Source organism: Heterocephalus glaber, unplaced genomic scaffold (assembly GCF_053883595.1).
Source record: "Heterocephalus glaber isolate CG9 unplaced genomic scaffold, H.glaber_assembly_v1.0 deba00000818, whole genome shotgun sequence".
NCBI classification, from domain to species: domain Eukaryota; kingdom Metazoa; phylum Chordata; class Mammalia; order Rodentia; family Bathyergidae; genus Heterocephalus; species Heterocephalus glaber.
Genome location: NW_028258164.1, coordinates 17,059,759 through 17,202,236, shown reverse-complemented (window position 1 = coordinate 17,202,236; position 142,478 = coordinate 17,059,759). Strand labels below are relative to the sequence as shown.

Here is a 142,478-nt window from a genome sequence, read left to right as displayed (position 1 = left end):
GGGATACCTGTGATTCTATTAATACCTTATGGATGCTCTGAAAAAAATGTCAAGAGAAAGCTGGTTATTTTTACGCATCTTAATCATGGGAATTTAGGTTCCTAGGGCAGAGTCTTTTCTGTTTTGTTTACTGCCCAGAACAGAGGAGCCCCCAGTGTTTGTTGAATGAAGGAATGATGACTATACTAGCAAGACTGTTTTAAAACTGACATAGTGCCATTGTGCATTCCCTTATGTGTCATTTGATCCACAGTAGGGAGAAGAGACCCTACTGTCTTGCTTCTCAAGGGTCCCCAGCCCTTGGCACAGTGCTTGGCACATGGTGGGTACTCACAAAGTATGAAGTGTGACGGAATATACAGAGAAAGCTTAAATTGTTAAAAAATTTATTGAATTAGAAGGCACATTGTCATGAATCTCCGGAAAAAGGCTCCTCCTCACTTTGAACACACTCATCCTCATCAAGTGAAGGTCTGTAATAAGGCGTGGTCAAAGATACAGTGAATACTGCTGCAGAGTGCCATGCAGCAGAAAGACAGGCTCATAAAAATATGACTGTGTCCTCATCCACCTTGTTCACCCGATCTGGCACTGCTTACTTCACCTGACTTCTGGCTCTGCCCCCAAGTCAAAATGGCCACAAAAGGTCAACGTTTTGAATCAATTCAGGACATTGAGGCAGCCAGGATAGCGCAGCTAAAGAAACAGAAAAAGACTTGCAGAGCTGCTTCAGAAAGTGGCAAGGACGATGGGATGAGTGCGTTCAAAGCAAGGGGAGGATTGTGAGGAGAATTAATGGCAATGTGTTTTTTATTGTAATAAAGTTCTTTTTTTTTCGGTACCGGGAATTGAACTCAGCAGGCCCTTGCACTTTTGAGGAAGGCAGTGGCACTACTGCGCTAAATTCCCGGCCCTGTAATAAAGTTCTTTAATTTAAACATTCATCATATTTTTAATCACACTGTGTGTCTAAGGAAAGAACAAACACAGTGAACAAAAGTGACAGTCCTGCATTTTGGTGACTCCGAGGGTCCCCAGCATCCTGAAGGATGAGGCCCAGCCTGGTGCCTGTCCCCCAAGTGCCACTGCTTGCTTCCCCCTGCCCGCTGTGCTTTGTGCCTCTGGCCCCCTGGCTCCACAGGTGTTGGCCTGTTCCCGGTGCCCTCCTTCTCTCTTGCAGTCCTCAAGCTGACTGTGCAGAGGCACCACCTGGTGCCGTCTCAGTGTGCTGGGCAACAGGTTCCTTCCTGCCTCGGTACATCCTGGGTGTCATCCTGGGCTACAAGTGGAGAAAACAGCTGCAGGGGTGAAGCTTTGGCCCTGGACCACCTTGGGCCACCCTGTGCTGCAGCCTCTGCTGAGACTCTGGTGCTGCAGTCCCAGTGCTTCCTGTGCTGGCCCTGCCTCCTCCTGTAGGAATGGATCCCGAGTGCCCTCTGTTTCCTCCTGCCTAGTGACCCCCATCTTAGAACCCAGATGTCTGCTTTCACTTTCTTGGTTGGGCAGATGGTCAAGCTTCAGGGCTCTCTCTCCTCTGGGGCCTTCCTGCCATCCGTGCTGTGGGTACAGTGAACTGCCATGTTCCCCGCGGCAGGGCAGGCCACCCCATCTCAACCTTCCCTCCCAGAATACCAGAGGCATTCCTCTAGGGCCGGGACAGTGCCTGAGCTGCCTTGGGTCCCAAATCCCAACGCCCCTGGTGTGTGGGATGGAGCAGTAACTCTGTAAGCCATCCATCCATGAAGAGTAGACTCTGTCTACTGTCACACAGACAAGGTGTGGCAGTGAAACTAGGACTGAGTTTGGCACAGGGCAACCTGGCTCTTCCCCTTGAAGCTGGGCAACCAGAGACAGGTACTCCACACTGCTGTGACTTGGTTTCCTCAGGAGGTCACATGATGAAGTGGGACCACCCCAGCTCTTCCAATATCCAAGGAGAGGCTGCCCACATCCCTAATCCCTCATCTCCTCCAGACAGCACTGCAGTCCATGCCACTGGCACAGGGGCTGCCTGGCCCTCCCTGCCCCCTGGGTGGGGATGATCATGTGCTGAGCAGCCACATGCTTGTTGGAGGAAGCGGTCTCAGTCCTGCTCCCTCCTTCTACCCCACCCCATGGCATGGTGCCCAGGGTGCATATGTGCATTTTGTGATAATACCGAGGGTAGGGACAATCACCACGGCCGGCTTCCTGACATTCACCTTATTACATTTAGTCTCCAAGGAGCTTTGTCAGGGAGATTCTTAGCATCACTTCTATTTCACAGATCAGAAAACTAAGGCCATGAGAGATGGTGGCTCCCTTGTGTCACCTTTTCCTTGGTGGCTCTCTTGGGCAATGGTCGGAGTGATTGTTGGGTTTGGAGGCTCATGCCCAAGGCTGTTGAATAACATAGGAATAGAGCACCTCAATATTCATCCAGGGTGTGGTTTGCTGTGGCAGGTGCTGAGGCATCTGTGTGGTGCCCTGGCAGGGATGTCACACTGGGGCTGGGCTCTGCCCCTGGTTACCCAAGAGGGGCAGTGGATGGTAGGGCAGGTCCCCTCTTGGCCTGGAGGAAGCCCTTGTTCTGGGGAGAAGCAGGGCTGGGCGGTGGGGACCTGGGGGATTTGGGTGGAGCTCAGGTGAGGGGACGCTCATGGTGGACTCTGACTTCTTGTGACTGTTGAAGAAGCCATAAGCCTAGGTGCTTCTCACCAGAGACACCGAGGAGGCCTGGTTCCCTCAATTAGGTAAGGTCAGCAGAAGCAGGCCCAGGATGCCACCTGAGCCCCAGGACTCTACACTTGGTATTGCAAAGGACAAAGGGACTTTGTGGATGTGAACAAGCACTTTGAGGCAGGAGAGTCTGAGTCATCCTGATGGCCCCGAGTCAGTCAGCTTTCCGTCCCTGCAATAAACACCTGAGGTGTTGCCTTACCGAGAGAGGAGATTTGTCTCCATACATGGTTTCAGGGGTTCAGTTCATGATTATTGGCCCTGCTGCTTGGGGCCTGTGGGGGTAGGGGGCAGCTCATCAAAGCCAGTGTGCAAGAGGAGTAAAGTCAAGAGGGGGCGTCCCACAGTCCCCTTGACACCACACCCCCAGGGACCTGAAGGCCTCCCTTCTTAAAGGGGAGAAGACCCGCCTCTTAAAGGTTCCTCCCTTCCAATAGCACTGCCGCCTAGGAAGCAAGTCCTTAACACCCAGGCCATCTGAGGCCCAAACTGGAGCAGTCTCTGGTCACAGGGTACTTGAACCCTCTGGCTATGGTCAGAGGGATCTGCTACCAGGAAGAAGGTCCCAGGGACACAGCTTTGGCTCTGAAGGTGGAAGAAGGGGTCATGAGCCAGGAAACACAGGCAGCCTTGGAAGCTGCAGAGGCTAGAGATGGAGCCCTCCTTGGGCTCCAGGAGGAGCCTGCCCTGCACCCGACTCTAGCTGTGAGCCCCAGACACCCAGGCTCCACACAGGGTTGTGTTGTTGGCTCCTTGGTCCAGCAGCCACAGGAAGCTGATATAATGCATGACTTGTTTGGGCTTCATGCCAGGCACGGCTTTCCGGCATGCCATCACACAGGCCGGCAGGCAGAGCCCCTTGTTGCTACTCGTGTTCGTGGTAACAGCCCCCTTCCTCCGGACGGGGCGGGGGCTGTGATGCTCTGAGGCTCCCCGTGGAGAGATGTTATCAGAGCAATTTCCTCTGCCTGGCATGGCACAGGTGACATGGTGATGGGGGGCAGGAAGGACAGAGTCAGTCTCTGTGGCTTTAGGCAAGTCTCCCTGAGTTGCGCTTTGGATCTAAAGTGTCCTGCAAAGACTCGGGGCCTGGGAGCTTGGTCCCCAGTGCAGCTTTGGGAGGTGACTTGGTCACAACTCTGACTCCATAGGTGATTCAGCCCTTGATGAGACCATAACTCGATGGCTCACTGGGGGGTAATGGGTACTTAAGAGCGGGTCCTGGTTGAAGGGGTGGTCATAGGGGTGTGACCTTGACAACTATATCTTGCCTCATTCCCTTCCTCTGTGCTTCTCCTGCTTCCTGTCTGCCATGAGGCAAGCAGCTGTTCTCCGCTATGCTCTTCCACCATGATGTTTCTAGCTCACCTCAGGCCCACAGCAATGAAACCAGCTGAGCATGGACTGAACACCATGTAACTGCGAGCCAAACCTCTCTTCCTTTGGTTCCTGCTCTTGGGTGTTCTGTCACAGTGGAGGAAGGCTGGCTGACACATGCCGTGCGCTCCCTCTGGGCCCTGGCACTAGTTGAGAGCGGGGACACGTGTCTGTTGGTCACTGGGAATCTGGGTTCCTGCTCAGCACCCGCCCCCCTGGCAGCCTCCGAACAGACTGCTCAGGTCTGGAGGGCAGGCTCCTCGGAGGGGGAAGGGGGTGAGGCAGAAGCAGTGGTCCCACCACAGCAGCACACAGACACCGGCGGGGTCTCTCAGTGTGAACAGGGTTGGAAGCCAAGACCACCCCGGCATGGCCGCGTCAGGATGGAAGTGGCCTTTTCACAGAGCCACTTTCCTGAAAACTGCAGGATGCACATGGTGAGGCTTGCACAGTAGTGATCTTGGGCACATGTGCCCCAATCCAGCCTGACCAAGCACAGGGACGCCAGGCTCCCTTACCCCCCTGAAGCCTGCAGGCCAGCCTCAGTGCAGCTAGAGCACCAGGCCTGTGCCACAGACAGCTTCGGACTCGACTGTTCTCACTCCCCAGTCAACAGCACTCAAAGGCTGAGCAGAGGCCAGCGGGAAAACCCTTTCTCCACTGCAAGCACTTCCCTACGCAGGTGCCATCGGGCCTGGAATTTCACTCTTAGAGACTCATTCCTTCGGGGAGGTATGGTGGATCGAAGGCTTCTACACCAAGATGTCCACAGCTGTTGGCTCCAAGGGAGAGAGGTGGAAGGGGTGGCAGAGGCAGGGGCCCCCAAGAGAACATGAGATTCCACCTCCTCTGTGTCCTGCGGATGCATACCCCACACCCTGCTCAGTCCCTCAGAAAGTGCCTGACTGCAGACATCAAGCTGTCCAGACTCAGAAGAGGCCGAGGGTACACATGCAGCTACCTGGGGACCCCGTTCCCCTTGCTGCAGGCCCTTAGGCTATAACGGGCCAGAATGGATCCCCAGGGTCTTTCAGTCATAGAAAATCCACCCTAGACCATGGGCAGCTCCACAGGGCCTGCACCAGGGCGGGGAGGTGGCCAACGTGGGATCTGTCCAAGAATGTGGTAGTGGGGATGCAGGGCCCTTGAAGGGGGAGCATCTCATGTGGAGCCCAGGGGATTCTCTGCCTGCCTCAGATGTGATCCCTTGGAGTTTTTAGCTGGGTGATGGAGAGTGAAAGCCTTAAGTTCTCTGTATCAGTTTCCCCATCTTCCCAAAGGAGACAATCATAGGTCCTGCTTGGAGAGCTTTTCTTGTTTTGTTTTGTTTTTTTGTGGTGCTGGGGATGGAACCCAGGGCCCTAGTGCATGCTCAGCAAGCACTTGCCACTGAGCAGAGTCTCCAGCCTGGAGGGGTGGTTTTGAGGACTAAACCAATGGGCTCGTGTTTCTGGCTCACTTAGCAGGGTGGGGGGCAGGGTGAGCCCTCTGAGTAGGTTGCTGAGTGAGGTGGACAAGTGCCATCAAGTCCTCAGGGGCTCTGCTCTCCTTCCGGGGCTGTACCTGGGAATTCTGTGCGCACGCGATTCCTTGGACTCCACTGGCTGGGGCAGTCCTTCCTTCTCAGGTCATCTCAGAAAGAGAGCGTGGGTGCACCTAAGGCTGCTGGGTCTCCCAGATCAGAGACTGAGGACGGGGCTAGGCCCTGGCTCTCAAGAGAGGACTGATCCTGCTGCAGGATGGAGGACCACATGTGGGCTCCTGCGCAGGCCTGCAGGGTTGTGGTGGGGGCAGTGTTGGGTGGTGATGGTGGCAGGACTGAAGGAGTCTCATGAAGCCCCACACATGTGCTGCCAGCCAGCCACTGTGGACATCAGGCTGCAGAAACTTCCTGCAGCACGCCAGGCATGGTGCACATCGGGATGTCCCACCCACTTTGCCTTTGAGCCACTGGGCCTTGAAGGCCTCTTGCAGTGGGGGACCCCCAGACACAGGAACCCATGTGTGCCTGGCTGAACTGGACAGCCACAGACAGCAAGCCTTGGAATGTCCCCAAGGAGCTGAGCACAGCAGTCAGAGCGAGGACAGAACCTGGAGTCCTGGGACAGGGACTGAGCCCTTGACAAACAGGATTGGGCTTTGAGGGCCCTCACCTCCCCTTGGTACAGCCATCATCCTTCCTGCTGGCTATGCCCCCTCTCTGAGCCCCACCCTGTTCCTGGGTATCTGGCCAACACCACACTGAGGCTCTCCCACGGTGGGGGAGGGGGCTTTCAGACCAGGAAGGGAGGTAGTTCTGAGATGTCAGAACAATGGAAAAGCTAAGACCTCAGCCCGGGCTCACTTAAGCCCACTCCCACTGTGGTGGGGTTCAGTGAACTCAGGAAAGCCCACCTACTTTCTCTTTTTAATTAATGATTCCTAGCATTTTCCTTTGAAAATAATTAGAGCAGCCATTTTCGGATTAGAGGCAAGACAGAAATGACTCACTAGTTCTCCTGAGGCAGTGCACAGCATGCTTGTCCAGGAGCTCCCTACAAAGGATAGGAGCAGGTTGGGGGTACAGGGTCCTGCTGGAGTCAGTGCTGGCGACCAGGAGGTGGTGGCTGAATGAACTCAGACATGATGGCAGCGGGAATTGTGCCCTCAATTTCTGATGACTTGAGCTCCAAGGGACCCACAGGGTCTTCCAGAGCAGCTAGTGTGGCCCCTAAACTTCTGCCAGGTCCCTGGCTCCCAGCAGAGTGGCCCAGCACAGGGCCAAAGAACAGAGAGATGTACTGCTCCTTCGACCTGAACCTGCAGTCCTGGGGCTCTGGGGCCCTCCAATCTCCACTCAAGGCCTGGCTGGGCCAGCACAGTGCCCCCACCTGCAGGCCTCATGACTGGCCACCCCACTGCCTCCTCAGCAGCCCCACGCGAAGCTATATGCCTGGAGCTGACAGCAGCCTCTGGCTCAACTTTGATCTCCTGTGTGCTGACATCTTCAAAACAGAGTGCTTCCCAGCCGCAGTGCCTGGCTGGTGGTGGCAGGTTCCGGGGGGGGGGGCAGGGTGGTAAATGTGGAAGTGGCCCATGATAGATGGCCTGTGCTATCACCTCTGTTGGCAGAGTTTGCTCAGTGGACCTCAGCAGGGCAGGGGACCAGCCAAACTGCAGCGCCTTCACAGCAGGACCTTCATCCCTCTGTTCTGGTCTCTGGCCTTGCACGCCCCTTTGGAGGCTCAGGGTCACCTGCTAGGCTGTGCAGGTACCAACTGCTTTGAGGATCCTGGTAAAACCCTCAGCCAATCCAGGGGTGTAAAGAGGGCCACACCAGTGACTGGTCTATGTGGCTATCGTGGGTCACTGGATATTCTCCCATGTCTGGTTCACTCAGGGGCAGGAGCCTAAGTCTCCAAGGACACTCCGAGGGTGTGCGTGGTGAACAGGAAGGGGAGACAGAGGCAGCAGGGGAGAGAGCACAGGTGGCAGGAAGAAAGGGAGGAAGCTGGACAAGCTAGGTCAGTGTGAGCTTCTCCCAGGCTCCCCCCAAACTCCATCTAGAATCTATAGCATATAGCATCTAGAATCTATTGGGCACCCAGAAGATTCAGGGACTGCAGGGGGCATGGACAAGAATTCTGGATCCCAGGGTACCCACTGTGCTGCAGCTTCTTCCAACCAAGGTCCCTGGCAGTTGTGAGCCTGGTGCGCCTCAGGGTCACATAGGGTGCCTGCCGGACACAGTTGTGCAGCGATGCCCCTGCACCCAGGGCAGGAGGGGAGGTTGGCAAATAAAATTCAACGAAATGCAGAAAAGGCATCTAACTCCTGAGGTCACAGGCTGGGGAAGGAGGGAGGGGCTGGACGCCACTGTGACCAGACACTGCTGACAGGCAGAAGCAGCCTGGAGCCCTGGCCTCCTCTGTGGACCTCACCCTCTCACCTCTTTTGAATTCTTTCCCCAGTGAGAGGGTTTCTTGCCCACGGATGCCCTGACTGGGCATCAGGTTCTTACATCACTCCTCTGTGGCCCAAGGCATGCACAAAGTGGCCAGAGGGACAGGGACAGGAGCTACGCAGGGTCACAAACCCTGTCTACCTTGTGGCCCTGCCAGAGCAGTACACTCACTCCACAGTGCCCTGAAATGGGCATTAATCAGGGTTCTCCTGGGACAGAGGACCAACCGAGTCCATCCACCTTGGGCAGGTGTCCCAAGGGTTTGACTCAGTCCTGGAGCTGCATCTGCCCCTGTGGAGGCCTGAGGCCCAAGAACTGGAGAGGTGACTCTGCAGATGCCAGGCCCACTGTGGGAACCTGCTGTCAGAGCACTGAGCAGGAGAGGATTCCACGTCCCTGGCCCATACCAGGCCCAAAGGGAACTGAGCCTTCTCTACCATTTTGCTCTGTATAGCCCCAACAGACTTGGGGATGCCCACCACTGGCCTTCTGGTGTGAGGTGTGTTGCTCAGCTTTCCCATCACTGGACACAATACCTGGCACCTGCAACTGACAGGAGAAGAGGTTAAATGTGGCTCACACTCAGGGGATTCAGTCCACACGGGGATGTTCCAAGAGAGGAAATTATGGCTGACAGGCATGGTGGAGCAGGGCTGCTTGGTTTATGGCAGCCAGGAAGCAGAGCAGGAGGTCAGCCAGAGGGGATGGGGCCAGGAACCAAATGTAGTACCCAAGGCCGCCCCTCTATCACCACCCAACACCCAGAGGTGTGCTCCACTGATCTTCTAGGTGTTCCTTAATCCAATGTAGTTGACACACCCGGACTAGTGGTCCTACTATGGCTCCTTCCTAAGATAACCCTAAGGGTGGACATGTGCCAAGAGGGTCATTGCCTAAGCACCCTGATGGGGCACAGGCGAGACCCAGTGGGTGTGAAATGTATTGCTCACATGGCCAGAGAGGCTGGGCTGCCCAAACGAGCTGACAGGAAGTCTGGAGGTGGCGCCCAGCTCAGCTGGTAGGTCTGCACAGAGGTGCACCCCAGAGACTCTGGCTGTACTGAGGACCACGTGTTATCCCTGATGCTCACTCTTGGGCACCATGGATAAAGAAGGAGGGTGGCGCAGGGGATGTACGAACACTGCCCTGGCCCTGGCTTTTCTCCAGGTCTCCAGCTGTGGGTGGGCTGGGCTTCGGGTCCATGGCAGGAGGATTAAGGGTCTTTTGTTACACCTTGTTTATCCCACTGTGAAGGACTGAACTCTGCATTTCACTTGTTACTTTTGTTTCCCCACGTACTGAATAAAAGGTGCTGCAAGCTAGGGGGGCTTTGTCTTTGCCACCCTGAGCAGCACTGATAAGGAGACTAGGACTTACCGCAGAGGGTCTGGTAACGTCCCCTTCCCCTGTTCCCTACAGATAAGCCTGCAGAGAAACCTGCTCATGGTTCTGATCATCCTCTTACTTCAGCCCCAGCCACCCTGCAAAGCATAAGTTCAGTACTGTGCTTGCACTGCCATCTTCAGAGCCCTGTACCCTGGCCTGTCATTTCAGCCATGAGAAGCTGGGGTCCCTGGCTTGGTGGCAGTAGGGGTGGGAGTTCGACCCAACCTCTGTTCTTTCTGGGGTGTTCTAATCCAGCTCTCAGAATGCGGCCAGTTCCCTCATGGCCTCCACTCTGCTTCTCTCCCTCCAGAGAAAGAGAGGCCCAATGTAGACTTCTGCAGCCAGGCAAAGAATTTCTGAAGGCAGGAGGCCACTCTAGGCTGGATTAAAACCCACTTTCATGGCAGCTGGGTTCCTGACAGAAGTGCCATAAGCCGGCACCTTGCTGTGTTTCTGGGCTGGCAAAGTGGAAAACTGATTTCTTTGCCGCTCACACAGTGGCGCCTTCGGCAAGCAGCAGTCTCACTCGTGTGACTAGAATTGCTTCGAGGGCCTGCCCAGGAAGTCGGCTTGGATCCACTCTGACAGGAAAGGGGCGCCCAGGGTTTTTTTTAAAGTTCTCTGATGTTTGAACCAGGCGCTGTCAGCTCCCCGACAGTCACAGCTCAAGCCCGACTGGCTTGCATACCCAGCAAAGGTGCAGGTCCTTCCACTGCCCACCTATCCCTGTCATTAGAGGCCACATATCCATGATGGACACCAGCAGCCCCACGTGAAGGCTTTTTGAAAATAGGACTTCAAGAAATGATAACAGCAAAATATTATTTGCCATCATTTTTAGGCTTAACAACTGAAATATTTATCTTAGCTGGATATGATGGCGCACCCCTGTAATCCCAGCACTTGGGAGGCTGAGGCAGGAGGATAGCTGGAAGCCAGGCTGGGTTACATAGTGAGACCCTGTCTCAAAAAAGCATCTCTCTAGGAGAAGAGGAACTTTCAGGAAAGTTAAGGCATGCTGGCCTGCTGACAGGAGGTGGGTGTCAGAAAGCAGGCAACTCTCGCACAGCAGGTGTGTAACCCCAGGTCAGCAAGGCACCAATGCTTCGTGGGAGTCAGGCTTGCACACATCTAGTGTGTGTGACACCTGCATGGTGTCAGGAGCCTGAGGACCCCACAAGGGGCAAGAGTCTAAATTGCCCCAGAGGACTCCGGGTGCCATGGGAGGAGTGGGGTCTGGGCTAAACCGTGGTTTTGTGATGCTTGGGTTGTGTGAATGTGACCCATTCTCAGGGCTTCTGGGTGTTGAGCAGCCATGTGCAGGCCAAGCTCTGGATGGTGAGTCCCAAGTCTGAGCTCCACCTGGCCCTGATGCCCAACAACCCCAGCTCCCCGAGCCTCAGTTTCTGTATGTCACACAGAAGGGTTACCTGCAGCACACACAGGGAGGACCTGCCCTAATGTCCTCTCTGTCCTGACTTCATCCCTGGTGGTGGTTGCTGCTGTCACTGCCACCTGCAGCCCAGGACCTGGGGCTTCAAAATGTGCCTGTGTAGATGCAGAAGCTTGGCTCAGGGACCCCTGGGGCTTTGGGTCACCTCCTCCTTCTCTCCACCAGCTGAGATCCACTTAAGGTTTACTGCATCTCAGGCCTGAGTGAGAGACATTTCAAAGGGTAACAACATCTAAACAAAGAAGCCTCCTTCTTCTGCAAGTGCACCCACCAGTGCACGCCTGGCAGCCACCCGGGCAAGAGATGCTGGTGGCCAGAGTGAGGACAGCAGGGCCAGGAGTACAGACTGGGTAGGATGGCAGAGGTGTCAGGTGGAGCCAGAAGAAATGGGGTTCAGGCTCTGTGACTCTCCTGTCCACTCCCCAAGCCCTTTCTGAAAACACACTCCCGGCCCCTGAACTCCTCCTTAAAAACAGGTGTCCTCACCCTGCTTTCCTTGGTTTCAGTTACCCACAGCCAACCATTGTCTGAAATATTAAGCAGAAAATTCCAGAAATGAGCAATTCATCATTAAGGTTTTTTTGTTGTTGCTGTTGTTATTGTTGTTGTTTTGAGACAGGGTCTCACTATGAAGTTAAGTTGGCCTTGAACTCACTATGTAGCCCAGGCTGACTTTGCACTCACAGTGATTCTTCTGCCTTAGCCTCCTGAGTGCTGGGATTAGAGGTATGTGCCACCACACCAGACCTCTTCCTCATTACGTTTTAAATTGTATAGCATTCCGAATATCGTGTGACATCTCAAGCCAGCCAGCTCCATCCTCCCTACGATGTGACTTGTTCCTTTGTCCTGTGTCTCCTTGCTGTGCCACTGCCTCCAGGCTTCTGTAGCACCTCCTTTACCAGATCACAGTCCTGGTACCACAGCACTTGTGTTTGATTAAAAATGACCTTGAACTTCACCTTAGGGATGTGAACACAAGAAAGCACAGCTCAGGGGGGTCTCTAGGTTATCTGGCACACCCAGGGTTTGGCCATGCCCTATGGGTTAGGGGAGCCACAGTGTCTTCCAAAGCAGAGTTTTATTTTGCCAATAGTTTATCCAATGCAGAAATGAGTGCTCCCGGTTTTCATGGTCAATGTCACCTGGAGGTCTGGGCAGCCTGAGACAGCTGTGTCACTACAGAAAGTTGATGTCATTTGAGTCAAATGTTGCTGGCCTGCCATCTGTGGACCGAGGAGTGTGTGTACTGGACCGCCGGGCCTAGGGTGCTGAGCAAGAAAGATCCACGTGTGAACAAGGCCAGTGACTCTCAGCTAAGAAGCTTCTGATGGGGATCAGCCTGGCACCCTCAGGAAGCAGAGGGAGGCTGTCCCTAAGACAGTGGGTGGGCACATGTTTCCATGCACCACTGTCTTGATATCTTCCAGGGACTGGGGAATGAATGTGGATTGTCTAGACAGGCTTGGCCTTCAGTGGAAGGCCTGGCTCTGGTTCAGCTCTTGCTAGCCCATTAATTGTGGTCCAATTACTAAATGCGTGCGAGCCTCAGTCACACCTTCAGTAAAACAGGACTAATACCAACTGAGGGCTAGCCAATCCCATGGGCACTGCAAAATTCTTTGAAAGGTATGAAGCCTAAAAAAGGTGTTGGCACTGGATGGGATGGTCCTGTAATTCCAGCTATTCAGGAGGATGTGGCAGGAGGATTGCAAGTTTAAAACCAGTCCGGGAATCTTTAGTGAAATCCTGTCTCAAAACTAAAAGGGCTGAGAGTGTAGCTCAGCAAAATCAGATAGCACCATGTTGCTTGGTCAATGGCATCACCTGGTCTCCTGGGCTCTGGCACTGGCTTGTTACAATCATCCATTGTCCTTCCTCTCCTGCCACTTCACCCCACCCCTTGGAGCTATGCCTGAAGCCCACTTGTATTCAGCCCCGCTGGACTGGATACTTAGAAACTGCTTTTGGAGGAACAGAGTTGCCCCCAGTGCAGAGGAGGTGAGCAGTGCAGACACCAGCACACACACACACACACACACACACACACACACACACACAAACACACACACCCCATTGAAATGAGAAGACATGTAAACAAGTCTCAGAATCAGACTTTCAGATCACCTAAAGCAACCCCAAAGGGAAAAGAGATGGAACAATCTGATACTCAACCACCTGGACTCCCTGAACTGGCAACAAAAGAGGATCTGGAAAAAATGAAATCAGAAATAATTTCTCAGGTAACAGAAGAGATTGTGCCCATAGTGCAAGACATGATTAATAAATCTAGAGAGGACACAGATAAAAAAAAATAGAGGAGCTGAGGAACATGATGGAATCCCAACATAGGAAACAAATGGAATCCATAAAACAGATGCAAACAGATTTCCAAGAGATTAAAAACTCCATTGAAAGTTTATGGAGCAGAATGAGCCAATGTGAGGACAGAATTTCAGATATAAAAAATAAGATTGCAATTAGTGACCAGGAAAAGAAAAATTTCTTTAAAATTGTAAGGGACCATGAGAAATCAATCCAGTAGCTGCTAGATGATACAAAAAAGAATAACATAAGACTGATTGGAGTCAATAAAGAAACAGAGAGTGCAGATGACATAAAAAAAACCTGTTTACAGAAGTGAAGGCAGAAAACTTCCCAAGCAGGGGAAGAAAACTTGACATACAGATAAGTGAGGCATATAGAACTCCAACTAGCTTTGATCAAAAAAAAAAATCTACACATAGGCATATAATAGTTAAGATTCCAGAAACCCAACAGAAGAACAAAATTTTACAAACAGTTAGAGAAAAGAAACAAATCACATACAAAGGAAAGCCCATCAGAATCACAGCAGACTTCTCAATGCAAACCCTCAAGGCAAAAAGAGCTTGGAGAGATGTATTTCAAGCCCTGAAGGAAAACAGCCTCCAATCCAGATTGATGTACCCTGCAAAACTATCTTTCAAAACTGAGGGAGAAATAATATACTTTCATGACAAAGAGCACCTTAGGAACTTCATGAATACCAAAACAGCACTCCAAAAGATTTTAGACAATATCCTAGGAAAAGACAATGAGGATCACAACCCCAGGGAGCCTAGCAGAATGAATCCATCAGGCACAACAAGAAATTAAATGCAAAGGGGGAGAAGCCAACAAAGAGAAAAAGTCATGACAACGATAAGTCAGTACGTATCAGTTATAACTATCAACGTTAATGGTCTCAATTCACCAATCAAAAGAAATAGACTGGCAGAATGGGTCAAGAAGCAAGATCCAACAGTATGCTGCATACAAGAAACACACTTAATTCAAAAAGAAATTCATAGACTGAAAGTTAAAGGGTGGAAAACAATACTCCATGTGACAGGAACCTGAAAAAAAGCAGGAGTAGTTATCCTCCTTGCAGATCAAGTGGCTTTCAAACCAACACTGATTAAGAGAGACAAAGAAGGACACTACATCCTTGTAAAGGGAACAATCCAAGAGGAAGAGATAACAATCATAAACATATATGCACCAAACACTAGTGCACCCAACTATATAAAACAAATACTAATGGACATGAAAAACCAAATAAGCACTAATACAATAGTAGTGGAGGAAGTCAATACCCACTGTCACAAATAGATCAACTAGACAAAAAATAAGCAATGAAATACTAGTACTCAATCAAACTCTTGAACAAATGAACTTAACTGATGTTTACAGAGTCTTCCACCTCACAAAATCAGAATACACATTTGTTTCAGCTGCACATGGGTCATTCTCCAAAGTAGACCACATACTTGCTCATAGAACATGTTTAAGTACGTGCAAAGGAATTGAAGTTATCCCCTATATATTATCAGACCACAGTGCAATGAAATTGGAGATCAATAGCAAAAGAAACTAAAAAAATTTCATAAGCACGTGGAAATTGAGCAACACACTTCTGAATAACCAGTGGGTCACAGAGGAAATTAAAGAAGAAATCACACAGTTCCTTCAATTAAATGGCAATGACAATACAACATATTGGAATCTATGGGACACAATGAAAGCAGTCTTATGAGGGATATTCATAGCAGTGAATACTCATATTAGGAAAACAGAGTGAGCCCAATTAAACAACCTGATGCTGAACCTCAAGCTTCTAGAAAAAGAAGAGCAGGATAACCCCAGAGCTCATACAAGGGAGGAAATTGTAAAGATCAGAGGAGAAATCAATGCAATGGAGACTAAGAGAATGATACAAAAAAATCAATGAAGCCAAGAGTTGGTTCTTCAAAAGAGTAAACAAAATTGACAAACCTTTAGCCAACCTTGTCAGAAAAAGGAAAGAAAAGGCCCAAATCCATGCAATTAGGAATGAAAAGGATGAAATTACAATGGACCCAGCAGAAATCCAGAGGATCACCAATACCTACTTCGAGAACCTATATGCCAATAAGATGGAAAACACAGAAGAGATGGACAAATTCCTAGATAAGTATGAATTACCAAAGTTGAATGAAGAAGACCTAAAAATTCTAAACGACCCAGTATCAATCAATGAAATTGAAAATGTAATTAAAAACTTACCAACTAAGAAAAGCCCAGGTCCTGATGGCTTCACTGCTGAATTCTACAACACATTTAGAAAGGAACTACTACCACTACTGTTTAAACCCTTCAATGAAATTGAAAGGAAATCAATACTCCCAAATTCATTCCTGGAAGCAAGTATCAGCTTGATTCACAAAGCAAAGAAAGACTCAACCAAAAAAGAGAACTATAGACCAATCTCACTAAAGAGCATAGATACAAAAATCGTTAATAAGATACCGGCAAATAGAATGCAGAAGATCATCAAGAAGATCATACACCCTTACCAAGTTGGATTCATCCCAGGGATTTAGGGATGGTTCAATATACACAAATCAATAAATGTAATACACTATATCAGTAGAGCCAAGGGCTGGGGATTTAGCTCAGTGGTTCTGCTGCCTGTCTCACAATCAGAAGGACCCGAGTTCAATCCCCAGTACAAAAAAACCCCACTCAATAGAGCCAAGGACAAAAACCATACGATCATCTCAATAGATGTGGAAAAAGCATTTGACAAAATCCAACATGCATTTATGATAAAAAACCTACAAAATATTGAAATAGACGGTTTCTATCTCAATCTGATAAAAGCCATCTATGAAAAACCAACAGCCAATATCATATTAAGTGGTCAAAAAAATGAAATCCTTCACACTAAAATCAGGAACAAGACAAGGATGTCCACTATCACCACTCCTGTTCAATATAGTTTTGGAAACATTAGCCATGGCAATTAGACAAGAGAAAGTAATAAAAGGAATAAAGATAGGAAATGAAGAAGGCAAATTGTCATTATTTGCAGATGACATGATACTTTATATAGAAGATCCCAAGAACTCCACCAAAAGTCTTCTAGACTTAATAACCAAACTCAGTATAGTAGGTGGATACAAGGTCAACACACAAAAATCAATAGCTTTCTTCTACACGAATAACAGACTCACTGAGAAAGAAATAGGGCAAACAATTCCTTTCAAATAGCATCCAAAAAACTGAAATACCTAGGAATCAACCTAACGAAAGAAATCAAAGACCTCTTCTCTGAAAACTATGGCACTCTGAAAAGAGAGATTGAAGATGATATCAGAAAATGGAAAGACATCCCTTGCTCCTGGGCAGGAAGAATCAACATAGTGAAAATGGTCATACTTCTAAAACTGCTATTTAGATTCAATGCAATCCCAATTGAAATCCCAGTAGCATACTTCACAGACCTTGAGAAAACAATCCAAAAATTCATTTGGAACAAGAAGAGACCTACAATAGCAAAAGCAATTCTAGGCAACAGAGATATGGCAGGAGGTATCACAACCTCCAACTTCAAACTATACTATAAAGCTACTGTGATAAAAACAGCACAGTACTGGCAAAGAAACAGACCTGAGGACCAGTGGAACAGATTAGAAGATGCAGAAACAACTCCAGACACACTCAGCTACCTCATCTTTGACAAAGGAGCCAACCACCCTCACTGGAGGAAAGAAAGCCTCTTCAGTAAATGGTGCTGGAAAAATTGGGTTTCAACTTTCCAAAGATTAAAACTAGACCTATGTCTCTCACCATGCACTAAACTAAAATCAAAATGGATTAAAGATCTAAATATTAAAACAGAAACTCTGAGCCGGCTGGAACAGGTTAGGTAGAACTCTTAAAGACATTGGTGTAGGAAAAGATTTTATGAACAAAACCTTAGTTGCCCATGAACTAGCACAAACAATCAACAAGTGAGATCTCTTCTTATTAAAAAGCTTCTGCTCAGCAAGAGAAACCACCAACAGTGTGAAAAGGCAACTCACAATATGGGAAAAAATTTTCACCTGCTGTTCCTCAGTCAAAGGTCTACTATCTAGAATCTATAAAGAACTTAAAAAAAATCAGACCTCCCAAATTTAAAGACCCAATCCAAAAATGGGCATCTGAAATGAACAGACATTTCTCAGACAAAGAATTAGAAATACCAAATAAACATATGAAAAAATGTTCAACATCACTGGTCATGCAAGAGATGCAAATGAAAACAACACTGAGATTCCACTACACTCCAGAAAGAATGGCTGCTGTCATGAAATCAACCAATAACAAATGCTGGTGGGGCTGTGGGGAAAGAGGAACCCTGCTCCACTGCTGGTGGGAGTGTAGACTGGTGCAAGCACTGTGGAAATCAGTATGGAGATACCTCCAAGAACTAGGACTGGAAGTCCCATTTGACCCCACTATTCCCCTGCTGGGTCTCTTCCCCAAAGAATTAAAAGAATCATACCACAGTGATATATGTGCACCCATGTTCATAGCAGTGCAGTTTGTAATAGCTAAAACTTGGAAGCAGCCCCATTGCCCATCAAATGGAGACTGGATCAAGAAAATGTGTTTTTTAAAATAAAATGGAGTACTACTAGCCATAAAAAATGAGAAATTAGAGACATTTATAGCTAAGTGGATGCTCATTGAGGCGGTACTCTTAGGTGAAATAAATAGGACACACATGTGTAAATACCGAATAGTTTCTCTGGTGTGAGAAACTGAAAGTGTAAATAAGGACTAAAAGGTATAATAGATAATGTGAAATAGGAAGAAAAGGGGCAAAAGGGAAAGGGAAGTGGGAGGGGTAGGGGAAAGGAAAGAAGGGAATGGAATTAATATGAGAAAATGAAAAAATGGAAACAATGTCTGTAAATAGGGAGGGATGGAGGGGTTGAAGGGAGGGCAGGGGAAGGGGGAAAAATAAGAACCAAGAGAGACTATGCAAAGGTGCAAGTATCCAATGATGAATGTCATTATATTGTATACCTAAAAGGTACCAATAGAATTAATTAAAAAAAAAAAAAGAAACTTCTTCCACTCTGGGAGAAGGCTCCCTGCTGCTGGGGAAGCTGGACACAGCCAGTGTCTGGGCCAGTACCTGACCTCTTTTCTTCTATGGCAGGGGAAAGGGTTGGATTCAGGGAAGCAGCAGGAGGGTTAGTATTTGGTTCAGCATCTGATGAGGCCTTGCGCTGCCTCCTGGCTGACCCTTTGTAGAGGAACAGCACACAGCGATACATGAAGCCAAATGATGCACCCTCAGGCCCAATGGTTTCCTGTGTGCTGGGACATGGAGGTGGTTTGCACCCAGGTACAAGTCTTGTTGTCCCAGGGCTGAGAGGGATCATCCCCTGGCTGCTCGAGCCAGCTCCATGGCATGCCGTGGATCCAAAATCCCTAAGCAGAATCATCTTCTGCATCAGGCTGGAATGAAATCTTATAAATTCAAGGCATAGCCGGGGGAACAACAGGGCTCAGAGAAGTGGCTGTTCAGGCTTTGGGAAGAGAGAAACAGCCTGGATAAGTCACCACAGCGCTGTCCTCAGGCAGAGTGGATGAGATGACGTCCTCCTTGGTTGGCCCTAGCACATGAATGCCCGCCCCCCCCCCCCCCCGGTTTTGGGGTTGAAAGTGGCAAGTATGCCTGATTCCCTGGAGCCAAATACACGCCATAGGAACATCTGTGGAGGGAGATGGCTGTCCCCAGAACCTGCCCGTGCTGCCTCTGGCAAACACCACCCCAAACAGGAAGCCATGCCCTGTCATCTCCCAAAGAAACCACAGGAAGACAACCCAGCCCTTGAGCGCCACCAGGCAGGACTGGTGCCCTACAGTCCCATGATCCCAGTGGCCCATGTGCCATGGGCCCGTCCCATCAGACAGGGTGCTCCTTCTCCTGCTCCTCAGCTTCTCTGTCCTGTCCCTGCCTTTCCTCACCCCTGGCCACCTGGGAAGGAAGCAGCTCCCAGAGTCCAGACACATTCTCCATGCTGCTGGGGGCTTTGGCTGGAAAGCATGCCAACATCATCCATCACTAGGAGGGCTGTACTGTGTCTGGATAGAAGCAGGAAACAGGTGCCCCACATGTGGCCACGGGATTTGTGTCCTCCGGAAAGTGTCTAGGAAGGGCGTCCTCAGCGATGCCTTCCAGGGGGATCTGCAGGTGGCCTGGAGCTTGTCTAGACCTAAGACTGGGGCTTTGCCAAAGCGACCCGAAAAGGCATTTCAAACCCAGTGTTCAAGAAACAGCACTTCCACTGTCACAGGGACCTGCAGAAGGTGCTCCAACAGAGTGGCAGTGCTGCTGGGCTGGTGACAAGGTGGGGCAGTCCCTCTCCCTCCATGGTGGCCGCTAAGAGCTCAAAGAAGCTATTTATTTGATATCAAAGGAAAAGTTGATCTTGTGCTGCTGGAACAATAGGTGCAGAAAGAGTCCCCTGAAACCATTGGAAACTTACGATTGCATTTTAAATATCTCAAAGTCCAGCCCAATTCCTTTAGCTTTAGCTACTCATAACTAGGTTTTTTATTTCATACTTTCCATGAAAAACAAATGCATGTACCATGGGTGCTACAGCAATGGGAGCTACAACCATCCAAAATGACATGGAGGCGGAGCCACCCAAGCCCTGTGGAGGTCACAGCTTGCCACAGACGGCCTTGCGTGCTGGAAGAGGAAATGTGGGGTTTAATGTTTACCCTGTTGGATTTTGGACTTCCTTTGTATCCCTGTGTTTGTAACTCTGGGATGGAAATGTCTCTCTTGTGCCATTGAAGGATGGAAGTGTTTGACTTTCTTTGCATTGGTACAGGGGCTGACAGCTACGAGTTTGCCTTAAATCTCAGAAGAGACTTTGGAGTTGGACTTTTCAGCAGTGCTGAAACTGGTAGGATTTTGGCATCTCTTAGAGATGGACTGAATGCTTTTTACATAAAGAAATCCACATGCATCTTCGGGGTACCTGGAGCGGAGTGTTATAGTTGGGTCTGGATCTCCCCCCATAGGCCCACTCTTGGTCAGAGGTGGCTGTGTCTGGAATGTGGGAAGCTGGGATGAAGGGCATGTGATGACTAAACCAGTACACGTGAGTGAGTGGTTTGGCACCGCCCTAATCCCCGTAGTCTGGATGGGATCAAAGAGGCAGGAAGACAAGGTGAAGCTCCCTCGTTGCCTTTGCTACCTTGTGTGCACCTTGTTGTTTCTCCTCTGGGATGACTGTCTGCCACCCTCCCTGTCTTGGAGCCAGCTGATTATGGACTGAAACCTCTACAAACTTTAAGCCAAATAAACCCCTTCCCTTTCTAAAAAAAAAAAAAAAAAGCATGTATTTTACACTGTTTCTTCTGAGCAGCGATAAACAGTATCCTACCTTAACTTATTTATGTATTTCTTTCTGAACTTTAGGATGGAAATTTCCAAAAACCTTATAGAATTACATGGTGCCCTAATTTCCTATTTTGAGACCCTTTTTGAAAGAGGGCAAACTTCCAAAACCTGCAGTCCACAGTGCTGTCTGTGGGTTTAAACTGTTGTGGAACCCAGAGCACCGCAAGGAGGGAGCCCCATGGGACGCTGAAGAGTCAGCTGGGTGTGATCATCAGGAGGCCAGGTGGGGAAGAAGCTGGGGCTCTGGGCGGTTGGCCCCACCCCCAGGCGGTCCTAGTGTCTTCCCACCCTGTGCCCCTGACACCTCTGATCTTGCTGCTCTGAGCCTGACTTCTCTAGCCTGGCGGCCAGATGTCGGTGCCTCAGCCCCAGGCAGAGGGAGCAGATTGCAGCAGATGAGGAGGTATTGGAAATGGCTCCGGGCTTCCTTGTGTCTACATATTAATAACTGTGTGGGTTCCACTAAAAATTTAGGCTTCCTTAACTCCTTCACTTTACCGGCAGCCCCAACACCAATAAAAAGAGGCAGGAAGCTCTGGGTTTCTAAATGACTTGTACATTTCTCCAGCCACACCTCTCTGAGCTCAGGCTCCATAAATGTTTGACTCCAGGCTGTTCCTGGCCTGGCTGTTGCCTGCTGTCTGTGTCACCTCTGCAATCTTGTCCACAGCTTGAGAACCTGTGGCTTTGAAGGATGCATTATTAATTCTGAGTCCCAGGCTGCGCATATTGAAACAAGCTCGCCCACATTTTCCAGACTCACTTGGGCAGGCTGGAGCTCTTCAAAGAGGGGAAGATTTGGAGCTCGGATGAGGATGGTGAACTTGTAGCCCTGCCTGCAGGAGGTCAGCACACCATGCTCCTGCACAGGAGTGTCACAGTCATATTTTAATGAAATTGTGAGATATATGCTCTATGCTTTTCATTTTGCTATATTTCCCAAGAGACACCAGACTGGGAGTTTTTCCTGGTTAATCATTTTCCCACTCAAACATACACAATTTATGAAGATACACTGTTCTCAGGGAAGAATGTGGAATCTGTTTGAATTTAAATGTCTTTAGTAGTAATCAGAAAACTCCCTTGGTCTGTACCGCAAGGAGTGTCCTTCTGATGTCACTGAGGAAGCATGTGGGGGTCCCTCTGTCCATCCTGTGGCTCTGTCTGTTGAAGCAGTGCCTGTAGTGCCTTCCTTATTTGCAATATAAACACCACTCATGGGATTTTGCAAAGGTGAATTAGAGTCTGGCTGTCTCTCCCTCGGTTCCAAGACCATGTCATTTTGGCTTCACCCATACTGATCATAGGACATACCTGCCTGTCCCTCTGCCTCCTGCTCAGCACAGAGGGAGCTGAGTGTCTCCCCCTGCATTCTTTACTTCAGGTAGAAAGTGCTGTGCAATCCCAGTGACTCAGTACTGCATCCGATTGGAGCATCCTGCCTCAGCACCAGAGACCATGGAAACAATGAAGGATCCCTCCAGGCAGGGCAGAAGGAGCTGTAGAGGACAAAGGCCCCAGTCGGGCTTTGCCCCTGGATATCTCTCCTCTCTCATTGAGCAGAACAGCTGTGCTCATGGCAAGCAGGTGACCTGGGCCCCAACCTCCATCCTCCATGTGGTCTTCCTCAGTTCAGAGGGAAGGCAGGACTCCGTCCCTGAGGTCACCAGTGGAAGTTTCCATGGTCCTCCCAGGCTAAGGCATGGCCCCAGAATACTAGTTGATGTGGGCACTGCTCCAGACTTCCCTGGGTCACCCAGACAATCCTGAGATGATGGAGCAGATGCCAGCAGGCCTGCTGGTCTGAGTCCCCCAGCTTCAATATCATAACGCTCATCTTGTGCCTGGACACAAGCTGTAAACGAGGCATAGTTCTGGGCTGGTGTAGGGCTGAGAGGGGCTGGCATGTTCTGTGAGGGAGGCCATATATGGCCTGATGTGTTCTATGAAGGAGGCCATGTGTGGGCTTTGGTGTGTTCTATGTAGGAGGTTTGTTGTAGTTAAGATTTTGGCAAGGGAATACATTAAATTCATAATTTATAGGATTATTTTATGATAATTACTCAAAAAGTCAAATGCAAAGAAGTGCAAGAGATTAACCACACACTAGGGTCCCAAGGAATCCACCTGAGGGCCTGGATCCCATCAATGTTCCACACAAGTCCAGCTAAAGATTTAGAGCCCAAGGCAATGTCACACACGAGTCCAGCCAGTGGCCTAGAGCCCACAGCAATGTCTCATGCTTGTCCGTATTGAGGATCTGCACCTGGAAGGCCCAAAGGCCAGTGGTGGAAGCCAGAAAACCTATGCTGGTGAGATGAAGGATTTGTGCCACCAAGCTGAGATATCCACATTGGAGCCAGGAAGTGATGCTCATGGTAAAGATCAGAGCTCCTCTGACAAAAACAGCAGCCATTCCCAGTGACAGCAAGGCCTGAGCTCCTCCTTCCAGGAGAACAGCCTAGTTTGCATCAGGAAAACTACCTGCAGCAAGCTTCTCCTAGAAAATCAACAGGCCAAGATCTTCCCCTCCAATTCTCTTTTTATGGCTATTGGCAAAAATCCTCAGGTGGATCTTCCATGCCCAGACCATGCTTATTCAGGTCAACATTATAAGTACCATTAGTTAATCCACTACAAGGCTGTACGTGGGTCTGGCGTGTACCATGAAGGAGGCTGTATGTGAGGTCTGGCATGTATCTATGATGGATGCTGTATCTGAGGCCTGGTATCTTCTGTGGAAAAGGCTGTATGTGGATCTGGCTTGTTCTGTGATGGAGTCTATTTGGGCATGGTGTGTCCTATGAAGGAGGCTGTTCTATGAAGGTGGCTATATATGCATCAGGCATGTTCTATGAATGATATATGTGGGTCTGGCATGTGTATGTGAAGGAGACTGTGTGTGAGGCCTGGCATCTTCTGTGATGTAGGGCCTCCTATGTGTTTATGAGGGAAGCTATACATGAGGCCTGATGTGTTCTATGAGGGAGGCTATGTGTGGGCCCTGCATATTCTTTGAAGGAGGTTGAATTTGGCATGGTAATGGAGGCCCCAGGCCTGGCATCTGTCTTTGTAAATACCTGACAGTCATGACTGGAAGGAAACATTTATTTGGCTCATGGTTCTGTAGGTTCAGTCATGGCTAGCTGGCTCCAAGGCAGAATCAGAATGGTGGGAGAACCCTGAGGAGGAAGCCGCATCTAATTCTGGCCTGGGCCTTTCTGACAGGTGACCTGGAAAAGTGACTTCCCTCCTGGGCCTCAGGTTCCCACTAACAATGAGGACAGAGTTGCATCCTGTGTGTTAGGTGTCTTCCATCTGAGCCAAGGCCCCAGGCTCGTCCCCTGCTCCTCACCCCACAGCCCATCTGGTCAGCCATGTCCTCCAGGGTGCTACTGTTCCCCTCAGGATACAGGGCACACAGCGGTCTTACTCATAGGCACAGCTGGAGGGCAATGGGTGAGACACAGCAAGGCTAGCTGTGAATAGGAGCTGGAGACCCTGTTGCAGATCATGCTTGGCTTCTGCCATCCATGGAGCGGGGCAGCAGCTCATCCCCCTGTTGGAGGAAATGCTGTTGCTGCTGCTGCTGCTGCTGTCAGAGACCTGCAGGACCTTGGGATGGGTGACCCTGGTCCTCCCCCAATGTCTCCAGCAGTTGGTTTTCCTTTCTAACTGGACTCTAACATTTTCCAGCAGGACTCATGGCATAGCTTGTGGATGGGTGAGATCAGTCCAAGGGGCAAGAATGGCACACATCCCTAACTCCCTGGGCCACCAAGGACCTTGGTCTCTTCCGATGGAGACTGTGCTGGATGATGACCAGTGTCTGATTTTACCTTTGGGGCCACAAACTGGACCCTCTCAGGAGTCCAAGTTTCCCTTGGATTCAAGCTCCCCCTGATCGAGGCTGGCCCATCCTTTGTTTTTGTAAAGTCTTAATGTACTTTACTGTTCAGATAAACTAATACTTTCTCATCCTATAGCCACTTGCCACAGGAACCTCAGACCAAAAGGCTTTTCCACAATCACAGTGCATCTGCTGTAAGAACACACTGCTGTGTAGACATGAGGGGATGCCATGAAGATGAGCAGATGAATCGGAATTAACTCGACCCCTCTGGCCACAACAGAAGGTGCAGCCTCAGCTTCAGACACAGCAGGCCAACTGCTCTGAGTGGGGCAGCCTCGGAATGAGCTGGTGTCAGACCCCATCTGACAGCCTGGCTCGAGCCCCGGGCAGGGTCTGCCCTCCTCCCCAATGAAAGACCTGCTCGAGAGGACACACAGGCAGTAGAATGCCCACCCTGGCCCTGCCTGGCTGGCTCAGCACAGCCAGCACCTGAGCTCTGCAGGGCACCTGCTGAGGACAGCATGGATGCTCCCCCAATATGCACACTGCCTGGGAACCTGCCACGCACAATCCCACAGGGCTGGGACAGGGCAGAGGTGGCCACACTCCTTCTCCCAAGCACCAAAACTCTGGCCTTGGCTCTGTGACAGCCTCTTGTCCTCAGCAGCAGCAGAGCTGATCCAGACATGAACCTGGGGCTCCAGGTACCCTTTTCCTGCTGGGGATAATGAGACTCCACCTTTCCCGAGGACCAGGTAAGTGGCAGATGGAAAGGGTGCACTGTAGTGGGCAGTCTTGAGTGCTTGAGCTTGTGGCTTTGCATGGTCACAGTGCCATGCCCTTTGTTCAGGTGCATGTCTGGCCTGCAGTGAGGCCTGTACAAAATCAGCTGTGGTACCCTAACCCCCCCACCCCCACCTTGGCACTGGAAGGATCGAAGGCCTCTGGACAGCATCCCAGGACACATCACAGCATCAGGGTCTGGCAAGGCAAGAAAGAGCATCCGTGTCCTTGAATGTGGGGAAGGCCTAACCAAGCTGTTGAGAGGGGAGGTTCCATGCTCTGAGGTAGGTACCCTGGCCTGAAGTGTAAGCCCCTAGTGCAGGGCTGGCTATCTGGTGAACTCTGTGCCAGTGAGCACGAGTTCACTGTCCAGCCAGAGGAAGGAGCTCTGAGACCCAGCCAGGTGCCCACCTGCTCCCCCTATACCACCACTATGCAGGATGTGGCCCCCAGCACATGCGGGCTAGGAATCCGGAGTCAAGGCACATCTCCTTCCACAGTGCAGCAAGGTTTCTGTTCCTGTTTTTATTTGTTTGAGACAGGGTATCACTGTGTAGTCCACCCTGGCCTAAAACTCACTATGGAGCCCAGGCTGGGCTCCGGTACACAATCCTCCTCCCCTAGCCTCCTGAGACTGAAAAGGGTGTTTTGAATCAATGCTCCTGTTCTTGGGGCACAACTCCCAAGTGAGGGCTTAAATCAGTCATGAGCCCTTTTTGTGCCGGGGTGGGAGATATGGCCAGGAACACATTACTCCCTTCCTTAAGCACATACTGTGTGCTTCCCTGAGAGAGGCCTTGTTTGCCAGAGGCCTCAGAAGCAAGAAGCAGAGCCTCAGGCCTGGCTCAGGAAGGATAGGCTGGAGGGCGCCACACCACAGCAAAGCTTCATGGTGTTAAGGACCTGGCAGTCTGGGGTGGGCACCATCCCACCCTGGGGTTGTAGGGAGGCTGGAGAGGGGTGGAGAGGCAGCTCAAGGAGGAGTCAGGCTCCCAAACTCAGTGCAGAAAGCTTTTATGGCTTTGGCTACTTAAAAAACAAACCCACAGAGACTGTGGAAGCCATGGGGGAGCAATTTGCAGCTGGCTGCCTCCCCCATCCCTAGATGTCTGGGACCACCTGGGCTTTGAGGGGAACTGGTTCCCTCAAGTCAGGGCAGTTTCTGGGGTGGTGGCCTCCAGCTACGCCAGTGGGGCCCACCCCTGATGCCGATAGAATCACCCTGCTGACTCCAGATAGCAGTGGCAGACAGGTGCTCAGCTTTGTCCACAGACCAGGTTCCGTGTCCTTGTGCTGGTGTGGTCCTCAGCCCTGGTGGGAGCTCAGGATGGTGATTGGCTTTCCTGCAGTGTAGAAAGAGCAGATTCATGAAGACCAAACCGGCTCCTGAATCTTGCACACATGAGAGACCTGGGCATGGGGTCTGACCCTGGCCAGTCGGGTGCCTGTTCCTCCATTGCCCAATCAGAGGACAGGACTCTTGATTGTCACTGAGCAGCAAGCAGTCAGGGATTTGGTGGAGCTGTTGCTTGAGTGTGTGATCCTGGGGTTCCTGAGATCCTTCACTTTAAAGAGGCCACGGGGAGGAATTGGTGCCCTCAGGAGGTTGGAGCTGAAAGTCTCTGAGCTGTGGTTCGGTGTATTGGTTTGGCTCAATGCAGAGAAGCACTGGCACTGGGAGGAGCCAAGGCCTCCCAGCAGCATCCCAAGGCTCTGGAACCATGCCGGGAAAGAGGCACAAGGAGCCCCAGCCGATCTCCAAGGAGCCAGTGGAAGATGCCCGGGATGCCACTATGCACAGACATGCAGGGAAGGAAAATGTGCCAGACACTAAGGGCCTGTGATGCTGCAGGTCCCAGCTGAGGAGCTTGGGAAGAGGGAGTCAGCCATGCCCACACTTGTGCCCCCAGTGCCTTGAGGCAGCTGAGAGGTGCTTCTGCAGCTCTGTGCCACCCAGTCCTGAAGCCCCAGGATGCACACAGACAGGAAACACCAGTGCCTGGTCATCCCTGGGGACCACAGCATCGGAGGAGGCCAGCCCAGCAGCCAGGCTGCATCTACTCTGCAGAGAGTAGAAGGAGACCAGGGAGGACAGGGGCCTGAGCTTGCATGGGCATTCCTTCCTAGGAGGCAGGGGACCTGAGTCCTTGTCATGGTGGCCTCCCCTGTCCCTCCTGTGTGTGGACTAGAGAAAGGTTAGAACAATCCAGTGCTGTGTCTGTCCTAGCTTGGCCAGCCCTGCAGTGTCCCCTTCCATCCCTAGCCTGGGCAAGCTGGCCCAGCCTCGCGGCTAACACCCAGCAGAGCCTGAACAAAATATGGCATGATCAAAATATACGATGAATGTATGAATTTTTTTTTAATGTTTACTATAGTAAAAGACACATTGCCATGAATCTCCCTCAAAACACCCCTCTTCGCTTCCAACATACTCATCCCATCATTCTTGTCACTTTCTGCAGTGGCTCTGGAGTCTTCTTTCCTGAGTGTTTTTACAAGGTGTGATCAAAAATGCAGAGAATGCTACTCCCAAGTGCCATCCAACAGAGAAGCAGGCTCACAAAAACATAACGCTATGTCCTTATCTACCTCATTCAACCTGATCTGGCACCATGAGACTTCTGGCTCTTCCCCAAAGTCAAAATGACCATGAAAGGGACATGTTCTGAATTGTTTCAGGACATCAAGGCAGGCAAGACAGTGCAACTGAAGACCCTCATGAAAGAGGACTCTCAGAGCTGCTGCAGAAAGGGGTAAGAATAATGCGATTAGTGTATATGAAGGGAGGTGGAGTATTTTGAGGGGAATTCAAGGCAATGTATCTTTTACTGTAATAAATTTTTTAAAAATATAAACATTTGCCTTATTTTTAATCATTTCTTGTATACTTATATTTTCATCAAGATGTAAAACTCTTCATGTGACTGGACCTGGCCAGGAGCAGGCCACAGCCATCCAGAGAGGCCCCAACAGCCTCCCAGACTCCTCGCTGCTGCAGTCTAAGTGTCCTTGATTTTGCTTCACTTTAAAAATTATTTTTGTTTTAATTTAATGTCCTTGGATTATTTAAAAAACATAAGTTGACTCCTATGTCATTTTGTTTGTTGTCCTCTCCCCATGCAAGGCTGTACTATCCCTGGGAGTAAGGGGATGCCACACTTCACCCACCCAGGTTAGCAAAATGAGCTTGGTCAGGAGAAAGTAGATTGAACTTTGCAGGTAGAAGGAAAGAAAGGAAGGAAGGAAGGAAGGAAGAAAGAAAGAAAGAAAGAAAGAGTGAGCAAGGAAGGAAGGAAGGAGAGGGGCTGGGGATTTAGCTCAGTGGCTCCACTGCCTGCCTCCCAAATGCAAGGTCCAGAGTTCAATCCATGGTACCCAAAAAAAAGAAAGAAACAAGAGAGAAAGAAAGGGAGGGGAGGGAAGAAGAGAGAGAAGGGAGAAAGGAAGAGAGGAGGAGAGAGAAGGAGGAAGAGAGAAGGAAGGAAGGGAAGGAGGAAGGAAAGAAGAAGAGAGTGAGAGAAAGAAAAAAAGAAAGATAAAAGAGGCAAAAAATGAGAGCTAGGCACCACGCCGCAGCCTAGCCTAACCCCTCCTCTCTGGTGAGGCCACAGAGGCCACAAAGGCGAGGTTGCTATGGCCAGGGCTCTGCTGCCCCACCCATCTCCCCAGCAGGGGTGTGGGGCAGAATCCCAGGGTCCCCTCCTCTCTGCTCCCCCAGCTTCAAGGGGAAGGGTCCTGGGGAGGGTCCCCACCTGGAGTGCTCCTAGGCACCAGGCCCACCCCCTGCACATTCCAGCTGGTCCCCAAGGCTCCCCACCACCCACCACTCCCAGCCAGACCCAGGCCCTGCCCCTGTCCCACCCCACCCCACACTCTGTGCCAGGGAACCCTGCTTTGGGTTTGTTTGTTTGTTTATTTTTTGAGAGAGGATCTCACTATGCAGTTCAGGCTGGCCTTGAACTCACTATGTAGCCCAGGTTGGCCTCAAACTCACAGTGATCTTCCTGCCTCAGGCTCCCAAGGGCTAGGATTACAGGCATGCACCATCACGCCTGGCCTGGTGGGAATCCTGCTTTGGAAGGGGGTCTCAGCCCCAGGTTACCCTTGCCCCCTCACTCCCAATCCAGCATGCAATTCTAGGCGAGGGAGAATGAACACCCTTTGGCTCCCTTGTCCCAGGCAGTGGCTCCTGGAGCCCACACCCGCTGCCCAGGGGCCCCATGCACACCCACTCACCAGACATAGCAGCATACCTACACACTGTGCCCACCCATGGTGACCCAGGCTGGGGGTGCAGAACAAGTTAGCCAGCAAGAGAGAGCTCCTGTCTCTGCAATCCCGAGTGGAATGGGGTGCCTTGGGATGGGGTCCCACCCATGACCACCCTGGACTGGTGAGTAGCAGGCGTGGACACTTGCTGTGCAGCCAGCACCCAGAGCTGGGTCCCCTCTGTTCTCTAAGGGCTGCAGCCAGGCCCACAAAAGTGCTTGCACACCTATACCCTTGCACGCCCAGTCAGAGAGCTGGGAGAAGGTGGGTAGCAAGGGGGCATCAAGCCTGAGGGATCCCCACGGCTTGTGAGCTGGCCAGAGACCAGCAGGGACCAAAGCTGAGCTGTGCCCGGAGTTTGCAGGGCTGTGTGAGTCCTGGGCCAGTGCACACTCAGAGACAGGAACCCCAAGCGGAATGGTGATGACCCAGGCTACCCGGCCTCCCCGCCCCAGCGTCCCCTCCCCATTGGGCACCGCACTACTGTACTCCGGGCTTTGCCCAGATCCCCTCGGAGCGGAAGATGGAAGTTGGCTTTTGTCTGACCCGGTCAGACAGAGCCGTTTTATGGGATAAAGGCTTAACGCTCCGTGAACACGCAGAAAAAGCTCTGCGCTGGCCCTCTGACAATTCCATTGTCTCCGGCCTGAGCCTGGCGATTTGGTCTGAAAGCGCCAAGTTCATGACATTTCAAAGAGAAATGATACTGGGAGGGGTGTGGGAAGGGGATCAAGGGATGCGCAGGAGAAATAAAATCCCAAAACACAAAGATAGCAATATTTGACTCCTTTCCACCGTGCCCCACAATCCTCCCAACAAATCCTTCCTTCCAGCCCCATCTGGAAGGGAAGCCAGGTTGGAAAGCCAGGGACCCTCACCAGGGGCTGTGGTTTGGAAGGTGAAGGTGACAAAGGTGCCCAAATAACCCTTGGACGCTGCCCTGACTGTGAGCCAGGAACCCGCCATCGGCACCAGCTCCCTTGCTGGCGCTGCCCCGCAAGATAAGAATTTGCCAGAGGACTCAGGGTGCCAAAATGAGTTTATTTTAAAGACCCAGGGTGTTATTGTTTTCTTTCAGTTTTACTATTATTACCATATCCTTTTAAAAAGCAAAACTATCTTTCGGGCCAGGGAGCAGAGGAAGTTCCATTTTTAGCGTTTCATTTGTTTAATGTACTTCCGCAAAAGCAAATAATTCGGCAGAGAAAGCGGAGTCGCCAGGAAATTGAATGTGTTTTGTCTCCAGCAAAGTTTCCCTTGAGTGATTTCGTTTGCTTTCTGTCTCGCCGCCGAGCAGTCTCTGCACTCGGACCTCCGGACCTGCGGCGAGCCTGGGCCCACAGACCCTCTCCCCACCTCAGGTGGACAGGGAGCTTCCCCACCCTGCCACCCCCGGCCAGGTAACCCGTCCTCCCGAAGAACAAAACTCGGCCTTGCAGAATCATCCTAATGCAAGGAGAAAATAGGATTAGGCCAAAGTATCAGCAAGGTAAGTCGGATTAACAGCAAGGTTCAGTACATTTTGGCTTTCTTCTGCAATTTTTAATTGTACAGAGGTCCACGATTCCCTTCCCTGGTTTAATTTAAAGAGGCCGTTTGTTTGTGCCCAAGAGGTAGATGAAGAACGATAAGGGTCTGGGTGGAATTGGAAATGTACAACCTTGCAAAATGACATTTCGCCCTGTAAAAGGTGACACGCACGGGTAGATAAAGGGAGAGTTGGAGCCTCTGGCCTTTGTTAATGCTTCTTGCCCCCTGGCGTCGCTTTGATGGAAGGACACCTCACTTGCCTGCTGAGGTGTCTGCCAGCTCTCGGCTCCTTCCCACAGACAACCGCCTACATGACTACAAATTGATTTGCTTTTTAAACATCCAGGCAAAGTTGAGTGTTTAAAAACTTATGAACAGGGATCATAGATCACCAAACCACAGGAGAAAAACATTGGCAAAAATCTGCTCTTTGTATTATTCTAAAAATACGCATTTTGTTTTACACATGCAAATAGAGTCTATTTGTTAATCAGGCTGTTCTTGTGTGTGTGCCATAAATTAACACCATTTCTTTGGGGGGAGGCAAGAGAGAATTTATAATTGTTTAAGTTTGCAGATCATTTAGCAATTAACTTTGGGGGCAGAGAGCTGTGGCTCCCCGGGTAGCCAAGGATGGTTCAGGAGCCATTTGGAAGTTATTGAGTCTGTCTGTAGCATTGCTCAAGACGCCTTCCAGGCTGAGGTGCAGACAGAAAGCCGGAGGGGATGGGATGCAATCCAAAATGGTTTTGCTGTTCTGGCTGAGAGGGAAACGTGCTTGCAGAATCGAGGGCCAGAGGAAGAGAAAGCTGCATTTGACCAAAGTTTCCCCTGGTGGGGATTGCTGAGAAAGAGGGCAGCTGTGGGATGTTGGCTTCCCTTTCAGAGTGTGCATAGTGAGGTAGCAGGGCACTGACTGGGAGCCTCATTTTCTCTAAATGGAGACAGGTGTACCCCAAAGGACTTTCCAGGTCCGACTTCTGGGGAAGTTGGCCCAGCTGTAGGACTGGGAGGGCTTCTATCAGCTGCACTATTTCTTACAGATGTAGAAGCAGAAGGAGAAGTTTGTTGAATCTGAGGGTGGTCTTTGCTTACCCTGTTTCACTTTGATCCATGGCTTCTTGGAAAGAAGCTGCAGAATTCCTGGGTGCAGTATTTCCGTAGTTTTCTCTGGGTGATGCCTTTAGGTAAACTCCAGAAATCCATAATTCCATTTTGATTAATCTGATAAAATGAAAGCCAGGGTTTTGTTTATCTTTCAAATTTCTTCTTCTTTTCTATATTTAATGTGGATATGCATGCATATCAGAAGTAATGGACTTTTGCAAAAGCAAATCTTGCTGATTCCATGTTTTAATGGCTTGGTTTGTGAATTCATGCATGGGTGCTCTTTAAAACTAATCAATAATCTAGTTCATTGCTAAGGCTGCAGAGCTTAAGGGGCTGTTATTCTCTCAGAGGTGGGAGAAGGCCTATGACTTCCCTGGCCTAAACTCTTTTCTGGTGACTTCGTACACATGCCTTTAAAAGTTACCTGTTTTCATTAGACCCTGAGAGTCCTAAAGGCCTGGAAACCTGCCCTGTGTGCCTGGCCCTCCCACCACCTTTAAGCTATTGGAACCACCCAGAGTTTTCCTGTCTGTCCTGGAGGGTCTCCGTTCCCCAGCTGTCCACATCTGTGCCTAAGCAGCAGAGGCAGGGGCAGGGAGAGGGCAGGGCTGAGCACATCTGGGTCCTCTCATCTCAACCACACCTGCTCCTCCGGCTTGTTTTGCTGGACCCCGAACACCCTGGTGAGGAGCAACCCCCACAGTGGAGAATGTGAAACAGTATCTCGGTGAAAGAAAAGAATGGATGTACCAGCAGTGCGAGTGGACCGAGAGTGTAGACATCATCAGCACACCATACTTGGGTCTGGCCTGCCCAGGCTCCTTGGCAACCAGCAGGTGCAGTATTAGAGGGATCCTGTTGTTCTGTGTTCTTATTCCTAGCAGAGCTCTTTTAGACAGATGTAGCATTGCTCCTAACAGACAGAGACCCTAGGCAAAGGTGAATCAGCCTGCAAGACCAAACAAGTGACCCTGAAATGCAGAGGAATGAAGTTGGCAGTTGACTGGGACACCTGCATTGGGGAGAGGGAAGGAGAGGAAGAAAGGGGTGGTGTTTTATTTAGCAAATCCAGGATGAGGCTAGAGAAACCTCAAAACCTGCCTTTTCTTCCCTTCCCTTCTGGCCTCTGCCTTCCAACTCCAACCAACAGGACGATGCAGATAAACAGCCACAAAGGCAGACGCCAGGATGCCCAGGCTGCTCATTTGTGTCTTTGTGGGTCTGGGCACTGGCAACCTCCTGCTTGAGGCCTGAGCTCAAATGATGGGCTAGGACTGGGGCCTGGACTGTGAGTGGCGGGCAGGTCGGGCTGCTGAGGAGCACAGGGTGTGCGCTGGTCCGAATGGGGCTGGAGCCCCAGGGGCCCAGCCAGCCCAGCCCACAAAGGCTGGTGTGACAGGGGCTATCTGGCTCCTGTGGCCTTGGAGTATGCCTGAGTCCGAATGCCTGGCCCTGGAGAATGTTTTGTAGATTGGTTTTTGTTGGGGAGAGGAGTTTTGGTGATGTGAATTACACTGGCAAAGTGCAGGGGAAATATTTGGAAATATCTTGGCAAGGATTCAGCCCCAGGGCCATGAAGCCTCACTGAACTGGATTTTGGAGAAACTCAACCTCCTGTGTCCTGAGACAAGAAGGGACAAAGTGCTAGGTCTTGGAGTCAGCACACTGGCTCCACGTTAGAAACCTTTCTTTACAGCGCTGTTGGATGGGAGGATGCACACAAGTGCCTTGGCAGCCCAGTGAGCCATGAGATTCCAACTCTCACTTCCCACTGCCAGCCTATTTGGGGGAAATGAGATAAAACCCCACATGGCCACATGGGCCTTTACCAGGTGGGGGCCCCAAGAAAAAAGGGAGCAATGGGAAGCTTCACAAAACCACCACGTTTGGGATGAGAAATGGAGCAGGCGAATCCATTGTCAATAATCTGCTCTAAGAGTAGGTTTGGAAAAGAACAAAGTGATGACTGTACCTACGTTTGTAGGTATACATATTTATGTAATATTTGTCTCCTCTAAATATAGCTTTATTAGATGTCTCAAAACTCCAGCATTGAGCAGAGTCCAAGCTGTCTCTGGGTCAAGTTCATTGGAGTCAGCTCCCTCCCAGGCATTCCCATGCATTTTATTTACCTTCCAGTTTATTCAAACTTATTTTTGAACCACAGGAAGGCAGTTCTATTTGGCTAGTAAAGATTGTGTTTAATTCATTGAGTATGCATTGTAAAAGTTTAGCAGTGACTGCCCATCCAAATTCCAAATTGGGAAGTCAAATATTTGTTTTTAATTTTCTGGCTCAAAAATGTTAACTAACAGAAATGATTCTTTCTGCTTGAATGTACTTGCAGAAATGGGGTTGTTATAAGAATCTGCCCCTAAAACATTTCCTTTCTGACCTGAAACATTGTGTTTGAGAACTTCACTCGCAGGAGAAATTTTAATTTGTATAAATAAAAAGCAGTGGCCAGCGTTCGAATGCTTTGGTGTGAGGCCGAGAGGAAGCAGGAAAACAACAGAGCGTACAAATTCCAACAGTTTGACTGTAGGCTAATTTAGGTAAAAGAATGTGTTTGTGTGAAAAATTGTAAAAGGACTTGCTTTACACAAAGTACTGACACCAAAGGCCCCATCATGGTAAGATTTTTGAAATTTTGTTTTACTTCTGTGGAATTTTGTGTTTACCAAAGTACACTTACCTCTGAAAATAAGCCCGCTGCTCTTTTCTTCTCTGATTGCAACTAAACGATGAGAATACAAATGCAAATGACCTCGCTCACAACCTGAATTTGGTTAGAAACGGAGCCAGAGAACATTGCCCTTTCTGGGTAAAGGGGTAAATCTTTAAACACCCAGCTCCAACTGAGGCTAAACGGGAGCTTCCTCGCCAGGAAGTGGGAGGCGACGCCAACAACCTTCAGATCTGGCTTTTACAGAAATCGAGCTCTTGTGGAATAGATACGTCCAGAATTTGAGGCGATGAGAAGCCCATAAAAACCCCAACCACCAAGTAAACATTTATGCCTTAACCCGTAAGTCCTTATTTCCTCTATACTTTGTTTTCTCGTGTTCCAAAGAAGTCAAGATGCGACTCCGGAGGGAGTGCGGGTGCAGGGAATCCAGCCACAGCCGGCACGGACGTCCAGAGTTTTGCTGGTCACTTGTGTCCCACAGGATGTGTAGCAAGGACTCTTGGCCTCCAACTTAGTGTTAACTCTGGATGTGAACACCTTTAAGAAGTCCAGTGCCCCTCCTAGAGGGACGCGGGCGGCTCACAGTGAGGCTGTGGAAGTCTGCTCTTTGGGGGCCCCTGCACACGCGGGTATGGTGAGACAGTGGCCCTATGGAACCAGAGAACACAGGCTTCGTGGGTCAAATCCAACCACTCAGGTGCTCCTGACAGCCTTGTAACCCACCTCTCCTCCTCCCACGGGACTGCGGGAGAAAGGGAAAGGAAGGCACAGCTTTCTAGGTTTTGGGGTGGGAAGAACCCAGAGGTTTCCAGAACAGGTCATTTCTTTGGAGCTCAGGGGTTTATAAAGGTCACCAGTTAATTCATCCAACCGTGTAATCTGCAGCCAGTATCATTTTAAACCAAAAAGAAAAAACTTCCTGGGATGTTTCTCCTTCCTCCCCCTGTCTGAGCCGAGCCACGAGACCACGTTGGGGGCAGCAGGCTGCCTTGCAGGGAGGGCTGACTGCCCTCTTTCTGGGAACTTCGTTTCGGGGATCCGTTTCCATCTCTCCCTCGGAGGGCCACTGCTCCAGACCTAGCGAGTCCTGAGTGTACCAAGCCTTGCCCCGCTGAGTCCTGGAGCTGCTTGGCCTGGTGGGAAGGATGGGGCATTATCTTTTCAAATGATTCCTGATTCTTCTTGTTAAAACAGGTAAGAACCCGGTTATCAGCCCCTTAGCAACAAGGACTGTGTCTTTTTAAAGATATCCTCCTACCCCCCAACCGTCCCATGCTGTTTGAAAAGAGGACGTGGGCTTCGGCCAGGCCCCGTGAGCTGTCCGCACGTGGACAGGGGGCGCGGCGCGCGTGCTCTGGACGCAGCATGTTTGCCCTGGGACGGAGCCATGGCCCCGTGAAGCCGCCTCGCCCAAGCAGCCTGCGTTTGGAGGCCCGGTTGAGGGTGGAGAGTCGTACGGGAAGAACAGGACAATTAGAGTTCGTTGGGGTGCTTGAACTTTTCCACCGTCCCCAAATGACCTTTTGGGGCCCGTGGCGGCGGGAGGGCGAACCGTATAGATCGGGTCTCCTGCAGCCCAGCAGCTCCGCGCTCGGCGGTGCCAAGTGAACATCAGTGGACACTATTGATCGAGCGCGCTCGCGGCCTCTCCCCATTCACACGTCCCTGCGTAATGAATTCGTCCATTTAAAAACATTACAAGGAATATTGGAGATTGACTGCCAGAGGAAGTGACACTTGACCCCGCATCCTTCGCCCCGGAGGGGCAGCCGCTGACTTTCAAAATAGCAGTCCCCGAGCCGCGCCGTGCCGCGCGGTGGCTCCCCGGGCCTCTCCGATCTCCGGCCTCTCCAGGGTCCCTTCCTCGCCCCTCCCTGGCTTGCACACGGAGTTCCCTGCTCCACACCTTCCTGCAGCCGCGTTTTCATCAGACTCGCGGTGATGGCACTGAGCAGGCTCCGGGGACAGGGAACCCCGTGCCGGCGACAACGGCGAGCCACGGAGCCGCGCGCCCCGGCGCCGCTACCCGCACGCGCGCTGCGAGGGAACCGGCACCCGGCAACCCGCTCCCATCGCCCAGAGCCCCCAGCCGCAGTCTCCAGGGCAGCCCTGGGAGGCTGAGACACTCGCGCCCTCGCTCCCATTTAGGTGGCTCAGAAACCGGGCCCCCAGCCTGGACCCGCCCTGGGGAGTGGGAGACTGCGGGCGGGGGAGTGGGTCGAAGGGACGTCGCGCTCCCTAGTTGGCTTCTCTGGGGGAAGGCGGGAGCAGAGAGGGAGGAAAGATCGAAGAGCGCAGGGAGGGAGAAGGGACCGGCCTGCGTCCGGCCCTCGCTTCCGAGGCCCGCAGGCCCTGGGAATGTCGCAGCCCGAGGAACGCGGATGGGGGGGGGGGGCTGCAGCGTTCGTAAACACGACCGGGTTGCCGAACTTGGCCTTTAAATTCGAAGCCGGGGTGGGCTGGAAAGCCAGGGGCGTGCAGGGTCTGGGGACCCGGGTCTTTTTGCTGGGGTTCCTGGCCACAAGGCCAGGAAGCCCGGCCCCTCCTTTTGTCCTGGCCGGCAGCCGTAATTTAACATAAAATGCTTATTAGAATCACTGCTACTGGAACACGAGTTTCTCCTTGTTTTGCCACCAACTAACAGGATTAGCCAACAAGAGCGAGATTTCAAATTAACCATAAAAATTACAAATTGCAATTCATTTAGCTGCCCATTTACTACATTAAAAAAACATAAATAAATGAATCTATATTCGGAGGGGAAGCTGAGCGGTGGACCAAGGGCCTGGGAATCCAGGCGAGGGCGCACCCGGGAGAGGGCGGCCTCCGAGGGCGGACAGAAAGAGGCGGTGCGGGCGCTCGGAGCCACTCGAGGGTCTCGGAGCAGGAGCGGTGGAAGGGGCGCGTGGGGAGGCGTGGGCCGGAGAGGCTGGGTCCGGGGGATGGAGCGCGAGCTCCTAATCCAGCTCTGTAGGAAGGAAAGCAGCAGCGAGATGCGCAGAATTCCAGGGAGGGTGTCCGGAGAGCTCGAGAGAGGAATGCTGGAGGTTTCCATAATGAATGTGGGAGTGGCCCTAATTCCAGTCCATTTGCACGGGACCCCTTGCCTTTTAGGGGAGCAGGCCTTTCCCTTCGCTGTGCACAGCGGACGCGTGGAGTGCAGAGGCCTTGGCAAGCTCTTTGTGCTTTCACTGTGGTTGCCATTTTTCACGTATGGATACCCAGAAACTTAAAGCCTCCTCTAAGATATAGACTTAGGTAGGGGGCTGATGCTTGAGGGAGGTGAGGGGGTGACCTGGGTTCGGCGAAGAGCGAATCCCTCCTGCTAGGGGGCGCCGTGGGCCGGGGTTCCTGACCCTCCCCTCCCCAGGCAGAATGACTCTGAGGGAAAGGCTGGGCTGGCCACCTAAGCTGGTCACGCTCCGCAATTGCAGGTTTGGTTTGGTTTTGTTGGTTTTAGCTCGGGGGATTTCATCCTGGGTTACTCACCCAAGACTGTGGAGGAGTTGCCCCGGCACGCGATTGGCAGGGGTTGCGCTGGAATGCCTGCCCTCTTACCCCAAGGTCCCAGGGCTGGAGGAGTCTCCAGCTTCTCTCCTTAGGAAAGGATCCCGTAACTGGGCCTCCGCCTGCAGAGCAGACAGCTCAGCACAGTCTCAGCACAGGTGATGGAGAGGGACTCCCGGAGCCTCGGCAGGCCTGGAGCTGGTGACCCACATACTGTGCACCCCATCTCCGGTCCTGGTTCGGCCCAGGATCGGGAGAAACAGCGCTGGGTGCCCCCAGGTTCACCCAAGAGCCAGAGGGCTTCCTCCCTATGTACAACCATCTCCAAAATCTCCACCAAGCCCAGAGCCTGACAGGCCTTCCCCCACCCAAAGTAATGGGCTGAGAGGGCAGGTGAACGCTTAGGGACTGCTAGAGACTTGTGTGACACCAATGCTACCTGATCTGACTGTTCTAGTTCTCCAGAAGCTACACAAAGTTGATCGCACCCTCCAGGAGGCCTCTTGGGCCCCATGGGCCTGGATGGAGTGAAGCAGCTTCAGGAGCTCCTGGAGCCCCGAGGCCAGCTGGCATCACTTTGAGGGTGAGACCGTGGTACTTTTGATGGCTCCCAGGGAAAAAATCTCTCAGCACCTTGTTGTGCTGCCAGCTATCCTTCCCTCCTAGGTTTCTGTACCCTAGAGAGAGGGCTGCTTTTCCCCACCTGTGCAGCAGGGTACATTTGTTGGAAAAAGGAACCAGGCAGGGGGCAGGTTACTGCACTGTTTTTCTGTTCCCAGGCTTGCTTTGTAGTCTTTGCATGCTCAGCCTAAAAATACAAAGGGGTGTGTGTGTGTGTGTGTGTTTAACTTGGTGGCAAAGGCCCAATCAGATTGTTTCTCCCACCCACTGCGCCTGCCTCACTTTCCAGTGATACAGATCCTGGATATAAGAGCTGCCCAGAGGCTTTGTTCCCACAAAGTAGGGACCAGCCAGAACTTGGGCATGGGAGAGGGGTGTTGCCTGCATCCTCTGCAGATCTCTGGGCTGCTGAGCTGAGGTCCTCAAAGCGGGGTAGGGCACCTACCTCCTAGGGCTGTGACTGTGTCACTGTGGCCCCAGCCTGTGCCCTAGAGCCTACAGGAATTCTTGCAAAATTCTAGCAAAAACAGCCACCCATGCAAAATGGGTGTGGGATTAGGAGGAGCCTGCCTCCCAGCCACCATGCAGGGGGTGAAAGGCAGGACTGAGGAATGTGACTCAGCAGCAGCATGGAGAGTGAGGACCCAATGAAGAGTGACTTCCACACACTGGATCCCTTTGGGGCACTTTACATGGTGATGTTATTTAATCCTTCCAAAGACTCAGTGAAAGAGGTACACTTAGTATTTACAATTCACATCTGAGGAAACTACAAAAACCTTTCCAAGCACACACCCAACTACTAAGGGTTCAGAATTGAACCAAGAAGTTCCTCTAAAAACTCTGTGAACCTGGTCGCCTCAGCGCCTGCATACAGCCTTTGCCCGCCTGGAGGCTGCTGTGTGCCCACCCTGGCTGGAGAGGCCCTGGAGTCTGCTGTGTGCCTTTGCCTTTAGATTACACAATCGGAAAATGAAAATAATCAGCCAATCCCTCCTACCTCTAGAGAGACCCCTGATTAAAAAGGGGTGAGAGTACCCCAGAAGCACAAATATCTAAACTACAAGGCATTGCTCAGGATGTGGTGAAGTAGAAACTTGCTCTCTGGCTGTCATGAGACAGCATCACTTTGGCTCCATCAGATCCCTATTCGACTCCTCCCACCACAGGATGCTGTGGCCCTGACCCTCAGAGCCACAGGGCAGCCTGAAGTAATTGGAGACACTCCACAGGAATCCATGGACCGTGGGACCAAAAGGATCTGAGCCATGGTGGGGAACAGTGTTCGAATCGCACAGCCTCCTGGGTATCAGGAGTCAGCAAGTATTTATTACCCAGTTGCTGTGGGTACTGGAGATTGCCTTGGGTGCACTGGGGGTGTGCAGTGGGTCTTGCCCTGGCAAGGCAGCCCTGTCTCCCCAGAGAGGCTATCCTCATGCAAGACTTCAAGCTGAGTCCCTGCCCAGCAGCCATGGGGCTCTGGGTTCTAACCAACCAGTAACTAGAACCATGGTGGTGCACTCTGACCTACTCCTGTCTCACTACTTCTAGCAACTGTGAGCAAAAGGCAGAAGACTTGGAGCACAGAGCCAGGTTGGGGAGAGGTGCTCAGCATCCATCCATGAGACTGGGCTGAGCTTCAGGGAGGACACGTTTCCACACAAGTCAGGGGACTCCCAGTGAGGGGCAGAGATGTGGAGAGGTTCTGTGTAGACAGCGCCGATTTATGTACTCACTTGGTGACCTGCAGTGTATGATCCACACTCTGCCCCTCAGAGGGGTCCCAGGGCAATGCTGCTGTGAGTGTCTGGCCCTACCCATCCCTGGATCCATGGATCCAACCAGCCACAGAAGGAAAACAAAGCAACAATCGTGTCTGCCTGGAGAGTGTAAAGCCTTTGTTTCTTGTTATTCCTAAGCATCACAGTACAGCACCTACTTACGTGGCATTTATGATAGATCAGTTACTCTGAGTACTGTAGAGACGTTAAAGTCTATGGATGTGCCCCAGTTATGTGATAGCACTAGGCCCTCTCATATCACAGACTTGCGCAAGTATGGATTTGAGTGTCCAATACGGTCTTCGAGCCAGTCCCTGCAGACCCTGAGGGGTGACGCCAAGGCCATTCCTGTTCCCAGGGTGCACTGGTCACCCTTGGGCCCCCAGTCCCTGGCCCCTGGTGACCACCACCCCTGTCATTCAGTGCCACAGCTGGGAAGTGACAATGCCCCTGCCCCAGTCCAAGGCTGCAAGAGCTTGGTCTACGGATGAGAGAAGTTGAGTACCAGGGTACAGAATGACCTCACTTGTGCTCATGCCATGAGGAGCAAGACAGAAGCAGAGAAGGTGGCAATTTCTCAGGCCTGGCTCCATGCTGGGAGGGACCCCGGGTGTGGCCCTCACACCCTGACCCAGTCTCCTCTTTTCCTTCTCTCTTATTCCCGGCTCCTCATCCCTGGTGATGCGGATGTTTCTGCCTGCTCCCTGGGCAGTCCCTGAGCTCCTCTGGGATTCTCTGGCCTAAACACCTGTCCCACCAAGGACCTCTGTTCCCAAAACCTCCTGCCTTCCTAGCTGGGGTGAGGCCACCACTGCCCAGCATTCCCAGATCATCGGGAAAGGAGTGTGTACTTCACACAGTGCCACAGATGTCAGGAGACGTGTGGGAGTCCTGAAGCTGACTTGTTCCCTCCCAGGAGGCAAGATAACATGGGAGGGGCAGGCAGGACTTGGATGGGTTTTAGAAGTTTTGATCCCCAAATCACAGCCCCCAAGTGTCTGGGGCTGACTCAGTCAGCACCCCCCCCCCGCCCCGAGAACCCCACTGCCTCCAAGGTTCTCCCACCCCACATCTACTGGCCTTTTCTGGAGGGGAAAGAAAATCCCAAACTCTTGACATTCACTTCATCTAGACATGCAAAATTAAAGTTAAATTAAAAAGGAAACACACTGAAAGAAAGGCACCTGTGGCGTGGGGTGAGGTGGGCAGGGCACCTTTGAAGTCTGGAACCAGCTCCGTGGCACTTTGCAGGTGGCAAATGGGTTTTCATTCAGTGCAAATCCACTGGGTCAGGGTGGAGTGGCATGGGTGGGAGGAAGGCGGGTGGATGCAGAGGCCTCGCCAGAAGGTGCTGTCTGCGGCCAGGTCCCTGGCTGGGAGAGGCGGCAACAGCAGGAAGAGGGGTGGGTGGTGGGTCTGGCATGAGTCTTTCCCTCCAGGCGTGGGGTGACAACACCTCAGCTCCAGAGCATCAGGCCTGAGTTCTTGTTGCACCATTTCCATGTGAATTTGGGCAAATTCACCCCACCAGACCTTGATCTCCTTGCAGCCAGCACAGATCGTGACCCAGGAACCAGATGTGGGCCCAGGGTTTCACGAGGCTGGCACTCAACCTGTCCGGTCAGAAGAGAGCCGTCGGGACAGAGGGGTGACAGCATGGTCCCTGAACCTGTGTGGCTCTCATGCTGCCCTATGTGGGGGACACTGTCCCTGCCCACACTCTGTTCTACCAGCTGGACCTAGGTGCCAGGTGGGGGATCCCTGCACCCAAGGTGTAGACCGATCTGGCTTTCATTCCTGCCCTCAGAACTTTACAGCCATGTGATGGGCAACAGCCGATTCTCCGAAGAGTCTTGGTGTCCCTCAGGGTGAGTGTTCCCAGTGTTCATAGCTGTTGCTGCTGACCTGGTGGGGGGACATGGGGTTTGCTCCCTTCTGATCTCTCTTGCTCCTGGGGCAGCTGTGCTTGGTACTTTGTCACAGATAGGACTCTTATTCAGCTCTGCCTTCTTTCCATTGTTCTTACCCCCAGCCAACTTCTGGCTCCCCAGTGGGAAGTTTTCCCACCTGGTGACTGCTGTACCCAGCATAGTGCTTCAAGGCAGCTGCTGGGGGAATGAGGACACAAGATGCTGGGATCTTGGGTGGACACTGGCCACCTGCAGCCTCTCCTTCCTTTGCAAGCTCATTTGTGACTTGTTCATTTCTTCCTTGTGCAGACGCTGAGTGTGGCTGAATTGTGGATGTGTCCAGAGACTGGAAACATCAGAGAGCACACATGTGGCAGAGATGAGCTCCAGGCACCCCGGGGAAGGCAGGCCACATTCGGCTTAGGGGCACTCTCATCTGTTGGAGCCACTCTAGCTGGAGAGTCTGAAGGGAGTGGCTTTATTTCTGCTCTGTCACATTTGGTGTGTGGACCCTGGTCTGCCACCTCCACCTTGGGAAGACACAGTCCAGCCTTGGGGTTGGCAGGACATAGGAAGATGTCACTTCCTTGTTACCCTCCAAGTGAGGCGGGAACAGCGCTGTGCAGGTGGAGTGTGAGCTGTGTGTTTGGCTCTCTGTGTCCCCCCCACTGCCCGATTTCGGCTCTGAGCAGAGACCACATAGCTTCTGGGGCCCTGTGCCCCTGTTGCATAGCATCTCACTTCAAGGCTCCTAACCTGTCTCCACCCAGGGGCAGCAGACAGGACCCCAGGCACTGGAGAGCAGGCCCCCAGCTTGACGTGGAATGTGTTTGTCCTGACCTGCATAGTGCCCCCCATTCATGTCCTTCCTAGACCTTTATTAAGTGACCTTTGGAATTGCCAAGGTGACTACTTGGGCTGAGAAGAGGTCATTCTGGGGTGGCATGGGGCCTCTGTGTGCTGTGCACTGGTGCTGACCCAGGAGGGGAGAGGCGGCCCCTCCAGGAGTGGACCTGGAAGACACACCCCAGCCAGGAAGGGTTCTTTTAATTTTTATCTTTATTAGCTCACATCTGCAGTATAATGATCACATTCCGCATGGGGAGTCAGTACATGTACACAACACGTCTTAATTCTTTTCCATCCCCCTCCGTCCCCTTCCCATTTGCAAAAATCTACCTCCCTGTGTCCTAGCTCTCATCTTTTGTTTTAATTTATTTATACTTTGGGTTTCTCATATAAGAGAAACCATGCCATATTTAAGTTCATGTGTCTGATTTATTTGTTATAGCCAAAATCTTAAGTGAAATAAATCAGGGAAGGTTTTTAACATGTTAGGATACCACAATACACTGAAAATGAAAACCGCATATGTAACACTTGCTGCTATCACCAAGTCCTGCATTCGGCAGGCTGCAGTTACAGCCAGGGTCACCTGTGGTCACAGGGCCACCCAGTGTCCCAGGGGGTGCCCAGGGCTCTAGGATACAGGGCAGGAACAAGGCCCTTCAGCAGGGGAAGTGGAAGGAAGTGAGTGGGAAGATGTGCTGTTGCATCTGCTCACCATGAGCATCACTGACTCTGTGCCCAGGGCACAGTTACCATGGGCATCCTCGAACATTGCCTGGTGCCTGAGGACATGACTTTGTTTGCCATCTGCCTACAGCACACTGCTGCACTGCTGACCTTGAAAGAGGGTCGCAGCTCCAGAACATACCAGACCCCCTTCTAGGACAGCAGGTCTCTGGCACATCTGAGGGGAGCGTACAGATGAAAAGAGCTGCTGTCTTCCTGGATAGTGGTAGCACAGTCTGGAGTCAGGAGGGCACCGTGCATGCTGTGTGCCCACCCCATTCCCATCCCATGGCCAGCCGGGCCCATGAGGGCTCCGGGACAGAGCCGACCAAGGAGGGGCAGGGCCTGTTCCTCTCCTGCCTTTCTTGGTCAGGGCCCCTCTCCCCCCCCTCTCTCCCTTCCTGCTTTTTCCCTTCTGAAGGCAGGGGCTGGGAACAGAGTGGCATTTGTCCTGCACACCACTTCATCTTGGGTGTGGAGCACACAGAGACCCAGCCTCCCGGGTCCAGGGCTCCCAAAGAGCTGCCCCCTCACGTGGGCTGCAGGCTAGCGGTTCCCAGCCTAGGTTCCCGGAGGAGTTGGACTCACAAGGGGAGATGATGCTGTATTGCTGTGCAGAAAGAAAGGGGATTCTATGCAGGCTGTGTGGGAGACGCCACCATCGGTGGCCTCCCCTGGGAGTCTCATTGCACAGGACAGCGAAATTAAAGGCTGTGTGTGTCCTCCCTGGGTTAGGTTTCCTGCCCATCCTGGGATCTGGTGTTCTGGGACACCATGGGGCAGTTTCATCTCACAGTGCTGGGAATGGTCCACCTGTAATCAGCACTGCATGTGATTTGCAGTTTGTGACCCCGTGATGGAGCAGACTTTACCCACTGCCAGATGGGCAGCTCCTGGGAGGCTGAGGGCAAAGGAGACAGTCCTCGGCATCACAATCCTCCCCTTTCACGCATCTCTTTCCTGTTAGAGTTTTGTCTTTCCACCTGCTCAGACATCTGAGACTCTTTTTGTCTTCTCTTCCAAATTATCTTTCAGGACTAGGATGGGACAGCTTATTTATACAATGTACAAATGATTAACCACTGATACCGCTTAAATTCTGTGTGGACAGAATTCTGTGTTCATTCTGTCTACATGCCCCCAAGCTGCTTGCTTTCAAGCAGAGAACCATCTCCATTTGCCTTGGATCAATGCTGTGGGCCCTCATTAGAGAATCTGAAATACTAGGAGGTTGGTTGGAAGCATTATCAGATCATGGAAATGTTCATTCATTCAACAAGCATACGAAAAGCAGTACCACAGGTGAGGCAGGTCCTGTTACAGCTGAGGACAGACACTGATGCACAAGACCAAGGAGGTCCTGGGGCCGGGCCCTGCAGGGCAGAGAGGGACAGAGCTCCTTCCCCAGATGAGCAGGAAGGAAACATTGGGAGCTGCAGAGTGGAGAAGGCAGGGAGAGGAAGCGTGAGGTGTTGCACTGGCCGGTGAGCTCCCTACGGAGGGCAGGTGGAGAGGAGTGAGCTGTGGTGTGGCCTCACTGCTGCCTCCCCATGGCTGGCACAAGGTTGAGGTTAGCATCAGCTGGGCTGGGCAGTGTGCCGTGCAGTTCTTTTGCAGCAGCAGTGGCCACCCCACTCCCATCACTCCTCCTGGCGGTGACCTCACACATGGCAGGGTCACCCAGATAAAAAGTGGTTCTCAGAGATGGGGACAGAAGGGGCCTCACCTGCATGTCACCCTCCCTGTGTCCAGCCTGCGAGATGCCACTTGGATATCAGCATGGCCAGCCTGGTCAGTGAGCCAATTCCCTAAACAAATCTCTCCTCTTCTCAAGGTAGGGAGTCATGGTTGAGATCTAGAGCATCCCCCGAATCTCATGCACTCAGAGGCTGGACTTTTGGAAGGTGGCTGCCTCACAGGGTGCTGGACTCATCAGTGGATTGATCCTTTGAGGAGTGCATGGCTGTTCTGCTGTTAGGAGGTGGGACCTGGTGGAGCCGGGTCACTGGAAGAGGCTGGAAGGATCTATCTCCCTGTCAGACTCCTCCCTTCTCTGCTTCCTGGCCATTATGATATGAGCAGCTTTTCCTCTACCACACCTTTCCACCATGATATTCCTGCCTTGGAGCCAGCTGACCATGGACTGAAGCCCCTGAACTGTGAGCCAGATTAAACCTTTCTTCCTTTAGGCTGAGGACGTGGGGTACTTTGTCACAGTAATGGGAAAACTGGCTCATACATAGGTGTAGATGCACAGACACACATGCCTTGTGGGCCCTGCTTCTCTGGAGAATCCTGGTTCACCCAGCTGTTTAGAAACAGCTGTTAACCTGCATCACAACCACTGAGTCTTCCTGGGATAGCTGCCGTGTGCTAGGCCTCCCCCAGCTGTGGCTCCTGCTAGGGCTCAGCTTCGCAGAGCCAGAAACAGAGCCAGAAACAGAGCCAGCTCTGGATGGACCTCGCACACCAGGAGCTCTGATTTCTCCAGGGACTCCTGGAGCTATGCTGGAAACCAACAAGCCCAGAGGCTCTTCTGAAATGTGTCAGGGCTGGCTCTTGTCCCTCTAGATACACCTCTGTCTCTGTGGTCACAGAACCATGCATGTGAGGGGCACGGTCACTGGGAGGGTCCACGTTCCTGTCCCCTCTGCTGTCAGATGAGGTTCCCAGCTACTTTGGGGTAGTGAGTAATAAGTGGCAGGGACCTCGCTCTTGTCTGCCCCCTGTGGGCTGGTGGTGGGCCCCTGAACTGTGAGCATCCCATCACCAGCCTGCCTTTTCCTTGAGGGACAAATACAGCCACTCTGCAGGCTAGGGGTGTCCCCATGGGAGCCTGGCCTGAATCTGTATCACCTAACGTCTCTGGTGTCTGCTCCCGCCCTGGGAGAGATTCAGAGCTGACGGACTGCGTAGGAAATGGGTGTGGGGACACTTTTGCTTGCCCAATGGGAGGAGCCCATTAACGTGGTGGATGGGTCTGTGGATCCCTGTCCCTTATCCATGTGTGGTTCCCTGTGGCTGTGGGTGAGCATCAGAGTCTCTGGGGATTGTGGACTCCCAGTAGGAGGAGGGGCTGGGAGTGGCCTGGCCTGGTGAGGGGCAGCAGGGTGTGAAAGACAGTGGGTGTGAGTGTGTGTGTGTATGGGGGGGGGCAGGCAGAGAAAGATAGACAGAGACAGAGACAGAGAGATCCAGCACATGTGCCATGTGTGTGCACATGTATACATGTGTATGTTCATGGGTGTGCATATGTGTGTGCACATGTGTGCATTCATGTGCTCAGCAGCTGGGCCATCCTGTGCTAATCTGGACCATCTGCTGAATTCAGGGAGAGAGGAATTGGCGGAGTAGGGCATAGAGCCTGGTGTTTTTACTCTCATCCATGCAATCAGACCCTGTGAGTTCATGTAAACAGCTGGGCGGGAGAGGGTGGATGGCAGTTGGGGCAGGAGGTGTTGGCCACCAGGAAGATGCTGCCGATTGGCTGTCTGCAGAACTGAGCAGCATAAGTGTCTGGTACAATTATTACACAGAAGGAATGAATTTTAAAAATTCATGCTTCCCTGTGTTCTTCTCTTCATCACATAGTTCTTTAAAATATGACGTTCAAAAGGCAATCAAATATTCAACATGATCACTCCTGATTGAAGTCTAATAAAAAGTGGGGGTTGAACCACCCCTGAAATATCTCCCACATAGTCCAAGGGAGGCAGACTCCCAGGGGAAATCTAGTCACTCTTTTGGAGCATTACACCCCAATCTAAGCCGTCTGCACCTGTGTCCTCTCCCCTCCTGGGGAGGCGGTACATTAAGCTCAGAATGGGGACTTGCAGTGGATTAACTAATGGTCAACTTGGAACACCCAGCTGAACTGAGTCAGCATGGTCTGGGCATGGAAGATTCACCTGAGGACTGTTGCCAATGGTATAAAGAGAGAACTGGAGGCAAAGACCGTTGGCTATTGATTGTCTTGCAGAAGCTTGCCCTGGCTGGTTTTCCTGATGTGAACTTGGCTGTTCTCATCCTAGGGAAGCTCAGATCCTCAGGTCACTGGGAATGGCTGTTGTTCTCATCAGGGAAGCTCTGATCTTCACCTTGAGCATCACTTTCTGGCTCCAATGTAGATCCCTCAGCCTGGTGACACAAATCCTTCACCCCACTAGTGTGGGTTTTCTGGCTTCCACTACTGGCCTTTGGGCCTTCCTGGTACAGATCCTCAATATAGACTTGCAGGAGACATTGCTGTGGGCTCTAGGCCACTGGCTGGACTCATGGAAGTCATTGTCTTGGGCTCTAGGACTTCAGCTGGACTTGTGCAGGACATTGCCTTGCCAATCCTCAGCTGGATTCTTTGGGTCTCTAGTGCGTGACTAGATCTCTTGCACTTCTCTGCATTTGACTTTTTGTGTGACTAGTATAAAATAATCCTATAAATTATCTATCCTGTGTTAAATCTATTCCCTTGAAAACCCTGACTATGACAGAGACCCATCCCTGGGAGCACCGCAGGTACCACCCCATCTCGCCACAGCAGTGGTGAGGCCACATTTGCCGAGTGGTTTGGTTAGGATGAAGGTACAGCCTTGGGGTTCCCCAGACCCCTGTGTCCACCCCACACACGCCCCCAAGTTGTGCCATAGTGGTGGGCAGGGAAGCCAGTTTTCAGCAGGCTGCTGATGATTCCCACAGCCAAGGCCTTGGAGCCTTTCCTCAGTGGAGCTGGCATTGGTGCCTTATCCTCCTGCGACAGACCTGCACCTGGGGACATTTCCTGGGTCCTTCCCACTGAGCGGCTGGCTGTGATGTGTGCACAGTGGAGGGGCTATGTGGATTTCATTGCTGTGGTGATTGTGTGGCTATACATGGTCACCGAGGTGAAAAGGTACTGCAACACCCCTGCACATGCCTTCTGTCCACACAAGGCTGCATTGAACACCACTTTTCCACAGCAGTTTCTCCGGGTTCCTGGATGCAGAAGGGGTCCTGGCTTTGGGGTGAGGCCCTCCTGAGGTCCCCCCTGGCCAGGAGGTTGATGCCACAGGCTGTGTGTGGGTGAACCACACAGAGGAGCTGCAGATGTTGCCCATTTGGACTCCAGAATGGAACCCTCGAGGCACCCTGGGAGGGCCCCTCTGCCTCCTGGGAGGGCCCAGCAGACAGGGCCATTACTGCCCTGTGCATCTAGGAAAACTCAGTGGGGCCAGAATTTACTCTCTTTTCTGCCACTTGCTGGCATGTGGCTGAGTGACCACTAACGGGCCTGGGTGTCCTCCGCTGAGACCTGGGTTGTGTGAGAGCTGAGTCTGTCTGGGTGCTGGACCCAGTATCTGCAGTGCTGTGGTTACAGTCACTGCTGCTTTGGGCAGGGCTGGGGTGGGCAGGCTGTGGCTTTGTAAACCCACTACCTGGGCTACTCAGGTCCCTGCTGCTAGCATTCTGGCTGTCCAGATTGAGGTCTTTCATGGGGGGACCAGTGGGTTATGGAAGGTTCTGAAAGAAGGAGGGACACTGGGAAAGATAGCTGTCTGCAATGATACCACCTCCATAGGAGGCCACGTGCTAAGGTCCTGGGGTTGGGACTCAACATAGAAAATTGGGGGCCCCAATAAAACACACATCAAAGGGTACATCAAGGAGGAGGAGGGGAAGGATGAGGGGAGCCCAAGGGTTTACTCTGTATCTTTTATTGGTCTGCATATAGGAAAGATTGGAAAAGATACAAAGCCACACATTAAAGAACAGGACAACAGGGCCAGGGATTTAGCTCAGTGGTTTCGCCGCCTGCTGAGCAAGCACAAGGACCCGAGTTCAATCCCTGGTACAAAAAAAAAAAAAAAAAAAAAAAGAACAGGACAACAGAGCAGAACTGGAGAACAGACCAACAGCAGGCACAGCACCCAACCACCTGCCATGCAGCCTGGAAGTTGAAGGGTGCAGGGGTGGAGGCTGGGGCCTGAGTCTCCAGAGGGGAAGCCGGGAAGCAAGGGAATGCGGAGCCAGGGGAGGCCGAAGCAGGGGAGCCTTGACAGTCCTTGGGGGTCGCTCAACCTCAGAGTCAGGCTCTACCTGCCTAGCCCGGCAGAGAATAGAGTGCTGATTTCCGGGGAACAGGGACTCTGAGTGCCCTGGACTTGAGGACACGAGGTCCTGCTGAGGTCAGGATAAGGTAAAAACAGGAGTTTGGGGAAAAGTCCGCCCACTGAAGAATGAGACTCAGACACCAAGGAACAGAGAGCCCCAAATCTTCCCCAGGAACTCAAGAGGCTGTGGCCTCCACCATAACCCCAGGTGCAGAAGACCGGGGAGCAATTTCAAAAAACTGAGCCAGAGATGAGTTCTGAGTTAGGTATCCATAGTTCTCATGCATGCTGCCGGGTGTCAGGCATATTCTTGGACAAACTGGGTGAGGGAACCTGCTGTACCCATCAAGAGGTCACCTGGAGGGAAGGTAACTGAGGGGATGTGGGTTCCAGACATGGGAGAAGCCTAGGGGCAGGCAAATGGGGTGCAGGATGGTGTAGGGAGGTCCCTGGCGGTCACACACAACCTCTTCCAGAGCAATGTGTTCAGGTTCAGGTGGGATTCGGCAGGAACACAAAGGAAGCGACAAAACCCCATGAGTCCTCTGAGGTATTGACTATGGGGAGGGTTCAAGGTCCTGCTAGGGATCCAGACACAAAGGCTACAGAGGTGAATATAAGAATCACATTAGTGGAGGGCCGAGGATTTAGCTCAGTGTCACCATGCCGACCTGGCAAGCATAAGGTTCATGAGTTCCATTCCCGATACCAGAGAAAAAAAAAAAAGAATTACATTAGTGGAAAACTAAGGGTAATTATTAACTTCAGTTGAAAAGTTCCACAAGAAAAGAAACAATCATAATATGAGAAGTGGCTCAGCTATGAACAATATTTACACAATAATACATAAGACCAGTGAATGGGAGTTTGATAAAAACACATGTGATCTGGTATGTTGGGAAGGATATAGAAGAGAAGAAGTGGAAGGTGAGAGAATTATTGATTTCAATGGGAGGAATTCACAAGAGCTACCAGTTAACGCACATGGTTTGTAAGGTGCGTGTGTGTGCACAAGTGCATGTCTGCATGCCTGTGTGCGAGAATGCCCAGTGAGTGGGTAGTGGACAGGGAAGGTCTATTTTCCATTATAAGCAGATGGAACTATGTTACTTTAGAAATTAGGGTTATTTTGGCAACATGAGACAAAGTCATTACATATCTGAAGGTTTTTTTTTTTTTTTGGTCCTGGGGATCGAACTTGGGACCTTGCGCTTTTGCGAGGCAGGGGCCAGAGTCACTGAACTAAATTCCCGGCCTATCTGAAGGTTTTTAAAAGGGGGATCCATCAAAGCTCAAGGCTCATGAACTGAGTTCCACATTTGAGCACCTGGGGCTCCAAGACAGAGAGGTTGGAGCCATTTCCTCACCCTCACACTAGTGATGTTGTGCTGGGGACTGCCCTGTGTGTTGGGGACCATCCTGGGTGTTGCTGAGACGTCTCACAATGTCTCTGGCCTCTGCCCACTGTCCCCCGTACTGACACTAGGACTGGCTCCACTGCCCCAGAAGTGAGTGTCTGGCAGCTGAGATCTGGGTCAGAGGGCAGTGTTTGTTGGGGGTAGGGTGCTCTGCACCTGGAGCGCACACAGGGAAGGAGTGGGGGTCACCACCCACCCCGTGGGCTGGCAGGGAAAGTGCTTGGGGGGGGCAGATGTCCTCAATCATTTGTCCTGCAGGTTAGCTCTGGCCTCGACTTGGCCCCAGAGCAGCTGTCCACATGGTCGTGCTGTGGCCATCCACCCACTGTGAACTTCCGGTCTTACCTGGCACCCAGTCTTTCCTATACCTGGTTAGCCTGTGTGGAGGGGTGCAGGGGAGTCAGCCTGGGACCCGCCTCTGTGGCCCTGGCCTGCAGATAGTGTTTGGGGATCACTGCTTATCTCCAAGAATGCTCTCACTAGAGAATGTCCAGCGCTGACTCTGTCCTTGACTGAAAAGGACAAAGTGTGCACTGTGGTGAGACAGGAGCAGGAAGCCTGCTTCCCTCCTAGGCACTGGGGCACCCCGCCCTTCCCTTCCTAACTCTACCAATTAACCCACCAATGAGAAAAAAAGTGCCTTCTTCCTGCGTCTGCTGCCAAAGTGACTGGTGTACAAATTCGTGCTGGCAGAGATGCAGCAGCTGCTGTTATTTTTACCCGGGCCCCAAGGGCAAAGCTTCCTACCTGGCTGCCTTCACATTATCTTGCACACTCGTCTCCCTTTCCTCCTGGCTTGGGCCTCAGGTGGAGCAGCTGGTAATGGATGGGAATTCTGCTCCAGGTAGAGCAGCGGAGCCCACCTGAAGGGCGGGGCGGGGCGGGGCGGGGCGGGCCCAGCCGTGCTGCTCCTGCTGCTGTGTGGCGGTCAGTCCGACCTCAGAGTGGTTTACCTTTGGCCCCGCGCGTGATCTCCAGCCTGCATTCAGCAATGTGTAGGCACGCGCGCCCCAGGTCCGTGTCCCAGACCTAAGGTCCCTGGGTTTAGTGGAGCCCACGGGGAAACAACAGATTCCGCGCAACGTTTTCAGCACCCGCATCTCGGTGGAGATTCGCCTACTGAACACCTCGGCCCGAGATCCCCACTCAGGCGGGGCGCGCGGTCCGCGCACGAGGCGCGGTGGCCACCAGGGGGCACTGCGGGTCTTACCAACGCGCAGTGGCGCCCGGGTGAGGGGCCAGGGTCAGCTAGCGACAGCAGTGTCCCGGATTCGCTGCTCGGCACCCACGGCGGCGGAGGGATGGGACCCCGGTCTCACGTGGGTTTCGTGGCAGCCGGCCTCGTGCCAGGCCTGGGTAGCAGCCCCCAGCTTAGGGACATCCTGGCAGGGCACAGGGGACGGCGACAGGTTGCTCAGGGTGGGTCTTAGGTACAGCCTGTCCCAGGGAAACCTGGCCGACCCAAGCCCACGAGGACGGTTTTGGCAGGTGTTCCGGGGACTTTTGATGCTTGATAGATAATAACACGCAGTGTTGTCTGTTGGTTTCTAAAACTGCAAGGACAAATCAAGGTCAGCGGCCTCTTCCACCATCTGCCGGGTCTCCTGCGGGAAGCCGTGCTGTCCCAGGCCTCAAGCCTCGCTGGTGTCCTGGCATGGGTGTTGAGGACCCAGGATGGACTTTTTCCCCTGAGAGGCAGGAGGACCGGTGGGCTGGGGAGACATTTCCGGAGCACGGAGCCCCCGGGGCTCCCAGCGGCTGCAAGTGCTGAGTGCCAGGTAGGACAGGTGGCAATGCCCGGGCCTGCCTCTCCGGCCCCCTGCTGCCTGCTGCATACGGGCGCCATCTGGAGGCCTTTGAGGCTCAGGAAGGGGGCTCCTGGCACCTGTGGGAGAAGGCTGGGGACACTGTCCTGGCCCTCCCTGCCTGGCCATGCCCAGGGTGTGGACCCAGGGGCTCCCACAGGAAGTGAGGACCTGGTGGGTGGGCAGATCCCGGGATCCATTTGCTTGAGGAACCAAAGGCCACTGGGAAAACTGCCTCCCTCTCTGAACTGGGCAGCTGCGCATCCACCACCTCGCTGGCTGTGGCGAGCACCTCATTCTGTCCCCCTTCTGTCTGGGGAGCCTGGGGGGTGATGCCAAGCTTTGCTTGCTGTTTCCGTCTGGCCACCACCATCCAGCATGACCCACTCACTGGGGCAAAGCGCACTTCAAACCCCACGTGAAGTGTCACCTGTGAAACTTCGTAGATGAAGAAAGCTCCTGCTGGTTCCCGATGCACTACGAATTCTGAAGCACAGCATCCGGCAGTGCTGCTTCCTTGGCAAGGCAGCCTGTCCCTGCTGGCTAGCCAGACAGCAGGAGGGACCAACAGTGTCATCTCAGTCACCAGGTACCCAGAAGCACCCTGGAGGGAACCAGGGCCACTGACCCCCACAGTCCCTTGATAATGCAATTAAGCAGAAATAGTGCACTTCCTGGACAGAGGGGACCTGGGTAAGGAAGGGAGAAGAGGCAATAAAAGAAAGACTTGCTGGGTGCGTGCGTTACCTGGACTGCCATGAGGAACCCTAAACAGGCAGCAGGAATCTGCCCTCTCTCATTCAGGGGCAGACGTACAAGGTCATGGTGCTAGCACTGGGTTTTCTCCTGGGACTCGAGGGAGCATCCATCCCAGGTCTGTCTCAGCTTCCTATTGCTGGCAGCCCTTGCTATTCCCTCCGGGAAGCTGAGTGATTCTGCCTCCAGCTTCGTTGTCACTCAGATGTCTTCTCCTGTGTGTCTTCTGGTGGCCTTTTCTCTGTGTCTCTCCTTTCTTCTTTTTTTTTGGTCTTGGGGATCGAGCTCGGGACCTTGCACTTGCAAGGCAGGCAGCGGCAGAACCACTGAGCTGAATCCCGAGCTCCCCTCTCCTTTCTTCTTAAAACGTCCCCTGCACTCCACCCTGAACTCATCTTAACTTGCTACATCTGTGATGACTCTGTTTCAGTCACTGTTCTGATTAGATCTAGACTGTTTCCCCAAAGACTCATGGATTCAGAGGTGGGGCCTATGGAAGGTGATTGGATCCTGGGGGTGTTATACTCATGAGTGGACTGATACACTGATAAGTTAATAGCTGAATGTGCTGTTGGGAAGTTGGAGGAGATGGGCCACTGGGGTGTGAACAATCTTTGTTCTTGGATTCTTCTTTCTTTCTGTTTCCTGGCCACCATGACAAAAGCAGCTTTGTTCTACCAGGCCCTTCTGCCATGTGTTCCTATCTTGGAGCCAGTTTACCATGGACCAAGCCCACTGAAACATGAGCCACAACAAATCTGTTCTCCTTTAAAGTGCAGGTGTCAGATATTTTGCCCCAGTGATGGGCAAGTCACTAATACAGTCACCTTCTGAGGTCCCAAGGATAAAGACAGAGGGGGACCCTACAGAGGTCTCAGCATGTGTTCTGGGGCACATGGTGCTCACAGTGAGAGATACATCCCACCAGTGATTGAGGTCTCAGGGAGTCCAGGGGTTGGTGGCTACCTGGGGACATGCGGCTGGTGCCCAGCCAGAGGTCAGTGCTTGGGCACCAGGAGAGGAATGGCTCCGGCCCAAACTGGACACAGAAGCCAGAGCAGGCAGGGTAGACTTGTTCCTAAGATGTTTTCTGAGGTGATCAGGTTCCAGGTAACAGGAGAGAATTCCATCCACCGACCTGCAGCTGTAAGAGCCTCTTTTGTGTTGCTGGGAGGATTGGCTGCCAGTCTGGCTGGAGGCCGGGAAGCCCATCCAGGGTGGAAGGGCAGGAGATCACCTGGCCTCACATTATGTGTCTAGTTTGGCTAGTAGGCTTCCCTGGGGGCCTGCTGTAGAGGAGATTAGCTGATCTTCCCAGCAGGAGAATTTGACACTGGGTGTTGAATTCTGCCTGGTCAGTGCTGATTTGAGTTGGAGCTGTTTATGTCTATACAAAGACTAGCAAACTTTTCCTGGTTTGCTCAAGAGCCTTCTGGGTATCAGCTTCCTCAACCCAGGTGTTGCATTTGTGCTATGACAGCCTCCTCCGTCTCCTGCCCAGAAACACAGCCCTGCACCCTTCTCTCTTGTACTGGCTGGGAACTCAGCATTTTCCCCTTAGTGAATTTTCCAAAGAACTAGAGCTTTCAAAACAACAATAAAACAAACAGAAGCTTTCACTTCAAGCAGCAGAACTGTTACACTTTGGGCATCTTTAAACAGAGATCTCCCTGGAATGGTTCACATCTTTCTTCCTGATTTATAAAGAATGAACAGAGCATCCTGTTATCTTTGACAACAGAGCAGGGTGACTCTTAGGGACCTCATCCCCTGCAGTGATGGCCTTTGTTTCCTTGTCTCTGGGGCTGCACCTTTGCACTGCTTTTGAGGGCTCTCACGCGGCAGCATCTGCCTCAGCCCATTGACTGTGTGCTCTGTCCTCTATCTCAGTCCAGTAGCCTCTGTCTTCTACCCACCCCTTTCTATGCAAGCCTGAGTTCAGGAAGTTTTGGGTGCCCAGGTGTATTTTTTTTCCTGGTGCCAGGGATCAAACTCAGGACCTTCACTTGCGAGGCAGGCAGTGGCACCACTGAGCTAAATCCCTAGCCCTACCTAGGTGTATTTTTTGAAGCCCTTCCGTACAAGCCACCTTGGAGCTTGGAATCGTCCCCAAATGCCTCCAGATCAGTGGATATCACAGCTGCACTTTCTTCATGAAGTGTAAAGGCCAAGCAGGTGTTAGGCTACATACGCGTCACGGCTTTTGCTAGATTCTGGGGCTGCTGTAACAGGGACCACACGGTGTGGGCTTCAGGCAACACAGGTTTCCCCTTGTACAGCTTTGGAGGGCAGGAGATGGAGATAAAGGCGGGGCCAGGTCCTGCTCCCTCTCAGGGGCGAGGGCAGGGTGGCAGAGGCCTCAGTCCTACCTTCTCGTGCCATCCCTCTCTCTCCTCACATCATCTCCCCTCTGTGTGTGTTTGTCCCAATCTTCCCTTTTACAAGGACAACCGTCCTACTGGGTTTGGGCCTACACTCTGAGGGCGTCATCTTAACCTGCTGAAGTCTGCACAGATGCTATTTGAAATGACGTCACATCCTGAGATGCTCGTTCAGACTTGGCTTAGTCACTTTGCTTGTCACTAGGACACAATACCTGACACCCACAACTTATAAAGGAGGAGAGGTTTATTTTGGCTCACATTTTAGAAGTTTCAGTCCTTGCATGGTCAGCCAGCTCTGAGGCAGGATGGCATGGGAGAGGGGCACTGTGAAAAAGAGGTCCTCACAGCATGGTGGACAGGAAGCAGAGAAAGAGTCAAGGGAAATATAACCTTACAGTCATGCGCCCAGTGACTGCCTCTTCTGATCAGACCCCACCTCCTAACAGCAAGTCAGTTTAAACCCCCATGTTCCAATTCACCTTCCAAAAGCCCCTCCTATGAGAGCATGAGGCTCTTGGGGGCTATCTAGATATAAATCATACCATCCTAGCCCTGGCCCCCAAAAGACTTACACATGTCCCTTTATGCAAAATGCACTTAGTCCATCTCTAAGAGTTGCTGAAGTCCCAACAGTTTCAGCATTGCTGAAAAGTTCACGTCCAAATTCTCCTCTGAGATTTAAGACAAACTCTTAGCTGTGAGCCTCTGTCAAAATCAAAAGGAGAGTTGAGCACTGCTGACAAACAAAGGCATGGGATAAATATTCCCATTCCAAAAGGGAGAAATGGGAGATAGAAAGGAATGGGATGAAAGCAATATTAAAACCCAGCAGGACAAACATTAAATCCTGTAGCTCCATGTCTACCACCTGGGGCAAGTTGTGTTGAAGTACAAACTCTAAGGAGCTTGGGTGGCCCAACCCCTGTGGTACTTCCAGCAATTGTAGCTCTCATTGGCTCTCTTTTGGACTGACTTTGCTCACTCCTTGTAGCTTTCCTCAGACACCCACATTCCTATCTTCTTTATTGTACCGGTTTTTTGTACCTGGGATCAAACTCATGACCTTGCACTTTCGAGGCAGGTGCGGTGCCACTGAGCTAAATCCCTGGCCCAAATTTTAAGTATACCTCTAAAGTATATCAGATAATATATATATAAATATTTTTTGGTACCGGGGATTGAACTCGGGTCCTAGCGCTTGCGCAGCAGGCATATCAGATAATATTTTTTAAAGCTTCAATTTTAATTTTCTTTTCAGTATTGGGAATCAAACTCAGGACCTTGTGCTTTCGAGGCAGGCATGGAGACCATTACACTTTTGACTTCACTCCACAACTTCACACAAAGCACACTGCTCTTCCTTTGGGCATGCTGTCTGACCTCCTAGGCCTTCTTCTGAAATATGGATGGGAGACTCCATGACCCTGTAGCTCTCACATTCTGCATGCCTGTAAAACCAGTACCACATGGATGACACCAAGGTCTGCTGTAGGCTCCAGCAGTACACAGGCCCTTTTGCATCATGGCCACATGGGCCTCTGAGTGTCCTGGATGGTTGAGCACTGTGGACAGAATCCCAAGAAGCCTAGGCAATGCTCTTGAGCAGGGTTCCCTGGGGCTCCCTTCTCAGCCTTTTGCTATTCTACCCTTCAGTCTACAAAAAGAAAAGTCTTTTAAATTCCTCCCATGCCCTCAAGGCATTCTTTGTTGGCTTCTTTTTAATGCTAATGTTTTCAGAAACCCAGCTCTCCTCTGTTCCATCTTTGCAGGCCCCATTTCCTCTCTGACCAAACTCAAAATTTTCAGAATCATTTGGCTGTGCCATTTGCTCTTGATTCTCAATGTAGAGCTATTTAAAAGATGCCAATGGTACACATGCCACAGCCTCAACATTAGGCTGCCTTGAAATTTGCTCCACCAGATGAATCTCCACCACCCTTAATTTCAGTCCCCTGCAAAGTTTCAGAACATGAACAAAAATGAAGACAAAATTTCTTCCATAGCATAACACACATGGCTTGGGTCCAACTGCTAATGGAATTCTTCTTCCCAACTCAAACCTCCTGAGCCTGGCCTTTACCATCTGACTTTATCATCATTCTGGTCTTCTGAGCTCTGACAAGAATCTCCCATCAAGTTCAGCTTACAGTATTGCAGGGCTTCTTTAGATAGCATTTCCAAACTTTTCCAAACTCCTGTGAACTATTTCCAAAGCTTCTGAACCACATGATCATTCATGTAGCATCACAGTAATGACCCCACTACTGGTACCAAAATCTACCTTAGTTATTTACCTCATAGCTGGGACATAATACCCAATGCCCACAACTTAAAGAAGGAGGTGTTTATTTTTGGCTCACAGTTTTTAGAGGTTTCAGTACATAGTCGGCCAGCTCCAAGGCAGAACAGCATGGTGGAAGGGCATGGGGAAAGGAAAGTTGCTCATGGCACCCAGGAAGCAGAGAGACTGAAGAGAGGACCTAAGAAGGGAGATAAAACCTTCCAGGTCACACTTTTAGTGACACACTTCTTCCCACCAGACCATACCTCCTGACAGCAAGTCAGCTATAAGCCCCCGTGATCCAATCACCTTCCCAAAGCCCAGCTTAGGAGCACATGAGGTGCTAGATATAAACCATAACAGGATTTGAACCTATATTCTTTTGGGAAGGACACAATCTAACTCATAATGCAGGGTGAAAAATAGTGAAGTTTCCCAGAAAAAAAACTGGCCCCAAGTGGAGATACTCCCAGCCTTTGGATGAAAAATAAAAGGTCAGCTATGATGGGTCAGGAACACTCTCCCTGACTTTGCTTCCATCTTCATTTGGAGAGCCAAGGTCCTCAGAAATTTCTGATTCTCTTTGCTGACAACCAAGTACCAAAACCAGGTGCTAGATGACGACTACAGGCCATTTTAACTTAACAACTGGTTTTGTAACTAGCATCAACATCTGAGTATTTGACAACCTATACCCATTCTCCCTCTTTTCTCTGCCTCCCTACTTCCCTTTCTCTCTTTATTTCATTCTTTCTTTTGAATATCTATTATGGGGAAGGATTGGAGTTACTAAAATGCCACAGAAACTGTCCCAAAAGAGCTTGGTCTCCAGAGGCACAGACTACATCTCCCTAGTAGCCAAGTGGGTTTTTTCTTTCCCAGACAGGAATCAATTTGGCAGACACTGGGTGCCCTGTACCCAGCACAACTCTGAGTACCTGAGTGTTCAGTAGCATGATCTTCCTAGTGTTCTCAAGGAACAATAGAATGATTGTACATGCCTCAAGAAGTGCAAGTCTCATGTATGAGAAGCCACAAGGGAAGGGCGTTTCAGGTACCCACGTTTCCAATGGGACCCAAAATCTGTTTCTACTGCTGGGCAAGGTAATGGAGCACACTGTCCTCTGGTCAGGTGGAATGTTGTGATGCTCTTTCTGTTGATTTGTTGGCATGCTGACTTCTCTTCAGATGGCTCTTGAGGCTGCTGGATGTTCCAGGAGGACAGACATAGCATTGTGGCATGGAGCAGCCTTGTCCTAATGAGTCTTTGGTGAGGGGTAATGATCCTGGGCAGACCCACTTGCCCGTCCTGCCCAGCATGCACCAGGCCCAGTACAAAACCCACCAGGAGGAAGCTGTGTCAGGTTGCTGCCTCCTTCCTTCTAATTTTGCTTACAGCTGACCTACTTATACTCATCCTGCCCCTGTCATTACTGATGTGGAACAGGGCCAAGGGGGATGCCAATGTGCAAACTGGCCCAGGGCAGCAGGCCCCTGGACATGAGGATTTAGCAGAAGGGCAGCAAGATATCACCTGTCAAAAGATGCAGTGTCAAAGGCACAGGTGTGCACATGGGAAGGACAAACAGATGGGGGGTTCTCAGGATATCCATGGGGCCAGCACCAGATGGGCACCACCCTCCCCATCCACAAAAGATGGCCCCACAGCCCACCAGCCTGGCAGAGGCAGGAGACCATGACTGCTCAAAGCAAATTCGACCCTGTTCTGGGGAAATAGGCCCCAGTGCTGTGGCAGCATCCTTGGCTAGTGACAGTGCCTGCGGCACAGGACAGTCCAGAGCCTGCTGAGGTCCATACCCACTTTCCCGGAGGACCTGCCTGCTTTGGGCTCCCATCTCTCATTCTAGAGGTAATGCATATGATAACAAGGGGATGAGCAGGCCGTTGGCACAAGACAGGACAGCAGATGGGCACCACACCCACTCTGCCATGCAGTAGGCATGCAGACACAAATGGAACAAGTGGATGAGTTCATTTGTTCAAACCTTTTCAACAGCATTGCAACTGGATTAGCAGCAGACCCTCCGTCTGGGCACCAGAATAGGACAAGTGGAAGGCGCTGCCCCTCCACCTTAGGGTTGTAGTCTGCAGGTACACCATTCAGATGCCACCAAACTGGAGTGGCTGCTGTGCCAGCTCTCCAGGGAATAGGGTGTGGGCAGGCTTGACTTGACAGGCAGAGTAAGAAATGACATTCTGGCCAAAGTCTGAGGGTGAATGAGAATCAACTGCAGCAATTTAAAAACTTGCCCAGAGAAGACGGAAAAACGGGAGGACAAATTCTAATACCGATAAATTCCTCCTGAGAATGTCCTGCAAGATCCTCACTCCACATCATGCACCTGGAATTGAGAATGTGCACAGCATGGGACAGCAGCACTGTTAGTCAAAGGGTCATTGAGAAATTTAAAAAAAATCATCTCTAAGAGGAGGCAGCAGTGAGGAGCCGATGCTCACACACTGTGCTGACATTTCCACTTGACCATGACCCCAAGTTTAGCTGGGGACCGCCATCTGCATGGCACTCTCTCAGGACATTCATTCTTTCCAGATCAAACTGAGGGACAGAGGGAAAGTGATGTTTACCAAGAGCTCATCTTGTGCCAGGGACCATTAAGAGTTTTCATATCTTCCTTAAGAAATTCAGGTGTGAATCTAGGGACACCGACAGAAAATCCAGAACCCCGTTAGGCACCAGGACTCGGATCTACCCTAAGCCCCCTCTCCTTCTCTCTTGCCATGTTGGGCCTGCATTCAGGGTCAACACAGAACCTCTCTCATGGCTGCCTTACTGCCCACAGTCCCCCTCAGGATGGCGCACCGAGGCCAGATCTTAACCTGTTTCATTTTATAGTATCAGCTCGAAGGCACCATCTGCTATGGAGTTGAGAATCTGAAACTCGGGACTTAACATTCTTCACGTCTATTCTAATGTGTGAAATGAGTAGAAAAGGCAAGCTTAGATTTAAAATGATCCTTTATGAGACGGAGGGTGGGGCAAGGGGTGGTGGTGATGGGGTGAAAGGATTAAAGATTCCTCCTTCTCACACTCCTTTTCACCAAGATGCAGGCAGTGACCATGGTTCCAGGGAGGAGTGGGGCCAGGCCACCAAATGATTCGATATTGTCCAGTGGAGTCTTTCAAACTTGCCCAAAACACTCCTTCGGTAAGACCACAGGTGACTTTGCAGACCAGCTGCGTAGAGCTGCCCTTGATTGGATGCTGAGTTTCTGTTCACTCAGCCTTGCCCATGCAGCTGAAGTGGCAATCTCTTGTGAATCACAACCCAGTCCTTAATGAAATGGCATAATTCAATTATTTGCTCAAAGACAAGTTCCAGGAGAGTTTTAACCTCCACAACAGGTCTTTATAAACGTCTTGCTGTTGGAGCCACCAGGAGTGGGCAACGTAAAGGGAACGTGTGCAGCCCACTCGCTCCAAGTCCCTGCCCACCCAGGGTGAATACCATGTTGTCAATGTGCAGACCAGAGCCAGGGTGTGGCTCAGGGGTGAGTGCTTGCCCGGCAGCATTCACCAGGCCCAGGCGTCCATTCCCAGAACCACAAAAGAAAAAAGGTGTTGTGAATGTGTAGGAACCTCTTGGATGGGATGTTATAAAATGTATAGGCTACGGACAATGTAAAGCCTTTCGCTGTAGCATTTTAATGCTCTTTATACAGCTGTGTCGAGCACAGCAGTGTTCTGGGAATGCACGTGGCTGCTTGTCAGGGACACCCACAGCAGGAGTGACCCCTGTGGAAAGGGGAGACAGAGAAACAGGAGCCGAGTCTAATCACAGGCCTAGTAGGCAAGGCGTCCCTCAGTTCCACTTAGCTTCCCCCACACAGAGAGCGTAAACTGTGCTACCCACAGGTCCTGTAGAAATTCCAGCGAACCTGAAGAACTACAACATATTTTTCCATGACAAATTCTAACATCCTATGCAGAGGATACCAACACCCCTGCCCTTTTAAAAAGAAAAACCCGTAAGTACAACAACTGGTTTTGAACCTTTAATAAAGTAAAAAATGAATGCAAAAAAAACCACAAAGTTGAAAACTTGGTATGAATGTGAATCTCGCTAGATGTTCAAATCTGGTATAGTGCAAATTTTGCTTACACTATTTTACATTTTTACAAACTCAAATCACTTTGGTTCAATGTATCTGCTATAAACTATTGGCAAAGAGAAATTTCTCAGAGTCACATTTTTTTGGCCACATTTTTCTAACAGATACAGACTTATTTCCAGTTTAAGAGAAAAAAACATATTGTTTGTGCATGATCAAGTATATCTGAAAGATTCACGTACTGCTTTCAACTAGCAACCTCTGGTTTTCATAAAAGGCCAACATTTTCACTGAAAAATGCTTTCACATAACTGATCATTTGTTTTCATTTTCAGAAAACTTGTGAAGGATCACCCGAAAGTTCAGGACAATTCATTTGCTTTTAAACAAAATTCCTCTAAAACAAATTAGCTTCAGAAACCTAAAATTCACTCCAAGACATTTCCTCAAAATGAAATCAACAAAGCCCCCACCCCCGCCAAGGAAACCGCAGATGTCAGCGCTGGCAGCTGGGCACTCCTCATCCCTGTCCTGCTGCCCGGGACTTCTGCTTCAAAGGAGTCTTTGCATCCATTTACAATGAACCAGAAACCAGAAACATTTAAGTTGCAAAATACAAAAAGGTAAATTTGTAAGTAAAAATGACTAAACCCACAAAACTGGAGTATGTCAAAGGACTGGGCTCAGTGGAGGGTCTGACGGTGGAGGGACTTTGAGACTAAGAAGTATTGCTGAACTGCCTCCCTGCGGCACTGAAATGAATGGAGAACCCTTCTCTGGAGCATCTCAGACAATAAAAAAAATAAATATTTAAGAGGATACAAGGCTCAGATTGGTTTTCATGTACATTGCACTTGAAGTTTAAGACCCAATACTTGCAAATTAGGTCCGACATGGTCTATGCCATTAAATGAATACACTGTGCTCACCACTATCGTCGAATGTTTAGAAACATCACGCGGGCAATGCAGTGACATACGCACTCTTCTTTTTACACGGCAATCACAGATTGCAAGTTCCATAGGGCTGTGGAAAAAATAGTCCTCTCTACTCTGGAGTCACAGAGAAACAATTTTGGTTCACTGACACTAAAATACATGGCAGACAGTTAAACACTCTTAGATGATTAGATTTTGGATAAAACGTCACAAACTGAGGTCAACGTTTCATGATCAGTGTAGGATTATGACTTCTCACTGCTTCTTCCTCTCCTAAGATTGTCTACACAAAGCATCACAGGCAGAACGCAAAGCTTGGCCTGCTCCCCATGACACACACGTGTGCGTGACTGCAGGGGTGAGCACTGTGCCACAGCAGCAAGTGTGACCATGAGCTTCTACAACGTGATCCCCTTGGAGTGCCACCTCCCTTCACTCACTGCTGCTCCTGTTTTGTTTTGCTTTTTTCACACAACCCTATTTTAAAAATCTTTTGGATAAATATTCCTATTACACCATACTTCATCTTTGTTAAGCACCATCAACCTATTTCCTTTGGGCACTAGTACAAACTGAGAGTTGGTAATTAAGTTTTAGTTCAAGGCTTTAAATATGGCAACTTGTTTTTAATAAAAGGAATGTGATCTAATACTTGGGAAACTGCCCCTGATGGCTGCCCACACAGCCTGGGACAGGGCGCTCCAGGGCACGGGGAGGTGCCACGTGCTCAGTCATGGTAAGACTTCAAGGTAAGCACTGTCTCCACTTTGCTATTCTAGACATTTCTAGGTGGACATTTCTTCCGGAGTCATGTGTACAGTCAGCCCAATCTAAATAGAGTATTTAGGAGAAAGATCGATTATCTTCATCACAACCCACTGTCTCAGAGTTTCTTCACAAATCTGGTTTCTTATTCCTCAGAATCAGTGGGTTTGAAAGCTCAGTCACTATGGGGCTTTTCAGGAACACCCTATATGGACAAAGGAAAAAGAAGCAAAATTAGGACTAAGTGTATAAACATTTTAAATGTCAAGAAGTAGGTCCTAAAAGGCTTCGGGAAGATTAAAATTCCTGGGAGTGGAAAAAATGACTGAGACAGAGGAGGAGCATGGAGCCCTGAGGCCTGAGAGCAGCTCACCAGCTGGCTGGCATGGTCTCCCACCTCGAAGGAGCGGCAGCCCCTGCGTGAAGGAGCCTCACCACACGGTCCCAGCAGTGACACGTGTGGCAGGACAGGAACCCGAAAGCTCTGACTAGTGCAGCTGCCAGCTGCCTGGGTATGTGAAGGAGGAGGTCTCTGGCCCACTTCTCACCTCCAGCAATAGGCTGGCACAGAAGGCTGGGTGTTCCCAACCACACTTTCTGTCCCTTCCCCTGTGACCCTCACAGGAGCCTGAATGCTAAGTCGAGTCTCAGTGCAGGACCAAGAAGACCCAAGAGGCTAAACTGCCTCCCCCGGGGCTTGAGGCCACACAGCTGCTATGAAAGGTGCTCCCTTCCCTAGCCCAGCATCCTCCTGCACACCATTTCCTCCACCAGGGCAGTCAGCTTGTGGCGAGCATGCCAAATGCTAGGGGTATCACCAAGAAAACCGAAGGCTACCCTGTCTGAATAGACAAGTCTTGGCAGTTGCCAGGCACTCTGGAATGCTGATGGCACCCAGGAAGAACTCCTGGGATACACACTCACTTGTAAAGATCAGCAGCATTAAACATGAACATGAGGAAGGCTCACACACACGTCAGCAGGACAGAGCAAGGTGAGCACATTCTGCCAGTTACCTGGAAACAAACTGCCCATCAAAGTTCACTACCTGTGCCCTATGCATGGATAACAAGGAGAAGGGAGAGTGTTAGAGCCCACAGGCCTCAGTACACTACAATTAGGTCTGCACTGTATAAGAACACAACTGGCCCCATGATGAGATGGCCACTGACAGACTTCTGTGACCTGTTTGGAGGTTGAATGATAGGCAAGAGCTGTGTGCAAGGGGACTAAGGTATGCTAAAGGCAAGAGTGGTCTAAATTGCACCTGCCTGGGCAAGCCGTTTGATCCTCCCCATCTAAAATGGCCTAACAATAGTTTCTACCTCAAAGTGCCATGGTACAAGGGCTCCAAAGTGAACAGTGAAGGCTTAGCACCATGTCCCCGTGTACAGCAGCAAGGGCTCAATCAATGTGAATCTGCAATAGCAAGAATACGGCTGTTATTGATGGTGGCCGAGCTGGGTCAATTGACCACAGCAGAGCCAAACCGAGCCACCGACAGGGAGGCAGCCTCTGCTGCCAGGGATCCTGCGGGGCAGCAACAGCATGCAGGCACACACCTGATTGCTGTCAGCAGCCTGAAGCTGACTCTCGAGAAAACGCTTTAGGGTGCAAACAGCAACAGCTTCGAATTCTATCAATGACAGCGGAGGCCTGTTACTTTCTTTTCATCACACAAGTGGATGACAACTGCCTTGGCTGTGTTTCTGGACACAAAGAACACCAAGCAAAGAGAACAAGAGCACTTCGTGGAAGAAACGCCGAGACCACCGAACTGTCAGCAAAGTTAGCTTGAGTGCTGCGGAGGGGACAGCTGTCCTTGAAGGAGTCCCTGCTTCTCACAGCGGGGTACTGTAGGTGGGACCACGGGAAAACGCAGAAGGGAACAGGAGCAGGAGGCCAGTGGGTGCTAATAAGAATTCAGCACTCACTTGGGCTTCCAGAATGGGCTTCATCTAATGTCTCTGGACATTGAGAACCTGTGCATATTGTGAGGTCTCTGCCTCTGCTCAGATAATTACTATATCTCCTAAAGCTGACCTGAAAGCCTCCATCAAGAATGAACAACAGCATCAATACATCAACCCAAAAATATAACCAACTCTTCTAATCCTTTTCATATTTTAATTGTATGACTAGCTAACCTGGTTGAGGTTAGCTGTACTCCAAAAGTCTTCACAGAAATTTTCTGCCAAAGAGAACATTCAAAAATCTTAAAAGCAGCCTGCCACAGTGACATATACTGCTACTCAGGAGGTAAGGCAGAAGGATCACAAGTTGAGAGCAGCCTAGGCACCTTAGCAAAACCCTGTCTCAGAATAAGAAAGGATACACTGTAGCTCAGTGGTAGAGCGAGCCTGAGTTTTATCTTCAGTACAAACCAGTAACATATACACACACTCAAAGCAACAGACAACTCCAGAGTTCCTTAGCTCTCTCTGAGACTGAATAAGGTATGCTACAAGGGGACGTGACTGAATGTGTGGAGAAGAAGCACACTACTTTGAGACTCTTTGACCGTATAGATTTTTAACATTAAAAAAAAAAGCAAAATCCTTTGACTCTCCACTAGGGGACACGAGAAACAATTCTTTCAATAGAGATTCTCATTTTGGCAGCAGATCCGTAAGGAATTAACAAGAGCAGATGAGAAAGACGCTTGAGACTCAGAAACTGGTGGAACACTTTACCAATTCTAGTCTTTGGAAATGACTTCTATTTTCGAGACACACCCAAGGGGCCTTCGAATTCAACTCCTGGTGAACGGTATCAGCTGGCACAAGTAAATGTACAGCTTTAAAAATAGCATGAAGTACCAAGATAAGTTTCTGAGGAAGCTGGGAGCTTATCTCTAGAGTAAAGGCTCTAGTTTTCTTTCTCAGTTCATTTTACTTCAGCTCTTCAAACTCATCTGGAAATAACATTTATATGTTCGTATTTGCTTTTTAAAATTGAAGTGCTCAAATGTCCATTTCTGCCTACTAACATTGATAACTAACATTGCCCTTTTTTTCTTACACCCCTCCACTCCTCAGCAAGTAGCTGTGTCCTGGGAGGTGGCACTCCTTCCTCTCTCCTCTAAGCAGCTGAGCCTTGTGCTGCCATGCTAAGGACAACCCTTTCCTGCACAAATGGCCATGTGTCCTCAGAAGGGCACCGCTTGCTGACCCATGCTGTCCCCTGGCTCAAAGCTGAAAGGCTGGGTCTCCCCAGCATCCTCTGTATCCATGCAACAGAAGCTGGGAGCAAAGTGCCATTTCACTAGGTCATCTGGGTTTGTTTTTGACACTGAGAGGGGATGGGAAGTTTGTGACAAGCAATTAGCTTCAGGTGCTCAGTAGCTGCAAACTCAGAGAAGCCAGGGGACACATCTGTAGGCCAGGGTTGCACTAGAACCCTAGTTGCTTTGTTGCACAGACTGAATTTAGAAATCTATCAATCTTTATAATTTAGTAAACAATCAGCTGAGTATTGTTACCTCTCACTACATGCCTTTCTCAGTTCTGTTTGCTGTTCTGTCTGAACCAGAAACGTCAATGCAGATTACAGTGAGCACCTGAGGTAGTTCTGTCAGGATAAACCACCAGACAGGGGAGGGTGTGCAGTGGTCATTTTACTTACCATAGCTAACTGTCGCCCTATGTTTCCCACTGTGACACCTCCTGAGAAAAATATGCATGGGAGCCATGAACGAATATAGAGGAAATCAGGGGATGTATACCTAGAGGGAAAAGGAAAGGAAAAAAGCTTTAGTCAATTTCACCAATGCAATTCTGGGCCAAAGATTTTCTGTTACGGGGTCTACAAGATGCTAAGCAATCACAAACAGCTTGAAAATGTCAATATTTGAATGACATGTTTTACTACTACCATTTGGTTTTCCCTGCGAGTGGAGAATAAGGAGTTTGAGAGTTTTATGCCTCCATCAGTCATTGGGCACAAAAGCCAACAGTATCTGAAGGCGTGCACTTACTGATAGACACCGTTATACACAAGGAACTGGGTGATGAGTGTCGCCAGGAAGGCAATGGTAATCCCCAGCCCAAGGCCGCTTCTGGAGCGATCAAATGTCCACCAAAGGCCCAAGGACAGGGCTGCCAAGGTCAAGGACAGCTGGACATTATTGGCAAAATCCAATTTCTGGTGATGCAGAAGTTAAAGAAAAGCTCAATAATTTTTCATAGGATCAAAAACATTAAAACTACAGGAACCCCTCACAGGTGTTCATCAGTACACCCCAAACCTTACCCATGAGAGCTGTGCAGGGAGCTGGCCTGGCTTTCCTGGGGTCACCATGTCAAAAGTAGAACTGTAAGGGCAGATTCCTGTAAAGTTACACATAAAACTCTTCTGGGGTTCTAGCCATAAAGCAATATATTTTGCTATGAAGTCACTGTTCTTTCCCTTTTTTCTTTTTGGTAACTTAAAAGTGAGCAAACAGTCCCTTTGAGTCTGTGATGACATCCAGTGAGAATGGTACCCCAGGACAGGACACTTAGAGCTGTCGCTACAAACAGCTCAACTGATGACAAAACTAATTTGTCAGAGCTATCATCTATTAAAATGGGAAAGCAGACTGAAGGATCCAGATCTCTTAAGAATATCTTCCCTTCACCTTAGTACAGTTAGCAACAACTGCGCTGAAGAAGTCACTCCTTCGCCTCCATTTAATTCTAAACAGCACCCTATAGTTATTCCTACTTTCATTGTCCTAAGAGGCAGAAAATTAAAAGCTCAGGAGATTGCTGATAATCTAGGTGAGAAAGTGTCCTATCTCCTAGCTTGACCTTTGGAAGCTTGATATGTACTACCTGTCTTAAATATAATTAAGATCAGAGTGAATTCTGGGACAAGCATGTGTGTTGAGCCCCCATGATGACTCAGCACCTGTCAACCACACCTAGACATTCAGTGGGAGGCACCTAAAGCTGAGGTGCATATCCTTCAAATCCCAAGTTTGATTTATCTGTGCTTTTTTGTCAGTCTGTTGCCGATACTACTTTGTGTGCTTTGACCTGAGTGCAGTGCTTTTCTGTCACCCAGCACCTTTTTCTGTCTATGCCTTATCTTATGGGAGCATGGACTTGACCTGAGCCCAATTTCCTGTGATCTTCATAAATGGAGTGGCTCACTACTTACTACTGGGTGCAACTTGGCAATTCTTTCCTTGTCGTACACAAGAGCCTGGGTTATATTGGCCCATTCTCCTGCAACGACCTTGTTCTAAAGAAAACCTAAACCTTTTAACCCATGGACCAATTCTTAAAAAGGTACCATGTACAAAGTCAAAGCATACTACATAGGAGTTCTACCCACAGATGCCAGAAGTTCCAGGCCTTCAATGACCGACCCTTGGAGGTGCTCTCCCAAAATGTGACAACAACAGTGTCTCTTGCCAGTCCATTCTGCCATAGGAGCCACCACATCCTCAGCCTAGGAGAACAGGAAGAAGACAGATCAAATGCAATTAATGAGAAGAACTCTTAGGAGCCAAAAGACAACTGTCTGAGAAAAGAGAGCACTGGGAATCCAGGTTACCTCTGGCAACTCTTTCAGCAGCTTCCCAAAATGCAAAGGGACACTAGCAACTATACCCTAAGACTCCTGCCGGGTGTCAGGCAGATGATATGCTCTGAAGACATGGGTGAGCTACAACTCCAGATGCTCAACAGAAGTCATTCAGTGCTCCCCCATGCAACCTACGGGACATTCTGGATATAGCACATCAAGTCAAGGATACAGCACTGGCATGGTTAATGCCAACAAAAACTGCGATACAGCGCATGACGCTTGCCCACTCTCTCTTGAACTTGTGGGGCTCTCCCAGGTGACTGTCGATACAGGGGTACAGTAAGCCGACAACAGCTGTTTAAAGAAAAAAATATCACTGTTAAAATACACCAACTGAAAGCCATAGTTTTCACATTCAAGTTCATTAACGGCCATCATTAATACTCAAACCAGTCCCACAGAGGTGCACTGGTCATACCTCCTAAGGGGCTGTAGCTGTCACTCTGGGAGACATGGAGTACTGCTGGTGTTCACCCTGTGGACAAGGTAACCCTGCGCTGTTCCCTCTTGTTCTGGAGCTGGTCCCTGTGTGCAAGCCCCGTGCCTGGAAAGGGCATAGGCCCAGGAAGAGGAAACTGAGCCACTAGTCCCAGGGTGCCCAGTGTGGACGTGGCGCCTGGTGTTCATTTTCTCATGTGTGACATGAAGAGGATTATGTAACTGGAGTACAGAGAAGGAAGAGATCCCATGGTCTGCACGGTCAGGAAATCACAGATGCGGAATCCTAAAGACCATTCAAACAGTGGGAAGGCAGGCTTTCCAAGAGAGAAGTACAGCGGCTAACCAGGTGGTCTGGGATCCAAATGGGACACAAGGTTCTCGTGTAAAGTGCACCCAGAGGAGCTCAAGCCAGGCCATGGCTTTACTTCATCTGGCAGGAGAGAGGCAGAGATTCAGGTTTTTTACCAGTGAACAGAGATGAAAGGTTGGTCATGCACTAAGGTAAGGAGAGGAGAAATTGTGGAACATTCCTGGAATTCATTCAAGTTCCAGTTACAAATACTTCATTTTTCAGGGGCTGGGGATTTAGCTCAGTGGTACCTCCGCCTACCTCGAAAGTGCAAGGTCGTGAGTTCGATCCCGGTACCAAAAAACATAAACAAATACTTCATTTTGGAGATGAAGTTTTTGGCTCAAAGAAATAAACTATGGTATCAAATGTGTTTGAAAAATGCAATTTCAAATCCAGATCCACTTTTCAAAAAGAACTCATTAATACAACCATGTCCTTAAAGGGAAAGGGTTCAGAGAAAAAGGAGGGTCCCATCTTTCTGAGAACAAAGATGAGAAGTTTCTGCCCCACCTCAGTAATTATAGTACTCTGCCTGGCTGGAGCACATTGTGCCGTTACTGCTGGAGCAGCCTTCCAGCAAGGAGACAATGCAAAGTTGGCAGCAGCAGCTCTGCACTCACCACTGTGGAAGCTGGAATACTGCACGGTACACTTAACCTCTGTGCCTTAGTCTCCACATCTATAAAATGGAGCTAGAGTATAGCTGTAAAGGGGCAAACCAAACAAAGTGTATAAAACATGGAAGCAGCCAGTAAAAGTAAGCCACAGAGCATACAGGTGCTTGTCCTGCTCAGTTTTAAGTTTCAAGTGCTCCTGGAGTGGAGGCTGCAGAAAGCACCTGACAAGTGTTCGTTAAATGAACAGATACTAGGTCACTAGGGTATTGAGCAATGTGCTGGGCCACAACCACACAAGGTTTTTATAACCCAGCTAAATTACAATCAAGAAATTCTATTAAAAAAACACAGCAATACAGTTTATTTATTCCTTGTTGAGCTCTGGGGCATCTCTGGGACAGGTCAGGTGAGCTGGAAGCTGCCTTCTCATAAGGGGCCCCTGCTCCCGTCCTTCACCCAGGAGTTGTGCCCTGAGGGGGTGGTGACTGGCTGAGAGCCACTGAAGGAAGTGCTGACAAGTTGCTGCCCTGGCAACCATCTCTCACACACGTGATGGTTTGTTGTCAGTTACCCGAAGGGTAGCATGTTGGTGCTTGCAGCCAATGGCGCGGGGCCCTGCTCTCACCAGTTCTGCAGGTGGCCAATCTCTGGCCACAGGCGCTGGGTGACAGCTGCGCCTCTGTCACCCGGACGCTAGAGGGACCGGACTCGTTAGCCTGGCCCAGGTTTGCTCAAACAGCCAATTATCTCCGACCTCATCTCCATCCCTGCTCCTCAAACTTCAGGGCTGCTGCGGCCAGCGCAGGCTCCCCACCCTCCCAGCCAGTCCTTCTCTAAACACAGACACCGGGTGATGCCAGCTGTCACCTGGGACGGCCTCTTTGCAAACGCACCCCGCTCCTGGGCTGGGAGAGGGCTGGCAGGGGATGTAGCTTCCCGGTTCCTGCGCAGGGCACTCACCAGCGGCCGTCCCGCAGCACGGTGGCACCCACCAGGCCGAGGAGAAGATGGTGGCGATCACTTCGTCCGGGAAGAGAGTGACATTCCTCTGGATCTGCAGCAGGTTGAGCACCAGGGCCAGGACGACTCCGACCGAGAAGAGCACAAGGCTCCTCTGCACCAGGTCGTGGTGCCCGCTGCTGGCCCGCGGGCCCCGGGGCGCGGGGCTGGAGTCCGTGGCCCTGAGGCCAGAGGGCGCGGGGGCGGCCAGCATGCCTAGCCGCGGGGCGGCACTGGCTCGTAGGGGGCTGGGGCGCCGCACGGCGCAGGGACAGCTCCAGAAGTGGTCGTGCAGCCTGGGCATCAGTGCGCGCCGCGCTGAAGGTCCTGCGGGCAGCAGAGAAGTAGCGCCAAGCTCGCCTCAGCTGGACCCAGCCGGGATACCCGCCCTAGCCCCAGCGCCCGCGTACCTGCTAAGGGGCGCCCGCTCGCGGCCAGAGAGCGAGCGAGCGAGCGAGCGAGCGGGCGGGCGGGCGGGCGGAGGCGGGGCAGCGGCGGAGACCCGAGGAAGAGGAGGAGGAAGAGGCGGCGCACCCGGCCGCGGCGCTGGACGATCGCTCCACTTATATGGCGGGCCGTGGCCCCGCACCACGTGACCCAGCCCGGCCTACCCGCCGCTCGCGCGCACCGCCCAGGGGCGTGACCCAGCCTAGCTCCGCCCCACCCGCGCGCCCGTCCGCACTGGGTCTGGTGAGGCTTCCATAGCCAATGGGAGACGGGCGGCCGATTTGACGTGAGCACACGCCACCGCGGCGCGCGCCGGCACGCGTCCGGCGGGAGCGCGCAGAGCCTCGCGGCGCAGGAGGCTGGGATACGAGGGCGGAAGTCGGACGCAGGGTTGAATTCGGACGCAGGGTTGAATTCGAACGCAGGGTTGAATTCGAAAGTGGCTTGAATTCGAGGAGCCGCCCCGACCGGGCACTTCGTGAGGCCCCACGCGCGCTGGCGAAGGCTTTGTGACATCACCTTATCGCGAGGCGCGGCGATGCACGTTAGAGGGTGCTCCTGTCTAACGGCTCCGCGCCTCTCCGCACGCTGAGCCGGCGAGCCCTGGGAACCACTCGAGGAAATGACCCCGAGCACGGGTGCTGGCCCGCAGACGTCCCTGCGCTGCGTGTGTCACGTCCTGCCCGAGGACATCTGCCCGTCTGGAGCGATCTGGAAGGACCGCACCCGGGCGAATGGTCTCCACGGGGCTGAGCAGAAAGACCTCAGACTGTCACCGTGTCAGGTTCCCCCGCTCTGTGCCAAAAGGAAGAACACCAGAAAACATAGAGTGACATCTTCCTGAGCTGTCAATGTTTCTTAAAGTTCACGGGGCCACGAGGGAGTATCACCTGTCCCTTTTCCTGAGCATGACCCAGCAGGAGGTGGATCGTCACTGTGCCTCTGTCCCTTTCGCTGTGTGCAGGACAGGCAGGCGTCCTGCTCTGCACACTTTCCCTGAGCCCTGCCAGCCGCTATGGACTTGTGCCTCCGAGGAATACTGTGTCAGGACCCTGGCATTACCGATCTCCCTCCTGTGTAAGTGCAGATTGTATACACACACGTGTGCCTGGAAATGAGCACAGTGTGCCTTGACAAAGTTACACTGGAAATAGAAATGTAAGAAGCTGCCCAGCTGCCCAGTTTCCCAAATGGTAGGAAACTGGTTAAATGGAGACAGGGCTCTGCAATGGGATGCTATGTAACTAAGAGCTGTTCCTTTATAATCATGACCATGAGCCACAAGTCCCATTGACACTTGTGAGAAACTGATAGAAATCACGAAGTTGCCTACATTACAGACTTGACCCTTGATCAGGAAATGCCCCCCAAATACAGGGAGTGTTTTGAGCATGTGGACTGGTGGCTGGTTTATCCAGGTGTGTGAAGGGCAGTAAGTTGAGGCAGGAGTTTCCAGTGGACCTGTCGGGCTGTCAAGTGCAGGCTCCAACATCTCAGAGATCAGCACATCTGTCTTGTGGGATAGAAGGTGTATATGGGATCCCCTTTTTTCGTGGCTTCTGGCTTGGCCATACAGACAACCCCAGTACTTCTCTCTGTTGTACCATCTCATGTGTGCAGGTGTGTAGCTTATAGCAGACTTTATGGACTTGTGTGTTCCTGTTTGGTGTGGAAAGGGGTATCAAATCATCTAGCTCATTGCTCTGTTAAGAACTATTTGAGAAAAAAAAAAAAGAACTATTTGCTTTGCTACTTTTCCTACCCAGGCATGATCAATACAGTACAGCCCAGCCCAGCCCCTCCAGCTCTGCGGCTTTCTCCTTCTCTTCATGGAGACCACAGAAGCTCTGGAACCTTCCCAGAGGTGCAGAGATACCAGCTGCTCCAGGACACAGGCCAGGATGCCCAGTGGGAATGTGGAGGTCCACGTATGGCTGGTTCTGTGAGTCCCTTGGAGGACTGTCCTGGGCTCTTAGTCTTAGGTCAGCCCCTTGAGTTCAGTATTTGGGGAAACGTGTTCAGGGTGGTTTCCTTTAGTTCTGGATCAGGCCACTTTATGTTAATCATTACAGGTGGGTTATTAACTCAGAAACATGCACTTTGTGATGACAAAGAACTTGGCTGTCCCTTCTCCTAAATCACTAGCGAGCAGGCTGATGAGATAGCACGGAGACCTCCACACCTCCTCTAGGTACAGAGTTGTCAGGGGCCCACAGGCTTTGAGCTATCTTGTAGTAAACAAGCCACTTGCCTCCCATCTGTTCTCCTGTCACTGTTTCTACTGTAACATTAATAATGCTTTATAATAACTATTCTTTTTTTTAATAATAACTGTTCTTAAAATAGACCTGATAACAATATACAAAGTCTGCCAAAAAATGAATACACACTTCAGGAAAAGAAAAACTTGCATAAATATTTTTATACTACATTCATTGAGACATCATGAGATTAATACAAGTCACCTTTGGCCTCTACAATTGCAAGATGTTCTCAGAGTGGTGGCCATTGGCTTCCAGACATTTATTAGCACCACCAACTCCTGCTTGCGTAACCTTGGTCACTGAGATTTCTGCTCGTGCATTTTCAATGTCCTCTCTAAGGGCCGGCAGTGTAGTGGTTTCTGTGATATACAGCATCCTCTAGGGTCCCCCATAAGAGGGTAGCACCATCTGCTGAAAAAACATCATATAATTTTTCTTTTTCCTGAAGTGTGTATGCATTTTTTGGTGGACTTTGTATTTATTTTCTAAATATAAAAGTATCACATGTTCATGAATCATTTAGGAAATATGGAAAACCATGTTTTTAAAAAACCATCTATAGTCCCACCACCTAGAGGTAGATACTGTTGACACTTGGGGTATGTGTTTCTAGGTGTTTTCCCAAGGCATAAATGTGCTAGTTTTGTGTTTTAAATACGCTCTCACTTCATGGGTAATGGAACCAGTTCTCAAGGGCGCACAAACATCTGAGCCATCAGTATAGCAGACGCTATTGTCGGTGGTAACTTTATTGGAACCTGATTTATACGCCATGCAGTTCACCCACGGAGGTGTGCAGCCGCCACGCTAACCCAGTCCCCTCCACACCCAGCCCCTGGCAGCCACTAACCTACTTTCTGACTCTGTAAGTTTCCTGTTCTGGACTCTGATGGGAATGGAATCACAGAGTATGCAGTCTTTTATGATTGGCTTTTAACATGTTTTCAAGACTCCTCCGTGTTGCTGTGTGTTCATACTCTGTTCCTTTCTTATGGGCAAATAGTATTCCATTGTGTGGTTATACCACATTTTGTTTGTACATCTACCAGTTGATGGACACTTGGGTTGTTTTTACCCTTTCACTATTATGAATAATGGTGCTGTGAATGTGTGCACAAGTTCTGGATATGTTGTCACTTCTTTTGGGTGGGATGATAGGGTGTGGAGTTGCTGGGTCCTGTGGAAACCCTATGTGTGATTATCTGAGGGGCTGGAGCAAAGCAGGTGTACTGTTTTATAGTCCCTCCAGCAGTGTACTAGTTGGCTTTTTGGTTCTGCCCGTCCTGGGAGGTGTGATCATGCCATCACTGTTAGCAGCATAGCAGCCCTGTATACTGGGCATCTTCACTTCCTCACTAAGAGGGCCGAGGTGGAGGAGAGGAGGAGAAACTGGTGCCCCCTGGACGGCCCTGGGTGAGCGCCAGACAGGCTGCAAGGGCCCTGGGTGGAAGGTCCACCGAGGTAGGGAGAAGAATGTGGACCAAATCCCTGAGGGGCAGGGGGTGCTCCAGGAAGAAGCTATCCCCAGTGACCTGGAGATGAAGATCAAGTCATGTCCTGGACTTGGTGGTGTGGGCTCAGGGGACCTTAGTGTGAGGGCTGGGGGCAAAAGCCACACGAGCAGCAGACAGGAGGATGATTCCACAAGTGTGGACAGCCCTAGAAGGGGTTAGCTGTGACCAGAAGGGAGATGCCCGAGGCTAGGAGAATCTGTGTGGAGGAAGTTCTGTTTTTAAAATGGCCAAGACTGAATGACTTCAAATGCTGATGGGAGATTAGGGAGAAAGCAGGGGGCTGAGGAAAGAAGAGGGAGCAGGTGTATGTGGTGGAGACAGTGACATCCCTGGAGCTGGGGAGCTGGGTGGGTCAGACCCCGGGAGAGGAAGGGGTGTGGGGCGCTGGGTTGAGAGGGGGCTTGAGGCTCCATTGTTCCCAGGACTGTGCCTAGGAAGCAGGTCCCTGGGGCCAGGAGCCTGCAAGGTGGCAGGGCTGGTCTTCTGTACCACTGTCCAGCCTGGGAGGAAAGGCTGGCAGGCAAGGACCTCCAGAACCGGCTTGCTTCCTGCTGGCATAAAAGGACAATGGCAGAAGGGGTGCGGGATTGTGGCTGGTGGCTGAGGGGCAAGGAGGGGCCAACACCCTGCCCGGAGGTGACACCGTGGACACGGGGCTTGGGCTCTCAGGGGTCAGGGACCAGGGTTTTATTCACCGTGGAAGGGCATAATTACAAAACTTAGTTGAACAACCTCATTTGGCTTGTATTGCTGTTCTAGGATTAGGTAATGCTCCATTCCATAAAACAACAGCTGCTCTGGTGGGATGAGCAGGAGAGTTGGGTCTGTCCAGACTGAAGGGCTGGAAAAGCAGAATGAAAACAGATCATCCTCCAAATGGCTTTCCTTGGAAGGGGACAGAGAGGGACAGCAGTGAGAAGACAGCTGCCTGGTTCACATCAGATGGCTTTAGGGTGCTTTGACTTAGGGTTAAAGGGTACAGGGCTAAGGCAGGGAACTTCGCTGAGTTTAGGGACCTGTTTGGGAAACTTGGCTCGTGATTTCTAAGAAGGTCTGATAAGGAGTTAGTTTCACTTTGGTAACGTGGGACTCTGCAGGGTGAGTCGGCTGTGATCTGCCTGGTGGGGCCCCTGGTGCAGAACGGCAGTAGCTATGGTTTTGCTGCATTCTGAGTTCACCCCACACCCACTAAGTTCCTGAGGGGTAGGACCACGGTTTGGAGAAGAGTGGGCACCACAGGAGGTGGTGAAGTCTACCAAGTGTCAAGGAGGTATGCTAGGAGCCGTGGAGCACATCCCAGGAGGGCCGGGAGCAGGGCAGGCAGGGGTGAGTCACATGAGCAGAGGGCAACAGGGCAGAGGCTGGCGGCATGTTTGAGAAATGGAGCGGCTGTGTGCCACGTGGGGCCTCAGGGATGAAGACGGCCCCTGGGTGTCCTGGTCACATTCCTCATTGCTGGGATGGAATACCTGACACGTGCAGCTGAAAGGAGGAGAGGTTTATTCTGGTTCACAGCTCAGAAGTTTCAGTCTGTAGTCAGTGGCTCAGTCACAGAGGTGATGTGGCAGAAGGCCTGGCACAGGGAAGCCACTCACCAGTTAGACCAGTGATGGCGAACCTTTTAGAGCTTTCAATAAACAGCCCACTGTAGCATGCATGCCATAGGTTCACCACCACTGAGTTTGATGGAGGGCAACAACACCCTGAGGGGGGCTTCCCCACACTTAACTGAATGTACCAAACAAACAACCTCTCTTTGAGATGTTGAAAGATAGAACCCGGTGAGAGCTTTAGGAGGTGATCAAGGGTCTGTCATCAGGAGTGGATTAATCCATGCATGGGTTCCTGGCCTCCCTCGAGGGTGCGTCTGCTATAAAAGCCCAGCTGTAAGAGTGCTTCCTTATTGTTTGTGGCACAGTGCCCTGTGTGGCTTGGGCTGCGCCAGTGCAAAGGCTGTCACCAGATGCAGCCCCTTGACCTTGGCCCAGAATCATGAGCTGGCATAAACCACTCTTCTCTATAATTTGCCCAGTCCGTGGTATTATGTTATTAGCAACCGACAATGTGTTATGAAATACACCTTGAAGAGCCAGCAGACAAAAAGACAACCGTTAAATGCAAACATGATTATAAAAAACAATCATCCCAGAGCAAGGCAGGAAAGGAAGAAAAGAGAAACAAGATCAAAGGTCAAATAGAAAACAAATAGCAAGAGGGCCAACTCTGAATCATGTTCTCAATTATGGTAAGTGTGGCAGACTAAAACCTCTAAGGAAAGCTAGAGACAGGTAGAGTGTTTAAAAGTGCAAAGAAGCCAAATGTGGTGGTGCACACTGTGATCCTAGCACTTGGGAGGCTGAAGCAGGGGTATCGCTGTGAGATCAAAGCCAATCTGGACTACATAGTGAATTGAAGGTCAGCCTGAGCTACATAACAAGATCCTGTCTCAAAAAAAAAAAAAAATGCAGGGGCCCAGAGGTGTACAAGAGAGGCTCTTTAAATGTGCAGATGCAGGTAAGCTGCAAGGAAAAGCCAGCTGGTGGGACTCAATTAACATCAGGTGAAGATGCTTGAAAACTAAGCATTGCCAGAGCTAGAGAAAGACCTGCATAGTAATAAAGGGTGGATTTGTCAGAGAGATGCCACAGCCATAAACATGTAGGCACCTAATTACAGAGCTTCAAAATCTTTTTTTTTTTTTTTTTTTGGTACCGGGGATTGAACTCGGGTCCTTAGCTTGCGAGGCAGGTGGTGGAACCACTGAGCTAAATCCCCGGCCGTCAGAGCTTCAAACTCTGTAAAGCAAGGTTTGATTCCCAGGTGCAAGTGCTGAAACCCAGAGCCCCCTTGGCTTCCACTGTAGGGGACTGCCTGGGGTCAGTCACACATCAGGAGAAAAGCCCTTCCCCTGTGGTGACAATTTAGGTCACATTGTGGTGTAGCAGGAGGCGTGACTTGTGAGTCAGAGGTTCTGGGTTCCAGTTCTAACTAATCCTACCCACCCTGTGATTTGGAGTAAATCATAAAGTTCACTGAGCTTTAATTGCCTGAAATATCCATAGACCATTTTTAAAAAGTCATCTCTTTCCAGCTCCAAGAGTGATCTTTATTTTATTCTTGGCTTTGGATGATTTAAACATTTTTGCAGAAACTCCTGGGGTGGGGGTTAATATATAAATTTTTGTTGAGTATAATATGTGAAGAACTATTACCTAAATAAAACAATTCTCATTGAAAGCAAGTGGAGAAAAATTAAATGATAAAATTAGAAAGGTTTTTCTAATCTTACGCTGGGGTAATAATAAACACACCACATGTCCTCATGGCTGGACTCAGTGTCTACAGTAGCTGAATTCCCTCATGCCTCACCCTCTGCCCAGCCTCCCTGGGCTGTGCCAGCCTGTGGACTGGCTCACGGCCAACTCCTGAGAGCACTCCCACCTTGTTCTGGGCAGGGGTGGCACTTCCAGCCCAGGGAAGCCCCTGTGGCTCTGGGGACCCTGGACCCTGGACCCTGCTTTTCCCCTGCCTCTCTGGCAGGTAAAAATTTCAGAATGAGACTCTACCACCTCGAATCTGTAGGGTTCCCTTTCCCATCCTCCCTGTGGTTTCCACCTGTAGATCAGCTATCAATTCGGCCTGCACAGACCCTAGTGGAGGGAGACTCCCATCCTGCCAGCTGAAAGGTAGGTTGCTCTCAGGCTCGGCCAGGAACCTTCATCATGGAGACCTGGGCTCCTGTGCTGTCTGCCAAGGCCTGCATGGTCAGCCTTTAGGCAGCTTTGGGGGGTGCCTTTGGGGGGCGGGCAGGAGGTGGGTGTCGCCCAGCTTGTTTCCATAAGAGGTAAGGTAGAAAATCTGCACACTGACACGAAGCGCTGCTGGAGCTGTAATGTGCCCGCCTGCTGCCAGGACTCCGGCCGCAGGTTCCTACACCCTTCTGTCAACAGTGCCTGCATAGGCTGTGCATCTTTTGTTTACTTTTTGTTTGTTTTTTGCAGTTCTGGGAATTGAACCCAGGCCTTCACACTGAACTACACCCCCAGCTTCCTTTTAATTTTTTCATTTTGAGATAAGTTCTCACTTTGGTGCTGAGTTGCCCAGGCCGTGCTTGAACTTGAGAACCTCCTGCCTCAGCCCTGCAGAGTGCTGGCATTACAGATGTGCACCACAATGCCCGATGTGCTTTCTTTTAATCATCTTCCATTGTATTAACTTGAGCATGATTTTAGTAAGCACAACTCCCAATTGAAAATACTCATCCAAAATATGCACTATGCTGTCTTCTCTCTGTCTTTTTCCTAGGTCTGTTTTCTTCATACATTGATGAACCAATCAGGAAGAGGATTATACAATCTTTGTCCATAATACATTGCCCTGTGAATTAGGAAATCAGAAAACCTGTGGATCTCAGGACAAAGGAATCATGTACCATGCTTGCACATGGACTATGATCAAACAGTAGGTTAACAAACTGTAAGCCCCATGTTCTGGCTGATTCCATGAAGGGTGGCAGAGGCCAATTCTAGTCCAGTTGCAGTCCCCTCCTGAGGACCCTGCTTAAGGGTGTCACCCCAGGGAAAGTTTAATTATCATAAGATGTTTAGCGTTACTATAGGTTAGTGCCCACTCTGCTATGTGCTGTAATAGATTCCTAGGCACAATTATTATTTGGTTTGTGTTTATTGATTTAAAACTCTTTCTAGAAATGAATCTCCTGAGACTCTTACCCTTATCCACGGCTCAGCTTACCTGTCCTGCCCTGGGCCTCTGGGAGAGAGATGGCTCTCCCCCGTACCTCCATACCTGTATCTCCTTCTTGCTGCCTTTAGCTGGCACACACACTTAGGGACTGGCCTTGGGGACATGAGTACCCCTCACTACTGACTAGGAGTCAACTGAAAGCAGGGTTTATGTCTGAGCCATCTTTGGGGTTCCCAGTACACCTGGCATAAGGAGATGCTCAGAAACTCATGGAACGAAGCCTCATGGCCCTGAAGCTTGGGGTCTGTGTCATGTTAGGTGGAACCAACTGGTAGGAAAGTGACCAGGAGGGACAGCTGTCATCCTGTGCTCTCCGCATAGACCTGCAGGTTGGGGTTGGGGCCTGTGGTGTATTAATGGACTCTCTTGGCAGAGAGCTCTTTGATTTGGGTTGGTGTGTGGCCGACAGGCAGGGAAGCAGGGCACTGCCCAATGACAGTTGATGTCAGTGCCCAGGGTTGCAACACAGATGCTGTTGACATTTTAATGACGAGAACCCTCTTCTTAACCTCGATGGAGAACAACAAACTATGAGTCTGCTCCCCCAAGATTGTGAGACCCCATATCTGTTGGGGCAGGAACAACTCTCCTTTCTGCTCTTGATTCTCAGTTCTCTTTTCCAAATTCAGAAGTTTGTTTTCACTTAGAAAACAAGGAAAGAAGGAGAAGGAGAGGAGGGGAAACAAACGTGGAAAATTTCATTGTTGACTTTGACCTTTTCTGTTTGCCAGGGAAAGAAAACAGGTTTCTCAAACTCTCTGGCACTTTTAGATTTTAAGTATTTTATTTTTCATCTTCCTGCCAACATAAGTTTCCTCCTGGGGCTGAGTCCATTAATTTATATTAAGAAATAGCCAGAGGTTTACATATTTTAAAGCAAATGTAGGAAATCTCTTTTTTTCCAAATGAAATCCTGCAGTGTTAACTATGGAAATGGTTCACATATCCTCAAATTCCACTGCCAGCCCGAGTACTGTTATTTTCTTAAATTGCCGAAGAACAGAATCCAGACCACCTTTTGTGGACTCGAGACATGCACCCTTTGATCATGGGTCTCTCCCTCCCCAAATCTCTCTGTCCTTTCCCAGCAGATGCACCTGTCCCAGCACCCCTGCTGGGCTGGTCACCCCAGAAAAGCCCCTCATCCCACACGGAGTCTAGCAAGGCAGGACCACTCCTCCACCCATCGCCAAACAGCTCTAGGAGTTAAGACACTGTTCGAAGGCCAGTGGGACACAAGTGGAAGGGGATTGCATTGCAAGAGAGAGGGCAGACAGCATGAGAGGTGGCCTTTGGGCATTCATCCCTCAGCCTGAGGCCTGCTGGCCTCTGTCCCTGGTCAGCATCACATTGCCAGGGTGGGAACCACCTTCCCTGTCCTCACTTGGAGCAGCCCAGCCCCTCGGGGCCTCAGTCTCTACCCCAGAGGGACCTTATCTTAGTGTAGAGTAGCCAGGAGCCAGGGAGGGTCCCCCTTTCCACCCCAGCCCCCTCCCCCCAAGGCGGGCTTTCTTCACACCCTCATCCCTCCTCACCACAGCCTCGCTGCCCATGGCTCATTCCCTATGCGCTGAAACAGGGAGCTGCTCTGCGTCGTGGGAGTCTCCCGATGCCCTGCTCCGTCCCCCAGAACACCAGCCATCCCTTGCACATCGTGTCCACACTGCACCCCTACCCTCCCATTAGGGATGGCCATGGAGCCACCTAGGTCATCAGATCAGTGCTGCACAGTATCCGGTGTGTGTTCATGAGATCCTCATGTGCTCAGCAAAGGCCCCAGAGGCTGAGAGGGGCAAGGCGGGAAACTCAGGGTGCCAGAGAGAAGCTGCCAAGGGTTTCCTTTCAGTGAAAAGACAGATGTTCTCAATCCCAAGTTTCTGTGCTTTTTATGGATTACTTTTCAAGGGGTGTTATACAGGTGTGGTTTTTTTTCTTGTTTTGTTTGGTTTGGTTATTTGAGACAAGGTCTTGCTATGTAGTTCAGGCTGGCCTTGAACTCACAGCAGTCCTCCTGTCTCAGCCTCCTGAGTGCTGGGATTACAGGTGTGCACCACTGCACCTGGCAGGACTTTAAACATTTATGTTTCAAATTGATTTGTAGAAATAAATTTATCAGGGCCAGGGATGTAGCTCAGTGGTGTTGTACCTGCATGGCAAGTGCAAGGTCCTGAGTTCAACTTCTGGTACTAAATAAATAAATAAATTTATCAAAGAAAATATAGTACATATGCACAGTGGTATAGTATTCAGCCATAAAGAATGGAATTCCGTCACTGGCAGCAAGTTGGATAGAACTGGAGGACGCTGTGTCAAGACAGACCCAGAGGCACACCTGAAAAAGTCAACCTGAGTGTGGACTAGCGATTGCTTGGGGCTGTGGTGGGTTGAGGTGCAAGAAGCGGGCTGGGTTTGCTCCATGCACGCTGTAGGCGTGCGAGGAAACAGCAGGCGGAACCCTATCGGTATGTCCGATTAGCCTGCCCTAACCGAGAGAGATGGTACTGACACATCAACGATGACAAGAGGGCAGGGGTGAAAGGAAAGAAGAAGACAGAGAAAAGTTCATACTTGTTCCTGCTGCTTTCAAACCCTGAGCTTGAGAGAGGTGTTCAGGGCTTGGTAGTGGAGGGGCCATGGGGCCTGTAGTCGGGGCCAAGCCAGAGGGGAAATGTCGAAACTTTTCCATTTAAATCAAGTACAGCATCACTGTTTTTTGTTGTTGCTTTGGTGGAGCTGGGGATGGAACCCAGGACACTGCACATGCTGGGCCAGCACTCTACTGCTGAGCCACATCCCCAGCCCAGTTTTTTGAAAGCAGAGATTATTAAAGTCCCCCCTTTTTTCTTTAAAAAAGAGGACTATGTTTACAGGCTTGAATGAGGCTCTAGGACAAAGAAGAAAGCACTTTTTACACTGAAGTGTTTGCAGTTTTTATTTGATACATAAAGTGAAAAAATACATACATTCAAGAAGGGGTTAAATAAATCCACATATTGTAGAAAACTGTCAATATTTGGATGTATAACCTTAGTCTCCTTTCTAAATATCTTGAGATCCTATGAATGACAGAAATCTTTGCAGATTATGGTTTCAACCAGTGTACCATTTGTTGTATTTTGTCCTTCTGAATTCTCAGAATGAGTATATTTGTATTTAGTTGAGAGATGCAGACAATTATATTATTTATTGGAAAGATAAGTATCATAAAATTACTTTCAAGATAATTTATCTTGCTGCTCTCTTCTTTAGCGAAGGTGGTTTTGTTCTTATTAAGAAACCTAATAACACATTTCTCTCCATTGTACGGGGGTCAAAAGTCAGGGGAACAGAAAATCAGGCAGATGTAGAAGGTGGTGGCAAGTCATGGGCTCTTGTTATCCAGTGTTCTCTGGCATCGCAGGCTCACACACCAGCCCACAGCAGCCAGGAAGCCCTGGCTGGCACCTGATGCAGGACTTCTCCCCTGGCTCCTCCAATGGAGCTTGGAATGACAAGATGAGCTTTGCCTCTTCTCCAAAGTCTCCTTAAACAAAGAGTAAGTAGAAATAGCAGCTTTTGGGCCGGGGATTTAGCTCAGTGGTTCCGCTGCCTGCCTCGAAAATGCAAGGATCCGAGTTTGATCCCCGGTACCAAAAAAAAAAAAAAAAAAAAAAAAAAAAAAAGAAATAGCAGCTTTTATTTGAGACTCCACCAGTGGAATTCAGAATCAGGCTGGGCCTGAATTTAGGATCCTCCTGCCTCAGCCTCCAGAGTGCTGAGATTACAGGTGTGCACCAGATCGCCCAGTAAGCATCCCAGTCTTTAGATCAGAGGGAAGTATCTAGATGGATATTCTCACACCAGGCAGGAGTGAGTTTCCACTGGAGGCTCTCCCTTGTTGGCAGCAGAGCACAACTCTGGCTGATTGAAGCAGAAAAGGAATTTGTTAAAGGGCCATTGTGTAGTTCATGGATGGAGGCATGTGGGGTGAGACCAGACTCACCGGCCACCTGGGCAGGAAGAAGACCAGGGCCAAGGGCTGTCAGGACTGGCCCAGAACAACTCCACACCCACGTGGCTGCACCTATGCGCACGACAGGACCATGCATGCCTCCTGCCCCTGAGATCCGCCCACTGCTGCTTCTGGAAGAGGTGTGGCATGACGTACACAGGAAGGACAGAGCCACCAGCTTTCCCGGGGCCAGCAGGCTGCTTGGCTTGTGTTTGCTCGGTCGACTGTCTGGAGCTGGATCTGGATACTTCTCAAAGGGGAGGAAGGACTGCAGATGCTGGGTGAGAAGAGCCAAATGACAGATGTCCATCAGGGTAGGAGAAGCTGTGACAGGCTGAGGCCCAGGAGCCAGGTCAGCACGGGGAGGAGTCTGTCAGAATGCAGCAGCTGGGGCAGGGGTGCCTGGGTTTTGTGGCCAGGGAATACAGGTTGGTCAAAGCAAGGGGCAGCCAAGTGTCATGATGACATCGCACTATTCGGTGTCACGAAGTACAGGGAATCCTGTGTAATACTGAGGAATATTCGTTGAGTGTGGAAGATGAACCAAGCTGAAATATCCGAGATAGCTGTATTAGTTCTCTCGAGCTGCTGTAAAAAATCACCATGGACCAGGAGGCTTAATTGACAGAAGTAGATCCCCGCCCAGTCCTGGGGGGCACTCGTGTGAAATGAGGGTGTTGGCAGGTTGTGCCCCAGGAGGCTGTGGGGATGAACCCAGGCAGGTCCTTCTCCCCATTCTGATGTCACCCACCATCCTGAGAGATTGTCATCGTTCTAGCATCTGCCTCCATCTCCACACTGCCTGTTGCTGGGCTGTGTCTTCATAGGGTGTCTCTCTCTGGAAAGTAAGTTACCTGCCTCCCAAACATGGACAGTGCAGGTATGGGTTGACATCCTGTCCAAAGAGAGATAGGATGAAGGGTCACAGTCCTAGGAAAGACACAGGCCTAAAAATGACTCTGGCCAGATGCTCTGTCCCCTCCCCTCCGGACTGGTGGCTGTTGCTGCACCTCCTCTGCCTTTGCCCTGTGCCCATTGTCCTCTGAGTCCTGCTTCCCCTGACTTGACGGAGGACGTGCGTCTACAGCCACGTAGCTTCCTGTCTGCACAGATTCCACAATGCTCAGAGCATTGACCCGGAGCAGAACAGCCAGCTTCTGCTGCCTGTGAGGACAGCAGCTCGTGGCTCTTGCTTGCATTCCTTGCCCTTGAGTTCGGTGTGTGCCTCTCCAGGATGGACACAAGCAGAGTGGCCAGCGGCAGCTGTGTGTGTCTGCTGCAGGAAAGCTGAGATGTTGATCTACTCCTGAAAGGGCCCCCAGCATTGGATTGGGCTGCTTTCCTTACCTTTTCAGCCAGCACGCGGTTCTCCAGGCCGAAGAGCTCCCTTCTTGTCCTTCCTGCTGTCTGTTGTCTGGAGTGCTGTCAAAGCCAAAAGTGTGCTGATCTGAATATGATGTTCCTGACCCCTGCAGTCTGGTTGGGACCTGCTTTTCTATAGATTTTAGTTTGTTTTTCTTTTTTTTTTTTTTGGTACCAGGGATCGAACTTGGGACCTTGTGCTTACGAGGCAGGCAGCGGAACCACTGAGCTAAATCCGGGGCCCTCTATAGATCCTAGTACAAAGAGATCTGCAGCAGGGTGCATGTTGAGGGAGCAGCCAAACTTTCTGCACTGATGCAGTGTGATAACAAGTGGGACCATGACCCAGGCCTGCTCAGGTGGGCAAAGCACAGGCTCCCCACCAGGAAAAGGGAGAGATGTTAACGCTGGCTCTTATCATCACATCTGGGAAAAGAGGTCCAGGAAAACAAGGCTTCATCACATGGACCTTTGAGCTTTACAGTCAGGCTTCCTGAATGCTGCAGATGCCCTGGGAAAAATGGCAGACTTTCAGTTTGGGTCCTGGTGCAGAGGACACATGTCCTTTACTATTTTTCTAGGCAGATATGTCCTTTGAGGTTTCGGATGGAGTGGGAGGTGCAAATGCAGTGTGGCATGTTGCTTATGGTAAAGCTAAGTTGGGTTTCCTCCTGGACAGCCGTCCAGGACCCAATCTGCCTCATCCCTGGCAGAGCCCTCCTTGTGACGATGCTGGACCTCCTCCCGATTGTGGCTCCTGCTGGCAGAGTTGGAAAAGCAGATGGGGCTCTGACTGCTCAGGAGGAGCCATGGACGAGGGGTTCGGGCGGCTTACAGCCTGGCTCCACAGGGAGCACATCCCGACGCTGCCTGCCACCTGGGTAGTGTGTGCCTGGTAAACATTTGGCTGTCCCAGGATGACAATGAAGCAGATGCTGACCCTCCACACTGTGTGACACAAGCCACTTCCCATAGGTGGGTGCACATGAGACTCGGTGGCCCTGGTGGCTTCCTTGCTGGCTCTCAAGAACCAGGTGTCTGGTTGACTTCTAAAAAGCAGGGGCTGGGTCAGATGGTGGGGGGAAGACAGGGGACCCAGGAGCTGGCTGGGGACACAGGCCAGCAGATGACTCCATTTATGCAAAAGTACACGAGCGCCACTCCCTTGAGACCAGAGCCAGGCAGTGTGTGAGGAAGACACTCTGGCAGCCAGCCTGCACCCTAACTGGAGCCACAGCTGCACGGTGACAACTAAGCCAAGGTAGCCTGGAAGTTGTGAGTCCTTGGCCCAAACCTGGCATTCACATGAGCTCTGGGCTCCTCAACCTTTTGTGACATAGGTGGCACAGGAGCAGATGTCACCCCAGAGGGCATTTCCGATCTTGGAAGGACCTGTGTCACTGGGGACTCCTCAGACAGCAGCAGAACCCTGTCCCACCATCTACACTGTCCCGTCTACCCTGTTGTCCCTCTGCATCGAAGAAGTGGTTCAGCGGGGATCTGGACAGTCAGCCCTTTGGACATCTTCCTTGTAGAAATTCTGCATCTCCACTACACATACCACACACATCTCTACCCTCCCTCCATGTATCAGTGTGTACATGTATTTATACAAACATGTAGGTGACCCCGGTCCCAAGCCCCACAACTGGAGTTGCCACCTGTAGCCGGCTTGACAATGATGATGATAACAGGGGACGGATGGACACATGGAACGGATGTAGCTCTAGCAGACAGAGGAGCCCAGAACCTCCGGCTCACCTCGCTTTTATTCACCCAAACATGGGCACAAGTAATCAAGGTAACACACGATTCATCTGGTTTCCAATATCATTAGTATATTCTCTGGTAAACAGCTTAACCTCTGCTGTCTTAACTTTTTCCCTAATATGCAATCACCCCTGACTGCAGCCTTTCCCCTTTGTGCTCACATTGGAGGTGAATTAGGCCTCAAATCTCCTCTGGTCTCCCTCTCTCCCTCTCTCTCTCTCTCTCTCTCTCCCTCCCTCCCTCCCTCTCTCCCTCTCCCTCCCTCCCTCCCTCCCTCTCTCCCTCTCTCCCTCTCTCCCTCTCTCCCTCCTGTCTAGAAGAATCTGTTACCCGGCATCAGACTCAGGACCTTGCACTCGCCAGGCAGGTGCCAGTACCACTGAGCTAAATCTGCAACCAACTATTTTAATTCCTTTAAATCCCTTTGCATTATTTATCAGGAACAAATAATTATGGTCTAAACAAAGTTTAGGCTGAAATGTTTATGTGAATGAGATGGACATTTTTCAGCCTGAGTTATCCAAGTTTTACATTCAACTGGACGCACCTAGGCAGGGCCAGTCTAACCTAACCCGTGACCAGGAAGAACCCAAGAACCACTTACTCCAAAACACTTCCTCCTGAGGTACCTGTGGAGGCCTAGCCATCACACTGTGAGGGGTGGCCAGGGTTACAGGAGCTCTGATAGGGAGCAGAACCATGCAAAATCCCACCACAGATGTGCAAAGCTCCTGCCACACACAGCTCACTGGTGAGGCCTCGGGGACCCTGGCAACACAGGCTGTGTGTGGATCCCCTGAACAGGGACAGAGGTGGGGGTGGAGCTGAAGGGATGGGTCTTGATCCCGAGGGAGGCCCTGTTTGTTGGGCAGGTACAGCAAGGCTTGGGGGACAGCCTGAGAGTTGCATGGTGGCTCCAAGTCCTTGGACAAAGAGGACGTGCTGTGAGGGCAGCTTCAGCAAGAGGCCATGAGGGCCATGCAGGACATGCTCCCGGCACCAGCTGGTGTAGGGATGGGCAGTACCACAGCTGCCAGCAAAGCCCCAGGTCAGGCCCGCTGGGCCCCGCAGAGTGGAGTGGCTGCCGCTCTGGGGGAATCATGGCGGCGAGCTTCTGGGGAGGGTCTTGGGGCTGGACTGGAGGATCCCGCTGCCCTGTGACTATCCCATAGCTCAGCCTGCTCTCTGCAGTCCACCCTAGCGCTGCGGCCAGACGATCCTGTGCCTCTGCCTTTTGGCAGCTACTCCTAGGTCGCCTTCCATGGTGCCATCTTGCCTCATACTGGGGGACCTCTGGCACAGGCCACAGTATTTCCCTCTTGCAGACCTGCTCTTCGCTTTCCTCTGATAGGCTTGCACCCTCTTTCTGCAGCGTCTTGGCAAAGATGCTCAGGATCAGGGGGCTTACCTGCCTGTCTTCTCTGCCAGAGTGCAGGACTGAGTTCTCCACTGCCCCTGCCAAGGAAAACACACAAGACTCCATATTAGCCATTTTAGATTGTGCTCAGATGACTCCCAGAGCCCTGTCTTTTTGCCAAAGGACATTTCCTGGTACCCTGACCTTGCCAGCTGGCTCAAATTACTTCAGTTGGCTGTGTTCTTATATTTTTCTGGGTCTACATCTTGAGGTGGGTGGTTTGAAGTGCCAGGTGAATGATGGTAGTTTGAGGCAAATGTTTTTAAAATGCCTTAGATTTTCTTTTTACATAGAAAGTCCTGACCTTGAGGAAATTGGAGATTTTTCCATCATTTAGGGCAATACAGAACAATTAATTTTTAATGGTCCTGGGGCTTTGTATCTTTGTTTTTTCACTTTGATTCTTTTACGTTTAATAGCAGGAAAGGTATTGTCTGAGAACATATGGAACACATTGACTCAGGGTCAGGGACAGTTTGAAACAATGGGTAAAAGTGAAGGCAAGCTCCCGGCAGTGTCAGAAGCCAGAATGACACTTTTTTGTTCGTTTGTTTTGTTTTAAATATAGTTTTATTCGAACACAGCCACATCACAGAATGACACATTTTTGCCTCTGGACATATTTTTTTGGGTTTTTGGTATTGGGGTGGCACCCAGGGCCTGGTGCAAGGCAAGGGCTCTACTACTGAGTTTACCTCCAGCCCCTGGACAGGACTCAGTCCTCTCAGAAATCCCTGGCTTCCGGTTGTCTGTGGTAGGTGGTGGTAATGCAAGTTTCTTTCTACCTCACCTCAGAGTAATCCTGCTTGCCATGTGGGTTCTTGAGTCCTGGTCTCCACTGTTCCTGTTTCTCCATTTCCCACTCAAACAGGAGGTGGATTAGAGGGCACCAGGATCATGAATGAGAGTTACTGTCCTGTCTCCCTGCAGAGCCATGAGCCTTGTGACCTCAGAAGCTAGAAACAGAGTTCTCTGTCCGAAGCACTGAGCTCAGTAACCTTCTTGGGACACAGCGAGGCACTGTCCAAGAGCAGCCTGGCCTTTGTCTGAGGATTTTGGCTTCCAAACCTTTGCATGTGCTGCTCTTTGCCTGAACCCCCCCGGGGAGAACTTGGTCTTGCCAGTCCACTTGATGACTTTTCCTCTGCAGAACCAGTGTCTGCATGCAGGCCACCAAAACAAACACCCCAGCTTGGGGCCCGGAGTAACAGGAGTTTATTCTGCAGGCGTTGGGTGCATCTCCCTTCCTCGCTCAAAGACAGCCACCTGCGTAGTGGGTCCTCACCTGCTGGAGAGGGGCAGAAGGACCTCTTTGTCTCCCCTTGTAAGGACACTGATCCCAAAGGGAGAGCCCCACGCCAGGACCTCTGGCTGTGGTTACCTCCCAGAGGCCCGTCTCTAAGTTCCCTCACCTTGGGAAATTAACACATGAATTTTGGCAGGACTAGCAAACCTTCAGCCCATAGAACCATTAGCATGGGCAGGAGCTGTGTGTTGAATGTGGTCCCTGAGCCATGTGCGGCATTGGGGTACTCAAAATGTGGCCAATCCACGGGGAGATAAGCTGTAGATTGTAAAATGCACACTGAGTTTCAAAGGTATGAAAAAATATCCTATAAGTAATTAAAATTTTTGATTACACGCAGTAATAATAATACTTTATATACTTGGTAAAATAAGATAATGCTAAAATAAATTTCATCCATTTCTTCTGACCGTTTTTTTATTAGACAAGGCCTTGCTATGTAGCCCAAGCTGGCCTTGAACTCTCAGTCCTCCTGCTTCAGCATCCCTAGTAGCTGGGATTACAGGCATGAGCCACCACGCCTGGTCTCTTTTGACTTTAAAAAAATATGTTGATGAGATAATTTGAATTCACTCATGTGGTTGTTGATGTATTTATTTTATGTTTGATGTTTACGACAGAATTTAAAAATTTTACATGATATTTTGATATATGTACCTATTTAGCTGAGTGGTTGCTACAGTTGAGCAGGTTAACATATCCATCACCTTTTTGTGTGTGTGTGCGTGTACATAAAGTTTTTGTTTGTTCAGTTCTTTTATTGGTCCATTGTACGTATACAACACAATTACATTTCTCATTGGGAATTGGACCTTTACATAATGCATCTTGGTTCTTATTTTTTCCCCATTCCTAGCCCTCCCTTCACGCCCTCCACCCTTCCCTATTTACAAAGACTTTACTTCCATTTTTTCCATTTCTCAGCATTTTTCCTTTCCCTTCTTTCCTTTCCCCTGCCCCTCCCACTACCCCTACCCCTTGGGACCTTTTCTTCCTATTTTGCATTATCGATTATTCATTCTAATCATTGGTACATTTTAGGTATACAATATAATGACATTCATCATTGGAAATTTGCACCTTTACATAGTCTCTCTTGGTTCTTATTGCGTGTACATAAGTTTTAAGACTCCCTAAGAAGTATACTCCTGGCACATTTCCAGTATAAAGCATCTCCCTCTTGCTTAATAATATTCTGGTTAAAGATGAACGGCATATATGAGAGCAGTCCCATAAGATTATGTTGCCCAGCACTAGCAGGGCTGTCCTAGCTGGTTTACATAAGCTCTATCGTGTTTGCACAGTGACGAATCAGATAGCAACTCGTTTCTCAGACTGTGCCCCACGGTTAGTGACACAGGACTGTGTTATTCGCTGTCTGCTCTTTGGGGGTCTGGACATATCTGTGTGCTGCAGCTGCTGCTGTCTTCCCTCTGTGCTGCCCTCTGCGCCTGCGTGCTCTGCTGCATTTCCCAGGACGGTGCTGGGTCAGCACCAGAGCCCAGTGCAGGGGTGAAGGAGCCCAGCCCTGAGAGGAGCTGGGCATCCACTGGTGACAGGCTTAGGTGGAGCAGAGGTGGGGACAGATCATGGGGACAGGGCCAGCAGGAGTCCTGGGGAAGAGCTGCTGCCGCAGGCACAGAGCTAATGGCTGCGAGGGGTCAGGACGACGCAAGTTCTTTCAAAATTAGGTTTGCCTTCTGAATTCCATGTCTGTGAAAGCAACTGTGTTCACAGTGTGGCCCCTGGGGACCCTGCCTTTCATTGGTGTGTACATGGTCACCCTCAACATGGGCTCTGTGGGTCATTCAGCCCAGATCTTGAGGACAGCTCCAGACTCATGACACTAAAGATGTCCCCGAGATGGGCAAACACGGGCAGTGGTCGGGTGCACTGATTGCATCAAAGAACCCAAGGAGAGGAAGTCAGACTGGATGTGACCTTGCTGGGTCTCACAGGAGCCTGGCGTGTCCGACTCTCATCCAGCCACTTCTGAACGGTGTCCGGTTGGGGTGCAGAAAATCAGGCCAATCACATTTGTTGTCCTTTGGTGAGTGCGAAACCTGAGCAGGTTCAAACTCACTGACCTTAGAACAACCCTGAGGGGAAGAGATTGTTACCCTTGTGTTCCATAGGAGGAAACTGAGGCTTAGCCGGGTTCAGTCACTGCTCAGGCTGCTGGGCTGCTGGTGGGGAGGCAGGAGTCTCTTCCCTCTGTCTGACCACACCCTCCCCTCCTTTTTTCAGAACTGTTGCACGGTGGCCAAAATATTGCAACATTGTTGAGATTTGATAGTGAGAAATAAATAAGACAGCACAGCACCTGGTAGAGGAGCCCAGGGTTCCTGAGCCCAGGTGCTCTGGGAAGATCGGAGAAGAAGGGGGCCAGGCTGGGCTCTGGGTCGTTGACAAGACCCAAGTCAGGTACCAGGTCTGCTCCTGTGGTGGAGATACAGGACAGATGGCAGCTGGGAAGCCCAGGAGAGGCGGCAAGGTGGAAGGCAGCATGCTTTCTGTAAGCAGCAGATCAGCAAGGGCTTCGGAATGAGAAGAGCTCGGACAGATCCTCAGGTAGGTGTCCAGGTCAAGGCACAAAGAACTCAAACACTGGCTCCTTAACCTAGGCCTTCCCACTGTGGAAGAGGAACTGATCCAGAGGCAGAAGGTACATCTTAGGTGCATGGTGGTAAGGACGGGGACTGGCTTCCCCCCCACCCTGGCTCACACGGGGGCCACTTAACTCACAAGATCGTCCAGTCTGTGCCGTGAAAATGAGATGACCCTTAAACTTAGTTCCTCAGCCATGCTGGCCACATTCCAAGCGCTGACCAGTGACATGTGACCAGCAGCTGTCACCCTAGTCATCGTGGGTCCAGAACATTCCCTGTGTCACACAGAGTCCCTGCTGCAGCTGCTTCTCCCTGGTGGCCTTCAGAGGAGCTTTATTTTCCAGGGCACAGGCTGTGCCCTGGACCAGGACTCCTGCCCGCCCTTCTCCCTCCTCGTCCAGCCTTGGTTCCTGAGAAGCCTGTGCCACTTGGGCCGTTTCCTGCTCAGCCTCAGCTCCTTCCCTGTGCTCATGACTGCAGTTGGTGCTGTTGCCATGGTCCCCTCTGTGTCCTGCCCAAGGCTGCTGTCCAAACAGCTGAGGCGTGAGCTATAGGAGGAACCCAAACTGGGCTGACAAGGCGGCACCTCTGTGGCTCAGAAGGTCCTGCCTCTTGGCCCAGGGCCAGCTTCGGAAGCCAGGGAAGGTGCACAGAAGCCCAGCAGCCAGGCCATCAGTGGTAGCCTTGTCAGGAATTTTCAGATTTGCCCTGTGGCGGCTCCACCGTCTTGGGAACCACCTGTAGCACTGGCACCTGTGTTCCTTGAGTAGTCATTTCAGTCGAGGCAAAATTTCAAGCATTTCCAGTATTATTTTGGGGAAACATATCGCCCTGCTCGTGTAGCTGTGTCAAGTCATTCATTTGCCTTATTCTTTTTCCTCAGCAGGTGGCATTTTTGTTCAATGATTTTATTCGTAGCTGCCTGCGCTCATCAACTGTGACATATTAATCATGCAAATTAGGATATTATTAATGAAGGAAAAATTAATCCTGCCACTGTGTCTGGTCTGTGGTGACAGCTTTGTTAATACCCTCTCACTGCGTAATACAGTCAGCAGCTTCTCCCGGCCACTGCAAGTGGGCACATTAACATCCAGGGAAAAGGTCATGGATCGAAGCTTAGGAGCAACAGGGCCAGTATCACAAGCTCACACTCATTGGCGCATGTGTTTTCAGGACAGACTTGTGCAATCCTGACCTCCTTCCCACTGAGTAAACTGTTGGTAGTGCAAGGGGACTGGCACCACTTCAAGACTTCTCCAGGGAATCTCACTGAATACAGTGCCAGCCCCCAGTTCCCAGCAGGGAGCAGCACGCCTGGGTCCCCTCACAACATCCGTGTCCCAGCCGCTGGGTTCCCAAGTTTGCAGACAATGTGAAGCAGCCTTCCTTGGCCAGTGCACCTTCTCCTCTGGCCTCTCTTCTGGGATGGGAGCTGGCTGGCCTCAAGGTTTGTCTTTATGGCTCTGGAGACAGGCGGGAACTATAATGTAGCCCACGCCCACTTCCCACGCTGTCCTCTCTGGATGCTGGCTCTCCCTGCACCCTACCTGGAGCAGTGATCAGCTTCCAGTCTGTGCCAAGACCCGAGACACGCTGCTTTGGGGCCTTAGGTGAATCACCCTATGTGGAGGGCAGGGCCCCCTGGAAAGATTGCCAAGTCGCCCCACCTTGGCCACGGAACCTGGCTGGACCAAAAGGAGACGGCTGGAGGCACACGGGGGACCGACAGGACCTGTGGAGGACAGTGTTCGCCTCGGCCGCCGTGGACCTGAGTGGGAGGTCGGCGCCTGGGGCTCTCTGAGCCTGCTCGAGCCTTGCTCCTCTCCATGCCTTGGGGCCACAGAAGGAGGGGAGTTTCTAAGTGACCTGCTGTCTGGAGACCTGGCCCTTCTTCCCATCGCCGTCATTACTGCCATTGCTGTCCTCCTGTCCCCAAGATGCCCCAGGCCTCGGTCCTTCTCCATGACCTCGCACAGATGGAGACTTTCGTGATTCTTCTCTCCCGGGGTTGACCCCACCCGCCTCCCTTCCAAGCCCCTCCCCTGGGCTGCTCCCTTCTGAGCCCAGTGGCAGGTGGGGGTGAGACCTGCCCAAGCCTGAGAGGGAGGGGACAGTTGGGGAAGTAGAGAAGGGACTGCAAAATGCCACGCCCCAGGCAGCTCAGATGGCTCCTCCTGCTGCAGAAACCATGTGGGTCTGGGCGCTCTGGTCACCTACACCCCAGAGCACTTCTGATGGGTGAGGTGGGGACCAGAGTTGGGGAATCTTGCAGCTGGCCTCTCACAGGAGGGTTTGGAGACACCCAAGAGATTCTGACAGACTCCCGAGTTGCCGATTGATTATTTTTTGGGGACAGGGCTTTGCTATGTAACCCAGGTTGACCTTGAACTCTCAGCAATCTTTCTGCCTCAGCCTCCTGAGTGCTGGGATTACAGATAAACCCCACCATGCCCACTGCTGCTCTACTTAAAGAAGTCACAGCATGGCAACTTTACCTGTTTGCACCTGGGGGAAACTTTGTACTAGTGAGGACTCTTCTTCAGCTGAGGCTCAGGGCCAAGACTTTCTGAGCTCCTGGTTGGATTTGCTTGGGGCTGCTCCCAGGGGCCATGGGCCCGCATCTCCCTCTTATATGACACGGGGTGATATGGAGTCATGGGTGCTCCTGACAGCTGGGCAGCCATCAGGGACTGGACCTTCCCAGGCTCCTGCCTCTATCCCCTGGTGGCCCTCGGTCCCCTCCACCTGGCTGCTGCATGAGCCACACGAACACAGCTAGAAACCGGAGGGCTTGTGCTTCTACCCTGTTGTGGGTCAATGTGATCCTGACTTCCTGGCCAGAGGGGGCGATCCACGGTGCTGTGTGGCACGGAAACTTGATCCTCACGGGGAGGGCACCTGGCAGCCTCACTGGTCAGGGAGGGGAGAGTCCCGGGAGGGGACGCGTCGCTTTCCTTCTTGGGTTTCAGAGACGCAGGGCAGGCCAGGGGTGAGCCCTGAACCTCTGTCCTGGGTGGGGGTCTGTCTCAGCTCAGAACCCTCCTTTGGAATAGCACGGGCATTTTTTCAGTTTTCATTGTTGCTAGTCCACGTTTGCAGTACATGTCGGTCACATTCCCAGGGCAGGTTGGTGCATGGACCTAACACACCTCGGTTCTTTTTACTTCCCCTTCTCTGCCTCCACCCTTTCTCCATTCCCATTTGCAAAAGATCTTTCTCCCTGTTTCCTGTTATCTATCTTTGATTTTGCTCCTTGATTTATTTATACTTCAGGTTTCTCTTATAAGAAAAACCATTCAGTATTGAAGCTTGTGTGTCTGATTATTTCACTTAACCTATGGTCTCAGGTGCATCCATTTTCCTACAAATGACTCAAGCTTATTCGTCTTTATGGCAGAGTAGTCCTCTGTTGAGTATAAAGACATGGTCTTTACCCATTCATCTGTTGATGGACGTACAGGCTAGCTATTATGAGCTGTGCTGCTAGAAACATGAGTATCCATGTATCACTGCAATATGATGTCTTTAGCTCCTTTGAGACAACACCTAGAATGGGAATTGCTGAGTCACATGGAATTGCTAGTTTTACTTAGCATAGTTTTTTATTTGTTTGGTTAATTATTTTTGCCCTGGGGGGTCCTTGACTTTTCCTCCCTGCTCATAGGTGAAGTTCTGGGTAGAACTTGAATCTGATGGGCCTTGCATCCATGGCTGCCCCTGTTCTTTACAACCTCTCTCCAAGGCGTGACTCCAGAGCAAGGGGGTCAGTCTGGCTGCAGGGTCAGCTCGGAGGTGCAGGGTGATGGGGAGATTCTTGCTTCTCTCTCGCTTGCTCTGACTCTGCAGACACCAAGCAGGTTGCAGGACCATGCTCCAGAGAATGGAAGGGAAGTTGCTCAGGCCTTGGGGAGAGGGAGGCACGCACCCGAGTGCCTTTTCTGCCAGCTCTTTAGGAGCCCTCAACACCGGAACATCTGCCCAGAAGGCCACAGGTCTGCTGTTTTCTGGCTAAACTCTTAAACCTCCACCGCAGGTGTCTGGGTCCCCAGTGCCTGTGGGGTGGGGTGGCCGCTCCAGCTTGGCATGACTCCCCCGCCCTATCTTCACTGCCTGCCACTCTGGCACACTTGACATCCAGCCAGATGCTATGTGCTGTGGCCTCTCTTTTCAGGCTTCTGGTCACATGTGTTGTCCTCCATCTGCCCAGCGTGTCCTGTCCTCCTCCGCTTGTCACAATGTACCTACATTGCTTTGAATGCTCCACCTGTGTCTGCGTGTGGCCCACAGCTGGTGCCACACAGTGTCACCCACCACCATCCACCCTCCCTGGCCACACTTCCTCTGTCTGGCTTCTGCCTTGGCTCCAGGCATGGCCGCCAGCCAGTTCCTGGGCATCAGGAAAGCAGGCTCTTGGCTTTCTCTGAGTTTCCCCTCCAGATGGATGCCTCTGCACCATGCCCAGGGCTCAGGCACACCCTCAATTCTCCTTTTACCCCGGCCAGTCTGCAAGGCAGCTCTTTCTTGGAAACTGACTGCAGGCGTCTCCACCTCAGCTCCTCAGTGTCCTGCTGGGCACAGGCAGCTGGCAGAGCATGGCAATCAGCTGTACCTCCCACCACCCAGAGAGACACAAGGTCTCAGCTGTACCCTGCGCCCCTCAGATCCCCCAAGGCTGGGTACCTGGAGCCTTCCTTCCCTCCTTTCCTTCCTTCCTTCCCTCCTTCCTTCCCCTTGTAAACAAAAACTCTGTGGGAGCCAGGGCTTTGCCACCAGATGCAGGGCACAGGTGATGCCTGTAAACACCTGTGGGCAGAGGGCAGCACTGTGGCTTGTCATCATTTGCTCTGGTACACAGGGGCCCAGGCAGTGTCCTGGGTCCCTGTATACCCTAAATACTTACTAGATGCTTCTGAAGCACAGAGAATCACCTGCTTCCTCCTTTCTCATGGAAGTTTCCAAAGAGTCCTACCTGAGGACTCCACATCTGTCTTTACCGTCCAAGCTGCCATCTCTGGCTTTGTGAATTAACCTGCATTCTGAAACCTGATTATCAGATTAGCTTTTAAGTTTAAAGAGCACTTTAGGCCTCAGAAGCCTGGTAAAGTCCTTTTAAGTCTCATGAAAAAGACCCATACTTCTGAGCAAAGGCCTGGCCACACCACGGCCCTGGCTTTGGCTTGCCCCAGTCCCTTTCTCCTGTCCTTATGGCTTTGTGGGGAGCTGGGAGTTTCAGTACATCCAGGACTGTGCTTTCTGCTCAGGCTATTCTGGGTCTTTTGTGCTTCCGTATGGATTTTAGGATTGTTTTTCCTAGTTCTGTGAGGAAGAGTTTTGCTATCTTGGAGGGGGCTGCATTGAATCCATAGACAGAGTCTGGTGACATGGCCACTTAACGACCTTCCTTCTGCCGGGGTATGAACACAGGAGGGCTTCCACCTTCTGAGACCCTGTCACTTTCTTTCTCTGGTGTTCCGTCATTTTTTTTAAAAAAAATTCTTTTATCGGTACATTGTAGGTATACAACACATTTACATTTCTCATTGGGAATTGTACCTTTATATAATGCATCTTGGTTCTTATTTTTTCCCCATTCCTAGCCCTCCCTTCACGCCCTCCACCCTTCCCTATTTACACTTTGTTTCCATTTTTTCCATTTCTCAGCATTTTTTCTTTCCCTTCTTTCCTTTCCCCTGCCCCTCCCACTACCCCTACCCCTTTGGACCTTTTCTTCCTATTTTGCATTATCAATTATTCATTTTAATCATTGGTACATTTTAGGTATACAATATAATGACATACATCATTGGAAATTTGCACCTTTACATAACCTCTCTCGGTTCTTATTTTTCCCCCTTCCCCTGCCCTCCCTTCAACCCCTCCATCCCTCCTTATTTACAAGACTTTGTTTCCATTTTCTCATATTAATTCCATTCCCTTCTTTCCTTTCCCCTACCCCTCCCACTTCCCCTTCCCCTTTGCCCCTTTTCTTCCTATTTCACATTATCTATTATACCTTTTAGTCCTTATTTACACTTTCAGTTTCTCACACTAGAGAAACTATTCGGTATTTACATATGTGTTTCCTATTTATTTCACTTAAGAGTATCACCTCAATGTGCATCCAATTAGCTATAAATGTCTCTAATTTCTCATTTTTTATGGCCAAGTAGTACTCTATTTTATTAAAAAAAAAACCCACATTTTCTTTATCCAGTCTCCAGTTGATGGGCATTGGGGCTGTTTCCAAGTTTTAACTATTACAAATTGTGCTGCTAAGAACATGGGTGCACATATATCACTGTGGTATGATTCTTTTAATTCTTTGGGGAAGATCCCCAGCAGGGGAATAGCTGGGTCAAATGGGACTTCCAGTCCTAGTTCTTTGAGGTATCTCCATACTGATTTCCACAGTGCTTGCACCAGTCTACACTCCCACCAGCAGTGGAACAGGGTTCCTCTTTCCCCACAGCCCCACTAGCATTGGTTATTGGTTGATTTCATGATAGCAGCCATTCTTTCTGGAGTGAGGTGGAATCTCAGTGTTGTGTTCATTTGCATCTCTCGAATGACCAGTGATGCTGAACATTTTTTCATATATTTCTTTGCTCTTCCTACAAGGTCAACACACAAAAATCAATAGCTTTCCTCTACACCAATGACAGACTCACTGAGAGAGAAATAGGGCAAATCATTCCTTTCACAATAGCATCCAAAAAACTGAAATACCTAGGAATCAACCTAACGAAAGAAATCAAAGACCTCTTCTCTGAAAACTGTAGCACTCTGAAAAGAGAGATTGAAGATGATATCAGAAAATGGACAGACATCCCCTGCTCCTGGGTAGGAAGGATCAATATAGTGAAAATGGCCATACTTCCAAAACTGCTAGATAGATTCAATGCAATCCCAACTGAGATCCCAGCAGCATACTTCACGGACCTTGAGAAAGCAATCTGTCATCTTCATTGTGGAGTTCTCTTCCTCCTTGGTCAGGGTTAGTCCTGGGTATCTTAGAGTTTCCTCCTCTTACAGGCTGAGCATGACCCTTGTGCAGAGAAGCCACGTCTCCTCTGTCCTTGCGCTCTACATGGGCACTGGCTGAGGGCTGGGTGTGCACAGCAAGGTGGACCTGGGCAGTGGCAGTCAGCACTGGTGGCTTGAGGAGTGGGCGGTCCAGGGTGCAGACAAATCCTGTGTTTCTGCCCAAGTGACACTGGTGGTCATGCAGGGCCACAGTGATGCCATTGCTGGAAGGGGGACAGAGAGGAAGCTGAGACACCCCGTAGTTTCAACAGCAAGCTGTGTTGTGTCCTCCCAGGGCATGGCGACACCTCCAAGTCTCCATCCCCGCCTTCTAATGGGGAAGTGGTGGTGGCCATACCCTGCCCACACAGGCTGCAAAGCAATGTGAGAAGTGATGTAGAAGGCTCTGCGGGTTCACAGCACTTCCCTCAAGTGACCATGTGCTTACAGAAAGACACCTATGAATGGAGTGATGGCGGATGAAAGGAAATGCTGAGAGACAGCCACAGTGGTCTCTCTCCCACTCCCCACCCAGATGTTTCCCTACATTTCCAGCAGCTCTTCCTCTACCCATCTCCCTGACATTGGCTCAAAGAGGAGTGAGTAGGTAAGATGTGTCTGGTGAAATTAGCTCTGACTGCTAGTTAAGAATAATTCCAACAGGGCGGGGGTTTAGCTCAGGGGTTCTGCCGCCTGCCTTGGAAGCGCAAGGTCCCGAGTTCATACAAAAGAAAAGAATAACTCCAACTAAAAGCAGCGGAGAAGGACAGGAGACTCTCACGGCCAGGAAGCCTGGAAACAACATCCACGGCATGGTGCACTGCTGGGACCAGAGAACTAGGCTCAGGCGAGTCCAGTATTTTTCCTTGCTGGGCTTTCCAAGGTTACTTCATAGTCTAAGCTGCCAGAACCCTCACCATTAGGTTCCTATTCTAGTCCAGCCGGCAAGAATACAGGAAGAACAAGAAAATGTGTGCCCTTCTCTTAGGAACACATCCTGAAAGATGCACAGGCCAATTCCACTCTTATTCTGTGTGGCATAGCCCCAGTTTTTCCCTTCAGAAGCTGAGAAATAGAATCTGTGTTCTAGATAACCCATGGTGAGCCTTACTAAGGGGGATAGGAGGAAGAGACACTGGAGACCATGGATTCTGACCCAAAGAGCCTGGAGGACTGGCATTGTAGGATGATTAAAGATGACTCCATTTAGACAGACGGGGTAGCAATGAAAAGGAGCTCTATGAACTTTGATCCTGGAGCCAACTCACACTTGGGGAAGTAGTCCCAGGCCTGGGAGGACAATGCCCTGAGCTCCAGGTGAATCTTAAGCCACAGGTGTCTGCAGCCCTCTTGTGATGGTAGGAGGGTGTGTGTCAAGCTCCTGACACTTTCTATGGCTGTCACTCCGTTGACAAACTGACAGTGGCTTCCCTATGCGCAGCCCGTTACCCCCGGACCTCACATCTCAGTACATGGGCGTGGGCCCCATGGGTGTGACTGTCCCAGCCCGGTCAGTCTCCACATCACTTTGGCTCTTCAAAGTGCCCTGGTTTGGACACTAGCCCAAGAAACCAGATCAGAAGCACCTGGAAGCTTGCTAAAAACAGGCAGGGGCCAGAGCCTTCATGTGTCACAGACACGGGACTCGGGGTGAGGGAGGACAGCAGGGCTTCACACCCAAGTCTCCTGATCACAGCAGCCTTTCCCGGAGATGCAGCCTCCTCCCTGGTGAGGTGTCGACGCCCTCTACGGCTCCTGTGGGGCTGCAGTGTGACTCTGATGGTGACAGCTGGGAAGGCCACAGGTACAATGCTGCCAGAAGGATGTGGGGAAGTTCAAGGTGATAAGTACTTTGATTACCTCGCTTTGGTCATCACAGGATGTACATGGGGACCAAAACGTCTCCCTGTTCCCAAAATATGTCCAAGTGTACGAGATAAGGAGTGAGTGAACAATACTGTGTCTAAATTTAAAATGTATTATAGTAAACGACACAGTGCTACGGATCCCCCCAAATTCTCTCCCTTGCTTTAAGCACACCGGACCCATCCTCCTTTGCCACTTTCTGAAGCAGTTCTGGAAGTCGTCTTTCCTGAGTGTCATTAGTTGTGTTACAGAGGCTGGCTCGATGCTCTGAATCAATCCAAAATTCTTCCTTTTCATGGTCCTTTGACTTTGGAGAAGAGCCAGAAGTCACACGGTGCCAGATCTGGTGAGTAAAGTGTACGAGGACACAGCATCATGTTTTTACAAGCCTGACTTGGGGATGGGTAGCAGCGCTCACTGTACTGTTGATCACACCTCGTACAGACACTCAGGAAAGAAGACTTCCACAGCTGCTTCAGAAAATGGCAGTAACAGGGGGATAAGTGTGGTTTAAAGCAAGGTGGAGGGGTGGGGTTAATGGAAAAATGTCTTTTTACTGTAATAAAATTTAAAATTTAAACACACAACTTATTTTTTGATTAGCCCTTGTATGTGCCAATCAAAATTTTTGTGAAGAGGCTTTTCAGGCAAAAGCTTGTTCTCCATGGTCATTACTGGGGTATGTTTCCCTATGGACAAGGAACTGGCTAGGGACCTGGGTGCAAGGTGGTGCCACATCCCTGCATGTCCCCTACATGAATGCTGAGGCCTGCTCCTGAGCGAGGTCATGACAGGTGGTGGAGTCACCAAGGCTCAGGGACAGCACCCTGCAAAGCTGGGCTTTTCCTGCCCTCATTAAGGAGCTGGGGATGCCCTGTAAGTACCCCACTTACACCCTTGGTCTGCACTGACACACAGCTGGTGCTGTTTGTGAACTTCGCTTGGGGCTGCGTCTGCAGGCTGGGAACCTGCTCTGCCAGCCAGCCCAACTCTGTGTGTGCTGTGGCTCGTGACAGCTGGGTCATACAGACACACCTGCACGTTATCAGCGGGTGGTACAGACCCTGGACACTGAGCAACAGTGACCCTGGCCTGCCCAGTGCAAGGGTGGAAGCTGCTTGGAGGAAGTGAGCTGTTTTTCTTTTTCACTTGGAGAAATAAACATGAGGAACCATTTGGTGAGCTGACATCCTCAGAGCAATGAACCAGGTTAAAGAACCACAGGGTCCCCCTTTCTGTACTTCGGGTGCACGCTTGGCTCATTTTCATGAGGCTGATTTCCTCACTTAGACTCTGTGGCAATTCACACGTGCTGATGTGAGGGTGACTATCACTTGTGATGACATAGGATCTGACAGCCCATGTGTTTTTAAGTCATTTAGGGACTCTTTTAGCTACTGGACTGAAATGTACATTGTTTGGAGGTGTAGGAGGCAGTAGGCACAGGGTGGTGGGCAAGTGCCAGGGGGAAAACAGCTGTGTTCGAGCCCTGCCAGAGGCTTGTTCACCTTCCAGGTAGGAGGAGCCTGGACTCCAAAGAAGGCATTGGGGATGGAAGCTGTAAAGGTGCTTTAATAGATGTCCCAAGCCCACCACTAGGACAGCTGGCTCTCAGCACAGCCATGGCATTGTCGTGCTAGCTGCTATAAAGCTGGCATGAAACAAACAGGTCTCCAGAAAAAAGCACCTGGTGACCCAGTGACCCCTGTCACTGAGACTGATGGGGACCAGAACCAAGAGAACAGACGCACACCTTTCTCTCGTTCCTTTGTTACAGCCTGGAGGGGAGCGGGGGTGGCATGAAGGTCCCTTTGGCAACATAAGAAACTATCTCAGGCCAGGAGGCTTCCAACAGTGCTCATCGATGGCCTTGGGGTTTTGTTCCACTTGTGGACATGTGCCAGGGAGTCCATGAGCAAGGCTGTGTTCACTCCCTGCCCACGCCAAGGCACCCGCTCCTCCAAGGGTGGCCCCTCGAGTCCGAAGCCAGCACCTTCCCTGACTCCTCTGCTTCCCTCTTCCAAGCACTTGGATCATCCAGGATGAGCTGTGTCTCCAGGGGATCAGCAACCACAGTTCCCTCGGTGCCCCAGTCCCTGTGAATGGAACCCAGCATGCCCTTGTTCTGGGATCAGGATGTGGCTGTCTTTGGGGCCATTCATGTCTGCTGACCACAGAGAGCAGCGTTTTCTGAGGCCACTTGTGTGGTCCCTTCCCTTCCGAAAGGGTGAAGGAGATTCTAGGCCATCTCCAAAATGCTTGGCACCTCCTTCAGCCCCAAAACTTGGATTGAGGTCAGTAAAGAACCAATTAAGAAGAAGAAGAAAAAAAAGAACCAATTAAGAACAATGATGCTTGGTGACCCGTGGTGTGTTGTATAAAACACACCCTCACTGCAGCCCTTAGGATAGGTTATGATGGAATTGGCTCCTCTGGGAGCCAGGGAGGCTGGACCACTAAGAGGTCCCCCTCCTGCTCGGCATCCCTTCCAGATCCACAGGCCTTGTTCTTCCTTGTAGACAGGACTTTTCCAAACCATCTTCCCTGGAGATTCAGCCACATTTCCAGGGTCAGGAGAGGGCTTCCCTAGCACACTTGGTGGTGACTACTGAGTGTGACCTTGGACATCTCCCTGGGGCTCCCTCGGCCTCTGCAGCAAAATAATCAGACATGGTTAACTATTTTTATCTTCCCTGTCAGGAAGCCAGGGGCTGGGAAAGGCAGGGGGCCACTGCGGAGTCCCTTAACCTGGAGCCAAACCCCACCTAAGTCCAGGCCTATTGGCCCAGCACTGGGACAGCAGGCAGGCCCCTGGGACAGGGTTCGAAGCGGCACCTTTCCCTGTCCACTCAGGGCTCAGGTGAGCCAAGGCAAATGAGTCATCTAAGCAGGGTTGTGTTGGGAGAGCCTCATCTGGGTTCCCGGGCAAAGGGCAAGGAGCCCCAGGGCAGGGCTCTTCTCAGGGCCTGGCCCCCAGCCCCTACCTGCCCCCCTTAGCCAGCCTTGGGGTTGAGCACCTGCCAGGGCCTGCCTTTTGCCAGGGTGAGCTCTAGCCCTTTTGCTTCACCCTTTCTTTCTTCCTTGGGGTCTCCTGACTACAGGAGGCCAAGTTATATCCTAAAACCCTTTATGCCCGCCCCAGAGCAAGAGCAACGAGTTGATCGAGTTCACTGGCTTGCTTAGCTTTGTAGCCTGTCCAAATTGGTCGTTCAGTTGCAGAAATTTGATTTGTCTTGTTTTTCATGTGTGTGTGTGTGTGTGTGTGTGCGTGCACGCCAGGGATTGAACTCAGGGCCTCTGTACTGAGCGGCACCCTAGTCCTTGTTTTATTTTGAGACAGGATCCCACTAAGACACTAAACTGCCCAGGCTGGATTTGAATGGGTTTTTTTTTTTTGGTGCCAGGGGTCAAACTCGGGACCTTTCGAGGCAGGCAGCAGAACCACTGAGCTAAATCCCCAGCCCTGGATTTGAACTTTTGATTCTCCTGCCGGGATTACAGGTGTGCCCTTATACCTGGCCCTAGCTTTAGAAATTTGAAAGGAAGGAAGGAAGGAACGAAAGAAAAAAGGAAAGGAAGAAAGAAGAAAGGAAAGAAGGAAGGAGAGAGGATGGAAGGGAAGGGGAAGGGGAAAAAAAGGGGGAGAAAAGTTGCTTAACAATTTTTAAGGCCACGCCTAAACATAGTGGGTGTGAGGGCCGGTGGGTCCTTTGACTCACTGCCACGGAAGCAGAAGGGCTGCCTCTCCTTGGTCTAGGGCAGAACCCCAAGGTGCCGCAGAGCAATATGGGATTATTTTCTTAGGCTGTCCGCGCACGGGGCTCAGAGTGGAAAGGCATGGAGAGCAGCGATGCCCCTCCCCAGCCTCCTCCTGGAGGTCGTGCTCCTCCTGCTGCAGCATCTCCAGGTGATGTTTATGCATGGCCACGCTTCCCTCCTACCGGGCTCATTTCTGCAATCCTTTCCAGGGTTGTTAAAAAACATCTAAAAGGCAGGAGGCCCTGAGCTTTGATACCGCTGCTTAATTGCCTTTACTAATCACACGGAGATCAAGAGGATGAAAATAGCCCACAGGGTCCGGTGAGCGAGTCCCATTATTCGGATTTTGGAGGAGGAGGGGCCGTAATAGACTCCCAGCCTCCGCCTGGGACCTGAGATCACCGTTTTAATTAAATAAACCAACCTTCACCACAAAGCTGTGGACATTGCCACAGTCTCGGGTCATTGACATGGAGGCAGGAGGACGCTCTCCCAGCAGGGCTGCAGGTTGCCTTCCTAAGGCCTCTGCCCCAATCCGGGAGCCCCTCCTCTGGCCTCCACTCCCCTCATCTCCTCTGCTCCAGCTCCTCATCCTCTACTCTCTCTCTGCCTCTCTCTCTGCCCCTCTCTGGCTCCCTCTTTCTGTCCACTCCTCTCCCACCGGTTTTCTTGAGAAAGAACTGCTGGGCAGGCCTGCATGTGCTGCTGTGGTCTCTGCATTTTATTGGCTGCCCTCATCTCAGAGCATCCCATGGTAACCAAACTCTGTCAGTAAAGCCCAACCTGAGCCCCCACCACAGGCTGCAGGGCCAACTCCACAGCTTGGAGATGATTTCTCGAACCTCGGTAGGCTGGCAGGTCCAGCCTAGGGCCTGCTGCTTGGCACTGGGACGCTGCTTTCTCAGAGACCCCCGGGGGTTTCATACACCTGCACCCTGTCCTCTCCAAGTGGGTTGCATGGTCTATGAGCCCGGGAGCTGCCCGGCAGCTTCGAGGTGATGTCAACACACACAGCTCCTGACTGGGAAGCCTCTAGCAGCACCCACAAGTATCCCTGCATCCAGCCTAGCAAGAAATTCTGGGGCTCTTACCTTGCACCTCATGCTTGGGAGCCTGGACAGGAAACAGTGTGCCAGCCAGGCCCTCCTCCACACCCTGGACAGCAACCTGCCCCCATAGCCAAAATGGCATCCTCTTCTCCGCTAGACATCCAGGATGGCACCCTGCCCTCCTGCTCCTGTCCAGGAGAGCATCCTGCCGCTGAGAACCTGGCAAAGTTGTGGGTCTGCAGGTCTTTTGACCTCTGTTCCCAGGTGGTGACTGCAGAGCCTGGCTGCCCTCTCTGTGAGCTTTCAAGGTCCCCAGCAGGCCCCGCACTGTCTCCGTGAGAGCTGTGATATGAGAGTCATATCCAGGCACTGGGGGAAGGCCACATCCACCCTGGACTCTGAGAGCTGCCATGGGGGAGGCCTGAGGATGCTTCTCATTTCCAAAAAGCCTGTCTCTCTGTTTCTTACCATCTCTCCATTATTTTGCTCTTTATTCATATTTTTCATTTTTCACATAACTTCTCAGGATATTTAGCCTTCTGGGTCTGATTTATTTCACTTAACCTTATGGTCTCAAGGTGCATCCATTTTCCTAACAATGCCTCAAATGTATTTTTCTTTGTGGCCTAGTAGTACTCCACTATGCGTAAATACCACATTAAAAAAATTTTATTTTACTTCATCCCATTTCCCCCCTTAAGGCCCCTCCCTATGTACAGAAGCTTTGTTTCCATTTTTTCCTTCTATTTTCACTTTTTTCTTGTCCCTTCCTTCCTTTCTCCCTCCCTCCTCCCTGTTCCCCTTCCCATTTGCTACATTTTCTTTCCATTTCCCAACACCCATTATACATCTCAGTCCTTATTTCCACTTTTGGTTTCTCACACCAGAGAGACAATGTGGTATTTAAACATGTGTGTCTGATTTATTTCACTTTAGAGTATGGTCTCAAGGTCCACCCATTTAGCTATAAATGTCTGAAGCTCACCCTTCTTTATGGCAGAGTAGTACTCCACTGTATAAAAAAACACATCTATCTTTATCTGTTGATGGGCATTTGGGCTGTTTCCAAGATTTAGCTATTACAAACTGTGCTGCTATAAACATGGGTGTGCATCTATCACTGTGGTGCGATGCTTTTAAGTTTTTCAGGAAGATGCCAAGAAGAGGTATAGCTGGGTCAAATGGAACCTCTAGTTTTAACTTTTTGAGGAATCTCCACACTGATTTCCACAGTGGCTGCACAAGTCTGCACTCCCACCAACCGTGGAGAAGGGTTCCTTTCTCCCTACAGCCCTGCCAGCATTTGTTATTGCTTGATTTCTTTTTTTTTTCTCCATTTAGTTTATTGGTACATTTTAGGTACACAGTACAGTTACATTCATCATTGGAATCTTGTACCTTTACATGATGCATCTTGGTTCTTATTTTTTCCCCATTCCTAGCCCTCCCTTCACTGCCTACACCCTTCCCTATTTACAAAGACTTTGTTTCCATTTTTTTCCTTTTCTCATGTTTTTTCTTTTCCCTTCTTTCCTTTCCCCTTTCCTTCCACTTCTATTTCTTTAAACATTTTCTTCCTATTTCATAATATCAATTATACATTTTGATTCTTATTTACACTTTTAGTTTTTCACACCAGAGAAACTATTTGGTATTTACACATGTGTGTCCTATTTATTTCACTTAAGAGTATGGCCTCAATGTGCATCCACTTAGCTATAAATGTCTCTGGTTTCTCATTCTTCATGGCTGAGTAGTACTCCATTTTATAAAAAAACCCACATCTTCTTTATCCAGTCTCCAGTTGATGGGCGTTTGGGCTGTTTCCAAGATTTAGCTATTACAAACTGTGCTGCTATATACATGGGTGCACATATATCACTGAGGTATGATTCTTTTAATTCTTTTGGGAAGATACCCAGTAGAGGAATAGCTGGGTCAAATGTGACTTGCAATCCTAGTTCTTTGAGGTATCTCCATACTGATTTCCACAGTGGTTGCACCAGTCTACATTCCTAGCAACAGTGGAGAAGGGTTCCTTTCTCCCCACACCCCTGCCAGCATTTGTTATTGGTTGATTTCATAATAGCAGCCACTCTTTCTCGGGTGAAGTGGAATCTCAGCATTGTTTTCATCTACATCTCTGGAATGACCAGTGATGTTGAATATTTTTTCATATGTTTATTTGCTGCTTTTACTTCTTTGTCTGATAAGTGTCTGTTCATTTCAGATGCCCATTTTTGAATGATAAGTGTCTGTTCATTTCAGATGCCCATTTTTGAATTGGGTCTTTATATTTGAGGAGTCTGATTTTTCTGAGTTCTTTATATACTCTAGATAGTAGACCTTTGTCTGAGGAACAGCTGGTAAAATTTTTTTCCCACATTGTAGGTTGTCCGTTAGCTCTGTTGGTGGTTTCTCTTGCAGTGCAGAAGCTTTTTAATAAGATGAGATCCCAATTATTGATTCTTTGTGCTAGTTCCTGTGCTACTGAGGATTTGTTCATCAAGTCTTTTCCTATGCAAATGTCTTCGAGAGTTCTACCTAACTTGTCTTCCAGCAAGTTTAGTGTTTCTGTTTTAATATTTATATCTTTAATCCTCTTCAATCTTAGTTTAGCGCATGGTGAAAGATAGGGGTCTAGTTTTAATCTTTGGCAGGTTGAAATCCAGTTTTCCCAACACCGTTTATTAAAGAGACTATCTTTCCTCCAGTGAGGATGGTTGGCTCCTTTGTCAAAGATGAGGTAGCTGAGTATGTCTGGAGTTGTTTCTGCATCTTCTAATCTATTCCACTGATCCTCGGGTCTATTTCTATGCCAGTATGATGCTGTTTTTATCACAGGAGCTTTGTAGTACAGTTTCAAGTTGGGAATTGTGATACCCCCTGCCATGACTGTTGTCTAGAATTGCTTTTGCTATTCTAGGTCTCTTCTGGTTCCAGATGAACTTTTGGATTGTTTTTTCTAGTTCTGTGAAATATGCTGTTGGGATTTCAATCGGGATTGCGTTGAATCTGTATAGCAGTTTTGGAAGTATGACCATTTTCACTATATTGGTTCTTCCTACCCAGGAACAGGGAATGCCTTTCCATTTCCTTATATCCTCTTCAATTTCTTTCTTCAGAGTGCTGTAGTTCTCAATGTAGAGGTCTTTTTCTTCCTTCATTAGATTGATTCCTAAATATTTTATTTTTTTGGATGCTATTGTGAAAGGGATTGTTTCCCTAATTTCTCTTTCAATGCGTCTGTTATTTGTGTACAAGAAGGTTATTGATTTTTGTGTGTTGACCTTGTATCCAGCTACTCTACTGAATCTGTCAATTAAGTCTAGAAGTCTTTGGCAGAGTTTTTTGGGTCTTCTATGTAGAGTACCATACCATCATCAAATAATGACAGTTTAACTTTTTTCTTTCCTATCTTTATTCCTTCTTTTCTTTCTCTTGTCTAATTGCTGTGGCTAATGTTTCCAAAACTATATTGAACAGGAGTGGTGATAGTGGACATCCTTGTCTTGTTCCTGATTTTAGCATGAAGGTTTTCAATTTTTGACCATTAAGTATGATGTTGGCTGTTGGTTTTTCATAGATAGCCTTTATCAAGTTGAGATAAAGACCGTCTATTCCAATTTTCTGTAGGATTTTTATCATGGATGTGTGTTGAATTTTATCGAATGCTTTTTCTGCATCCATTGAGATGATCATATAGTTTTTCATAGCAACCATTCTTTCTGGAGTGAGATGGACTCTCCGTGTATTTTAATTTGCATTTCATGAATGACCAGTGATGTTGAGCATTTTTTCATATATTTATTTGCCATTCCTAATTCTTCATCTGAGAAGTGTCTTTTAATTTCAGATGCCCATTTTTGCATTGGATCTTGAAATTTGGGGGGGGCTCTGATTTTTTTGAGTTTTTTATATATTCAAGGTAAGAGTCCTTTATCCGAATAGCTGTTAAAAATTTTTCCCTCTCTGTGGGTTGTCTCTTAGCTCTGTTAGTGGTTTCCCTTGCTGTACAAAAGCTTTTTAATAAGACAAGGTCTCAGTTGTTGCTTCTTTGTAGTATTTCTCGTGCAGTCTGGATTTTGTTCATGAAGTCTTTGCCTACTCCTTTGTCCTCAAGCGTTCTACCTATTCTCTCTTCCAGCAGATTCAGTGTTTCTGTTTTAATATTTAAGTCTTTGATCCATTTCGATTTTAGGTTAGTTCATAGTAAAAGATATGGGTCTAGTTTCAATCTTGGGCATGTGGAAAGCTAGTTTTTCCAGAACCATTTATTAAAGGGGCTATTTTTCTTTCAGTAAAATGTTTGGCTCCTTTGTCAAAGATAAGGTAGCTGAGTATGTCTGGAGTTGTTTCTGCATCCTCTGGTCTGTTCCGTTGATCCTCAGGTCTGTTCTTTTGCCAGTATCATGCTGTTTTTATCACCATAGCTTTGTTGTATAATTTCAAGTCAGAAATTGTGGTATCCCCTGCTTTGCCTTTGTTGTGCAGAATTGCCTTTGCTATTCTAGGTCTCTTCTGGTTCCAAATAGATTTTAGGATTGTTTTTCTAAATCTGTGAGATATACTGTTGGAATTTTGATTGAGATTGCATTGAATGTATTTAACAATTTTGGAAGTATGGCCATTTTTCCTAAATTGGTTCTTCCTATCCAAGAACAAAAGATATCTTTCCACTTTCTGATATTCTCTTCAATCTCCTTTTTCATAGTACTATAGTTTTCAGTGTAGAGGTCTTTTACTTTCGTCATTAAATTTATTCCTAGGTAAATACCACATTGTTAAATTCATCTGCTTATGGGCATATAGGGCCTGTTCTTATATCTGGATCACTTGTAAAATAAAGATTTATAGTTCAGCTAATGCTGGTATTTTCAATGGATTTTCCAAAAAACTTTTAGGTTCTATAGTTGAATTCAACAAACATTGACAGGGCCAGGGATTTAGCTCAGAGGGTCCACCACCTGACTCGCAAGCACAAGTTTCTGAGTTCGATCCCTGATACAAAAAACAAAAAACAACAAACATTGACAAAGCACGCGCTGGGTGACTGGAATTGTGCAAAGATGAGTAAGATAGTGACCGGTTCCAATGTACTTCCTGTCTGGCAGGCCCCCAGAGACAGGCCAGTCACCAACATGTGTCAAAGCAAAGCTTGTGGAAGACATCAAAGAGCTGTATCTCATGACCAAACCACATCCAGACAAACACTAGGTCCACAAACCAACTTCACCACAGCAGAGCAAACACAAGTGACCTTGGACATGGAGCCCTGACCTGGTGCCTGGAACTCAGACAAGAAAACCACAAACAGATCTTGAACTTGATGCTGAGTTTGCTTCTGGGGTGGCACATGGGCCACTCTGAACCCCCTGTGTCATCTCCCTTGAGCAAGTGTGAGCATTTCCTGCTGGAGAAGGGAGGGACCCTGCGTGTGTTTCTCTCTTCACTCTTCTGACACAACAGAACCCACTAGTGGTCCCCTGGGCATAGGAATCACCACTGAGTCCTCCGTGTGTCTGGTGCCAGATCTGAGGCCTGGAATGTTAATCGGTGTGCAAGGTATGGTAAAAAATGTGGTGAATGTTTGAATTTATCATTTTATTACAGTAAAACACACATGCCTGTGACTCCCCTCATAAAACCTCCCCTTGAGTCAAACACATTTATCCCATCATTCTTGCCACTTTCTGAAGCAGCTCTGGAAGTCTTTGACTTCTTGACTCTTTTTATGGGTGCTTTGAAGTCCTGAATGGATTCTAAGTGTTTACAGCAATTTCTGTCAAATAAAAACATGACGGTGTGTTTTTGTCCACCTTGCTCAGGGGATTGAAACCAGAGGCTTCCCCATGGTTGAAATGACCTTGACAGGGAAATGCTTTGAATCGATTCAGGACACTGAGGCAGCTGGGACAGTGCAACTCCTCTCCTCTCCAGGCAACTTCCTCCCACCTCTCCTCTTGGGAAGAACCAGCCCAGCTTCCAGAACTGGTCTGGTGGCTATTCCCATAATTGTGCTGGCCTCACATGTGATCATGAATGGATGTAGGTGTCCTGGAGAAAGCCCAGCTTTGTCCCAAGATCTCTTTCCTCCTTACCAGTGGGGGTCACTGACCCCCTAAATCCCTTTTTTATTAGTCCATGTTTGCACTGCACAATGATTACATTCCTCATGGGGAACTAGTACATGTGTATAGCAGCTCAATTCTTTTTCAACCCCTTCTCTTTCCCTCCCTTTCCCTTCCTCCTTCTCTTGACCCCCTTCCCTTTTGGAAAGGATCTGTCTCCCTGTTTCCTATTATCTTTTTTTCATTTTGCTCTTTGTTTATACTTTGGATTTCTCATGTAAGAGAAACTATGCAATATTTAAGCTTATGTCTGATTTATTTCACCAAACATTATAGTCTCAAGGTACAACCATTTTCCTACAAATGACTCAAATTTATCTTTCTTTGTGGCAGAATAGTATTCCACTGTGTGTAAATACCACATTTCCTTTATCCAGCCATCTGTTGATGGACTAATAGGCTGCTTCCAAGGTTTAACTGTTATGAATTGTGCTGCTATATACATGGGTGTAAACAGATCAATGTAATATGATATCCTTAGCTCTTTTGGAAAGAAATCTAGAAGAGGGATAGCTGGGTTAAATGGAATTTCTAGTTTTAGTTTACAATGAGTCTTCATGCTCATCTCTATAGCGTTCGCACTAGTTTATAGTCCCACTAACAATGTAAAAATGTTCTGTTTCCCCTGCAGCCATCCCAGCATTTGTTATTTGATTTCTTGATGGTAGCTTTTCTTTCTGGAGTAAGGTGAAATCTCAGTGTTGTTTTAATTTGCATTTCTCTAATGGCCAGAGATGTTGAGCATTTCTTCATGTATTTATTTGGCCCCCTAAATTTTACCACCCAGATCACTGAGGTGTCCAGGGAGGATTTGCTAGTGGCAAGAGCAGGAGGAGGGCAAAAAGGGCAGCAGTCAGGAGATGTAGACAAGTACCCAGAGCAGAGCTGGGCAGGGCAGCCAGGCGGGCGGGCGGGGGGGGCTGGGGCAGGTGGCCCGAGACCTCCTCACTATAGCAGCACAGCCTGGCGAGCAGTGGGGGCTGTGAAGAAGGAGCAAGTGTGACTATGAGCTGAACCCAGGGAACTTCTCCCTGCCCACATGCCATGCTTGGAGGGTGATGGGTCATCCAGAGTGACCAGTTATGGCAGCATTACCTGGGGGCCCAGATACACCCCTTCACATACCCCTGTGCCTGCATCTCTCCATCTGACACCTGGTGCCTTAGCCCCTGTGAGCCTAGCTGCTGCTACCACCAGGATCTGGCTCCTATCCCCTGGGCAGTGGCCTGCAGGCCAGCTCTGAGAGGCCTGGGTGGACCAAGGGTGTCTTGTCGGATGCCAAAGATCAAGTGGGCTCAAGTGGGTAACATGAGGAAGGTGGTTGAGTTGATTTTCCACCTGCTCATGGAAAGTTAGCATTAACAGACGCTCACTGCAGACACTTCGGAGACTGCAGGGAAGAGCAGAGAAGGAAATAAAATTATCTTTACTCATTCCATTTCCTTCTGATTTCCTTTTAGGAGTGCCTGCTAGGAAACTAGGTTGTGCTGTATGTGATTCTGTAGTTTACTCTGTAAACTGTTTATGTTTTGAGTATTGTTCAGTTATTTTAAATGCCCATGGTACATGTCAGCCCATGTCAGGGTGTGGTAGGATTTATTTAACCTTTAGCTGTGAACTTTGCTTTCATCATCATTTCCAGTGTGACTAACTGGCTGGGCATTGGGGCTTGGGTTTCCTTGGGTGCTCAAACCTATGGTGGTAAATGCTGCGAGATGCCCTGGTCAGCAGGGGCTCACTGTGTGTCGCAGGCCTGAGGGAGCCTGCGATGGAATGGTTAGAATGGCACAAAAGCTCAGATATTGCAGCTCAGTTTTAATCTATCAGCTATTATATAGAAGAGTTTCTTGCTGGTTGGTTAATTGAAAAAGCTGTGAGCCCTAAGGGAGACTTTCTAGAAGATACATAAATATTTTATTTACATTTCAAGCCTGATACATAAACATATTCTCTCTCTCTCTCTCTCTCTCTCTCTCTCTCTCTCTCTCTCTCTCTCTCTTCTTCCTTCCTTCTTTCTCCTTCTTTCTTTTTCTTTCTCCTTGTCTGCCTTCACTGCTGACTGGGGCTCCTGTCCCTTGGTATAAACCACACCCATACTCTATTGTGGCCTGGGTCCCCTGGAGCCTTGAAGCAGGATGGCAAGTGGGAGAGGGTAGGGTAACCAGTGAACCCCTAGTGGGGTTGCTGGGGAGTGTTCTCCATTTTGAACTACAAGGTGGTCACAGGGTCAGAATTTAGGCTGTATAATTAAAAATAAGCGATGTTTTTTGCATTTTATGCCTCAATAAGAAAATTTTAAAAATAAAATGCTTTGAGTGCTGAAGACAGCCTTAGAGTGGAAGTCTTCCTGATCTTCACCACTTTTCTTATGTTTTCCACACTGAGTACAATAGCATCACCCAATCACACTCTACTGAATCTTTCTAAAGGCATTCAACTTAGTTTCCACAGAACCAAAGACTCACTCTCTTTTGATGCTATTTCATCCATTGCCATCCTGTTTAATTCCCTGATGTCATGATTTTATTGAGGAACAAGTGGGCTCACCCTTGGGAAGCATCTGGGACCTACCCGCCCCGGCCCCGTGGCCAAGCCCTGCTGAGAAGCTTCCGAGAATGCTGGAACTTGGGAGTCTCAAGTCAGACCCAGAGCTCTTGGGAAATCTTTGATTAGCAGTCAGCCCTCGATTCTCACATATGTGGATCATAGTATTTACAAGTTTGTTCATGTATTTAGAAAAACAGCACTGGTAGAGGGCCAGCTGGCCTCTACTTCCCCATTCACACTGCCCCTCCCCCACCAGTATTGCATCCAGGTGCAGACCCAGGGTTAAACTTTGAAGAGGCCTCACCGAATCACTCTCTGCCTCGGTTTATCCCCCTGTTAAATGGGCATATGAGCATCGTCCTTCTACAAATAATTGTGGTAAGCATTGCTCATAAAGCAGGAGAGGAAGGTGTTAATCAGTGCGAGCCATGTGATTGTGTGGAAATACCACACTCAACCCTATTAAATGTTCAATTAATACCAGATTACTCAAAATAAACAACAAAAAACTAAACCAGACCTCACCCAGGCAGCAGCCAAACCCACACTCCTGCACCTGGGAGGCTGTCAGGCTGCACCTGCCCTGGGGGAGGACGCAGCCACCTCCCCCATTCCTGGGGGCTGCAGGCCAGCAGGTCCCTGTCCTGTGTGGTTCTCTCCAGGTGCCCCACTGTGGCCACACAGATCCGCCCCCGCTGTGGCCGCTGAGCCCGGCAGAACTCCTGGGAGGGTGGGAGGGAGAGGGCAGTGTGCTTCCCGCCAGGCTTGTTCTGGCTTTCGCTTTTGCTGGGTTCCTTCTGGCCAGACACAATAGGCAGGGGTGATGAGCGGGCTGGGCTGGAACACGGCATCCTTTGGTTGGGTCCCTCAGAGTGCCCAGACATCTCCCTGGGGGATTCACAGACCAGTAGGAAGTGAAGCGTGAGAAGGAATACAGAATGGGGGAGAGTGGGAGGAGCCAGGGACCCGGAGTCTCTGTCTGCCTGTCACCCTCTCTCCCTGTCTCCCTCTCTGTCTCTTTCTGTCTCCCTGTCTCTGCCTTCCTTCTCCCTCTATCTTTTTGTCTCTACAGGTGGCGGGGTCACCAAGTGTCCAAGAAGCCAGCCCAGGGCAGGCACAAGGCAGGTGAGCCTGGAGCCAGGGTCAGCTCCCGGCCACAGCCTCTTCCTGTCTGCCTTGTCTGAGGTTTGATGACTAAGTAGCTGCTCCCTTGAGTTCCCCACAGCCTCTGCAGTGTGTAACCCCGGGCTCCAGCCTGATGCTGTCCACAAGAAAATTTTTGCTTGTGCTTGGCAAAATGAGAAAAAAAAAATAGACTAAAATGATTTTATTTTTTCACTTTTTTTCAGTACCAGAAATTGAAACTTGTGATCTTCCTGCCGCAGCCTCAAACAGAGCTGGGATTATAGGTAAAGCCATTCCTGGCTTCACGTATTTTAAATTAAAATGAATACTTTTTCTGCAGTTGTACTGATTTTTGGTATTAAAAAAGCTATCTCCGTGACCAGAAGGGGTAGCCAAGGTGTGTGGCACCCCCTCAGGCCCTGGTGACTCTGGATCTATGCAGTTGCCTCTTCTGGGAAGCCTGCTGGGTTGTTGAACACCCACAAGGAATGCAAGCTGCTGGGGAATCGAGACCTTCCAGCATAACTGACACCAGCACCAAAGAAACATGACAAAACTTCTTAAAGAAGCATCTTTTTACCAGTGTATGGCCAGGCTTCACCCTCACCTATGCGAGTCAACAGGTGCAGCACAAGGTCAAGGTCCTTCCGTGGTTCCCATGCTGTGATTAAGCAGCCTGATGATCCCTGCAGGTAACATGGAGTCTGTCCAGGAAGGTGGCCCAGCGAGAGTTAATAGGGGCATCCCTATTAACATCCATCCCAGAAGAGGCCTTCAGAGAGTGCAGAGCCCACCCACAGGAGCAGAGCCCAGCGGGGTGGCTTGAGGCGCTGAAGGAGCACGACAGGTGCATCAAGCTGGGTGACAAAGGTTGAAGCCTTTTTAAAGATGTCATTTTTCAGAAGAGAATGATCAAGGCAACAGGAAGTAGGATGTAGCCTCAAGGTCACTTTCTGAGACTCAGGTCTCCCTTCAGCTGGGGGGCCTGCCTTCAAGTCCATGCTGAGGCTCTGGGGTGTAGGCTCCCCAGGGCCTAGGTCTGAGGAGCTGGGTGGCCTCATTTCCAAGGCTGATCTTTGGCTTGGGGTGAAGTGGCTCCCTGGGACCAGCAGCTCCCAGGGGCTGAAGTTTCAGCTTCTTTGGGTGCAAGGTTTTTCCTCTTCCTTCAGACCCCTGGAGAGGCCCTGCAGCTGCTGTCACTGTAGGAATTGCAGAAGTGCTTGCCACAGTGTGGTCCCTTCCAGAAAGGGTGCTTGAGCCCATGGGAAGCAACCCACTGGGACACATGTGAACGAGCCTGGCACATATGACCAAGCCTGTCTGCCCATCCTCACGGGGGCCCAGTGTTTGGAGACTGCCTGGATATTTCCTCACGGGAGTGTCAGGAAGGGATCTCAGGGAAGATAGTGGGACGCCTGCCACACCAAAATCTGTGTCCCTAGTCCCCACCCAGGTCTGTCCCCCCAGCAGGAAGCTCACACTGACCGCTGGGCCATGGGTGACTGCTGCTGGACAGAGACCGCAGGGAGAGAGAGCCAGGTGGAATACAGACTGGCCTCCCAGAGTGCAGCTGTCTTTGGAGGCAGGCAGGTCTTTAAGGGGGTGACAAAAGTAAAATGGGCTCCCCAGGGTGGCCCTAATCTCATTGGCCTTACAAGAAAAGATCAGGACATAGAGACATGGAGGGAGAGGAGCAAGGACCCAGAGGAAGCTGCCCTCTATAAGCCCGGGAGAGAGGGAGGCCTGGGAAGAGCCAGGTGCCACCCTCGATCCTGGACATCTGGCCTCCAGGACCACAGGAAGTGAGCCTCAGGAGGGAAGGCCCAGAGCATTGTTTGTTATGGTAGCCTGAGGAGATTAGCACACAGACATGCACACAAGTGCCCACATATGCGCACACACACACGGTCATGTATGCACACACAGTCACAAATACATGTTCAGACACATGCACACACATGTGCACTCACACACACTCGTTCACATACACGATCACACACGTATGCAGTCACAAATGCATGTTCAGACACATGCATAGTCACCTGCATATACTTGTTCACACACGTGTGTGCACACTCGCACACATGTATGCACACATAGGGTCACAAATGAACACTCACATGCTTAAACACACACTCATACAGTGCACACTGCACACACTTGTCCACACATATACATGGCCACACACACACAGTCACAAATGCACAGTCACAAGTGCAGGCATACAAGCACACCTACACACGTGATGCACACTTGCTCACACATATGCACATGCTCACACACATACTCCTAAACACAGGAGACTGAAAACCAGTAGTCGAGAACAGCTGCTGCGTGACTTGGCTCGGGAGATGGTGGCTGTGTCTACAGGGTAAGTATCTGGACTCCTGGGTCAGATCTCCTGACCCAATACTTCCTTTCAGGGTGGCTGTGAGCAAGAGTCCTGACCTCTCCATCCTGCACCTGTAAACAGGGTAGAACGATACCGACTGTGTGGTGTTAGGAGAGGCCCCAGTGCGTCAATATTTGGAAAGGCCTCATGATGTTCCTGGAAAACAGAGAGCATGGTGTTTGCTGTTTTGCCCCTCACCTGAGCAGTGACTGTCACTGGTGACCAGTGACACAAGACACAGGCCTTGGGGAGCCATGACCCCCGCACTGTTCTCAGGCAGTCCCACAGAAGAGCCCATCACACTCCCAGATGTGACAGCAGACCCCAAAAGACGTTTGCTTTGTGGGTTGTGTGGCTCTGCATCTCCCAACCTAGGAATTACCGGTTAGAAATTTATTAGAAACTAACATTGAGAATGTTTAGAACTATTTATTAATTCACTTAAAAATAACAAGAACAAACCTTACAGATTTAATATAAATATATAACAGTTGTGTTTTCCAAAACAAAAATAAACTTTACTGAGAAGAGTGGTATTGTTTGCCTTTTCTTTTTCTGAAGTATTTGGGATTGAACTCAGGTCCTTCATACTGAGCTCCATCCCCTGCCCTTTTTATTTTTTATTTTGAGACAGAGTCTCTCTAAGTTGCCCAGGATGGGCTTGAACTTTCCATCTTCCTGTTTCAGCTTCACAGAGTGCTGGAATTAACAGCTTTTGCATTTTGCAAATCTCTTTCCTGTCACACTTTGTGGGTGTCTGTCTGCTTCGCACGTGTCCAACATTTGCTGGGTGTTGTTTTGGTTGAAGAGAGAGGCAGACGTTTTGTGACAGTTATGTGGTTGGGACATGTGCGCCCTATGGGCCCCCTGAGAGCGCTTGGGAGCACGGGCATCCAGAGATGGTAGAGACCCCTGTAGTCAGGTTCCAGTACCCACCTGCCCAGTGAGTGATGCAGGCCCGAGAAAAAGAATACACTAAGAGATGGAACTAAGAGAGAGAAAGCGGGGGCCAGGACGCCCAATGCCAGTGCAACCGACAAAGGCCCTGGCCAGTCCTGGGCACTGATTTTATTGGCAATCAATTGGGGTAAAGGCAACGTGTGGTTGCTATGGAAATTAATGTAAACAAGGCTCAGACAGGACAAGACAAAGCATTCAAATTAGGAACAGAATAGACAAAATATATAATTGTAATTAGAACATTGTCCTTCTAGTCTGAAGGTTTAGTTGTGGAAACGGAATTTGGGAGTGAGTTACTCTGACCTCGGCTTGTAGGCTTCAGCCAGACTCACTTCTATAAACCAGCCAATCGTGGGGTTAACTCTTCACAGCCTGCTTTGGGCATAATCAGTATTACAGTCCCCTGCAGAGACCTTGCTTAGAACCCCAGATGTGGAGTTTGGAGGGTGCTCAGCTGAGCCCTGGGTTGCGGGGGATGGGGCAGCAGGTGGAAGGGGCAGCAGGTGGAGGGGGCAGCACTCTATCCTCCAACCAGATCAGCCCCACTCATCAGACTCCTTCCTGGGCCTCTGGGTGGACGGTGTGTTGGTGAAAGGAAGCTGAAGAATAGCTCTGAGGTGGGCTGGTCTGCACAGCCCAGGAAGGGACACAGAGGGGACTCTTGGGGATCTTGGAGAGAGGGTCTAGGGCCATTCAGGGCTCCTGAAGTGAAATCCACCCCTGCTCCACCCACACACTGCTCCACCAGGCTGTGGGCATGGAGCCTGGGGAAGAGAGCCACAAGGGCCGGGGTGGCTGGCAGCGCCACAGGAGAGGGTGGTGCTGGCCCAGGCATGTTGCTGTACACCCACCTCCTCTGTACACTCGGTCCACACACCTGCTGCTTACACCCGGGTCACCCCATGTGGCCTGGAAGTCATTGCAGGAGGATGACCTGAGGGTTGCTCCAGACAGCCAGGAGGGCACAGCCAGACCCTCCGCCCTCAGAGCTGCTGGGATCCATCCCCCAGGACTGTTGGAGGCACAGCAGAGCCACATGCAGCCTCCGGGGGCTGTGGCCTCTGCCCCTCCTGCTCTCTCCTCTCTTGGGTCCTTGGCCCCAGAATCTCTGCCTTTGCCCTCGCTGGGCTCCACTGAGAGCCTGGTTCCCATCGCCTCCTCAGTGCCTCCTGCCAGATGGAGCTGTTCCGGCCAGCCGCTGTTTCCTGTTTGCTTTCTCCCCAGCACCTCTCCCTGCCCACGGAAGGCCCTGGGCACGGACCTGCCATGTCCGCGTCTGCAGCCTGTGGTGCAAGCGGCCCGCCCACGGCAGACCCCAGGTGCTCTGACCTTTGCGACCACCGGAGCCCCACAGTCCAGGGTCCCCTGGCAGCCTCCTCTGTTGGACCGTCAGCTGTTGCCTGGTGTATTGAGTTCTCCAAGAGGCAGAACCAACAGGATATGTAGGGTATGTCTAGAGAGGTGTGATTGGAAAATACAGTGTTTAAATATTTAAAATGTATTGCTGTAAAAGACATATTGCCACGAATCCTCCTCAAAATCCTCTGCTTCGCTTTAAACACACTTATCCCATCATTCTTTCTGAAGCAGTTCTGCAAATCCTCCTTCTGGAGTGTCTTTAATTGCGCTGTCCTGGCTGCCTCGATGTCCTGAATTGACTCAAAATGTGTCCCTTTCATGGTCACTTTGTCTTTGGGGAAGAGCCACAAGTCTCACAGTGCCAGATCTGGTGAAGAAGGTAGATGAGGACACTCTGTGATGTCTTCACGAGCCTACCTTTCCATTGGGTGGTCCTCGGCGGCAACAGTCACCATATTTTTATTACACCCTTTAAAGACGCTGATCCTTGAGTGGCTCTGGGTCCCGAAGCGCACTGCCCCTCTCCTGCAGCAGCTGGGGAAGTGTGACTGGGGCATCCCTGCTCCTCCAGCTGGGCCCCCTATGGGAACCAGGACCTCGCCTCTTTGGTCTCAGTTTTAAGGCCGTCTGATGACTGTCATAACCCTCCCCCAAATTTTGCTTCCAAGCAATAAAGGACATAAAAGATTGGCTCACAGTATTATGGAGTTTCGTACACTCACACACATGCCAGCTATGATGTCAACAGGGATAGAAGACTTTTAGCTCTATTACAATCTGATGAGACCATTGCCATACCTGTGATCTGTCACTAACCAAGATGTCATTGTGGAGTGCATGACCTTGTATATAATATGTATTTCCAGGTAGGATCAGTGAGAGTGCTTGCAATCCACCCAAATGGGAAGCAATGTTCACTTTCCAGGCCTTGCCTCTCCTAAACCTCAGGCACCTGGCCCACTGTGCTTCCAAATACATGATGATGGAGCCACCCAATGCCAGCAGTGAAGGAGCCTCCACAAGGCGCCAGGACTGCAACGCCCAGAGGAGGATGACGTTCTGCATACTTCTCCCTCCCTCCACTACACCCCATCCTCCCCAGGTGACCCCAGGTCAAAGTGAGCAGACGTGACGGTCAGCTGAAGGGACCATTGGCTTTACTGACCCAAGAGGTAAATATTGACTGAACTTCAACCACTAAGCAATATCTCCCTCAGGAACAGAACAGTCAGACTCTGAGGCCGGGACATGTGTTCCCACAGTCTCCAGACCTGCATGTCTCATACATCCCCAGCCATCCCAGCCAGTGTCCCCTGGAGGGTGGTGGCGGGGCGGGGGGACCACTGAGTGCACAGATGTCCCTCTGCCTGTCCTGGTTTTGGAGGATGGCTTTGTATTTGCAGGTATTCAGCGCACAGAGCCTGCCTGGGCTTGCCCTGGGAGCCAGGCCCCAGCTCTGCACACCAGCCTCTCTTCAGGGAAGGCCTGCTGTACACGAAGGTAATGCCCACCACTCAGACAGAGGAGCTGTGACAGGCACTGGGACTTAAGGAAAGATGACCAGGGAAAATAAATGGTAAGTTAAAATGGAGCGATTCTACCACTCACTCTCCTGTCCCCATGAATTGGGAAAAGAAGGACATTGTTCAGCAAAGATGGGCTGCAGCATCCCCTGGTGTGTCTGCGGACCCCGTCCTATCTAACTTCTATGTGGTGGGTGAAGTCAGCTTGGCAACCCTGTCCTGCTCGCATTCTGGTCACTCTGTGGCCTGAACCAGCTCCCATGGTTTTCCCTAGGGATAGCAATTCCCACCTGATCACATGCAAACCCACTGGAGATGTTAAGGTCTCTGCAGCCACACCCCCTGCCTGAGCACGGGTGCACCTTCAAGGCCTGGCAGTTCCGACTCGGCCCTCGAGGCCCAGGCTCCTCCTGTGGGGTGGGGGTGGTGATCTGGGGGCTGAGGGGCTTTATGTGCAAGGGGTTTTGTGGGAAGGCCTCACACCCTAAGGGCCTCGTGCCGAAACCTGCCAGGACTGAGGCCTCCTGGTCACCATGCAAGACCCCAAGGTTAGGACGGGGTCTCCTCAGTGCTTGGTCCCTTGGGTGAAGTGACATCTTGGTGCTGGTATGGTCGGAACATGTCTCCGGAGTCCACACACTGGAAACCGGGCCAGCGCAGCCGTGAAGGATGGGACATTCAGGAGGTGACCCTGTCACAAGGTTCTGCCCTGGCCGGTGGGTCGAGGCTGCTGTCTTGGTGGTGGGCTCCATACCAGAGGGCGGTTCGCCCCATCTCTGCCTGCACTCCCTCAAATTATCACACAGCAAGGAGGCCTCACCAGATGTGGCCTCTGGGTCTTGACCCTCCAGCTTCCAGAACTGCAAGCCACGGAGATTCCTACTCCTTGTGGGTTCCCGAGTCTGTGGCCAAAGTGGACACAGGGAGGGACTGACCGGATCTGGGGTGCTGTGCCCCACCGGCCGTGGAAAGTGCACGCTGGCCACTCACTGCCGCGTAGGCCTCTCCTTGCAATTGTCCTCAGCTAGAGGTGCTGGCCTGCCCAAGGTTGTTCTCCACTGAGGAGCAGCCCATCCAACGGAGCCTGACTGTGGGGCTACCCCTTGCCTCTGGGAGTTCCTGCTGTCCAGCTTCCAGCTTCACCCAGCTCCGCTTCCCTCTGCCTGTGGGCTCCCTCCTCCTCATGGGGCTGCTCTGGAGCCCCAGAGCTCTCTGTGTCCCCTGAAGGCTGCTGTGAGGACCTCAGACAGGAAGGAGAGCAAAGGGTCTCCACGGAGGGAAAGAGTGGACAGATAGGGTTCGGGGACAGGAAACGAGCTTTCCTCATTCAGTGCACCGTAATAGGTCCTGCTGTTTGGTACCACCTAGCCTGTAGTTACATTTTTGAGTAAATAAAGGAAAGAATTAGTGAACTGGTAAGAAGAGGAAAATATGTACGTTCTGCACGAAATTGGGGGCTTTTTTTTTAAAGCTCTTTAGTATGTTCCACTCACCGTTTTCTTTTCAGTAATGAGACCCAAACTCCAAGGTCCCACGGCCAGAGAGGGCTCCAAGAGGATCGTGACAGACTCAGGTAGAGCTCATCACATCTGCGGCAGGAGTGGAACCAGGGTGACACTCTCCAGGAATGAAGGGGAGGAGTGGGAGATGGTGACCCAAAGGTGCCGGAGCTGGGGGAGCATCACGAGTGAGCACAGAGGAACCCCCCACCCCACCCCGGTCACTTAGGGTTCTTCCCAGGCTCAGCACACAAGCCTGTCCCCCCAGGCCTTCCTGTCCCAGTCTCTGAGGAAGGGGAAGACATTGGTCTCTGGGATCAGGGCCACCTCCTACTGTGTCTGTGTGCACACTTGGGCAGGCAGGAAAGTGCCCACCAGGGAAAGCGGTGGGCTACACCTGCATGGTATGCATGTGTGTCTGTGGTGTGTGCCTGTGGTGTGTGTGTGTGTGTGTGTGTGTGTGTGTGTGTGTGTGTGTATGGGCAAGGAGGAAATACCCATGGAACCTAGCAATGACCAAGGCACTTGCATGCCAGCACCATGCCCTGGAGGAGCCCAGGCAGGATGGTGCCCTGTGCATGGGAGGCAGAGTTCTAGGAGCTGGTTCATGGGTGCGGACGTGGCAGAGCACTGAGCCATCATGGAGGTGGCACAAGGATGGTGTGAAGCTGAGGGAGGTGACTGACAGCCCAGTTCACACAGACCCCTCAGGCCCCACTCCTGCGCTGTGGTGGGGAAGCAGAGCCCACAGCCCATGCCGTGCAGCCACTCAAGTCTGGCTGTGCAGGGACTTGGGTCCTGGCCTCACCCTACGGGCCTGGCTCCCATTCAGCCACCTCCACCTGCCAGCAGTTGAGCTCAGTTGCTGCCTGGTCCATAACACAGGATAAGAGAGAGCACTGCCCTGGTGGTTTCGAATGCAAGCTGCCTGCCTGGCCCTGCCCACAGTTTAGTATTCAGACAGCGGCAGTGACTTTATCATCTCTGTCAGCATTGCTGATCGTCAGGAGTTGCAGTGAACACAAGGATGCCTTTGTGGACTCCCGCTTCTGTGTGAAATATGCTGGTACCTGATGATCTCCAGTTCCTTCTTGCTGTGTTGTACCATAAAGATGACTGATTAGACCAGTTTCCGGTTACCATGGTGATGAGGTTGCTATGGTGATGCCTCAATTAAAGCTGGCTTGGGTCAGGCCATGGAGACAGTGATGCTCCCTCCCACATGTGCACGCAGCAGTCCTGTGTTGTGTCTGGGGAAGAAGGCTGGAGAAGGTTTGGGGACTTACACTTTTCTCCCTACCTCTTTCTGAGTCCAAGCTGCTCATGTGAGAATTCTGAAGTTTCCCGCTTCCAACGTTGTGACAAAGAGTCAGTGAGGTGACTTAATTTTTTCCTAATGAGCTAGATCTTGGCCCCTTTTATTTTGAGACAGGGTTTTGCTGAGTGGCTAAATTGCCTACAATGAGCTTGGTCTGTGATCATCCTGCTTCAGCCCCCAGAGTGCTGGGATCGCAGGCTTACACCCGACGCCAGGCTGGAGATGACGTATTTGAAACCTGTGGCAAGCAGCATGTCCAGAAAGTCTGCCCAGAGCTCGGTGCTGAAAGGACTGTGTCTTAGAACTGTCTCAGTTTCCCAGGCAGCTCTAGCTTCCCCCTCATGGAGCTGGCTTCCTGTTGGCTGTCGTTGATGAAGTGCTTTTACCAACCCTGGGTTCTAGGCAGCATCTGACCTTTTCTTCAATGTTGGAGGACACAGGCAACAGCTAACTAACTTCTGAAACCATTTCCCAATCCTCAGACAGAAGCCTGAACAAATAGTGACACCCTCTAATAAAGAATGTAGTTTTTCGTTTATATTGTTTAATGATGTACTCTTGGCTACTGTGTTTGTAAACCAAAGCACTCATGGTGAGTACAGAATTGGACCCATTACAGTGAAGATGAAATTGATGTTTAAATAAGGAGATGCAGATCACCAGATGAACAGCAAGTCATCCTTCCTGAGGTGGGGGACCTCGTCTAATCAGGTGAAGGCCTCAAGAAAGAGGCAATCTCAGGGCTGGGGATTTAGCTCAATGGTTTCCCGGCCTGCTGCGCAAGTGCAAGGACCTGAGTTCGATCCCTGGTACAAAAAAGAAAGAAAGAAAGAAAGAAAGAAAGAAAGAAAGAAAGAAAGAAAGAAAGAGCGAGCCAGTCTCTCCAGCAAGAGGATCCTGCAGCCCAGCATGCCCTCCAGACTCCAGCCTGGCCCATTCTGCACCCGGGGCCCAGCCCACCAGCCTGCCCTGTGGACCTCAGACTTGCAGCTCCTCCACATGGAAGCCAGTTCTCTCTCTCTCTCTCTCTCTCTCTCTCTCTCTCTCACACACACACACACACACACGCACACACACACACACACACACACACACACAGGGGATCTGTCTCTCTGCTTTTGTTTTGTTCCTGTGGCACTGGAGATTGAACCCAGGTCCTTCACACTGAGCTACATCCCTAGCCCTTTATTTTTTTATTCTGAGACACAGTCTTACTAAGTTGCTCCATTGCCCAGGTTGAGCTCAAACTTGGGATCTTCCTGCATCAGCCTCCCAGAATGTTGGGATTACAGGCATGAGCCGCCATGCCCAGCTTGCTTCAGAGCCTTCCAGGGCTGTGGGAAATGTGAGCAGGGACAAATGTGGGGCACAGAGCTCTGAGAGTTGGTGAGGCCTGCGAGGAGGTGCAGCAGCTCTGTCCTTCTCAGTGATTTCCTTGTTTTGGAAAATACAATTATTTTTCATGTGGTGACTTCACATAGCTATTTTATAAACAATAGGTCTCTTGTTTCTTTGGGGGGTCTCTGTTTTAATGTCTAGTGAGGTGCTCCTGAGAGGCACAGTCTCCACATGCAAATGCCCTGGGGTCCTCCAGTTTGGGAAGCACCCAGCCTGGGGGCTCCCGAGTCCCCATCTCCACCTCCTGGAAGAAGATGAGCCCTGAGAGGCTGGGGAGCAGCAGCACAGGTCAGGTGCCTTCTGGGCCCTGCAGGCTTGCCCCATATGGCCAGTGTCACCCCATACATCCAGTCCCTACATGGGAAGCCTGGCTCAGAGCCCCGTAGGAGATGCCCCCAAGATGCTCACAGTCCACCATGCATGCACCCTGCCCTCCCTAGCCCAGCATCTCTTGTCTGTGTGTGGCCTCAATGACTGTGTGTTCCTGCTCCATCACCTGTGAAGGAGATAATCCTGGGACCAGAGCCCAGGGACAAGGGGACAAGACAAAGCTCAGGGTTCCTGCTGGGGTCAGCACCAGCCACACTGACAGCACAACTCAGCACCCAGATTGCTGCATTAGAGACGCAGAAGCAGATGGGGCTGATTCTAATAATGCTTTGCTCACCAAACATTGTTGTTTCCACATGAAACCAGTCTCAGGACATCAGGTGGCCACTTAATCCGTGTGTATTTTACAGTCACAGTACAACTCAACCAGAGGCTCAGCACCAGACACTAAGTGAAGGTAGTACCACCCAAACAAAGAAGGTGCTTCTAAAGGAAAAACAATTTTCACGGTTTAAATCCACAAGGAGTAAAAATGCAAGTTCTAGTCCCCAGCCTTGTGGACTTTGCTGGCTGTGAGTGCCCCCAAGTGGCTGTGCCTGGCAGTGCAGGGTTTTGCCCCGGATTTGGGGACATCCTGAAACCAGTTGCCATGGCTTTTTGCTTGAGTTTCTGAGTTCATGAAAGGAAGACAAAATGCACATGCTGGTTTAAGACCTCTACATCGTCCTGTTCACATTCCATTGGCCAGAACCAGCTGTTGGACAAGTGGAGAAGGCCCTGTACTACAGTGGAATCAGAGTTATGCAACAAAGGCAGGGTGTAGAGTTCTACCATGGGGAGGGGAGGTGAGCATAGCATCCAGCTTTCCACACTCAGGAGGGTCCCTGCAGCCACTGAGTGTATGGGTCAAGCAGGCCCGAGAAGGCTGTGAGTGACAGCCCTGCCACCCCTCCATCAGCATCACTTGGGGTTCCCACCTCCCCACAGGCTACCAGCACTCTGCAGTCCCAAACATCTAGCTTCACCAACTAAGATGATGCACAGTGACCTCAGAATGTGTGCATTGGTGTTTCTTCAGTGCTCAGCTGCTTGTGCATTGATTTATTCAGCTATTGGGTTCCCTGCTCTGCAAATGTGCCTGTTCAGACTCTACCCATTTTTGTTTTCTTTGGGGATTACCATCTTTTTCTCATTGGCTTACAGGACTCCTCCTCCTCCTCCTCCTCCTTCTTCCTCTTCTTCTTCCTCTTCCTCCTCCTCCTCCTCTTTCTTCTTCTTTTTTTCTTCAACTAAAAAAGACCTTTTTCTGGTACCAGGGATCGAACTGGGGACCTTGGGCTTGTGAGGCAGGTGGTGGAACCACTGAGCTAAATAATCCCGGGCCCAGAAGACTTCTTTTTAATGACCAGTTTGCAGCATTATGATATCCTCCTCCATTTCTCTGTCTTCTGTGACTTGACTTATGATATTCTCCATCAAACGGAAACTCTTATGTCGGTGCAGTTAAGTGCATATGTGTGTGAGGGGGCACATGTGGGCCTTTAAGCTTTTGACTTAGAATTTTTGTTGAAGAAGTCCTTCCCTACCTTCAAGGTCACAAAGGTATTCTGAAATTCCTTCCATGAGCCCTAACGTCACACTTTTTCCTTCATTTAAGCAATCCAGTTTTTTCTTTTTCTCTAGAAGAATCAATATAAATTTGTGACATTACTTACACTTTAATTTCTCAATTTATTCTTAGGGAGAGTTTTTTTCTCATAGATGAAGTTAATTTTTCAGGAAAAAGACTGGTAGAGTTTGTACAGAAAATTAGAAAGTGTGCTCATAGCTGTCTTGCTGACCCTGCTCTGACACAGTGAATGAGTTAAAAATTGATTTCTAACTTAGTGCTTGGAAGAATCATTACACTTGACATTTTGTTCTGTTTGAGGTTAGAACTGTTATGAGAACTAAAAATAATTCCAATTTACTTCCCATCCTGTGTCCTGGAAGGGAGATTTCATGGCCCAAATGCAAAACATAATGAGAATGAGACATTCCCAACTCTAATCACAGAAACTTAATTGATCACAATAATAACTAGGGGTCTAGCCTTGCTTCCTTTTCTTCCTGGGTCTCAGATGGTTTCACTGCAGTCACTGAACATGCTGATTTCTATTGTTTCCTGTTTCTCTTTGCCTCATGTACCAATCTCCCCTTTTCCCGCCTCCTAATTTACACTAATTGTGAAAAAAGGAGAATTTTGAACAAGCAAATATCTGAGTAAGTGGACTTTACCTTTGCACTGTACTAAGTTTAATTGCCATATAACACGCATACAGAGAAATATGCATATCCTAAGCTCAGAGCTCAGCACATTTCACAAGGTCACCAGTGGGTCCAGCCCCGGAAACAGACATCACCAAAGGACACCTCCAGTCATCTCCCTCCCTGAGACAGCCCTTGTCCTGTCTTTCTGCAGCCAAAATTAGTGCTACCTGATGTGTCCGTGATTCATGCATCTTGAGGTGTTGCTGGGATGTCATCCATCTGCACTGCTGCATGCTAGCCCATGGCGTGAGTCCTGCGAAACTGACTCATCTGTGCTATCACAGCTGTGGTGATCATAGGTGCTGCTGCTGGGACGCTCTGAGATGTGTGTTTTGTGCATGTATTTATGCATCTTTCTACAGGGTACACCCCTGGGAGTGGCCCTGCCTGGGCAGAGAGTGCATGGATGCTTTAGTAGACACGCAAAGTGGTTGTGCCAACTTACACCCCTAGCAGTGTATGAGTGTCTTAAATTCCTCACATCTTTGCTAATACTTATTTTGTCTGTCTTTTTCATTTTGTTGGCCTTCTGAGTATGGAATGCGATCTCACAGTGGTTGCTGATTGTGTTTCTCTGTGTTGCCATTGAAGTAGAATGCTGTTTCATAGATGCATTGGCCAGTAGAATATAGCCTTTTGTGAACATCCTGTTTTTTGTCTTTACTAGTTTGCTTGTCATTTATCTACAGATTGTCAAATATATATGCATATAAAAAATATATATTAGCAAATATATTAAATGTATACTAATATACATAAAGTACATACACTATATTTAAATAAGATTAATCCAATTCATACATGCATACATATAAATTAAATATGAATATATAAATTAAATGCACATATGTGACTGTTAGCTGTGGTTTGTCAACTTGATTGGGGCAACAATCACCAGGCAGAGTTGTAAAGCAGAGTTCTGAGTATGTCTGGGTGATTGACAGGTAGGCCAGCAAACTGAGTGGGGAGACCTACCCCAGATGTGGGTGGCACCAACCAATGGGCTTGCAGCCTGAATGGGATAAAGAGGGAAAGAAGAGAGAAGTGTGGCTGCTTCTAAAAGAGCTCCAGTCTTCCTGAGTGGATGCATTCTTTGCTCTGTTGTCTTTGGACATCAGTCTCCAGTTTCTTCAGTCTCCAGTTTCTTCAGCCTCCAGTGCAGTGACTCTACAGTGAGACCCCAGGCCTGCAACCTCGGATCTTGGACTGATGTCATATCCTGATCCCTCTTGTTCTGCAGCTTCCATCTTCTTGGGCTGAGCAGCTGCCAGATTTTCTGGCACATAGACGGCCACTGGGGACTCTCCCCCTTTGATCCTGTGAGCCACCTAATTAATCCCCTTGCATAGTTACACTTGTATTTTCTACTGATTCTGTTCCTCCAGGGAACCCTAACGAAGAATTTATACATTTGACATTAGTCCTCTTTTGCATTGCGCTTTCTTCCCTCACTCTGTGCCTTGCCTTTTTTCTGTCTTATGTTGTCTTTCTATAGCTGTAAGTATCTAATTTGCATTTAGCTCAATTCATCATCTTTTTAAATGTAAGAATTGAGGGGTCCTGGGGGCTCCCACCCAGATTTCAGTGGAAGGCCTGGGAGGCCAGACAATGCGCCCAAAGAGGATGATGCATGAATCTGTGAGAGTGAAGCAAAGGTGCAGTAGACACATCAGGAAGTTAGGGTGCCAGGAATGTGGAACATCTGATGAGGAAAATTGCAGGCAGTAAGTAGAGGCAGCCCAAGAAAGGGACCATGAGGGCTGCAAGCAGCAAGTCTGTAGGGGAGGGCTGCCCAAGCCCTAGAGAATTCACAGCTCACGATAACCTGCCCTGGGTGCTGGACATAGAGCTACAAGACTCTAAGTTTTCCCTGCTGATTTTTTGCCTTCTGTTGTCTGATTCCTTTCTATTCCCCTGTTCCTCCACTTTGGAAAGGAAGCATTTACCCTGTTCCATTGCCTATTGGAAGTATTTAACTTTTTTTTTTTCCACAGGGGCTCAGAGCTAAGAGTTTGCCTTGAGTTTCAGGGGAGATTTTAGACTTGGACTTTTTAGCAATTTCTGAAACTCTTAAGACTTTGGTGACTCTTAGAGACGGACTAAAGGTACTTTGTATAAGGAGATGAACGTGAGACTTTTGGGGGTTCAGGAGCACAATGTTATGGCTTAGATCTAAAATGTATCCCCGAAGTCTCATGTGTTCTGAGGTGGACCTGATCGGAAGATGCCAGTCACTGGGTGCATGGCCCGGAAGGGTGTACTTTTGTCCCTGGCTCCGCCCTACTTCCTGGCTGCCATGAGGTGAGCAGTTTCCTCTGCCAGGCCCTCCCACCATGCCAATTCTGCCTTGGAGTCAACCAACCATGTACTGAATCCACTTAAAATCTGAGGCAAAATAAACCTCTCCTCCTACAAGCTGTGAGTGACAGGTATTTTGTGACTGATACATAGTGTCAGACTGCTCTGGATTAGAGAGTGCCAGCTGGTGCCTGCTGCTACAGGATGGACTGCTTGCTTAGTTGGGGAGCTCTTCTGGCATCAGACTTTTGTGTTGATAGTGCTGTAAGAGCAAAGGGTAAACAAGACTGTCCTTCCTGCCACAGGACACCCTGAGTCATCCTTCCCAAGGACTTTTTAAGGAGGAGTGCAAAAGATTTCAGGGCCGCAAAACCCTTCTTTGTGTACGAAAACTTAAAAAACAGTTGGAGTGAGGACAGGGGATGACTTTCCTTATTAATGAGACTTTTCATTTTCAGTGGCACAAGTATTATATCACACCCCTCCTGTGCAGCCTGGACTCTTCCTAGCTGATTCCTCAATGGAGGGATCTGTGACTTCTACTTCCCCAGAGATCCCCAAGGCAGGTGGCAGGAGACTGCATGTGTTTCCGGACTCACTGGCAAGTGCCTTCGGATTCAGGGTCATTCAGGGTCAGAGGTCAGGGGACAGGTGGAGAGGTTCAGCATGGGCTCCCGAGGAAGCCCGGTGGGCACCTGGAGCAGCACCCTGTACATAGGAGCAGGTGTCAGGGCTTTGAAAACGGCCAAACTTCCCACCCACAGATGGTCCTAGACTTAGATCAGATGGTTGGCTTCAGATTAACCAGCCCTGCTTCTTACATTCAGTGCAGCCCTCCATAGATTAGGTGAGATTTTCAACACTTCATTATACAATAGGCTATGTGGTGGGTGGTTTTGCCCAGCTCCAGGCCAGCGTGAGTGTTCTGGGCACATTTCAAGCAGGCTAGGCTGAGCTGTGATGTTGGTTAGGTGTAGGAAATGCATTTTTAACTAGTATATGCTTGTAGTACATAACAGTTTTGGCGAATAGGCAGACATAGATATAGATAATTTCTGACCGTTTTTCACCTTTTTATTCCCCCTTCCCCCGATCCTCTTCCTCTTCTCCAAAAGGTCTACCTCCCTGTTTCCTACAATCTCTCTTTTATTTTAGTCGTTAATTAAAGTATATTTCAAGTTTCTCCTATAAGAGAAACCATGGGATATTTAACTTTCTGTGTGTAGTTTAGGAAATACATTTTTGGCTTCCAACCTTTCCAATTTCCATTGTATCTATGGGGATGCAACCTCACAAATCCAGGAGCATCTGCCTCAGTCCACACTCAGTTTCTGCTAACCTAGCCTTTGGTAAGCAGGGGAATGTCTCAGAGGGCCCCCTCTGAGGGCCACCCACCCACCACAACAGCAGACGCAGCCCCTTTGGAGCAGACTGGCCATGGAGCCACCTGCTTCTCCTGCAATTTTGAGCCTCTCAGTCACCTTAGAAGAAGAAAGTGTTTTTGCTAATATTTGACAGATGAAGTGCTGTGTCTTAGCAAGGTGAAATCTTCTGCTCAAGGCCACCTAGGGAGGGGGAGCGGAGGCAGGGATGCCACCCGGCTGTCTCAGACCAGCTGACTGAAATCCGAGGGCCAGGGCCCAGGGGGGCTACCTCCCCCGACTCCCTGGAGTCTGAATCTATTTTTCATTTTCCCATCTGTTGGCTCCTGCAGCTCTGGCCAGATGGTGACGCCCACTCCTGTGCAGGTTCATTTTCTTCTCAGGAAGGGGTGCCTGTGTGTGGTGTCAGGAGTCACAGGGGCAGGTGGAGGGGACACTGGAGCAAGGAGCAGGGCTCGGTGCAGGATGTTGGGGAAATATCTGCAGCCTGGAGCCAGGACCACTCTGCTTCCCAGAGCTGACCCTGGTCCCTTCCTCCTGGTGTGGACCTGCACCTCCCATGGGCCCCAACACAGGTGCTGAGCAGCTGTCAGCCCAGGCATCCTCTTAAACTGCTGACACCCAGACCCAGGCTGGCCGGCCATGGCTGTGTATTCCTTTTGGACAGGATGCCACCTCCTACCTCCCCTGCAGAGAGGTAACCAGCTTGGGAGCTGGCCCTCCACATCCTGCAGACACCCTGCTCCCCCCGACCCTTCTGGGAGGGAAGGTGGGCACCTGCTGACGAAACCTTTTATGATTTCACTTTCCCCAGTAAAGAATAGTTCTCCTATTTATGCATGCTAAAGATTGTTGGTCTTTCAGTTATTTCAAGTTTTTTATTTTTTTTGGTACTAGGGACCGAACTCAGGACCTTGCACTTTCGAGGCAGGTGACGGAACCACTGAGCTAAATCCCCAGCCATTTCAAGTATTTTAAAATATGGTTCACATATTTAATATGTCATTAAGATAAGTATTAATGTTAATGCCAAAATTAACTGGCAATTTAAAAATTTTACTTGTTGATACAAAACATTTATGAGTAAACCTTCTGAGTTTTTTTTTTTTTTGGTACCAGGGATCAAACTCGGGACCTTGCACTTGCGAGGCAGGTGGTGGAACCACTGAGCTAAATCCCTGGCCCAGCCTTCTGAGTTTTCATAAATTACTCTAAACCTATACAAAATCTATCCATCTTTATGGTATTAAGAAAAATAGGGGGCTGGGGATTTAGCTCAGTGGTTCCGCTGCATGCCTCACAAGCGAAAGCTCCCAAGTTTGATCCCTGGTACCAAAAAAGAGAAAGAAAGCTGGGTGTGATGGCATGTGCCTGGTTCTAGCTATTCAGGAGGCTGAGGCAGAAGAACTGCCTGAGCCCAGAGGGGCAAGACTAGTTTGAACAACATAGTGAGACCTTGTTGAAGAAAAAGAAGTATTTATTTGATCACTGTTCTACTACAGCACAGTTCAATAAAATTTTCTACCTACACTGCAAGCTCAATTCAATGTGTTTTTTACTTGAATTATTTTTCTCTTTCAAAAAGTCAAGTGAGGTCCAGGGATTTAGCTCAGTGGTTCAGGTGCCTGCCTCATAAGCGCAAGGTCCCAAGTTTGATCTCCAGTACCAAAAAAAAAAAAAAATTGGGGGGGGCCAGGGATTTAGCTCAGTGGCTTCGCCTCCTGCTGCGCAAGAGCAAGGACCCGAGTTCGATCCCCGGTACCAAAAAAAAAAAAAAAGTCAAGCGAATTAAAAATAACTGTTCTTTGACTCAGTAATTTTCTCTTCATATAATATATCCTAAGAAAATAGGCATTTCTAAAAATTTTTGTAATGAGACCTTCATCCCAGGATTACGTATGGAACGAATCACTTACAAGTCCCAAAGTAAGAACTGAATCAGTGACATGATTCTGACTAAATGACACAATATCATGTAGATCTATAAAACCTTACTTCTGAGGAAGAACGTGAGAAAATGCTCACAAGAGGATGATGCAGTCACAGCAAGCACAACTTTGAGAAGGGAGGGACTGGGAGACTCGGAATGCAGCAAGTCTTTCTTGGATTTGGCGGGCTGCTCTGGACAGTGAGGCGAAGGCACGTTTGAGATCACTCGATCTTTTTGGGAAATTAAGAAGAATGATCATTTTAAAATAAACTCCTAATCAGGCCGGGGATTTAGCTCAGTGGTTCTACCGCCTGCATGGCAAGTGGAAGGACCTGAGTTAGATCCCCAGTACCAAAAAATACATAAATAAATAAAAATAAACAAACCCTAATCAAGAACTTCCCAAAAAAAAAAGAATTTCTGAAGGACTTTCTGTGTTGTCCCCACTCCCAGTGCCGGAGCCCCGGAGATCCTGGGGCAGGCAGTGGAGCCGCCCCGGCCGCGGAACACCGAGGTGATGGTGGGACTGGCTTAGTCAAGGACTGCTTAACCGTGGGGTCAACCACAGAAAGTCTTGGGATTCCTTACACAAAATTCCATGAGGCGCCGGGGATTTAGCTCAGTTGTTCTACCTCCTGCTTCACAAGCGCAAGGTCCTGAGTTCGATCCCCAGTATCAAAAAAAAAAAAGCCCACTAAAATTCCATGAGATTTTGTCAGTTGTCTGTCCACAGATAAAAGACATTTTTATTGTGTGTGCATCAAAATGAAAATTTTACTCATGGTGTGGGACAGTGCTTGTTAGGCTTCTGCCACCATGACAAAATACCTGAGAGAATCAACTTAAAGAAGGAAAGTTTATTCCAGCTCACAGTTTCAGAGGGAAGAAGCCATCAGGATGCTGGGGAGGAGGGGCTGGAACTCATGATGCTGGGGCCGAGGGACTGTTTTACCCACTGTCCTCATCACAGGGACACGACTGCTGACACCCTCAACTTACAGGAGGAGAGGTTTATTCTGGCTCACCGTTTGTAGAGGGTCCAGTCCATGGTCAGCTGGCTTCAAGGCAGAACAGCATGGCAGGAGAGAAACAGCTCAGGCATGGTGGCAGGAAGCAGAGTGATGGAGGAAGGAGCTGGGGAGGAGATAACCCTTTTAGGCCATGCCCCCAGGGGCCCCCCCATGACTGCATGTGGGTTTAAGGAGACATCTAGATATACACCGTAGCACAGGGATGCTGGGGCTGGAGGTGCTGGGGCAGGGGTGCCAGGGCAGGGGTCCTGGGGCCAGGGGGTTCGGGGCCCATGGGACGCTGGGCTAGGGGTTCTGGGGGTGAGGATGTTGGGGCCGGGGGTGCTGGGGCTGGGGGTTCTGGGGCTCAGCGATCCTGTGGCTCAGTGGGCTCTCATAATGTTCCAGAAAGGTGATGGTCAGCTATTGCCCCACCCCACTCCTCTGTAATGAAAACAGAAAGCTTTCACTAAATTCTGTCACAGGCAACAATCATGTTTTAGTAAACAGAAATAAAATAAATCATGGGTTAAAACCTAGGTCTCTGTTCTTATACACTCCCCACCCCCATCTCTGGGTCTGAGGGGGACCCTGGATCACAGGAGGGATGTAGGAGTGGCAGAACCTGAGGAGGAAGCCTGAGATGGTGCCACCTCAGTGCCAGTGGGCCCCTCCCTTCCCCAGGCCCAACCCCTCAGGTTCATGGGAGGATCCTCACCTTCCAGACCAGCTGGAGATGTGTGCAGCACCAGAGGGACAGACACAAGACACAAATTACATTTCCAGCAACTGCTCCTTCCTCCCATGTTCCTTCACCAAAATTAGAAGGATTTGTCATTTTCTTTATATGCTATACTGCAGCATGTCAGATGCCCGGGGGAGATATTGTCATAAATACTGCAGAAACATTCAGGAAGCTCCTGTCATTTCTGTGTATTGCACCTGACACTAGGCAGCATCGAAGAAGCTACCAAGATCACATTGCTCCTCCCCCACTGCATGCAGGAGGGACAGAGGCACAGGGGAAGGAAGAGACTTGTCCAGGATTGAGTGACCACAGGCACATCCAGGACCAGCACCTCCTTCTCTGTGTTGCATGGCCCCAAGAGACTCGTGATGAAATCACTGCAACTATCAAAGGCCCAGAATCCCTGTGCTCTTAAATCTGTTTATGGGCATCTTTAGGGCCAGGCTGAGAAAGCAACAAAACACCACTTTGGGTTTACCCTATTAAAATCATCAAGGGTGTTGCTTGAACAAAACACTGTAAGTCAAGCTCTACCCAAAGCCCAGAACCATGCTTAGGGCAAAATGTTGAAAGAATTCCCATTAAAAGAATGCACTATCCCTGAGGTCATGTGCTATGGTGCTAAGGTGTTTGCTGTCTTTGTCTGTTTGTGCTACTGTCACAAAACACCAGAGGCTGAGTGACCTATAATGAACAGAAGTCACTTGCCACAGTTCTGGACAGTGGAAGTCTGAGATCAAGGGGTTGCATCTGGTCAGGGCTTTCAAACTGTGCCACACCACGAAGGAAGGCAAAGAGAGGGACACAGGCACACATGCACACACATGTGCACACACCCACCACCCACTCCCAAGAAAATGCCACTGAGCTCTTCATTGTACAGAGCCCAGGTGACTTAATCACTTCTAACAAGCCCCATCTCAGTCCTCCCTTTGGGGATCACATTCCTACCACATGAACTCAGAGGGACCTGTTCCCACTATGGCACCGGCCAATAGAGTGATGCTAAAAATATGAAATCAGTTATTATTTGCAGGTTAGATGCCTGTAGGCCTGGGAAATCCAAACAACTACCCAAACCTACCATGAATGAGTAGTAATATAACAGACTACAAAATTACAAGGCAGTGGCCAACAGCTTTCACATACTAAATTGGAAGAAGTGACCCTGTTGGTTGATGACACAGGACCTGAAATGATTAGAAATAAAACCTAGTAAGAAATGTACAAAATCTATACAAGAAACACCTTTGGATACTCCCCAGGAATTAAAAAAAAAAATCACTTCAACAAATGGGTGCGGTACCCATGTGTAGGCAGGAGGACTTGCCACCCGTGGGTGTGGCCGAGTGCCCCTTCAGGACCACCACATGTGCACTCCAGGCTGCAAGAGTATCTCCAGCCACCCGCTCCCCAGACCCTCCCCCATGAGGGAGTTGCTGCCTGGCTCACTCCCTGTGGCTGCTCTCCATGGTGCATTTGCCAGGGCACAGGCTCCACCCACCAGCCTCAGTTGGACAAATCCACCCAGGGCTTTGTCAGTTGGGCGCATCTGCCATGGGCCATGTGGGCTCCAGAGTGCCTGCAATTAGTAGCACCTCTCCTGCCTGTGTCACTGTTCACCTCCTCCTTCTGCTCACTCCTGCACTCTTGTGCCCTCGGAGCTGTTGACTCCAGGCATGCAACCCAACAATTTTCTCAAAACCAAAGGAAACAGAGATGGATGCATATTAAATATGAGGTGACTCAGGTTGATGGCTTTATCACATACCTCTTGATAAGAGAACCCGACTGTTTGCAAGGTCAAGGCCAGTCCTCCAAGGGCAACACGGAGGTGTTGGAGCTTCCCTGTCGCACCCTCCTTATTTGGTCCTGAACTCCACACTGTCTCAGCCTCTGTCCAGGGAGGGGTGCAGGCATCTGCAGTGCTAAGGCCAATCCTGGCTCCTTCCTTGGTGGATGCCCGTCACTGCTGCAGGAGTGGCTATGCCCTGAAGCTGGTCATATTTTACAGGTGACACTGCCTCTGAAGTGTCCAGAATTCTCAGTCAAGGCTGCTGCATGGAGCCCACACTGGGCCTCCCAATGGACCCCACGGTAGGCACTTCCTTTCTTGGCCTTTCCCCAAGGAGGACAGCAGCACCTTCTCTAAGAAAGTGGGGTGCTCAGCCCCAGGCAGATGCTCTCTTGAATTTTAATTGCTCCCTCAGGATTGAGCAGCAGCTCCCCTAAATGTCACTGAGTCCTGAGTGGCCAGTAGGACAACTGATCCTGTCATCCTGCCTTCCTGCAGCAAGATGTCCTTTATTCTTTAGGGGAAAGCAGAAATAGACTGATTTCACAGAGCGAGTGATTACAAAGAGGGGGCAGACAGCAGAAGGAAGGATGACAGCATGGCCTGTAGCATATCAGGAAACACAGCCTGGATGAGGGGCTGCGGACACCGGTCCTGAGCCCTCCAGCACCATGTGAGTGGAAATCCCAAGGTAGCATGGCAACCTGCTTGGTGAGCTGTCCAAATACAAGTCTGACTTAAGCAGCAAACAAGGTAGAGTCAACACTGCTACCTCACAGCTAAAAAACAAGTAGGGCTTTTAGAACAGAAATCTCCAGCTGTCCATGGAAATAATGCCGTAGCTCCACTAGTCAAGGTTCCCAGGGTAATCAGAGGTAAGGGGTGCTGATGCCTAGAGCATTTCCTTTGCCACCTCTGCAGGTGGCACTACTTTTGCTGCAATGTCCTAGTTTGTCTGTCCTCTCATCCAAGCTGTGTATCCTCCTCCCAAGCTGGTAGCACACAGATGAAGGAATCTGTTGGATGCTCATCTCTGTTACCAGGCCTCTTCTATGTACTAGCAGTCACAAAGTAGGAAGAGAGTGTATCAGTCCATTTGGTGTTATTATAATGAAATTCCTGGGGCAGGCTAGCTTTATAAAGAAAGAGGTTTATCTAGCTCACAATTATGGAGGTTTGAGGGCCTGGCACCAGCACTGGCTCGTATCTGTGGGAAGGTTGAGGTGGAAGGCAGGAGTACATGTGAAGGAGGAAATCGCATCCTGAAAGAGGAAGCCAGAGGGTGACTGGGGATTAGGCTTTCTCTAGAACAACTTGACCTTGGGAAGACTCAGGGACAAATATTCATCTAAGAGAATCTCAGAGAGGGGCTTGCAGGAATGTGTAGTCCACATGAATGGACCTGGGAGTGAGGAGAATCCCCAGAGTGGGCTCCTTTCAAGGTTCACATCCAGCCCAGTGTATTCACATCCCCCGTAGACTTGGACGGGGATGCAGCCTGACCTCACCTGTCATCACAGGACACTAACTAGTCCTCAGGGATGTGGGAGATATGGGGTAGGGTGGCAAGTTGTGTTGGTCAGCTTTCTATCACTGTGACAGAATACAAAAGGAAGAAAGGTTTATTTTGGCTCATAGCTTCAGAGGTTTCAGTCTATGGTTGCTTGACCCCATTGCTTTGGGCCTGTAGTGGCAGAATACATCATGGGAGGGGTGCATGGCACAAGAGCCCTGTTCACCTCATGACACCTGAGAAGCAAAGACAGAGGAAGAGGGGGTCTGGGGGCCCACTTTCCCCTTCAAGGGCATGCTCTGGTAGCACAGCCCTAGCCTCAGCACACTGGGTGACATCTCTCAGCCTCCTCACTACTGACCTTTGAGTGGGATCATTCTTTGTTGTGGAGCACTCAGGGATGTTTTACAACATCCCTGGTTTCTCTCCACTTAATGTCAGTAAATCACCCTACCCGCTGCCCCTCCAGCCACCCCAACTTTGACAACATTAAGCCTCTTCAGGCATTCCAAATGTCCCCTGGAAGGGGTTGGGGGCTCCCTGAAGGTTTTCCTAGAGATTTTCCAGATCTGAAAATAGATTTCTATAGATCTTCTCAGAAACTCAGAAAGGTCACGTCACTTAGCATTTCCTAAACTTACTTGGCTACAGGACACTTACAGTTACACAACTGATCAATTAGCACTCCTGGAAAAGGCTGGCTTAAGAAATATTCCTCACTGATCAAAGAAATTGAAGAGAACACAAAGAAATGCAGAGTTATCCCATGTTCATAGATTGAAAGAATCTCTACTACTAAAATGTCTATATTGCCTGCCAGGCACACGCCTGCAATCCCAGCATTTGGGAGGCTGAGGCAGGATTGCATATATTCAAGGCCAGCCTGGAATACATCGTGAGTTTGAGGCCAGCCTGAATTACATAGCAAGACCCTGTCTTAAAAAAAAAAGTCCATATTGCCCCAAACCATCTGCAGTATCAGTGCAACCCCTATAA

General features: G+C 50.2%; 1 protein-coding gene and 2 long non-coding RNA genes across 8 annotated transcripts; 2 read left to right on the top strand and 1 right to left on the bottom strand.

Moving 5' to 3' along the window:
- Window positions 1-63,014: 63,014 nt before the first annotated feature.
- Insig1 (insulin induced gene 1) lies at window positions 63,015-73,330 on the bottom strand. Of its 2 annotated transcripts, none has more exons than XM_013078038.3 (6): window positions 73,181-73,330; window positions 72,732-73,097; window positions 70,531-70,655; window positions 68,764-68,930; window positions 68,412-68,511; window positions 63,015-64,992 (listed from the first exon to the last, which is right to left on the bottom strand). In XM_013078038.3, the coding sequence occupies exons 2-6, from the start codon at window positions 73,072-73,074 to the stop codon at window positions 64,963-64,965; spliced, it is 765 nt and encodes a 254-aa protein (XP_012933492.3). In that variant the 5' UTR covers window positions 73,075-73,097; window positions 73,181-73,330; the 3' UTR covers window positions 63,015-64,962. The 2 variants fall into 2 exon arrangements, with proteins under 2 accessions (XP_012933492.3, XP_087063956.1); XM_087207830.1 differs by lacking the exon at window positions 63,015-64,992 and adding an exon at window positions 65,006-66,206.
- A 51-nt stretch (window positions 73,331-73,381) lies between these two features.
- LOC101722621 (uncharacterized) lies at window positions 73,382-100,232 on the top strand. Of its 3 annotated transcripts, none has more exons than XR_015449957.1 (4): window positions 73,382-74,294; window positions 81,301-88,913; window positions 93,853-94,176; window positions 95,098-100,232. It is a non-coding gene; the product is annotated as an uncharacterized LOC101722621 (long non-coding RNA). The 3 variants fall into 3 exon arrangements; XR_015449958.1 differs by adding an exon at window positions 80,617-80,681 and having other exon boundaries at window positions 81,301-94,176; XR_015449956.1 differs by having other exon boundaries at window positions 81,301-94,176.
- Window positions 100,233-121,646: 21,414 nt separating this feature from the next.
- LOC101722838 (uncharacterized) lies at window positions 121,647-130,951 on the top strand. Of its 3 annotated transcripts, none has more exons than XR_015449955.1 (3): window positions 121,647-122,516; window positions 123,354-123,600; window positions 123,832-130,951. It is a non-coding gene; the product is annotated as an uncharacterized LOC101722838 (long non-coding RNA). The 3 variants fall into 3 exon arrangements; XR_015449953.1 differs by having other exon boundaries at window positions 121,829-122,516; window positions 123,377-123,600; XR_015449954.1 differs by having other exon boundaries at window positions 121,949-123,600; window positions 123,832-124,004; window positions 125,459-130,951.
- Window positions 130,952-142,478: the final 11,527 nt, after the last annotated feature.

Bases quoted from the DNA above. Each gene is read 5' to 3' on its own strand.
- Insig1 (XM_013078038.3), bottom strand. From the start codon at position 73,074: ATGCCCAGGCTGCACGACCACTTCTGGAGCTGTCCCTGCGCCGTGCGG. The intron at 68,931-70,530 runs GTATCCTTGACT...CTGCATCACCAG, and splicing joins GCATTAACCATGCCAGTGCT to AAATTGGATTTTGCCAATAA. The intron at 68,512-68,763 runs GTAAGTGCACGC...TTTTCCCTCTAG, and splicing joins GTGTATAACGGTGTCTATCA to GTATACATCCCCTGATTTCC.